This window comes from Coregonus lavaretus (genome assembly GCF_964263955.1).
Source record: "Coregonus lavaretus genome assembly, chromosome: 10".
NCBI lineage: Eukaryota > Metazoa > Chordata > Actinopteri > Salmoniformes > Salmonidae > Coregonus > Coregonus lavaretus.
This window is the reverse complement of record NC_139997.1, coordinates 33,981,035-34,125,213: the sequence shown is the minus strand read 5'-3', so window position 1 is coordinate 34,125,213 and position 144,179 is coordinate 33,981,035. Positions and strand designations below refer to the sequence as shown.

Below are 144,179 nucleotides of genomic sequence, written 5' to 3'. Positions count from 1 at the left end.
GAGCTGGCCGCCTGGCCAAACTGAGCAATCGGGGGAAAAGGGCCTTGGTCAGGGAGGTGACCAAGGAGCCGATGATCACTCTGACAGAGCTCCAGAGTTTCTCTGTGGAGATGGGAGAACCTTCCAGAAGGACAAGCATCTCTGCACCACTCCACCAATCAGGCCTTTATGGTAGAGTGGCCAGACAGAAGCCACTCCTCAGTAAAAGGCACATGACATCCCGCTTGGAGTTTGCCATAAGGCACATAAAGGACTCAGACCATGAGAAACAATATTCTTTAGTCTGATGAATTTGCATGGATTCCGCGACACAGTTAACTTTTAATAGCTAGGACCGCAATTTCTTGTCCTGGAATCCCACTTAACTGACAGGTTAACCAGAGCGACTTACAGTTAGTGAGTGCATACATGTTTTTTTTTCTTGTTTTTATTCTTACTGGCCCCCAGTGGGAATCAAACCCACAACCCTGGCGTTGCAAACACAATGCTCTACCAACTGAGCTACACGGGACCACGTTAACATATGTAGCTTAAGAAACAAGGTTCATGAAATTAATAACTTGCTAGTAACAGATGACATTCATATTCTGACTATCTCTGAAACTCACTTAGACAATACCTTTGATGATACAGTGGTAGCAATACAAGGCTATAACATTTACAGAAAACACAGAAATGCCAGTGGTGGAGGTGTTGCTGTTTATATTCAGAACCATATTCCTGTAAAGATTAGAGAGGATCTCATGTTAAATACTGTTGAAGTAATATGACTACAGGTTCATCTGCCTCACCTAAAGCCCATTCTTGTGGGAAGCTGCTATAGACCACCAAGGGCTTTCATCAAGCTGCCCACGCAAGAAAAAGCTTCAAACTGTAACTAGTGCCTGCAACCTGGTTCAGGTTATCAGTCAACCTACCAGGGTAGTTACAAACAGCACAGGAATGAAATGATGAGGCAAAAGGAATGGCAAATAAGTCTGGCTGCACAACCGATTGGCAATTGTCCTGCAAACTGAGAAATCATGTGACTAAACTGAATAAAAAGAAGAAGAAGAAACTGCACTATGAAACAAAGATAAATGACATAAAGAATGATAGTAAAAAGTTTCGGAGCACCTTCAATTACATTTTGGGAAAAAAAGTCAAACTCAGCACCATCATTAATTGAATCAGATGGCTCATTCATAACAAAACAGACTGATATTGCCAACTACTTTAATGATTTTTTCATTGGCAAGATTAGAAAACTTAGGCATGACATGCCAGCAACAAACACTGACACTACACATCCAAGTATATCTGACCAAATTATGAAAGACAATAATTGTAATTTTGAATTCCGAAAAGTTAGTGTGGAAGAGGTGAAGAATTATTGTTGTCTTTCAACAATGACAAGCCACCGGGGTCTGACAACTTGGATGGAAAATTACTGAGGATAATAGCGGACGATATTGCCACTCGTATTTGCCTTATCTTCAATTTAAGCCTACTAGAAAGTGTGTTCCCTCAGGCCTGGAGGGACGCAAAAGTCATTCTGCTACCTAAGAAAAGTAAAGCCCCCTTTACTGGCTCAAATAGCCGAACAATCAGCATGTTACCAACCCTTAGTAAAGTTTAGGAAAAAATTGTGTTTGACCAGATACGATGCTATTTTATAGTAAACAAATAGACAACAGACTTTCAGCATGCTTATAGAGAAGGACATTCAACAAGCACAGCACTTACACAAATGACTAATGATTGGCTGAGAGAAATTGATGATAAAAAGATTGTGGGGGTTGTTTTGTTAGACTTCCGCGCATCTTTTGACATTATTGATCATAGTCTGCTTCTGGAAAAACGTATGTGTTATGGCTTTACACCCCCTGCTATATTGTGGATAAAGAGTTACCTGTCTAACAGAACACAGAGGGTGTTCTTTAATGGAAGCCTCTCCAACATAATCCAGGTAGAATCAGGAATTCCTCAGGGCAGCTGTCTAGGCCCCTTACTTTTTTCAATCTTCACTAACGACATGCCACTGGCTTTGAGTAAAGCCAGTTTGTCTATGTATGCGGATGACTCAACACTATACACGTCAGCTACTACAGTGACTGAAATGACTGCAACATTTAACAAAGAGCTGCAGTTAGTTTCAGAATGGGTGGCAAGGAATAAGTTAGTCCTGAATATTTAAAATAACAAAGAGCGTTGTATTTAGGACAAATCATTCACTAAACCCTAAACCTCAACTAAATATTGTACTAAATAATGTGGAAATTGAGCAAGTTGAGGTGACTAAACTGCTTGGAGTAACCCTGGATTGTAAACTGTCATGGTCAAAACATATTGATACAACAGTAGCTAAGACGAGGAGAAGTCTGTACATACAGTGGGGAAAAAAAGTATTTAGTCAGCCACCAATTGTGCAAGTTCTCCCACTTAAAAAGATGAGAGAGGCCTGTAATTTTTATCATAGGTACACGTCAACTATGGGAGGCGCACAGTACTACATAGAGCCATGACTACATGGAACTCTATTCCACATCAGGTAACTGATGCAAGCAGTAGAATCAGATTTAAAAAAAGAGATAAAAATACACCTTATGGAACAGCGGGGACTGTGAAGCTAAACAAACATAGGCACAGACACATGCATACACACACATGATAACATATGCACTATACACACACGTACACATGGATTTTGTGTTGTAGATATGTGATAGTGGAGTAGGGGCCTGAGGGCAAAACGGAAGATTCTCAATTAGAGGTAACCTAACGTTAGCTAGCTTGCTAGCCTAGCTGGACTAGATGGGTAAGTTAGCTAGCTAGCTAATGTTACAGTCCTGTATTGAACTCTGAAAGCCATCAGAGCATCTGGTCAGCGGGGTGGTGGCACAGGAATCCTCATCTCTCCCAAGTGGACATTCTCAATTTTTCCCCTGACCCATCTGTCTATCTCCTCATTTGAATTCCATGCTGTCACAGTCACTAGCCCATTTAAGCTTAATATCCTTGTCATCTATCGCCCTCCAGGTTCCCTTGGAGAGTTCATCAATGAGCTTGACGCCTTGATAAGTTCCTTTCCTGAGGATGGCTCACCCCTCACAGTTTTGGGGGATTTCAACCTCCCTACGTCTACATTTGACTAATTTCTCTCTGCCTCCTTCTTTCCACTCCTCTCCTCTTTTGACCTCACCCTCTCACCGTCCCCCCCTACTCACAAGGCAGGCAATACGCTTGACCTCATCTTTACTAGATGCTGTTGTTCTACTAATCTCACTGCAACTCCCCTCCAAGTCTCCGACCACTACTTTGTATCCTTTTCTCTCTCCCTCTCCTCCAACACTACTCACTCTGCCCCTACACAGATGGTAATGCGCCGTCGCAACCTTCGCTCTCTCTCTCCCGCTACTCTCTCCTCTTCCATCCTATCATCTCTTCCCTCTGCTCCATCCTTCTCCCTCCAATCTCCTGATTCTGCCTCCTCAACCCTCCTCTCCTCCCTTTCTGCATCCTTTGACTCTCTATGTCCCCTATCCTCCCGGCCGGCTCGGTCCACTTCTCCAGCTCCGTGGCTTGATGACTCATTGCGAGCTCACAGAACAGAGCTCCGGGCAGCTGAGCAGAAATGGAAGAAAACTAGACTCCCTGCGGACCTGGCATCTTTTCACTCCCTCCTCTCTACATTTTCTTCATCTGTTTCTGCTGCTAAGGCCACTTTCTACCACTCTAAATTCCAAGCATCTGCCTCTAACCCTAGGAAGCTCTTTGCCACATTCTCCTCCCTGCTGAATCCCCCCCCCCCCCCCCCATCCTCCCTCTCTGTGGATGACTTCGTCAACCATTTTGAAAAGAAGGTTGACGACATCCGATCCTCGTTTGTTAAGTCAAATGACACTGCTGGCCCTGCTCACACTGCCCTACCCTATGATTTGACTTATTTCTCCCCTCTCTCTCCAGATAAAATCTTGCGACTTGTGACGGCAGGCCGCCCAACAACCTGCCCGCTTGACCCTATCCCCTCCTCTCTTCTCCAGACCATCTCCGGTGACCTTCTCCCTTACCTCACCTCGCTGATCAACTCATCCTTGACCGCTGGCTATGTATTCAAGAGAGCGAGAGTTGCACCCCTTCTCAAAAAACCAACACTCTATCCCTCTGATGTCAACAACTACAGACCAGTATCCCTTCTTTCTTTTCTCTCCAAAACTATTGAGCGTGCCGTCTTTAGCCAACTCTCTTGCTATCTCTCTCAGAATGACCTTCTTGATCCAAACCAGTCAGGTTTCAAGACTGGTCATTCAACTAAGACTGCTCTTCTCTGTGTCACGGAGGCTCTCCGCACTGCTAAAGCTAACTCTCTCTCCTCTGCTCTTGTCCTTCTAGACCTGTCTGCTGCCTTTGATACTGTGAACCATCAGATCCTCCTCTCCACCCTCTCTGAGCTGGGCATCTCCGGCGCGGCTCACTCTTGGATTGCGTCCTACCTGACCGGTCGCTCCTACCAAGTGGCGTGGCGAGAAGCTGTCTCCGCACCACGTGCTCTCACCACTGGTGTCCCCCAGGGCTCAGTTCTAGGCCCTCTCCTATTCTCGCTATACACCAAGTCACTTGGCTCTGTCATATCCTCACATGGCCTCTCCTATCATTGCTACGCTGACGACACACAATTAATCTTCTCCTTTCCCCCTTCTGATAACCAGGTGGCGAATCGCATCTCTGCATGTCTGGCAGACATATCAGTATGGATGACGGATCACCACCTCAAGCTGAACCTTGGCAAGACGGAGCTGCTCTTCCTCCCGGGGAAGGACTGCCTGTTCCATGATCTCGCCATCACGGTTGACAACTCCGTTGTGTCCTCCTCCCAGAGTGCGAAGAGCCTTGGCATGACCCTGGACAACACCCTGTCGTTCTCCGCTAACATCAAGGCGGTGACCCGATCCTGTAGGTTCATGCTCTACAACATTCGGAGAGTATGACCCTGCCTTACACAGGAAGCGGCACAGGTCCTAATCCAGGCACTTGTCATCTCCCGTCTGGATTACTGCAACTCGCTGTTGGCTGGGCTCTCTGCCTGTGCCATTAAACCCCTACAACTCATCCAGAATGCCGCAACCCGTCTGGTGTTCAACCTTCCCAAGTTCTCTCACGTCACCCCGGTCCTCCGCACACTCCACTGGCTTCCAGTTGAAGCTCGCATCTGCTACAAGACCATGGTGCTTGCCTACGGAGCTGTGAGGAGAACGGCACCTCCGTACCTTCAGGCTCTGATCAGTCCCTACACCCAAACGAGGGCATTACGTTCATCCACCTCTGGCCTGCTGGCTCCCCTACCTCTGCGGAAGCATAGTTCCCGCTCAGCCCAGTCAAAACTGTTCGCTGCTCTGGCACCCCAATGGTGGAACAAGCTCCCTCACGACGACAGGACAGCGGAGTCACTCACCACCTTCCGGAGACATTTGAAACCCCACGTAAATGTAAATGTAAATCAGCTAAATCACATAGCTATCTTTTGGTATACACACTGTCAATCAATTTCACCTATGCCATGGTAGTCACTGCTACTTCAGCAACGTAAACATGTTTGTTCTTTAGCTAACGTAAGCTAGCTAATGTTAGCAAATAAGAGTATCTCAATTTGGCAGCCATCTATTCCACCCTCGACTGGAAAACATTCTAGTACTAAAAATAGAATTGTCGATATAGCTACCTCACTCTCTGTTTGTGTGTTGGTAGCCATGATGAACGTGTATAAATTGTCTATGGTTGGTTAGTTGGTTCTCAGTCAGTCTCAGCTGGCTAGCAATCGTGCTGCCAATTTAGTGATGCTAGTTAGCTAACAGCAAGCTGACAATATTGAAATGTCCATGTTAGGTATGCTTAGCTAGCCAGTCGAATAGAGATCAATACAATTAGTGGGGTGGTTAAATTGTGTATTGTTGTGTATTTTGTTGTAGGTGGTACAGAATCTGATTCCACCAACATGTGCTTCCAACCCCTAGTACTGCACAAGGTGAAGGTAATTTGGCCAAAATATTTACAAGCTGATGGCTAAGATAGCTGAATTTACAGTAAGCATGGTATAAACATGAATTCGGTAGTGTTTGTGTTATGCGGTTACAGGTGTTTAGAGGTAGCTTGAGGACCACAGAGTACCTTCCAGACCATGTAATCAATTTAGTCTGCACCTCTTCTCTTTTTACCTTTTCTTTTTGTAAAACTCAGGTTATCTGGAGTCATTTCACAGTGCCCTGCTGAAAAATACCCCAAAGCGGCGGCATTTTGGGTACATGAGCATGAGGGAGCGGACACACCGTGCGGTTATGGAGCACAACAAGATTGTGGGACAGAAACCAGTAAGGGACACTGAAAGGTATAAAAGCAAGACTACAACAGTAATGACACAATCACTTAATTCTTCTCTATGTAGATTCACAAAACACAATACAAAGACATGTCTACAAAAATCCCCTGCAAAGGGCTACTATTGACAAGAATGATCTGTTAAAGTCAATGGTCTGAGGGAGGTTTACAGACAGGTCTTTGGGATGAAGGGGTTTTGGTAGTGCAGGGTTGTGCTTAGACAGTAAATGTATTGTTGTGTATGAGAACGATTGAGAGGTGCCATTTCTCCTCAATCCATCATACAGAACAATTCATACTGTGTAAGAACTGCCCTCCTAAGACTTTTCACACCATTCACTTTGTTGAGTGATCTTTCCTCTTAAAAGCTGCTCCCAATGTCCCTCATTGTCCCTAAACAATACGCTAGCTGGTCCCATTCGATTGACATCTTTACCATCAAAAGCGTGTTGCCCTACGTCCCATCCACAAAAAGTTTAAAATGCTAACACCACAACCATGTCTTTCCAGGAGACATGCAGTACCAGCAAATCTTCTGCAAGAGGGCCAAACAGTTGGTGGTTAAGAAGTCCTACACCACTTTCGGCAGATCCTTATCCAGCTGGCCTTTAACCACAGACAGGACAAGATCATTGGCCATAAGCACAAAGAGTCTCCGCTTTCCCAGCCCACCATGATGAACACCATTGCCAGTGTACTGAAGCCGGATAAAGGACTATGGCTGCGTTTACACAGGCAGCCCAATTCTGATCTTTTTTTCACTAATTAGTCTTTTGACCAATCAGATCAGTTCTGATGTGAAAAGATCTGATGTGATTAAGAAATGTCTGAATTGGGCTGCCTGTGTAAACACAGCCAGTGTGGCTCAGCATAAGACCACGTAGAACAGGGGTCTCCAACCCTGTTCCTGCAGAGCTACCCTCCTGTAAGTTTTTGCTCCAACCCCAGTTGTAACTAACCTGGTTCAGCTTATCAACCAGCTAATTATTAGAATCAGGTGTGCTAGATTAGGGTTGGAGTGAAAACCTACAGGACGGTAGCTCTCCAGGAACAGGGTTGAAGAGCCCTGGTGTAAAACCACAACAAAATTGATGTTGATCTTTTCTATCGACCTTCAACATCTGCCTTCATGGATTCACAGAAGATATGTATATATAAATATCACATTTACATAAGTATTCAGACCCTTTACTCAGTACTTTGTTGAAGCACCTTTGGCAGCGATTACAGCCTCAAGTCTTCTTGGGTATGATGCTACAAGCTTGCCACACCTTGCCACACATGTATTGGTCCTCTGTAGCTCAGCTGGTAGAGCACGGCGCTTGTAACGCCAGGGTAGTGGGTTCGATCCCCGGGACCACCCATACACAAAAATGTATGCACGCATGACTGTAAGTCGCTTTGGCTAAAATCGTCTGCTAAGTGGCATATTATTTGGGGAGTTTCTCCCGATCCTCTCAAGCTCTGTCAGGTTGGATGGGGAGCGTCGTTGCACAGCTATTTTCAGGTCTCTCCAGAGATGTTTGATTGGGTTCAAGTCCGGGCTCTGGCTGGGCCACTCAAGGACATTCAGAGACTTGTCCCGAAGCCACTCCTGCGTTGTCTTGGCTGTGTGCTTAGGGTCGTTGTCCTGTTGGAAGGTGAACCTTCATGATGCTGCCACCACCATGCTTCAGCGTAGGGATGGCGCAAGGTTTCCTCCAGACGTGACGCTTGGCATTCAGGCCAAAGAGTTCAATCTTGGTTTCATCAGACCAGAAAATCTTGTTTTTCATGGTCTGAGAGTCCTTTAGGTGCCTTTTGGCAAACTCCAAGGGCTGTCATGTGCCTTTTACTGAGGAGTGGCTTCCGTCTGGCCACTCCACCATAAATGCCTGATAGGTGGTGCTGCAGAGATGCTTGCCCTTCTGGAAGGTTCTCCCATCTCCACAGAGGAACTCTGGAACTCTGTCAGACAATCAGGTTCTTGGTCACCTCCCTGACCAAGGCCCTTCTCCGCCGTTGCTCAGTTTGGCCGGGCGGCCAGCTCTAGGAAGAGTCTTGGTGGTTCCAAACGTCTTCCATTTAAGAATGATGGAGGCCACTGTGTTCTTGGGGACCTTCAATGCTGCAGAAATGTTTTGGTACCCTTCCCCAGATCATTGCCTCAACACAATCCTGTCTCTGAGCTCTACAGACAATTCCTTCGACCTCATGGCTTGTTTTTTGCTCTGACATGCACTGTCAACTGTGGGATCTTATATAGACAGGTGTGTGCCTTTCCAAATCATGTCCAATCAATTGAATTTACCACAGGTGGACTCCAATCAAGTTGTAGAAACATCTCAAGGATGATCAATGTTATGTAAATAAGGTATTTCTGTTTTTGAATTTTTATATACATTTGCTAAAATTTCTAAAAACCTGTTTTCACTTTGTCATTATGGGGTATTGTGGGTACATTGATGGGGGAAATGTTTTATTTAATCAATTTTTTAATAAGGCTGTAATGTAACAAAATGTGGAAAAAGTGAAGGTGAAGGTCTGAATACTTCCCGAATGCACTGTATGTGTGAAACACATCTCACTGTCCTAGAAATACCTCGGACATAATGAAAACAAGGCCAGATTCCCCAGGGTGAAATTCCCCTTTAATCACTGAATAGGGTCCAAACGAACTTCTGCCTGGGAGGCATGTGCTTTAGCATTTGATGCATGTTGGTACCGAAACTAAACAAAAAAAGTGTGAATAAAGACAATACAATTTGCCTCACTTTTTGAATGATGTTACTGGATATAAATATATCACATCATCATCACACAATTCACTGGCGACACTAAATATGTTTAGAATAGGTGCTCTCTCCTGTGAAGCGTATCCTGCTTGATACCATAATGTGCAGTGCATGCGCGCAAGCCAATTCTACAGTGCGGATGGCTTGACCGATCATTTTCGTTTGCAGGATAGCTTGACCGCAGTCAAAATCCAGCCTGGGACCGACGCTCAACAACACAAATAAATCTAGTCCTTGAACGAACAAGTTTCATGAGATTGATGTGTGACTTTAATTGCATTAAAGCTATTCATATTTGATATGTTTTCATAAAGCCTGTATGAGAACAAATTATATTTAGTAAGAAGAAGAAGTTAAAAACCTTTGTCATTATTTAAATGTGTATGAAACAAATACATGCTGGATACATTTTACCAGCTATTAAAAAATCTAATTGTAAGTAAACCGATACTTATTCTTGATCTGAGGGAGAAATCAAAGTAGGCCTATTGAGCCCATTTGTCCCATGGGATGACTAACATTTTGTCTGTAGGCCTTCCTCCCACTTGCTATTTTCTGCTTTCCTTACGCCCAAGGCTATACATTTCTACCGCCAGCGGGCGAATGGAGTTTGCCATTGAAGAAGTGATTTGCATCTCTGGCGGGTAGCCCCCATTCATACGACCGCTATAAGCCTTTGGCAGTCAGCTTTTGCATCTCTGGCGTTTAGCCTCCACTCAGAAGATAGCTATAAACCCTAGGCAAGCCATCTAGCCATGCCTTAATTTGAAAGACAATAGCAAGGAATTTCTCTAATCTCAAATTCGTCCTGCCACCTTCCACTAACCACAGCCAGCCAGGGGCTGCAAGCTGTTTTGGTTGTTTCTATAAATACCTTACATTTGTTTGAATTTTAATATGATTAAATTTATTTGCCAATTTAAAAACACAATACAATGCACGTGGACATAATGCACTTACAATCATTGAGGATGACACAAAAAGTGATACACCTAATAATTTACAGTTTAAGTAGATTCATGATATATTGATTATGCCCAAAAATAGCCTACATTTTTGCCATTAATTTAATATAGGCTACTATTTATTTGAGGTAATACAAACGGTTCCTTTCTAGCAATAAATGCCACTCCCTAAACCGCCTCAGCGACTTGATGAAAAGTGTTGATCACTACATACAGTAGGTGGTGGCCCCTCTTAAAACCCCACAGAAGAAGCCGAAAAGCCTCAACAGGAAGTTCTTTGTTACCATCCTCCATCAAGTTTTTAAACCTGTCTTTCATACTTAGCCAGTAGCTTTTGGAACTAAAGAACAGTTTAATTGTTTTTATTTATCACCACCGAAAGTTTGGAAATACCGAACAATAAGACACTAATTCAGTCGATATATAGATAGAGCACCAATTCGCTAGCTTGGATTTTGAATCATGCATGGAGTGGATAATTTGCAGGAGACAATAAACCTCGTTAGCTAGCTAGTTTTTTGTATTTTTCGAACAACGCGCTTACATTATTATTCGCATCTGTTCATACACCAGATTGGAATGCAAAGTTTGTTAACTCAAATAAGTAACGTTACTGCTTTCTTTCATTTGTGAGTAGTTTTACTTGTGTAATGTTAATGTCAATGAGTACAATAATGCTCGCTAGCCTAACTAGCTAGTTAACGTTACTTGGCTAGCTTGCTAACATTAGTTAGCTAGCTAGAAACATGAACTTGACCCTTGCTAGCTAGCTAAATGATGGTAAATGCTGTTAAGTTGGCTAGTTTGCTATCTGATTGTGTCCTTGCTAGCAGAGTTACTTAGCTAGCTAGCTTGCTAACGATAGATGGTTTGCTAGCTGACAACATTGACTATCGATATACACTACCAGTCAAAAGTTTGGACACACCTACTCATTTATATTTGAGATTCCTCAAATAGCCACCCTTTGCCTTGATGACAGCTTTGCACACTCTTTGTATTCTCTCAACCAGCTTCATGAGGGAGTCACCTGGAATGCATTTCAATTCACCTGGAATGCCCCGTGTATCTCAGTTGGTAGAGCATGGCGCTTGCAACGCCAGGGTTGTGGGTTCGATTTCCACGGGGGGCCAGTATGAGAAGAAAAAAAATGTATGCACTCACTAACTAAGTCGCTCTGGATAAGAGCGTCTGCTAAAATGACCAAAAAAATAATAATAATGTCACATGGAATGCATTTCAATTAACAGGTGTGCCTTCTTAAAAGTTAATTTGTGGAATTTCTTTCCTTCTTAATGCGTTTCAGCCAATCAGTTGTGTTGTGACAAGATAGGGGTGGTATACAGAAGATAGCTCTATTTGGTAAAAGACCAAGTCCATATTATGGCAAGAACAGCTCAAATAAGCAACGAGAAACGACAGTCCATCATTACTTTAAGACATGAAGGTCAGTCAATACGGAACATTTCAAGAACTTTGAAAGTTTCTTCAAGTGCAGACGCAAAAACTGTCAAGGGCTGTGATGAAACTGGCACTCATGAGGACCGCCACAGGAATGGAAGACCCAGAGTTACCTCTGCCACAGAGGATAAGTTCATTAGAGTTACCAGCCTCAGAAATTGCAGCCCAAATAAATGCTTCACAGAGTTCAAGTCACAGACACATCTCAACATCAACTGTTCAGGGTGGACTGTGTGAATCAGGCCTTCATGGTCGAATTGCTGCAAAGAAACCACTACTAAAGGATACCAATAAGAAGAAGAGACCTGCTTGGGCCAAGAAACACGAGCAATGGACATTAGACCAGTGGAAATGTGTCCTTTGTTCTGGAGTTCAAATTGGAGATTTTTGGTTCCAACCGCTGTGTCTTTGTGAGACGCGGTGTGGGTGAACGCATGATCTCTGCATGTGTAGTTCCCACCGTAAAGCATGGAGGAGGAGGTGTTATGGTGAGGGAGTGCTTTGCTGGTGACACTGTCTGGGATTTATTTAGAATTCAAGGCACACTTAACCACATTTCCCAACAGTCTTGAAGGAGTTCCCACATATGCTGAGCACTTGTTGGCTGCTTTTCCTTCACTCTGCGGTCCGACACATCCCAAACCATCTCAATTGGGTTGATGTCGGGGGATTGTGGAGGTCAGGTCATCTGATGCAGCACTCCCATCACTCTCCTTCTTGGTAAAATAGCCCTTACACAGCCTGGAGGTGTGTTGGGTCATTGTCCTGTTGAAAAACAAATTATAGTCCCACTAAGCCCAAACCAGATGGGATGGCGTATCGCTGCAGAATGCCGTGGTAGCCATGCTGGTTAAGTGTGCCTTGAATTCTAAATAAATCACAGACAGTGTCACCAGCGAAGCATCTCCACACCATAACACCTCATCCTCCATGCTTTACGATGGGAAATACACATGCGGAGATCATCCATTCACACACACCGTGTCTCACAAAGACACGGCGGTTGGAAACAAAAATCTCAAATTTGGACTCCAGACCAAAGGACACATTTTCACTGGTCTAATGTCCATTGCTCGTGTTTCTTGGCCCAAGCAGGTCTCTTCTTCTTATTGGTGTCCTTTAGTAGTGGTTTCTTTGCAGCAAATTGACCATGAAGGCCTGATTCAGGCAGTCTCCTCTGAACAGTTGATGTTGAGATGTGTCTGTTACTTGAACTCTGTGAAGCATTTATTTGGGCTGCAATGTCTGAGGCTGGTAACTCTAATGGACTTATCCTCTGCAGCAGAGGTAACTCTGGGTCTTCCATTCCTCTGGCGGTCCTCACGAGAGCCAGTTTAATCATAGCGCTTGATGGTTTTTGAGACTGCACTTGAAGAAACGTTCAAAGTTCTTGACATTTTCCGTATTGACTGACCTTCATGTCTTAAAGTAATGATGGACTGTCGTTTCTCTTTGCTTATTTGAGCTGTTTTTGCCATAATATGGACTTGGTCTTTTACCAAATAGGGCTATCTTCTGTATACCAACCCTACCTTGTCACAACACAACTGATTGACTCAAAAGCATTAAGAAGGAAAGAAATTCCACAAATTAACTTTTAAGAAGGCACATCTGTTAATTGAAGCTGGTTGAGAGAATGAAGCTGGTTGAGAGAATGCCAAGAGTGTGCAAAGCTGTCATCAAGGCAAAGGGTGGCTATTTGAATAATCTCAAATATATATATTTTATTTGTTTAACACTTTTTTGGTTACTACATGATTCCATATGTGTTATTCCATAGTTTTGATGTCTTCACTATTATTCTACAATGTAGAAAATAGTAAAAATAAAGAAAAACCCTTGAATGAGTAGTTGTGTCCAAACTTTTGACTGGTACTGTATCTTAAATAATACAAATGACACAGGTATAAGAGCAAGTGTTACCTAGTTGGTCAAAGGTCAATAAGTGGTGACAGGTAGTAGGCATGCTGCTGGCTTGATTCTTAATTAGCGTCTTGCCTCCGTCTGGCAGCTGTAGTGTCGTTGGTCGGGAGAAGGGAGGTTGAAGGGCGGGTGGGCTGTGTGAGGAAAACGGCACGTGAACGGCAGGAGCACGGCTGCCGCTTGATAAAGTGGCATTTCACGGGGCGCCTCCCGAGTGCTCATTGCTAACTGGGCCATTGGTAGGCCTACAATGTAAACCACTTAGCTGGCGAGAGATACTTAAATTATCCCCAGTGCCACTTCATTACAGATAGGCAAACCATGCATGTAGCCTATGACAAAATACATGGATTTAGATTTAGGCTTACTCCTTTGACCAACTAGGTAACACTTGCTCTTATACCTGTGTAATTAATTACTACAGTAACAACATATATTTTATGCTCCGGAACATTGGCAACTATTAAGTATTTTTTAAACCTCCCGCTTTGGACTGGATGTTTCAATGTGTAGTTCATTCATGCATAATATATGAGCAGAATAACTGTCTTACCTCAATTAGCCATGAAATCCCTAGTTTTTCTGGAAGCATTTTCCCTACTTTTTCTCCCACGTGGGCCAGCCCCCTAGCAATTAGATTTCTATCCAATGAGCTTCAGCCCCTTGCCATTTAAAGGACAGCTATCAAGATGCACACACAGCAGAGTGAAAGATAGAGCAGTGACATGTAGCACATGTATACATATATGTGACACAGTATGCAATTCTTGGTACCACTTTTGACTCGTGAGTGCTACTTTCAGAACTACTGGCTAAGAAGTATACAAAAGTACCGGATAATCTCTTTAATACACAGGTATAAGAGCAACTCATTGAATTCCAACAATTGGCTGACCTGATACGAACCTGACTTACTTTGGTCCAATAATACACTATATATAGAAAAGTATGTGGACACCCCTTCAAATGAGTGGATTCAGCTTTTTCAGCCACACCCGTTGCTGACAGGTGTATAAAATAGAGCACACAGCCATGCAATCTTCATAGACAAACATTGCCAGTAGAATGACCTTACTGAAGAGCTCAGTGACTTTCAACATGGCATCGTCATAGGATGCCAGCTTTCAAACAAGTCAGTTCGTCAAAGTTCTGCCCTGCTAGAGCTGCCCCGATGAACTGTAAGTATTATTATTGTGAAGTGGAAACGTGTAGGAGTAACAATGGCTCAGCCGCTAAGTGGTTGGCCACACAAGCTCACAGAACGGGACCACCGAGTGCTGAAGCGCGTAGTGCGTATCAATCGCCTGTCCTCGGTTGCAACACTCCCACCGAGTTCCAAACTGCCTCTGGAAGCAACATCAGCACAAGAACTGTTTGTCGGGAGCTTCATGAAATGGGTTTCCATGGCCGAGCAGCCGCACACAAGCCTAAGATCACCATGCGCAGTGAAGGGAAATCTTAACACTACAGCATACAATGAAATAGCCGAATCCACTAATTTGAAGGGGTGTCAACATACTTTTTTATATATAGTGTGTCTGTCCTTCCTTGTGTACTCTAAAGTCCCATAGCTGGAATTACTTACGCCAACCAGTTGGAAAATCCTATTGGCTACTTTGCGTGACCTCACAAATGCTAGCCACACTACCTATGGCTATCATTTCATCTTAGTAGTCACCCACAGCCTGCCCTCGAACAAAGTCACATTACAACATTATTTTTTATTAGCTTTTATTGGAAAAGTAGGAAACTTGTAACTATCTCATACCATTCCATTGTTCCCAAAAAGCTTCTTTTTTTTGTGGCAAAACGTGACAGTGTTGGAGACACGGCAAGACTGATTAGTCAAAAGCCTTCCACAGACATGGCCTTTCTTTCTTTCACTAGTTAGTTAGCTATAGAGTGCTGAGCAGTGCTTTCAGTGCAGATCAGTAAAAAGCCAAGCAGAGTTACAGACCGAGGCGCGACCCCTGGGTCATAGAGGAATGGTCTTTGGGGGAGTGAACAAAAGGCTAGCACCAGGTTGTAAACTTGCAAAAAAGTTTGTGAAAAAAATAATTTAACTTTAAACATTACATTTATTTATAATATTGGGAGAGCCGACACAAATGTCACAAACTCACAATTAGTTATTTGGTGAAAGGTACACGGTAATCATGGCAAAACCCCCCAAAATGTAGCAATTTGCTCAGCACCTTTGAATGACTATCACACGATGAGTTTTTTTTTGAATAAAGAGTACTGAATACCCCATCAATATTAATTTGATGTTGATTCAGTGAAATTCAAATAAACAACTACTACAGATAAGTAGCCTGGAATCCAAAGTGAAATGAAACAATAGTGAAACAGAGTGTGCAATCAGTTGGGATCCCATGCTAACAGACAGAGAGACAGAAGAGGAAAACCTGAGAGGAATGCTTATTTTACATTTAAGGCAATAGTCTGGTAGATCATACTTAATGTAAGTATCCATCCTGTGATCTCATCTTTAATTTAAATACTCAAACATGCCACGTGGTGATGGTGAATAGCCTGGAATCCAAACCCAATATCTCTCTCTTTTGTGAAAGAGGGCGATATTCAGTTTTGAAACCAGGCTAGATGATTATACCATGTCATGGTGAAGTTCATGTTTTTTGGAGTACACAATGCTTTGTTTCTTAAAACACAGGACAAAATACACAAAAATATCATTCTGAATCATGCATAGTGAACAACAGGCACGAATGTTGGCACATTGATGATCAAATGGGAAAGTACTCTTGAGGTATGAGGTACAATGAATTTTCTCCCTCTCCTCTCTTTGCATAGAAAAATACAAAACACTTCACATAAGACTCCAAAGTGTTATAATTCATCTCTCATCTTCTTGCCCTTAGGCCGCACCAGTCTGCCGAGGAAGAGGATGGAGTTGGTCTTGGTGTCCTTCACCAGGAAGATGAAGGGATGGTCAGCGTAGAACAGCTTGGGGTTCTTGAGCTTGTCTGTACCGAAGATGCTTGTGTCTATGGGGTTCCCATCTGTGTCCCACTCCATGGCAGAGGCATGGAAGACATTGGACAGGTACAGGTCCTTCTTCCCAGAGATGTTGGACAGGTCCGCCTTGGTCTTATCCACAGCCTCAGTCAGACCCAGCTCCCCAAGGTGTTTCTGTGAGAGTGAGAGAAAGAGAGAGAGAGAGAGAGAGAGAGAGAGAGCGAGAGAAAGCGAGTGATCTTTATTGTAAACAAGTTTGAAGCTTGAAGGAACTCTCAGCCACCTAAGAGCATCAGTGATGTGTACTGTATACTAACATGTTATTCAAACTTGTGTCTCATAAACAGTTAACAGAATTATTGTTATTCAAACTTGTAGCTCATAAAATGTTAACAAAATGATTAATATATTCTGTTTTAACCAATGACCTGTGCCATGTCTAGGTATTTTCAGTACCTGGATGTTGTGGCTGACTTCCATGCAGACTTTGGGCAGAGACACAGCCACAGCCGTCTCCTTCAACTTGCCCATCCAGTCGTCCAGCTGCTTGCGGGTCAGCAGCTTCTCCAGTCTCTCCAGGGGCTCCACTTGGTAGGGCATGAAGAACACCAGGCTGGACTTTTTATGGGCCAGGGGCATGCTCAGGATGAACAGCTTATTCACTGTGTCCTCGTGGAAGCCATAGAGACCTGCAGATACAGCCAGTTTGAATACAGACTCAGAGACACTTTTAGGGCATTTCTGTACATCTTCCTTCACATTGAAATGAGAACACCCCAGTTCAGTTCAAATGTACTTTATGATATTATAATGAGGGCCATGTTGGCTGACCTGTGCGGTGCATCATGGGTACACCAACAGTGTGAGAGTGGGACACCAGGAAGCCACGGTTGTCCACCATCTTATGGTGGAACTGTTCATCCCAATGGGCTGTTCAGATATAAAGTAAAATACAATTACACTGTAAATTAGTAAATATCTGAATGAGTGAAAAAACTAAGCAAAAGAGAGAAGAGTACATCTATCAAATTCTGGTCCTTTGTAAGAGAGAACTCACGTTTGAAGAACATGGCGTTGATGATCATTGCCCCATCGGTCTTCTCCACATCCTTGGTGACCTCGGGCAGCTTGCCATTGGTGGACTTGGCCGCCCAATCGTTGATGGACTTCAAAGCACTCTTCTTGTTCTTGAAGTTTATCTTAGTGTGGTCATATTTGTAGTGCTTCTTGCTGCTCTTGACAAAGGCTTCTGCAACGTTGACTGAGCTGGGGCTGTATAGGCGGTTGTTGATCTTCCAGGTGACGTTACGGGCCTTGGAGTTGCTGACCTCCTCCAGGAGCTCGGCCAAGCCGGCGTGCAGCTGCTCGTCCTTCACTTTGTCTGCGCTCAGCACGGTCTTGACCTGGGAGGTGGTGGAGGCCTTGCCCCCGAGTGCCACCAGGCCCAGGGAAGAGGCCACCACCACGGGAGAGATGAGGATGTTCTCCAGGTCCTTTTCCTTGGCCATGTTCTGGTAGAGGCTGAAGGCCAGGCTGGCGCTGTTGTCAGCCAGCAGGGTGGCGTGGTTGCTCAGGACCTTGTCTGCTGAGGCGGCGGTGGCAGCGGAGGCTGCAGTGGCCAATAAGACCATGGCTACCAGGTTAGTCACCCACATAGTGTCAGCAGAATCAATAGAGACTTGAGAGGGGACATGGAAAGGGTGTATGTGTTATGTTTTTTACAGTGGATTTCCTTATAGAGCATCATAGCAATTACAGAGCAACAGAGTCTCAAATTTCAGGTGTTAGAGGCAAATTAAATTAAATTTTCCCTGGATTTTGACTACAGAAAACCTCTTGTGAGACTTCCCTCCTTGCTCTTGCCAGTGATAGCATGAGTTAAGGAGATAACACAATTCTCAAACACTTTGCTGAGATTCAAGAGGAATACCACATTCTCCTTCATTCAACCTGGATGATGCAGAATGAACATGCTGTGTGGTATACTAAGCTTTCATTATGCAGTCTGTAATGTAATTATAGACCTGAATTCATTGGTAGAGAATCTGAGAGCAGGGTTGACCATGCCAATGGAGAGTCTCCAAGTAGACGTTCAAGGCAAGACTCAAGAGCCACGTCGACACTGCAGCTGTAGAACGCCTAGAAGCTAAAACAGTGGCCAACATTCTGAGTGGAATAATTATACAGCAACTAATGAGGGCCATTAGCTACTGAATGAAGAATACAAGTTCTCTTAAGAAGAAAAAGGGAAATTTAAATCAAGCTCTCGCTTCATCTGGGGGACCAATCACTTTTTATTTCTCTCTCTCTGCTCTGTGAAGGAGTGTTGCCCTGCAGGAGGCTTAGGGTAGCAGACAAGTAGCAACATGATCAGGCTAAGCCATGAAGTCTAAACAAAAGGATGCTATGCATCCTCTGAGGCCTGGAATGAGTGACCTTAAGCAGGCGTGAGGTTTCACATTTTTTAGTCTTAACAGAAAGTTTGATCTCTCAGCTTACTCAGGTTGTAATTTATTTACTGTAACAATGATGCCTTTAGAAGTCTTGTTGGAACTACAAATTATTTCAGTACATTCTACATTTGCATTACCTATCATATGTATTCTGCATGCATAATTACAAATCACAGCACAAGCTAACGCCTCATGTCCACCAGATGTATCAAACTCTTTGCGTTCAGGCGGAAATCATTCATTGTGAATAGAGCAGTCCACAATGCTCTGTGTACCACATGTGTTCAATATTTTAAACTTGTGCGTTGCTTTACCATGCGGTGGTACAAATGGAAGTACACACACAGACTCCAACTAGCGAGGTTTTAGCTAGTTGAAAAGCGAAGCACATGTGCGTCAAGTACGGAAAATGTGAGCTAGACATCCAGGCAAAACAAAATGCATATGCATCTGGTGGACATCGGGCGTAATTCAATGCCCTTCTAAGCCATAACTAAGAAACATCCTGGCACGTACAAATAAAGGCAAAGATGGTCTCATCTTATTGGACAGAAACCAGTGTGAGAAAAGGTTTAGAGGAGGAGGAATATGCTGGTTTACAGTTCCGTGCAATATCTGTCTGAACATATGTTTATAAATTACACAGCTCATTTCTTCTGCGTAATCTATCTGATGTTTTCTCTACACTCTACCACCACACAGTATGTGTTCGATTGACCAAGTAAAGCGAGATACCCCCTAGCAGAGGCAATTGTGACTCAGATCTGAGCACAATAGACTGTTGCTGGGTGGGACTGCTACTAATGAGATAGGTTTACTCAGACATGGCACAGGTCAAAGCAGCATTGCCACTGTTAATTGACCATAACTTTTATTTGATCATCACAGCATTTTCACTGTTATGTGATCCATTCATTAAGTGTAAACAGTGAAGTTGGGAGGAAGAAGTATGTTTTAGCCTGGCAACTTTTTCCTTTCAACTGGCCTACACATGCTCAATCACATGAAGCTGTATTGTAATACAGAACTACATTCGCTAAAGGAATTTTATAAGCCCAAAATGGAGGGACTTTTCATATTCCTGGTCAGAAGTTTTCCTGCATTTAACACATTCCAGTGAATCCCCCTCTCTCTCTCCCATCGCATCCCCCTTTAACTTACCAGGCTCTTTCAGCAGTTTTCCTCTAATTTCTCTCTCAGTTTACACACAGTCCTTCAGCTGGTCTATAAACCTTGGGGTAAAAATTCTGGAAGTTGGGGAATGGAAAATGTTAATGATGTACAGTGGTTTCCAATGCACTATGAGCTGCACTGGGCCCTCCCACAGTATCTGTGGAGCAGCTATGTGAGCGGGACTTTCCCCCTCCAGGTCCTAAAGCCTGAGACACACTGAATGCTCATTCACACTGCAGACAGACCTCTGGCAGAGTTTCTATAAGGTTCATAGTTCTGTATTCTCAAATGATGCTACTGTAATATACTGTGTGTATTACAGATCGAGTGTATAGCAGGTGTATCGCTGGGGGACACAAGTGTATAGCCGGCTGGGTACATTAAAGTCGGACACAGATGGCAAACAACATAAAATTAATAATAGTGCCATCTGGCGGATGGTTGGGTTACCTACTGCAAACAGAGTTGCAGGGAAGTTTTCTAAGTAGGTCATTGAAAATCTCAAATTCCATGAGGCCTAAGAATAATAATAATTGTTAGGGGGTAGAAAGTACTTTGGTGTTATAATTGTTATGATTCGTAAAGTTTGCTTGCTAGTTGTGAAGGTTTTACTGCCCGCTTCTTCCTCCTCCTCCCCCTTCCTAGTGCCACGTCTGTGGCTGTGTCTGTCTGATTTGAGAGACTAATAGTGTGGGATGCAGGATGGGGGGTGTGTCCATTCAAGCCCCCCTGCCTGGCCTGCCTAGCCATGCCAAATTGTTAAATTATCCCCTGGTGTCTAACTGACTCACTTTTCCCCAAAATGAACAAAAAAATGTTTCATTGTGGACATGCATGCAGTATATCTGATTATTCCCTGTCTAAAAATCAATTTAGGCACTCTAAAACATGGAGTGTTTCTACTGAACAGCAATAAAGTTTAGGAAATCACTCAACATGCCACAGTAGCCCAGTGTTTGGTGCCAAGGAATTTGTGACATCATGTTAAAAATTAGGTCACATTACATTGGCTATGCCTCAGCACTGCTAGAGTGAAAAGGCTATGCATAAGAAGCATGTTCTGTTGATGCTTAGATTAATGAACAATTTACATAAAACCAACATTGGTCTGAGTATGAAAGAAGTAACCCCACACACCCACACCACATCTCCAACCTCAACATGAAAAAGCATAGCACTTGGATTACATAGCAAAAATTCCTCAACTGGCTCTTTGTCTCAGGATAATGGGTTGGCCTGATATACTGCCTGAGGGCAGCATTGGTTTGGTTTTGCATGCATATAAGGCTAGGCAACTTCAATTAACTCTGCTGCTAAGGCTTGCAGCTCAGCTAGCCAAAAGATGGGCCTTTGAACATCTGTACAGTTCAGATATATTTATATTAAACTCAAACTCACTGTCACTGATTAACGGCAGATACAGATTATTTGATCACCCTGTTGTTGCAGGAAATGTCCTGCACAGCCGGAAATGCACATTTGTAGTGTATTCAAGGCTTCTAAAGTGTTGCCCTAACTAAACATTTATCAACCCCTATATAAATGCCCATTAATTATAATCCACACAATAATTATAATTTCTTGTTGCTGCAGGCTTATTTTCCTGCTGTGAGAAATTGATCCATCCTACATCTGTAGGAGAGACATAATGGTAAAACTGATGGAACAGACCCTCTTTAGATACTTTAATGGTTTTTAACATATTGTGCCTTTTCTGCATATTTCTACAAATGTTTACAGACCAATCAATTTATGGTTTAATTGTGGTAAGGCTGTGCACAGTATATAAAGGGCTGTATAGTGCAGTCTCCAACTAAGATCTTATAGGCAATGCGAAACACAATGTTCTCTGTCATTACTAGATTACTGTATTGCAGAGCAGGCTGCTGAGGGTAGAACGGCTCATAATAATGGCCAGAACGAAGCAAATGGAAGGGCAAACACACGGAAACCATGTGTTTTATGTATTTGACACCATTCCACTTATTCTGCTCCAGCCATTACCACAAGCCTGTTCTCCCCAATTAAGGTGCCACCAACCTCTTGTGCTGTATTGTATTTAATACCTTCACTGAGGACTTAATAGCTCACTTTGGTTACTGCCTGCACAATACTGCATGTCAAGATGACAACAATAACAATAGCAACAATGGCAGCAAACCTTGACTTTTCTCTCAAACCCGAGCTCTCTGTAAGAGGAAGCAGTGTCACATAGGGTTTCTTCCATTAGATATTGAATTTTGCCTGATATTCTCATGATGTAAGACCTCAGTAATGTTGCCCTGCATGCTGATGCAACCTTCAGCTGTTTAACTCGACTATGGCCAAACCCACTCAAAGATGTGATTTACTGTATAAACTCTGGTACAGTAGTTTAGTGCCTGTCTGGAAGGACTGGAAGTGTGCAGAGATATACTGATGCAGTTTATTCTGATCCCATTTATGCAGTGTTCTTAAATTTTGTCCCTGAAGACCCACTGCCGGGTAAGCAGGCTTTTGTTTCAGCCCCATACTAAAGAATCTGATTCAATTAATCAAGGGGTACGTTGATATCAGGTGTGTTACTGCTGGGCTAGAGCAAAATCCTGCACACACTGTGGAGGCCCTCAAGTGAGCAAAGTGAGCTACAGAAGGCAATAGCATCATCTGGTGGATTAGAGCAGGGATCAGGGACTGTAATAGAGAGAGGAGATGAGGATGATTCACCACCAGGGACTACGAAGTGCTAGGGAATATTCAGCCATGAGCTCTGTTGCACAATTATTTTATTTTTTAATCTCCACTTGATTATAGCATTTAGATATCTTTTTTTTTCTTCTCCAATGACAGTCACACAATTTCAACCATTGTTTTATAAATGTAAGTGTTTATTATAGACTTAGAAACTATCTATACATTTAAAAGTAACAGCAATTAACAGTAACAGTTTATAAACTCCTTATAAACCACCTTATAAATCCTTGCAGTTCATCTTCAGCAGAGTGCTCTGAGACAGACACAGACACACAGAGTCTCTGGTCACCTACTGTACAGTATGCTGAACTAAATTAACTCTACTTGTCAGCTGCACAAGATTAGAGGGAATTGACGCAATCATCTTCCAAGCCAGGGGTTAATCTGTGGCTGTTAGGCCTGGAATAGATATCCTGTTGGATGTCACTCCCTGTGCCTGGTGTTGGCTCAATGCCTCAGAGCTGTAGCAGGGGTTGGTGCTAGATGGCACCTGTAGTAGGCCAGCCATCCTGATTCCTGGAGGTACCATAGACATCATGAAGAACACCAGTTGAAATGCCAAGTGATGGAAATAATCAAATACTACAGTCGATTAAGGCATGGACACCAAATTCACCAGTGAAAATCACCATTTACCATAATTAGGACCAGGGCCGGACTAAGAAATCATGGCAGACCCTTTCAAATTTTAGGATTTCCATTTTTTGTTGTTGTAGGGTCCGGAAACAAACACATTTCATGTCAATTCTGGATAAGAGCGTCTGCTAAATGACTAAAATGTAATGTAAATGTTATAAGAAATCCCGCTATGCCCTCAGATGAACCATCAAATAGGCAAAGTGTAAATACAGGACTAAGATTGAATCCTACTACACCGGCTCCGACGCTCGTCGGATGTGTTAGGGCTTGCAAATGATTATGGACTACAAAGGGAAGCCCAGCCGGGAGCTGCCCAGTGACACAAGCCTACCAGATGAGCTGAATGACTTCTATGGGCGCCTCAAGGCAAGCAACACTGAAGCATACATGAGAGAACCAGCTGTTCTGGACAACTGTGTGATCACGCTCGCTGTAGCCGATGTGAGTAAGACCTTTAAACAGGTCAACATTCACAAGGCCGCAGGGCCAGACGGATTACCAGGACATGTACTCTGAGCATGCGCTGACCAACTGGCAAGCGTCTTCACTGACATTTTCAACCTGTCCCTGGCCGAGTCTGTAATACCTACATGTTTCAAGCAGACCACCATAGTCCCTGTGCCCAAGAACACCAAGGTAACCTGCCTAAATGACTACCGACCCGTAGCACTCACGTCTGTAGCCATGAAGTGCTTTGAAAGGCTGATCATGGCTCACATCAACACCATTATCCCAGAAACCCTAGACCCACTCCAATTTGCATACCGCCACAACAGATCCACAGATGACGCAATCTCTATTGCACTCAATATGGCCTTTCCCACCTGGACAAAAGGAACACCTACACTACCGTTCAAAAGTTTGGGGTCACTTAGAAATGTCTTTGTTTTCTATGAAAACATCCATGAAATGAGTTTGAATAGGAAATATAGCAAAATGCATAGGAAATGTAGGTTAGAAATAATGATTTTTAATAGAAATAATAATTGTGTCCTTTGTACTTTGCTTTCGTCAAATAATCCCCCATTTTCAGCAATTACAGCCTTGCAGACCTTTGGCATTCTAGTTATCAATTTGTTGAGGTAATCTGAAGAGATTTCATCCCATGCTTCCTGAAGCACCTCCCACAAGTTGGATTGGCTTGATGGGCACTTCTTACGTACCATACAGTCAAGCTGCTCCCACAACAGCTCAATAGGGTTGAGATCCAGTGACTGTGCTAGCCACTCCATTATAGACAGAATACCAGCTGACTGCTTATTCCCTAAATAGTTATTGCATAGTTTGGAGCTGTGCTTTGGGTCATTGTCCTGTTGTAGGAGGAAATTGGCTCCAATCAAGTGCCGTCCAGAGGGTATAGCATGGCGTTGCAAAATGGAGTGATAGCCTGCCTTCTAAAAGATCCATTTTACCCTGTACAAATTTCCCACTTTACCACCACCAAAGCACCCCCAGACCATCACATTGCCTCCACCATGCTTGACAGATTGCATCAAGCACTAATCCAGCATCTTTTAATTTGGTCTGAGTCTCACAAATGTTCTTCTTTGTGATCCGAACACCTCAAACTTCGATTTGTCTGTCCACAACACTTTTTTCCAATCTTCCTCTGTCCAGTGTCTGTGTTCTTTTGCCCATCTTAATCTTTTCTTTTTATTGGCCAGTCTGAGATATGGCTTTTTCTTTGCAACTCTGCCTAGAAGGTCTGCATCCCGGAGTCGCCTCTTCACTGTTGACGTTGAGACTGGTGTTTTGCGGGTACTATTTAATGAAGCTGCCAGTTGAGGACCTGTGAGGCGCCTGTTTCTCAAACTAGACACTCTAATGTATTTGACCGCTTAATCAGTTGTGCACCGGGGCCTCCCACTTTCTATTCTGGTTAGAGACAGTTTGCGCTGTTCTGTGATGGGAGTAGTACACAGCGTTGTACGAGATCTTCAGTTTCTTGGCAATGTCTCGCATGGAATAGCCTTCATTTCTCAGAAGAAAGTTTCTGGCCATTTTGAGCCTGTAATCGAACCCACAATTGCTGATTCTCCACTAGTTTCAAGAAGGCCAGTTTTATTGCTTCTTTAATCAGCACAACAGTTTTCAGCTGTGCTAACATAATTGCAAAAGGGTTTTCTAATGATCAATTAGCCTTTTAAAATGATAAACTTGGATTAGCAAACACAACGTGCCATTGGAACACAGGACTTGTGATGAGGTGGTGTTGAAGGAGTCAGCCGCAGGAGGGTAAATCACAGAATAACAGGCTTTAATCCGCAAAATACAGGTTTACGCAGAAATGCGTCAAACACACTCCAGGGCACAAAACAGGTGAACTGGAAAATACAAGGCACACGGGAAAATACTCCCGTCGATACTAAATACTTGAGCTCGACCGAGCTTCACTAACCTCCACAATAAACAATCACCCACACAGACAAGGAAGCAGAGGGAACACTTATACAATGACTAATGAGGGAATAAGGACCAGGTGTGTGTGATTGAAGACAAGACAAATGGAGTGATGATAAATGGATCGGCAGTAGCTAGTAAGCCGGTGACGCCGAAAGCTGAAACCTGCCCGAACAAGGAGGGGAGGCAGCCTCGGCGGAAGTCGTGACAGTACCCCCCCCTTGACGCCCGGCTCCAGCAGCGCGCCGACCCCGGCCTCAGGGACGGCCATGAGGACGCGGAGCAGGACGAGCCGAATGGCGATGGTGGAAATCCCGTAACATGGAGGGATCGAGGATATCCCTCACCGGGACCCAGCACCATTCCTCTGGACCGTACCCCTCCCACTCCACGAGGGACTGAAGGCCCACCACCCGACGCCTCGAATCCAGGATGGAACGGACAGAGTATGCCGGGGCCCCCTCGATGTCCAGAGGAGGTGGAGGGACCTCCCGCACCTCAGACTCCTGGAGCGGACCAGCTACCACCGGCCTGAGGAGAGACACATGAAACGAGGGGTTAATACGGTAATCAGGGGGAAGTAATAACCTATAAGTGACCTCGTTGACTCTCCTCAGGACTTTGAACGACCCCACAAACCACGGGCTCAACTTCTGGCACGGCAGGCGGAGGGGCAGATTTCGGGTCGAGAGCCAGACCCGATCCCCCGGTACAAAGACGGGGGCCTCACTGCGGTGGCTGTCAGCGTTGGCCTTCTGACGACGCACGGCGCATTGGAGGTGAACGTGGGCAGCATCCCATGTCTCCTCCGCGCGCCGAAACCAGTCATCCACCGCAGGAGCCTCGGTCTGGCTCTGGTGCCACGGTGCCAGAACCGGTTGGTAACCTAGAACACACTGGAAAGGCGTTAGGTTATTGGAGGAGTGGCGGAGAGAGTTCTGGGCATATTCTGCCCATGGCAAGAACATCGACCACTCCCCCGGCCAGTCCTGGCAGTAGGATCGCAGGAACCTACCCACGTCCTGATTTACCCGTTCCACCTGCCCATTACTCTCGGGGGGGAACCCAGAGGTCAGGCTGACCGAGACCCCCAGACGTTCCATGAACACCTTCCAGACCTTGGACGTGAACTGGGGACCTCGGTCAGACACTATATCCTCTGGTACCCCGTAGTGCCGGAAGACGTGTGTAAACAGGGTCTCCGCAGTTTGCAGAGCCGTGGGGAGACCGGGCAGAGGAAGGAGGCTGCAGGCTTTAGAAAAGCGGTCCACAACAACCAGGATGGTGGTGTTACCTTGGGAGAGGGGAAGATCAGTTAGGAAATTAACACTTCGGTGAGACCATGGTCGTTGTGGAACTGGTAAAGGTTGTAACTTACCAGCTGGGAGGTGCCTAGGTGCCTTACTCTGGGCGCACAGTGAGCAGGAGGAGACATACACCCTCACGTCCTTAGCCAAGGTAGGCCACCAGTATTTTCCGGTCAGGCAGCGCACTGTACGGCCGATACCTGGGTGACCAGAGGAGGGTGACGTGTGTGCCCAGTAGATCAGACGATCACGGATAAGAGCAGGCACGTACTGTAGCCCATCTGGACACTGAGGTGGAGAGGGATCCGTGTGTAATGCCTGCTCTATATCCGCGTCCATCGCCCATACTACCGGCGCCACAATGCAGGAGGCCGGCAGTATGGGGATGTTGTTGCTGGGCCTCTCCTCTGTGTCATACAGCCGGGACAGTGCATCTGCCTTTACGTTCTTCATACCCGGGATGTATGATAGAGTGAAATCAAACCGGGTGAAGAACAGGGCCCACCTGGCCTGGCGAGGATTCAGCCTCCTCGCTGCCCGGATGTACTCCAGGTTACGGTGGTCCATCCAGACGAGGAAAGGGTGTTTCGCCCCCTCGAGCCAATGCCTCCACACGGTCAAATCTCGGACAACAGCCAACAGCTCCCATTCACCAACGCCGTAGTTCTGCTCCGCCGGGCTGAGCTTCTTCGAGAAGAACGTACAGGGGCGGAGCTTGGGTGGCGTACCGAAGCGTTGAGACAGGACAGCTCCTATCCCAACCTCGGAAGCATCCACCTCCACTACGAACGGTAGTGATGAATCGGGGTGGGCCAGTACTGGGGCTGAGGTGAACAGACCCCGCAGTTTGCTGAAGGCCAGGTCAGCCTCAGCAGACCAGCGGAGCCGGGACGGCCCACCCTTCAACAGGGAGGTAATGGGAGCTGCGACCTTGCCAAAACCCCGGATAAAACCCGGATAGTAGTTGGCAAAGCCAAGGAAGCGCTGCACCTCCTTAACCGTGGTTGGAGTCGGCCAATTACGCACGGCTGAAATGCGATCTCCCTCCATCTCCACACCTGAAGTGGAAATATGGTATCCAAGGAAGGAGACGGACTGCTGGAAAAACATACACTTCTCTGCCTTAGCATAAAGGTCATTTTCCAACAGTCGGGCCAGCACCTTGCAAACCAGGGACACATGCTCGGCATGTGTAGCGGAATACACCAGGATGTCATCGATGTAGACCACTACACCGCGACTGAAACACCTCGTTCACAAAGGACTGGAAAACTGAGGGAGCATTCATCAAACCATAGGGCATCACCAGGTATTCATAATGCCCCGTGGTTGTGCTGAATGCTATCTTCCACTCATCTCCTTCTCGGATACGTACCAGGTTGTACGCACTCCTGAGATCTAATTTGGTGAAGAAGCTCGCCCCATGCATTGATTCAATCACTGAAGGAATGAGGGGGAGAGGATAACTAAATCTTATTGTCTCCCTGTTCAGTGTTCGATAATCAATGCACGGGCGCATACCTCCGTCCTTCTTTTTCACAAAGAAGAAACTCGAGGAGGCGGGTGAAGTGGAGGGACGTATATACCCCTGGCGTAGGGACTCGTGACGTATGTCTCCATAGCCACCGTTTCAGCCTGTGACAGGGGGTATATATGACTCCTGGGAGGTACAGCGTCTACCCGGAGGTTTATCGCGCAATCCCCTGCCCGATGAGGTGGTAACTTAGTCGCCTGTGTTTTAGAGAACGCTTGCGCCAGATGGAGGTATTCAGGGGGAATGCACACGGTGGAGGTACTGTCTGGACTTTCCACCGTGGTTGCACCAACGGAAACACCTAGACACCTACCCTGACACTCTCGCGACCACCCCGTGAGAATCCTCTGCGGCCATGAGAAGGTGGGATTGTGGAGTGCTAACCAAGGGATACCTAATACCACAGGGAAAGCAGGAGACTCAATAATGGAAAAAGTAACCTGCTCACAATGAGACTCCTGGGTAATCATGGTGACTGGTGCAGTAACTTCCTTAACCAACCCGGACCCTAATGGTCGACTATCAAGTGCTCTGATGGGGCGTGGAATGGATAGGGGAATCAATGGAATGCCTATACGGCAGGGTTCTTCAATTCCGGTCCTGGAGGGCCGAAACACTTCTGTTTTTTATTTCTACCTGGTAGTTAATTGCACTCACCTGGTGTCCCAGGTCTGAATTAGCCCCTGATTAGAAGGAGAGGATGAAAAACTGAGGTGTTTCGGCCCTCCAGGACCGGAATTGAAGAACCCTGCAATACGGTGTGCGAAGGCCCTGTCCATAAAGTTCCCAGCTGCGCCTGAATCGACTAGCGCCTTACACTGGGGAACTACCATGTGCTCAGGAAAGGATATGTGTATTTTACAGTGCGCAGCAGAGGGCTCTGAACGAGTGTGGGTGTTCGATACCTGGGGTGATGCGAGAGTGCCCTGCCTGCCGCCTCCAAACCCAGAAGAGCGTTGACGAAAACGTGTGGTGAAATGTCCCTTCGCGCCACCAGTATGGCACTGGCGCTGTCGTCCTCCGCTCTCTCGGCTATCGGTTCAACCCATCTCCATCGGTTCTGGATCCGAGTCGGCCGGGATGGAAACGGGCAGACCTCCTCCAGGACGTCCTCTGGTTGCCAGCAGGTTGTCCAAACGAATGGCCATGTCCACCAGTTGCGAGAAGGACAACATGGTGTCACGGCAGGCTAGCTCCCGCTTCGTCGACCACCCCGTGTGCCCCCCCCCAAAGAAAATTATTGGGGTTGCCTCTGGGGTCTCCTTCGTCGTTTCGCATTTTGGAGTCGCCGTCTTTTCTCTCTCGCTGCCTCTGTTTGCTCCCAAGGATGGCGATCCATACCATCCTGGATCTCCTCCCACGTCCATGATCCTTTTCCTTCCAGTATCTCCTCCCATGTCCAGGTTTCTTGCTTTTCCTGGGCACGCTGCTTGGTCCATTGGTGGTGGGATCTTCTGTCACGTTCGTTGAGTACAGGATTGGACCAAGGTGCAGCATGGAATGCATACATGTTTATTTATGAAGTTAACACACGACAAAACAACAAACGCAACGTAATGTAATGTGAAGCTCACAATGGCTACACACAAACAAGCCAAACAAGAGTCAAGATCCCACAACATAGGTAGGCAAAATGGCTACCTAAGTATGATCCCGATCCCCAATCAGAGACAACGATCGACAGCTGCCTCTGATTGGGAACCACACCCGGCCAACATAGAAATCCACAACATAGATATACACATACATAGATATTCACACCCTGTCCAACCCAACTTGCGAACTCTATGTCAGGGCGTGACAACAAGGACATTTCTAAGTGACCACAAACTTTTGAACGGTAGTGTAAATGTGATATTTCAGTTTTGTATTGTTAATACATTTGTAAAAATTTATATTGGTTCTACAGACAGATTAGTCTTCTCTTTTCAGCTTTAGGCATTTGCTTTCCAAACTGTGCGTTTTTCCCGCGACCAACCATATAAATATAATTAATAGATGGCAGTTCCCATTCAAGTCAGGACTGGCAGCCATTGTTAGGGTAACCATGAGTTTAACGGTCAAATTGCCATGATATGTTTTGCTCAGAAAACTTGGGGGGCAAATAAAACCACCCATGGGCCAAATTCGGCTCACGGGCACCAGTTGGGGAACCCTGATATATACTGTATATATAATATATACTGTATACACTGAGTGTACAAAACACCTTCCTAATATTGAGTTGCACCTCCTTTGCCCTCAGAACTGCCTCAATTCATCGGGGCATGGACTCTACAAGGTGTTGAAGGCGTTTCACAGGGATGCTGGCCCATGTTGACTCCAATTCTTCCCACAGTTGTGTCAAGTGGACCATTCTTGATACACACGGGAAACTGTTGATTGTGAAAAACCCAGCAGCATTGCAGTTCTTTTCACACTCAAACCGGTGCGCCTGGCACCTAGTACCAGACCCTGTTCAAAGGCACTTCAATATTTTGTCTTGCCCATTCACCTGCTGAAATGGCATACATACACAATCCATGTCTCAATTGTCTCAAGACTTAAAAATCCTTATTTAGCCTGTCTCCTCCCCTTCATCTATGCTGATTGAAGTGGATTTAACAGGTGACATCAATAAGGGATCATAGTTTTCTCCTGGATTCACCTGGTCAGGAAAGAGCATGTTTCTAATGTTTTGTACACTCAGTGTTATTTTCTTGATTTTAGCTGCCTCTTGGGCCCGCAACGGGCCTAGGCCATCATGGGCTTCAGCCTCGGTAAAATCCTGCATTAATCTGGCCCTGATTAGGACTATGATCCTTGTAGGGAACCTATGGAAAAAATCTTTGACAATTGAGTTATTGAGTCATTATTGGAAGATGTCTTTTACAGTGTGCACTTTTATTTACCTATCCAACGTGTGGGCCTGATTCAATTAATCATACCGCCCGATCATACCGCCCGATGCTCATTGTGTCACTAGTTTCTAACGCCCTCTACTCTGAACCAGTGCAGTGCATCGGCTCCACCGCAGCTCCACCCATACTGTGTCGAACGGATTAAGGTTCTCTTCTGTTCTGCGAAGTGTGTAAAGCGCCGGTGAGTCACAGTCCTGTGAGTAATTTTCTTGGAATTTAAGGAAAAATAACTTCGGACATTGTCACTTGACATTGTCGCGCTGCGACTGTAGTTTAGTTAAATTAATGTGATGTTGTGTCATTAGATGGTTTGCCAATATAACCAGAAACCAGAAACTGGCGAATTATTTGAAGTCGGACGAATCTGCATTAACTTCAAAGAGGGGACAATAATTGGTGTAGCCTAATATCACAGGAATATAGCTGTGACAGATAGGGACCTGTTTTATAACTTTTGCTTTGGAGAAGATACGGCGTCGTGGAGGGAAGGTGAGTGTTGACATTGTGCGCAGGTTAACGGATTAAGTTTCATGTAATCCGATCACTATCGCATAGTCTATTGACCTGTGTGGCTTGCCTTGTTTACCTGCTATCAATAAGACCATGACGACCAGAAAGGTGTATTTATGTTGGCTAACTGGGTAGATAAAATCCACATCTGTATAGTTTATTTAAAACATGTTAATTGGCACAGGTAAGGTAGCCCACAGTGGCTGACCAGACCTGGACAGTTTAAAGATTATTTTTGTTCTCTATCACATCATCACCATCATCATACCTTACTGTATTATTTCTCACTGTAGCCTAAAACTCTTGGTCAACCCTTACAATAATTTGCACTAATACCTAGTTAAATAGAAATTGAATTCACTTGCATAATTACCAAATAACTACACAGTAACTGTACTAGTAACCAATGCAAAAATAACTGGATCAGTTGCTTCAATTCTAGTTTAATTAGTTGTTTTATGCACTGTGTCTGCAATTACAGTGTAGGCCTAGCTGAGTAATTACACAATGGTTACTATATAGTTACAGATTGCAGAAGGGCAACTTTATGCAAAGTGTTTCCCAACTCATATCTCCTATAACCAGAGTTAAATTCAATGCCAAATTAAGAAATGGCTCATAGTTACATTTGGGTCCTCTGCCATATAGGATTGTGCCAGCGAAGACATCATGACATGAAACATCTCTGGGCTGCTATTATCTGTCTGTCTAGCTTGGTCCTGTCTGGAGATTATGATTTCTGAGAGAATATCAACATTTATGAATGCACCCACCAATCTATTTTAATACAATTCATATTGAGTCCTTTTTTGAAATGTTTACATTCTAATAAGTTATAGACTACCTGAAATCTTTTCAGCAGGTGTTGGCCAACCAGGTTGTGATGTGGATCTCTTCCTATCTTTGTCCTGTAGCAGATCCATCAGTTGGCTACTTTATTCAGGTTTAGAGAGAAGGTTGTGATGCGCTCTAGTAATCGCAGCAGCCAAACGCACCAGGGCAGTTGTAACATCTCAGCAATGGGCAACTTTAGGTTCTCCATTTTAATTAATTGGGTCAATTAAGTTGTCAGTCTTTTTGCCTTTGAGAATCTGGTCAAGAGACTATACACTCTTAGAAAAAAGGGTTCCAACAGGGTTCTTCGGTTGTCCCCATAGGAGAACCCTTTTTGGTTCCATGAAGAACCCTTTTTGGTTCCAGGTTGAAACCTTTTGGGTTCCATGTAAAACCCTCTGTGGGAAAAGGTTCTACATGGAACTCCAAAAGGTTCTAATTGGAACCAAAAGGGTTCTACCTGGAACCAAAAATAGTTATTCAAAGGGTTCTCCTATGGGGACAGCCAAAGTACCCTTTTAGGTTCTAGATAGCACCTTTTTTTCAAAAAATTTAGAGACACTGCTTTTGTAACAACACTTTCCAGTCTGTATCTTACCCTGCCTTTCCCAACCTATGTCATCATGAGGTTATTATCTGTCAGGTCTGAATCATCATTAATGAATTAATGATTAGGCCTCTACGTGGCAGACTGCGTGGATGATCAAATGCAGGCCAAGAGGTTAAACAGCGTTGCTACTAAGGGACATCTCAATATGCTATAAGTAACATCCTCCCACTACCTGATAAAGTCAGGTACATAACACAGCGTCAGCAAAGGCTATTTCTGGCACCAGCCACCTCAGCGATGATTGATTTCACATGTAGTATGAGTCATATCTGAACCCATGGTTTGAATGATGAGGACAGTGCTAGTAAATGTTCAATGTCTTCCCACCCCTTTGATGAGTAGCTATAATGAGAACATTGCTCTAATGAAAACCCTAATGTGGGGCGGTGAATACACTGAATGAGAGATCCAGGAATGAATAACTTATGTAATATATTTTTAATGAGGGAATTAATTAATGATGAGGGAGCCTGTAAATAAGTGACACTGAGCGATATAAAGGGCTAATTTGAAACATATCCATGGCAGAGACTCAGTGGATTATTCTATGAATAACCATGGGCTGATGATTCTAATGACACAGGCAACTTTGACATGTGCTGTCATCTGAGAGGCCAATTCTAGAACACTGCTATCGTCTGAGAGGATGGTCTGATTATCAAGCATTTCCTTTCTGTCAAGGCGTCAGTGTAATGCGGTAGGCGAAGTCAGGCGCAGGACACAGAGCTAATCAAAAGGCGTACTTTACTCGTAGGTAAAAGAATGAACAACAACCTCCACGCAGGGAGGGAACAAACCCGCACACTAACGACAACCAAAACATGAACAAACACGCACAACACACAGTGTGAGACAGAGGGTTAAATAGGGAAGACATAACTACATAATGGGAAAAAGGTGTGACCAATTAAGACAAAACAAGTCGAACATAGATACATGGATCGGTAGCAGCTAGTACTCCGGTGATGACGAACGCCGAAGCCTGCCCGAGCAAGGAGGAGGGGCAGTCCGTGACACTTTCTCTGTCTTAACCTTGTTATATGGATTAAGGTCACCAGTGATTTACTAACAATATGTCCCCCATTAGTCCCCCGAGAGAGGTGGAATATGGTACATGGCCTGGGATAGAGATAGCACTTCTAAAGAGGACATGATAGTATAGGGGATGCATGATGCTTGTACTCATCAACATCGAGCATAGTATCATTTCTGTGCTTGTAATGACACATGGATCACTGCTTCCTGGTGAACCATAGCAAAGAAAGTAATTTAGCTACACCTCATATGATTGGCTACTCCTTAGGCTGGTATAATTGCCTTGGAAAGGAAAAGGTTTATATCAGTGGAGGTCGGTGACGTTTAAGATGAGGGAGGACAATAAAAATAAAAAAAACATTATGAGCATGGCCTTATTTCTATTACATCATATTGGATGAATGTCATTCATATTCCATTCACCCAGCTCAATGTATATCGATAGGTTTAGGCTACTACATGATACTCAAATTTTCCATTTACCCGTCATGAGGTTGCTACAACCTAGCCTATGAATGAAAGTTTACAACGTACTGTAGGTGCACAGGTTGAGAGAAAAATTGGAGTAATCAAGGTGACAGACAGTGACACATTCAATACCGCCTTGCACACTCTTCCCTGCATCTAGCTGATCTAGGGACCTATGGCAGTCTCTATGGGGGTGCCATTTCTCCGTGTATATCAATGATGTCGCTCTTGCTGCTGGTGACTCTCAGATCCACCTCTACGCAGACGACACCATTTTGTATACATCTGGCCCTTCATTGGACACTGTGTTAACAAACCTCCAAATGAGCTTCAATGCCATACAACACTACTTAAGTAGCCTCCAACTGCTGTTAAACACTAGTAAAACTAAATGCATGCTCTTCAATCGAACGCTGCTGGCACCCGCCCACGCGACTAGAATCACTACTCTCGACGGGTCTGACCTAGAGTATGTGGACAACTACAAATACCTAGCTGTCTGGTTAGACTGTAAACTCTCCTTCCAGACTCACATTAAGAATCTCCAATCCAAAGTTAAATCTAGAATTGGCTTCCTATTTCGCAACAAAGCCTCCTTCACTCATGCTGCCAAACATGCCCTCGTAAAACTGACTATCCTACCGATCCTTGACTTCGGCAATGTCATTTACAAAATAGCCTCCAACACTCTACTCAGCAAATTGGATGTAGTCTATCACAGTGCCATCCGTTTTGTCTCCAAAGCCCCATACACTACCCACCACTGTGACCTGTACGCTCTTGTTGGCTGGTCCTCACTACATGTTCGTCGTCAAACCCACTGGCTCCAGGCCATCTATAAATCACTGCTAGGCAAATCCCCGCCTTATCTTAGCTCATTGGCCACCATAGCAGCACCCACCCGTAGTCTGCGCTCCAGCAGGTATATCTCACTGGTCATCCCCAAAGCCAACACCTCCTTTGGCCGCCATTCCTTCCAGTTCTCTGCTGCCAATGACTGGAACGAATTGCAAAAATCTCTGAAGCTGGAGACTCTTATCTCCCTCACTAACTTTAAGCATCAGTTGTCAGAGCACCTTACCGATCACTGCACCTGTACACAGCCCATCTGAAATTAGCCCACCCAACTACCTCATCCCTATATTGTTATTTATTTTGCTCTTTTGCACCCCAGTATCTCTATTTGTACATAATCTCTTGCACATCTAGCATTCCAGTGTTAATACTAATTGTAATTATTTTGCACTATAGCCTATTTATTGCCTTACCTCCATAACTTGCTACATTTGCACACACTGTATATATATTTTCTGTTGTATTTTTAGACTTTATGTTTTTTTACCCCATATGTAACTCTGTGTTGTTGTTTTTATCGCACTGCTTTGCTTTATCTTGGCCAGGTCGCAGTTGTAAATGAGAACTTGTTCTCAACTGGCTTACTTGGTTAAATAAAGGTAAAAAAAAAAAAAAAAAAAAAGGGTTGCAAACGAGAGTTTCTATTGGACAAATTACTTTTTCCACATTTTGTTACGTTACAGCGTTATTCTAAAATTGATTAAATTGTTACACACAATACCCCATAATGACAAAGCAAAAACTGGTTTTTAGAAATGTTTGCAAATGTATTAAAAATAAAAAATAAAAAAATTACATTTACATAAGTATTCAGACCCTTTAATCAGTACTTTGTTGAAGCACCTTTGGCAGCGATTACAGCCTCAAGGCTTCTTGGGTATGACGCTACAAGCGTCGCACACCTGTATTTGGGGAGTTCCTCCCATTCTTCTCTGCAGATCCTCTCAAGCTATGTCAGGTTGGATGGGGAGCGTCGCTGCACAGCTATTTTCAGGTCTCTCCAGAGATATTCCATTGGGTTCAAGTCTGGGTTCTGGCTGGGCCACTCAAGGACATTCAGAGACTTGTCCCGAAGCCACTCCTGCATTGTCTTGGCTGTGTGCTTAGGGTCGTTGTCCTGTTGGAAGGTGAACCTTCGCCCCAGTCTGAGGTCCTGAGTGCTCTGGAGCAGGTTTTCATCAAGGATCTCTCTGCACTTTGCTCCATTAATCTTTCCCTCGATCCTGACTAGTCTTCCAGTCCCTGCTGCTGAAAAACATCCCACAGCATGATGCTGCCACTACAATGCTTCACCGTAGAGATGGTGCAAGGTTTCCTCCAGACGTAACGCTTGGCATTCAGGCCAAAGAGTTCAATCTTGGTTTCATCAGACCAGAGAATCTTGTTTCTCATGGTCTGAGAGTCCTTTAGGTACCTTTTGGCAAACTTCAAGCTGGCTGTCACGTGCCTTTTACTGAGGAGTGGCTTCCGTCTGGCCACTCTACCATAAAGGCCTGATTTGGTGGAGTGCTGCAGAGATGGTTGTCCTTCTCCCATGTCCACAGAGGAACTCTGGAGCTCTGTCAGAGTGACCATCGGGTTCTTGGTCACCTCTCTGACCAAGGCCCTTCTCCCCCGATTGCTCAGATTGGCCAGGCGGCCAGCTCTAGGAAGAGTCTTGTTGGTTCCAAACTTCTTTAATTTAAGAATGATGGAGACCACTGTGTTCCTGGAGATATTCAATGTTGCAGAATTTTCATGTTACCCTTCCCCAGATCTGTGCTACGACACCATCCTGTCTCGGAGCTCTACGGACAATTCCTTCAACCTCATGGCTTGGTTTTTGCTCTGACATGCACTGTTAGCTGTGGGACCTTATATAGACAGGTGTGTGCCTTTCCAAATAATGTCAAATTAATTGAATTTACCACAGGTGGACTCCAATCAAGTTGTAGAAACATCTCAAAGATGATCAATGGAAACAGGATGCACCTGAGCTCAATTTTGAGTCTCATAGCAAAGGGTATGAATACTTATGTAAATAAGGTATTTCTGTATTTTATTTTTAATGAATGTGCAAAAATGTAAAAAAAACTGTTTTCACTTTGTCATTATGGGGTATTGTGTGTAGATCAGTGGTGGAAAAAGTGACAATTGTCATACTTGAGTAAAAGTATAATAATTTCAAATTCTCTATATTAAGCAAAACAGACAGCGCCATTTTCTTGTTTTTTTATTTACGGATAGCCAGGGGCACACTCCAACACTCAGACATAATTTACAAACGAAGCGTTTGTGTTTATTGAGTCCGCCAGATCAGAGGCAATAGGGATGACCAGGGATGTTCTCTTGACAAGTGAGTGAATTTAACAATTTTCCTGTCCTGCTAGCTATTCAAAATATAACGAGTACTTTTGGGTGTCAGGTTATAATGTATGGAGTACATTATTTTCATTAGGAATGTAGTGAAATAAAAGTAAAAGTTGTCAAAAATATAAATAGTAAAGTAAAGTAAAGTAAAGTACAGATACCCCCAAAAACTACTTAAGTAGTACTTTATAGTATTTTTACACCACTGGTGTAGATTGATGAGGATTTAAAAAAATGTAATCCATTTTAGAATAAGTCTGTAACGTAACAAAAAGTGAAGGGGTCTGAATACTTTCCGAATGCACTGTATATACAAAAGTATGTGGACACCCCTTCAAATTAGTGGATTCGGCTATTTCAGCGACAGCCATTGCTGACAGGTGAATAAGAGGAGAATGCTACCTGCCCAAATGCATAGTGCCAACTGTAAAGATGGTGGAAGAGGAAGAAAGGTCTGGTGCTGTTTTTCATGGTTCGGGCTAGGCCCCTTAGTTTCAGTAAAGGGAAATCTTAACGCTACAGCATACAATGACATTATAGACGATTCTGTGCTTCCAATTTTGTAGCAACAGTTTGTGGAAGAACCTTTCCTGTTTCAGCATGATATTGCCCTAATGCACAAAGCGAGGTCCATACAGAAATAGTTTGTTGAGATCGGTGTGGAAGAACTTGACTGGCCTGCACAGAGCCCTGACTTTAACCCCATCGAACACCATTGGGATTAATTGTAATGCCAACTGTGAGCCAGGCCTAATCGCCCAACATCATTGACCAACCTCACTAATGCTCTTGTGGCTGAACGGAAGCAAGTCCCCGCAGCAATGTTCCAACATCTAGTGGAAAGCCTTCCCAGAAGAGTGGAGGCCGTTATAGCAGCAAAGGGGGGGACCAACTCCATATTAATGCCCATGATTTTGGAATGAGATGTTCGACGAGAAGGTGTCCACATACCTTTGGTCATGTACAGTTGAAGTCGGAAGTTTACATACACCTTAGCCAAATACATTTAAACATTTTTCACAATTCCTGACATTTAATCCTAGTAAACATTCCCTGTTTTAGGTCAGTTAGGATCACCACTTTATTTTAAGAATGTGAAATGTCAGAATAATAGTAGAGTGATTTATTTCAGCTTTTATTTCTTTCATCACATTCCCAGTGGGTCAGAAGTTTACATACACTCAATTAGTATTTGGTAGCATTGCCTTTAAATTGTTTAACTTGGGTCAAACGTTTTGGGTAGCCTTCTACAAGCTTCCCACAGTAAGTTGGGTGAATTTTGGCCCATTCCTCCTCACAGAGTTGGTGTAACTGAGTCAGGTTTGTAGGCCTCCTTGCTCGCACACGCTTTTTCAGTTCTGCCCACAGATTTTCTATAGGATTGAGGTCAGGGCTTTGTGATGGCGACTCCAATACCTTGACTTTGTTGTCCTTAAGCCACTTTGCCACAACTTTGGAAGTATGCTTGGGGTCATTGTCCATTTGGAAGACCCGTTTGCGACCAAGCTTTAACTTCCTGACTGATGTCTTGAGATGTTGCTTCAATATATCCACATAAGTTTCCTTCCTCATGATGCCATCTATTTTGTGTAGTGCACCAGTCCCTCCTGCAGCAAAGCACCCCCACAGCATGATGCTGCCACCCCCGTGCTTCACGGTTGGGATGGTGTTCTTCGGCTTGCAAGCACCCCCTTTTTCCTCCAAACATAATGATGGCCATTATGGCCAAACAGTTCTATTTTTGTTTCATCAGACCAGAGGAAATTTCTCCAAAAAGTACGATCTTTGTCCCCATGTGCAGTTGCAAACCGTGGTCTGGCTTTTTTATGGCGGTTTTGGAGCAGTGGCTTCTTCCTTGCTGAGCGGCCTTTCAGGTTATGTCGATATAGGACTCGTTTTACTGTGGATATAGATACTTTTGTACCTGTTTCCTCCAGCATTGGTCCTTTGCTGTTGTTCTGGGATTGATTTGCACTTTTTGCACCAAAGTACGTTCATCTCTAGGAGACAGAACGCGTCTCCTTCCTGAGCGGTATGACGGCTGCATGGTCCCATGGTGTTTATACTTGCGTACTATTGTTTGTACAGATGAATGTGGTACCTTCAGGCATTTGGAAATTGTTCCCCAGGATGAACCAGACTTGTGGAGGTCTACAATTTTTTTTCTGAGTTCTTGGCTGATTTATTTTGATTTTCCCATGATGTCAAGCAAAGAGGCACTGAGTTTGAAGGTAGGCCTTGAAATACATCCACAGGTACACCTCCAATTAACTCAAATGATGTCAATTAGCCTATCAGAAGCTTCTAAAGCCATGACATCATTTTCTGGAATTTTCCAAGCTGTTTAAAGGCACAGTCAACTTAGTGTATGTAAACTTCTGACCCACTGGAATTGTGATACAGTGAATTATAAGTGAAATAATCTGTCTGTAAACAATTGTTGGAAAAATTACTTGCATCATGCACAAAGTAGATGTCCTAACCGACTTGCCAAAACTATAGTTTGTTAACAAGAAATGTGTGGAGTGGTTGAAAAACGAGTTTAATGACTCCAACCTAAGTGTATGTAAACTTCTGACTTCAACTGTATACTGTACAAAAATATAAACGCAACATGTGAAGTGTTGGTCCCATGTTTCGTTTGCTGAAATAAAATACCCCAGAAATGTTCCATACGCAAAAAAAGCTTATTTCTCTCAAATGTTGTGCACAAATTTGTTTACTTACCTGTTAGTGAGCATTTCTCCTTTGCCAAGATAATCAATCCACCTGACAGGTGTGGCATATCAAGAAGCTGATTAAACATCATGATAATTACACAGGTGCACCTTGTGCTGGGGACAATAAAAGGCCACTCTAAAATATGCATTTTTGTCACACAACACAATGTCACAGATGTCTCAAGTTTTGTGGGAGCATGCAATTGGCATGATGACTGCAGGAATGTCCACCAGAGCTGTTGGCAGATAATTGATTGTTAATTTTTCTAACATAAGCCGCCTCCAACATCGTTTTAGAGAATTTCGCAGTACGTCCAACTGGCCTCACAACCTCAGACCATGTGTATGGCATCGTGTGGGCGAGCGGTTTGCTGATGTCAACATTGTGAACAGAGTGCCCCATGGTTGTGGTGGGGTTATGGTATGGGCAGGCATAAGCTTCGGACAACGAACACAATTGCATTTTATCGATTGCCAATGAATGGACAAAAATCTTGAGGCCCATTGTGAGGCCCATTTTTTTAAAGGTACAGTGGGGAGAACAAGTATTTTATACACTGCCGATTTTGCAGGTTTTCCTACTTACAAAGCATGTAGAGGTCTGTAATTTTTATCATAGGTACACTTCAACTGTGAGAGACGGAATCGAAAACAAAAATCCAGAAAATCACATTGTATGATTTTAAAGTAATTAATTTGCATTTTATTGCATGACATAAGTATTTGATACATCAGAAAAGCAGAACTTAATATTTGGTACAGAAACCTTTGTTTGCAATTACAGAGATCATACGTTTCCTGTAGGTCTTGACCATGTTTGCACACACTGCAGCAGGGATTTTGGCCCACTCCTCCATACAGACCTTCTCCAGATCCTTCAGGTTTCGGGGCTGTCGCTGGGCAATACGGACTTTCAGCTCCCTCCAAAGATTTTCTATTGGGTTCAGGTCTGGAGACTGGCTAGGCCACTCCAGGACCTTGATATGCTTCTTACGGAGCCACTCCTTAGTTGCCCTGGCTGTGTGTTTCGGGTCGTTGTCATGCTGGAAGACCCAGCCACGACCCATCTTCAATGCTCTTACTGAGGGAAGGAAGTTGTTGGCCAAGATCTCGCGATACATGGCCCCATCCATCCTCCCCTCAATACGGTGCAGTCGTCCTGTCCCCTTTGCAGAAAAGCATCCCCAAAGAATGATGTTTCCACCTCCATGCTTCATGGTTGGGATGGTGCTCTTGGGGTGGTACTCATCCTTCTTCTTCCTCCAAACACGGCGAGTGGAGTTTAGACCAAAAAGCTATATTTTTGTCTCATCAGACCACATTACTTTCTCCCATTCCTCCTCTGGATCATCCAGAAGGTCATTGGCAAACTTCAGATGGGCCTGGACATGCGCTGGCTTGAGCAGGGGGACCTTGCGTGCGCTGCAGGATTTTAATCCATGACGGCGTAGTGTGTTACTAATGGTTTTCTTTGAGACTGTGGTCCCAGCTCTCTTCAGGTCATTGACCAGGTCCTGCCGTGTAGTTCTGGGCTGATCCCTCACCTTCTTCATGATCATTGATGCCCCACGAGGTGAGATCTTACATGGAGCCCCAGACCGAGGGTGATTGACCGTCATCTTGAACTTCTTCCATTTTCTAATAATTGCGCCAACAGTTGTTGCCTTCTCACCAAGCTGCTTGCCTATTGTCCTGTAGCCCATCCCAGCCTTGTGCAGGTCTACAATTTTATCCCTGATGTCCTTACACAGCTCTCTGGTCTTGGCCATTGTGGAGAGGTTGGAGTCTGTTTGATTGAGTGTGTGGACAGGTGTCTTTTATACAGGTAACGAGTTCAAACAGGTGCAGTTAATACAGGTAATGAGTGGAGAACAGGAGGGGTTCTTAAAGAAAAACTAACAGGTCTGTGAGAGCCGGAATTCTTACTGGTTGGTAGGTGATCAAATACTTATGTCATGCAATAAAATGCAAATTATTTACTTAAAAATCATACAATGTGATTTTTTTTTTCTTTCTGTAATTACAGACCTCTACATGCTTTGTAAGTAGGAAAACCTGCAAAATCGGCAGTGTATCAAATACTTGTTCTCCCCACTGTATCTGTAACCAACAGATGCATATCTGTTATCCCAGTGATGTGCAATCCATAGATTAGGGCCCAATGCATTCATTTCAATTGACTGATTTCCTCATATAAACTGTAACTCAGTAAAATCTTTGAAATTGTTGCATGTTGCGTTTATATTTTTGTTCAGTATTTTGTATGTTTATCCCCGTTTTGTTCCGTTTTCTCCCGTTTAAGAAATGTTTTTCAACAAAATCGGCGGAATGAATACACCCCTGATCATACGCAAACACAGTTCACTTTCATAGCAGCCACATACAAACAGCATCATCATTTTGCTCATTGTATAATTCCTTCTCATATCTACGCACTCTCCTCCTCTTACCTTTTCCCTTCGCTTTTGGACTTCAGTGTACAACACTTCAGCTGTCTGTGACCAGGCGAAAAAACCTTTCCAAGCCAAACCTTCATATCATAACCACTAACCGCTACACACAGCCTACATTGTTTTCTCCATATTAGCTAAATCATAGTCAACATAGCTAGCTACTAGAACTAATGCGTTAGTAAACCCGCTACAATCATGCAGTACAGTTTACAGTCAGCAAGCAGTTTAGCTGTTACACCGTGGGGCCCTGGTGGCAATACATTAATAAAACCAAAAGCTTACCTTGACTTTGAAAATTCCAGTGTTGGATAGCCATAGCCAGCTAGCTAACATAGCATCACTCTCTGCCGGGTGTTTGAGTAGGCTAAACTAGCTAGCTGCATTCGCTAGCTAAGTGAAATTGAAAAGAATACGTATCTCTCTCTCTCTCTCTCTTGCTTCTCCTTCATTTTTAAATAGATACTTTTGTTAAAAACTGTTCAACTATTGTCTTTCTCTCTCTTTGAGTTAACTACTCACCATGTTTTATGCACTGCAGTGCTAGCTACCTGTAGTTTATGCTTTCAGTACTAGATTCATTCTCTGATCCTATGATTGGATGGACAACATGTCAGTTCATGTTGCAAGAGCTCTGATAGGTTGGAGGACGTCCTCCGGAAGTTGTCATAATTACTGTGTAATCTATGGAAGGGGGTGAGAACCATGAGCCTCCTAGGTTTTGTACTGAAGTCATTGTACCCTGAGGAGGACGGAAACTAGCTGTCCTCCGGCTAAACCATGGTGCTACCCTACAGAGTGTTGTTGAGGCTACTGTAGACCATTACAAAACAGTGTGTTTTAGTCAATTATTAGGTGACGTGAATATATTTAGTATAGTTTTATATAAAAATGAAAACTTTTTTTAATGTTTCACTATTAAAAAAAATATATAATTCACTGAGGATGCTCCTCCCCTTCCTCCTCTGAAGAGCCTCCACTGGTTTATATGGTCATTACTTAATGAAGCATCAATCTTATTGTTTGAGATGAATCAGCCCTATTCCTGGACCAGGCTAGATCTGTGAAAGGTTGATAGGGAGCTCGTTCCAGCGTCATGGAAACAGTGGACCTGGTACAGTAGCTTTACACAAACACAGCTGAGCTGAGGAGACCAGATAATACAGTTGTAGCTGCCAGCCACTCACGTTTTCAGTCTCACTCTCTCTCTATCTCTCTGTTCTGAGAATCAGTCTGTCTGTTAGGAGATAAGGAACAGGGGGAAATTCACTGCTCTCTTTGTCTGGGAAGATTACCCAGGAAATGGGCTCCTGTCACTGTTCTATGTCCTCATCTGACAGCCATTCACTAAGAGAACACTGATGCTCACCCGGTCTGCTCACCCGGTCCGCAGGTGTGATTAAAAATACCAATCAATATTTCCGTGCTTATCTCGTTTAGGTTGCCATGGTAGCATTGATTTGATAAATCAACAGAGTGGAGGAGATAGTGGAAAAGTAGCTGTTGGCAATGATTGATACCGTATGTTCTCATGTAGGCTTGATTTTCAGCTTGAGGTCGGGAAAAACGAAGGGGATGTGGCTGACGTGCAAACTGATATATAATTTCCAAATTGGTTTGCATTAAGGTTAGGTTAGAATTAGGTTTAAGGTAAGAGTCAGTTGGTAAGGGTCAGCTGTCAGTAGGATGCTGGTCAGAAAGATCCCTCTACTCTCTCTCCTTGTGGTCGCTGGGTGATCTGTGCATTTCCTGTGCCTTAACATTTTAGTTTCTCTGTAGTTTTTTAAATATTGAATGATGTTACAACTCAACATTGGATTTACTCTGCCTTTATTACTAATAAGTTGTGTGATTGATATCACTGTTGAAGCGTTAATAATTTATTATTAGGATTCCCAGACAACCAGATGGTCACACATAAGTTGTAGCTGTATTAGACAGCCACATATAATCTCCAGCTGTGAGATCTGTTATATTTCACCACATAGATGAGATAATGGAACAAAATTGCAATCATGTTCTGTTTTACATGTAATTATTACTTTTATTGCGTTTTGGAAAGTGCATCACATGTGGTTAGGCGTAGTCTCTCATGACAGCCTCAGCTGATTTGGTTCTGTGTGCCGAGGTTAGGTTTGGCATGATATGTGTTGAATTGAAAGGACGTTGATTTGTCATTTTGTCCATTAAAACATGGTGTTAGTCCTCAGTATCAAGAGAGTTGCCAGAGGATGGATGACGTAGTTCAGTCCTACGGATATATAGTATGATTTCATTTCCCAGTCACACAACATTAAGAATTTATTGTAATAAGAATTTATCACAATAATTGAGGAGATGGCTGCAACTTGATTGTTCACTCTTTTATTATGGAACTAGGCTGCTTTATCCAGCTTTATGTTAATAATTTATGTGAGTATGTTTTACCTACCATCTCTGCTATTTCAGGGCACCTCTCCAGTTTCTTGTTTGTTTATAGCTCATAAATATTTCAGTGGCGTTTGTTTGTGTACTGTAACTACTATCTTCTGGAGGTGTGCTCTGGTTACAGGTTAATACTTCTGGTCTATGGTTTCTAGGCTATTTTGGCTGTGCGTCCAAATGCAGTTAGAAAGAGAACTGAAGGTCAATGGTTCACAAAATGGACTCTTGTTTTGCAACTCTAGACAATTGACCCTTTGGTTGTGTCTGATTCGTACTAAAGTAGTTGCATTGAGCCACTTTCAAAGGTATTGTTTACAGTAATGTTGTATACTGCTGTTTAAATGACTGTCAATATGAAAATGTTGAACCAGAGAGTAATAAAACAAATTATGGACAATGACTCCAGAAATTTTAGGAAATGTTTACATGTTCTCCAGAGGGGCATGAAAAAACTATCTTTGCCAAGAGGACATTTTTAAACACAACCAAGACAACCAATATTTTAAGAAGCATGAGGCGAATGGGAGCTGAACATACTGGGCCTCTTTCTCGAGCAGGCTATTCTTTTAACAGGCCATTCTGAAATGTGCTGATGTGTGCTTGGTTGCCAGGAACTCATTAATCATAGGATGGTTGGAGGCTTCGGGTCGTAGAGTAACCATGATTAGTAAAGAGAGAGAAACCAATCCACTGATCCACAATCCGACTACCCCACTTACATGACTTAGGCACAGAATATTTATGCATGTTTTAAGGTTTTATAGGGTTCCTGTTGTTCCTCACAACGATCACCATGGAGTTCAGTTACTGGAAAGACAGTCACCATATTGAGTAACTGGAGAATATAATAAATGGTATTTTGCACAAACACTCTGACAACTTATTTTAGGCCTATCTTCCTTTAAGTTACTTTATCCTCTCCATATGATCTCTCCAGTTTTGAATTATCTTCAAGCTGTTTCTGTCTTCTTCCCCTGCAGGCTTCCCTGTTCAGTGTGGGATGCTAGCGGACCGGTGGCGAGCCGAGGCTGAAGGAGCATGGTGAAGCACCAACCCTTGCAGCAGGTCTATGAGAAGCAGCTGTGTTTGTCCTTCCTCACAGGGATCTATGGCTGCCGCTGGAAACGCTACCAGCGTTCCCATGACGACAGCTCCAAGGTGAGAGACAAGACTTCTGCAATTGTCACAAGATGTTCTGTTGTGGACAAATGATGGGTGTATTTGTATATTCTCTTGTCATACCAATCAGTGGAATGTCTTAGCGCTAGATTGTCCTGACCTTTAAATGCACCTGCTGGCAACATGCCTGGACTTGTTAAGGAAGACCACTCTAGTCCTCAATCAGTCAAATTACATTATTAAAGGGCTCACTATTTAAAAAGAAGATGGAGAACAAGCTATAGGATGTAAAATACCAGAGTTTTGGGTGCAGGTACAGCCGACTAGCACTAGCTAACGCTACCTACAGTAGCAAACATTTTTTAATATATAATATCGTCAAAAAATAATATTGTGATATGTAACTGTATCGATTTTTTCCCCCATCACTAATAACCAGTAGATGCACTGAATGACCGTTAGCCATAATATCCATTTACCCTCATGGATTGAGGCCCAAACAGAGAATCTGTGCTAATGCTGTTTAACTATGCTTTGAGCTCAATAGAAAACACTTTGGATCTCCTCATCTGACATTTACTGAGCAGCATGAGACCGCAAAACATCAATGGTAATGATGAATTACCAAAATAGGGATTGATAGACCTTCATAAGCATACATTTTATGTATGTGTGTGTGCGTGTGTGCGTGCGTGCATGCGTGTGTGTGTGGTGTGTCTGTGTGTTTGTGTGTGTGTGTACAGCATGTAGGAAAAAAGTGGGCTAGCCTGTTTATTAGGCTGTCATTAACATTATTGCAGCATACCTGATTTAGCCCAATGTACCTAAGTGGAATCAACATGTTTAAACCAGAATGATCTTCCACAAACTGGTTACCGTCTGACGTTAGAATGTTTATGGACTGGCTGCTTTGCGTCAATCTAATTAACATAATAACAAAATCGGCATAAAAATCTGTCTGTTTAAGCTAGAGATATCTATTTTTTGCATGGGCTGCGTCTCAATGCACTGCATCCGCCTATGTTAGCCTTCCGCATCTACGGTGGAAAGTGGCAGAGCTACAGTGCTGTTTGACCGACCAGAAGAAATCCCGAAAATCGTCTTCTCACAAAAACGTCTGTAGCGTCCAAACGGGTTTGGCCTACAAACTAATATGACCACTCTATGGAAAGATGAGACTCTCACGAACAAGATGGTGTTCTCCAAGTACCAGGAAGTTTGGAAGTAGTTTTGTGCCCCAAATAAAGGGGTTAAATATGTGTAAAAAATACATATATTTATATATACTGAACAATAATATAAACGCAACATGCAACAATTTCTAAGATTTTACTGAGCTACAGTTCATATAAGAAATCAGTCAATTGAAATAAATTCATTAGAACCTAATCTATGGATACTCATCTGTTGGTCACAGATACCTTTAAAAATAAGGTAGGGGCGTGGATCATAAAACCAGTCAGTATCTGGTGTGACCACTATTTGCCTCATGCATCTCCTTCGCATAGAGTTGATCAGGCTGTTGATTGTGGCCTGTGGAATGTGGTCCCACTCCTTTTCAATGGCTGTGCGAAGTTGCTGGATATTGGCAGGAACTGGAATACACTGTCGTACACGTCGATCCAGAGCATCCCAAACATGCTCAATGGGTGACATGTCTGGTGAGTATGCAGGCCATGGAAGAACTGGGACATTTTTAGCTTCCAGGAATTGTGTACAGATCCTTGCGACATGGGGCCATGCATTATCATGCTGAAACATGAGGTGATGGCAGCGGATGAATGGCACGACAATGGGCCTCAGGATCTTATCATGGTATCTCTCTGCATTCAAATTGCCATTGATAAAATGCAATTGTGTTCGTTGTCCATAGCTTATGCCTACCCATAACATAACCCCACCGCCACCATGGGGCATTCTGTTCACAACGTTGACATCAGCAAACCGCTAGCCCACACAATGCCATACACGTTGTCGTATTGTTGTGAGGCCAGTTGGACTTACTGCCAAATTCTCTAAAACGAAGTTGGAGGCGGCTTATGGCAGAGAAATTAACATTCAGTTCTCTGGCAACAGCTCTGGTGGACATTCCAATTGCATGCGCTCTCAAAACTTGAGACATCTGTGGCATTGTGTTGTGTGACAAAACTGCACATTTTAGAGTGGCCTTTTATTGTCCCCAGCACAAGGTGCACCTGTGCAATGATCATGCTGTTTAATCAGCTTCTTGATATGCCAAACCTGTCAGGTGGATGGATTATCTTGGTGAAATGCTCACTAACAGGGATGTAAACAAATGTGTGCACAATCATTTTTTTGAAATAAGATTCTTATGCATACGGAACATTTCTGGGATCTTTTATTTCAGCTCATCAAACATGGGACCAACACTTTACATGTTGCATTTATATTTTAGTTCAGTGTATATTCCTGAGCTTTCTTATATCTCCTAGATATAGGACAGACTCGTCAAAACCTTATTCCTTATGACTTCTATTTTGACTGTATATTTTGCTATTTAGGAATGTGTTATTCAATGCATTCATGGGCTATAGCAGTAAAGGCCAAATTCTATATTTTATCAAATCATTTTATATATATATATATATATTTTATACCTACCTTGGTCCTACAATTCTAAATCAAATAGCTAAATGATCCATGGTATGTCCATGTTAAAACAATTCCATATGTTAGTTTAGTCTGAAGTCTGCTTATTGAAGAACTGCCTTATTCAGACCACAGGTGGGTGTGAGTGATGGATGATTTTCCAACACATTTGTTAGTGAGATTATGGCAGCGGCAGCGGCTTGTTTGTAAGCAAAACAAAGCCAGGAGACATACAGGACCACCTGCATGGAAAGAACAGTGACAAAGGAAACTTGACTGAGATACTGTAACCTGACACTTGTGAGATGGAGCACAACAGTATCAGTCAGCCTGCAAGGCAAGAGCCTGCCTGTATGACCTCTACCTTAGGCTTCATAGAGAGAAATAACATACAGTATTATAAGCTTTATAATAAGACATTATAGTTCATACATGCTTATAACAACTAATATTGTGTTATACCTGTCATCTCTCTGTAAAATGTTACAGAGAGGGTGGCAAAGTGTAGAGTGAGTAGTGTGCATTGGTCTAGAGGTCAGTGTGTATATGTGGTCCTCTGTAGCTCAGCTGGTAGAGCACGGTGCTTGTAACGCCAGGGTAGTGGGTTCGATCCCCGGGACCACCCATACACAAAAATGTATGCACGCATGACTGTAAGTCGCTTTGGATAAAAGCGTCTGCTAAATGGCATATTATTATTACTATAACGCTCAACTCCTTTTAAATGGCTAGCAGTTCTGCCCATCCTGCATTGAAACCTGATCACACCTCAGGAATAATTGAACAATTTTCCATACATACATAGAGACAGACAGACAGACAGACATTATTCAGTTGATTCAAAATAATACTTTCCAAGATAAAGTTATTGTCTTGTTATGAAATGCAACTCAAATTCTAAGTTCTGTAAGTTGTGGTCTGTATCAGTGAGGAGTAATTAAACTTTGCTGCTCATTGTAAAGTATTAGCTTTATGGCAGACATTGGCAGTCATAAGCTTAGTGTAGAAGTCAATGGGGTGTTTTAATGTAATGCTTTGACCCAGACTCCCAGCTGTGTGTGACGCAGACTGGAGTATTAGAGCCACTCCTGCTGTACTTGACTTGTCATTGGACTACAAAGACCCAGTAGGTTGTCCATAAATTAGGCCAGTTAGGGAATGTGTGAGCGGGGCATTAATGAAGTGCTGACCAAGAGGAAAAATATGAACACACAGCTGCGCGCCTGCTTAACCTCTCTCCATTTACAAAGCAGAATGCAGTCACTCACACACACATACACACCAAGGTTATTATAGTTTTGTGTTTTTCTATTAGTTTATATTTCTATTAGTTTTAAGATTTTTATTTGAAGTTTAGTTTCAGTTAGTTTTCAAATCTGATTTACTCGTTTTTAGTTAGTTTAAGTTTTATAAAAACATTTCTATTAAGTTTTTATATTATTTGATTTCAGTTTTAGTGTCAGGGACAGAAAGTAGCCTATGCGTGGGAGGCTAGGAGACATTTATGTGTTGTATAGTTTTGGTGTTTTTTGAGATATCACTTCTTGCCACTATGGGGCAGTAATGCACAAGGTGATGGGTCAGGTCCATTGAGCTATAGTCCAAGATAGACACCCGTTGTTTTAAACGTAATCTACTCACGTTCGCATACCCCGTTTCGTGGTGATTGCCATCTGCTTTATAGAGCCGATAACTAGCACTCAGTGCGTACTGGAGCAAGCACGAGCAGTGACGACGTCATCACATCACTCCAGAAGCATGGCAGACATTTAACAAAAATATAAACGCAACATGCAACAATCTCAATGATTTTACAGAGTTACAGTTCATATAAGGAAATCAGTCAATTGAAATAAATAAATTAGGCCCTAATCTATGGAATTCACATGACTAGGCAGGAGAACAGCCATGGATGGGCCTGGGAGGGCATAAGCCCACCCACTTGGGAGCCAGGCCCACCCACTGGGGAGCCAGGCCCAGCCAATCAGAATGAGTTTTTCCCCACAAAAGGGCTTTATTACAGACATAAATACTCCTCAGTTTCATCAGCTGTCCGGGTGGCTGGTCTCAGATGATCCCGCAGGTGAAGAAGCCGGATGTGGAGGTCCTGGGCTGGCGTGGTTACATGTGGTCTGCGGTTGTGAGGCTTGTTGGACGTACTGCCAAATTATCTGAAGCGACATTGGAGGCAGCTTATGGTATAGAAATTAACATTACATTCTCTGGCAACAGCTTTGGTTGACATTCCTGCAGTCAGCATGCCAGTTGCACGCTACCTCAAAACTTTAGACATCTGTGGCATTGTGTTGTGTGACAAAACTGCACATTTTAGAGTGGCCTTTTATATTCCCCAGCACAAGGTGCATCTGTGTAATGATCATGCTGTTTAATCATCTTCTTGATATGCCACACCTGTCAGGTCTTGGTAAAGGAGAAATGTTCACTAACAGGGATGTAAACAAATTTGTGCACATAATTTGAGAGAAATACGCTTTTTGTGCCTATAGAAAGATTCTGGGATAATTTATTTCAGCTCATGAAACATGAGACCAACACTTTGCATGTTGCGTTTATAATTTTGTTCAGTATAAATGTTAATATCTTTGGCGGTATCTAAGACAATTACTTGAATAATTTAAGGTGATGACTAAAGTGTCTTATTTGCAATTTTCAGTGTTGACTACTCTATGGCAATACCGAAAAAGTCCTCTGGGTACAGTGGAAAGCGTGCTTCTAGACCGGAACTCTGAGGCCTTGGTCAGGTTCATAGGTTAGTTTAGGTTTAAAGGTACACTCAGTGAGATGTTGTAGATTCATGAAGTAAACAGTAGTAGTGTGTCAATTTCCACCACAACCAGGAGCGTTGTAGGGCGAAGCTAAACTTCTCAGCGGTTTTGGTCCCGTAGCTACCCGGTTGTAACAGCGTGAAGCGCACCCGTGCACATGCGCAGATACTCTGTGTGACTGTGTGAGAGTCTTGCATAATGTTAATCTCATTCGGTGTGTTCGAGTAGTAAGGCTAACAAAGCCAACTGTACGGAAGTCGATGAGTGTAGTCGGGGGAGATGAATCTGTTACAGCCAAAAGTCGGAAACTGTAGTGGTTTTCCAACAGCAAGGCTCAGATCAACATGGCAGTGTCAACATAGCCGCTATTGTTTATTAAGTTTTTCTTTATAAATGTTTAAATAAACTTTTCTTAACCCCCATATCACACACTTACAAACTGAAAACAATTAATTGGTTAGAGAGAGGTCTCAAATGTCACTTTCATTTGTATCCCCCGTTCTGTCTGAAGCTTTAGAATCGCTGTAAAGTTGGTTAATGTTTCAGTCACATCTTTGGTCACGTTCGCGAAAGTCAACCAAAAACACCCTAATGATTGGACAGACAAATAGTGCCTTCCACTGACCAGAAATTGGCTGCATGGTGCAGTTGGTGAGGACCCAGCTAACAACAAATGTTCCCAAAACTTTAGAGAACGTTCCCTTAAGAGTCTAATTAGGTCTGTCGTGGAAATTCACCACCATGTCGTGGAAATTACCACCACGGACACTCAAAGTCAATCTTAAATGAATCATCCTTTATTATCAGCGCGCTGGAGAGGTTCACATGTCAATCAGGAGCTCTGTTGAGACGGTCCCAGCTGTTGTCTTATATACGGCTATACACAGACAAGTTATATTTGCATGATTTAGCATAAATAATTCATCATTACCTTTTTGTTCCATTCATGTGACTGTTATAATGGTTCATAACATGTGACAGACCAATACATTTACATTACATTTTAGTCATTTAGCAGACGCACTTATCCAGAGCGACTTAATACCTCACAAGGCTTCTTCTCTCTAAGCTGAGACCTTGAAACTGAGATATATTTTGTTCTCAAAACAAAGGTCTGGGTGTACTGCCAAATTGCAGCTACTGATAGTGAGGATTCGTTCAGTCAGTCACTTGCATGAACACAGAAATTGGTTTATAGAAAAGCACAAACATAGAACATAGAAATGTATAGAATAGAATAGCACCTACATTAAAATGTCCATCACATTCCATCCTCTTATCACTTGTGTGATAATAATCATTACATTTTAATGTAAGCATTTAGATTTTAGCTTCTATATCAAAATATTCTATACTCCTATTAAAATAAGGGAAATCAACACCCTGTTGTTTAACAATTCTGATAAGACCTTCAAAAGGTTGGTGCTGGCTCATCAGCTCAGTGTTCCACATAATGTAAACAGGTTAAGGGTTTAGATGACCTTACCCTCAACTTGTTAAACAAAAACAACCTTCAATCACTACTCATCGTCCGTATCTACAGGGTGAAATGGGAGCTCATCCAGAGTTGGCAGCTCATTAGTTTCACCATCCTCTGGAGGAGCAGAAAACATTATAGCTGCTGAAATCTTATCAGCCAGAGAGGCACAGATCACCTTACAACATGTTAATAACATTTTACAGGGAAGAGAAAGAGAACACGTTATAACAGTTTCACACCAACCTTGATAAGAATGAGATTGGGGCATGGTTAGCCCAAGATACAAATCTAGTGGCTCTCCTCACATTTTAGGGCACAGCTCTGTCTCTAGAAGCCTTTCCAAATCATAATTATAACTATTGATAAATTATCCAACCCAAATTTAGAATGACAGTCCTTAGTGCTTCACGTTGGTTCTATCACTTTAATTTAAGACCCTCAACTTAGCACACACCGATACTGGCAGAATGTACATTTACATTGACATACAGTATATTCATCACTTGTGGAAATGACAGATTGGTATCTCAATGCATTCTTAGTCTAATTTACTATAAATTTAGCAGTGTGCCGACCTCCACAATCAACTTGATACCCCAAATAAACAATTTTGGATAAGCCTAAATCAATTCCGGGCATGGTTGACCACCCCCCTCTGTCCCGGCACTGATCCTTCTGGCGTTTCTTCATGTTCTTCCTCAGATAGTGTTTCAGTTCATCTTTTTAATGCCACATGTTCAAAATGGATGGCCCTTGATAATGTCTCTCACCTGAGCCGCCACTGTCCTTTACAGTCCACTATGTCCTGTCCATTTTCCTACCAGTACACCAGCAGCATGAGAGAAGTTTGGATGGGATCTATCTCCATGCTCACTCCATGTGGACTCATGTCACACTCCTGAGAGAAAAGGCATGAGAGAATTGGCAGTTGATAGCTTCGACTGGATGCTGTGTACAGGTTGCTGGCTCGGACTCTGGTCTCACAGTAGAAGTGGTGAAGGACCATCCTGAACGCCATTTTCGCCATTATTTCAGCCGGTTAGAGGGGGTGAGGTTCACACTGTCCTCGGCCAAATTATCTTCCATGCATCTAGACACCATCTGTGGTCACCTTCGCCATAACGTCGAGAGAGGACAGACCAGAACAACAGTTTAGTTTAGGGCATTTCTGATTCAGGAAATCCAGACACATTATTTACTGTATGACAAAGTATTACTACTACCCGATTCAGGAAATCCAGACAAATTATTTACTGTATGACAAATTATTACTACCACCAATATTCTAAAACAAATGTCAAAGACAATAACAACACACAGTTGAAACCATTTTTTTTTTGTGCCCCAAATTGGCTTATACTCCCCTATCATCTTGGCGATCTCACTGCAGAGTTACAGGTCAGGGAGTTAGAGGGCTAATACTTAGGGAGAAATCCCGACCATCCAGCAGACCCAATCTGGTGAGATTTGTAATTGAAGCGAGACAAAAACAAGGAAAAGAAAAGAAAACAACAACAGCAATACACATATCACTTGATGTGGGGAAAGCTTCAATCCATTAGGAGTAACTGTCAACCATAACCAACATATATTTTTCCTTTTGCAGGCAGAACATTTATTTGCATATTTACCAAAGGGCCCCAGGGGATTTGCGTCCAAAAACAACAACAACACTGCCTGTTAAATCAAAAATAAACAAATTAGAATAACACATCAAATTTGAATTACAACTCTTGATAACTCCATAAGGAAAGTATTGTATCCCATAAGGTAATGATAAAATATACTAGAGACAGGTGTCCCTCCAGGGGCAGCACTCGCTGTCCTTCTCGTGGTCCGAATCACACATAGGACTATTGATAAATTATAAACTTCTTCTAATTATTAGTGTTTACATAGCCCATTTAAATGTCACCCAATGTCTCCAGTCTTCCTACATTTTACATTTTAGTCATTTAGCAGACGCTCTTATCCAGAGCGACTTACAGTTAGTGAGTGCATACATTTACATTTCCTAGTGAGGGTGATCAGACCTAACCAGGAAGTCAGAACAGAGGTCAGAGGTCAGTCAGCCCTATTAAGTAAGTGTTTGTTTTCCTGTACCTCAGACAATATTTAAAGATATTTCAAACATTTTGTGTATCAGGTTTACATTGGCTTTTTCAGTACATTTCTTCTAATCAAGAGAATTTACATGTGTGCACCCAAAACTCTGACAATAGAAACTTCAAGTGAAAAGCCCACTAAAACAAAAATAAAACTTCACTTACAAATATTCATTAACAGGTGGGTTGTGTGTGGGTGCTGGCGTGTGTGTGGCAAAAATCATAGGGTAAACACAAACAAAATGGCCATTGCCTTGCTTAATTTGGGAGGTCCCTTAACAGCTGGATCCAGGTACTTTTAACTGCTCTCCGAAGGCACCTGCCTCAGGAAGCCTTTCTGTCACGTTCGTTGATTGACGGGTCAGACCAAGGCACAGCGTGATATGCATACATGTTTATTAAATATTAAACACAACGACAAAACAACAAACAAAACGAAACGTGAAGTCCAAGGCAGCACAACACAACATACCTTAACTGGAACAAGATCCCACAACCCACTAGTGCCAATAGGCTACCTAAGTATGGACCCCAATCAGAGACAACGAGCGACAGCTGCCTCTGATTGGGAACCACACCGGCCAACATAGATCTAGACGATCTAGATCTAAACCTAGAAAATACAACATAGAACATACCACACAGAAAATACACACCCTGACTCAACAAATACGAGTCCCCAGAGTCAGGGCGTGACAGTACCCCCCCCCCCCCCCCCCAAAGGTGCGGACTCCGACCGCACAACATAAACATTACAGGGTAGGGGCCGGGTGGGCATTCCGCCTCGGAGGCGGATCCGCCTAGGGCGTGACGATCACTTACTCTCCGCCTCCCTGTTGCGCCCCTGGTCTGGTCTGGACCTCGGCGCGCTGCTTCCCCTCTCCTTCCTCCCATAGGTACACGTCAACTATGACAGACAAAATGAGGAAAAAAAAATCATAAAATCACATTGTAGGATTTTTAATGAATTTATTTGCAAATTATGGTGGAAAATAAGTATTTGGTCAATAGCAGTTCATGCTTGAAAACCCACACGTCACTGAGTTAAAGCAGTTCTGCATGGAAGAGTTGGCCAAAATTCCTCCACAGCGACGTGAGAGACTGACAACAACTACAGGAAGCATTTGGTTGGAGTCATTGCAGCTAAAGGTGGCACAACCAGTTATTGAGTGTAAGGGGGCAATTACTTTTTCACACAGGGGAATTGTGTGTTGCATAACTTGGTTTATGAAATAAATGAAGTAAATATGTAATTGTTGTGTTATTTGTTCACTTATGTTCCCTTTATCTAATATTAGGTTTTGGTTGAAGATCTGATAACATTCAGTATCACAAATATGCAAAAGTAGAGAAAATTAGAAAGGGGGCAAATACTTTTTCACAGCACTGTAACTATACCTAGGTATTCACACCCACACCAATCCATGTGCATATATGTACCATATGTATCTTCAACAGTTCTAGCCTCCCAGAGACAGTGGTCCCAGACCACATAGACAATTCAGAAATTCCTATAGACCGCTACCTATACATATAAAACAACACTGTGTTCAATAACACCACATGCTATTATTAGTAGTCCCAGACTACAATGGGTGGTGGTGGACGGAACGCCTAGATAACTGTCACGCCCTGGCTCTGGGGACTCTTAAATGTTGAGCCAGGGTGTGTAGTTTCTGTGTTGTGTTTATTTCTATGTTGATTGTCTATGTTAGTTTCTAGATCGTTTAGATCTATGTTGGCCAGGGTGGTTCCCATTCAGAGGCAGCTGTAGCTCGTTGTCTCTGATTGGGGACCATACTTAGGTAGCCTGTTGGCACTAGTGGGGTGTGGGATCTTGTTCCGTGTAAGGTATGTTTGTGTGTTACCTTGGACTTCACGTTTCGTTTGTTGTTTTGTCGTGTGTTTAGTCGTCAATAAATATGAATGCATATCACGCTGCGCCTTGGTCCTTCTCGTCCGTAAACGACCGTGACAGAAGATCCCACCAATCCTGGATCAAGCAGCGTGACGAGGAGAGAGGATGGACTTGGGAGGAGATGAGAGAGAGTCTGGCAAGAGGGATGGAGGCCATGATCACGGGGGAGAGACAAGCCCAAAACATTTTTAGGGGGGGGCTCACGCCGTGGACGACGAGGCAGCAGGAGGCCGCGATAGAGCGGTTCAGCCGTTTAGCAGAGGAGGCCGCCAGATTAAGGGGGTCATTGGTTCAGAGGGAGCAGAAGGAAAGTGTAGAGGCACGGCGAGAGGAGCTGGTTAGGCAGCAGAAGGAGCGGGGGTTAATGAAGGAACCCAGTCCCGCTCCTCGCACCAATCGAGTGGTGCGTGTCGCCAGTCTGGTCCGGCCCGTTCCTGATTCCTGCATTAAGCCAGTGGTGGGTGTTCCCAGTATGGTTCGGCCCGTTCCTGCTCCTCGCATCAAGCCAGTGGTGCGCATCGCCAGCCCGGTCCGGCCTGTTCCTGCCCTCGCACCAAGTCAGTGGTGCGCGTCGCCAGCCTGGCCTGTTCCTGCCCCGTGCACCAAGCCAGTGGTGTGCGTCGCCAGCCCGGTCCGACCTGTTCCTGTCCCTCGCACCAAGCCAGTGGTGCGCATCTCCAGCCCGGCCCGGCCTGTTCCTGCTCCCCGCACCAGGCCAGTGGTGCGCGTCGCCAGTCCGGTACGACCCGTTCCTGCTCCCCGCACCAAGCCAGTGGTGCGCGTTGTCAGCCCAGTCCGGCCCGTTCCTGCTCCCCGCACCAGGCCAGTGGTGCGCGTCGTCAGCCCAGTCTGGCCCATTCCTGCTCCCCGCACCAAGCCAGGGGTGCGCGTTGTCAGCCCAGTCCGGCCCGTTCCTGCTCCCCGCACCAAGCCAGTGGTGCGTGTGTCCAGTCCGGCACGGCCCGTGCCTGTTCCACCGGTGCCTGGTCCGGCACCGGTCAGCTGCTCCACTCCGGAGCCAGAGCAATCCGCTCCACCGGGGTCCAGTCCAGCTCCGGTCAGCGGCTCCACTCCGGAGCCAGAGCAGTCCGCTCCACCGGTGCCTGATCCAGTTCCGGTCAGCGGCTCCACCCCGGAGCCAGAGCAGTTCGATCCACCGTCGTCGGGTCCAGCTCCAGTCAGCGGTTCCAGTCCAGACCCAGACATCAGCCCCTCTCCAGGTTCGGGGTCTCCCACACCAGGGTCCAGACAGGGCGTGGTACTTCGTGGGAGGAAGGAGAGAGGAGGCAGCGCGCCAAGGTCCAGACCAGACCAGGGGCGCAACGGGGAGGTGGAGAGTAAGTGGTGGTCATACCCGGAGCCGGATCCGCCTCCGAGGCGGAATGCCCACCCGGCCCCTACCCTGTTATGTTTAGGTTGCGCGGTCGGAGTCCGCACCTTTGGGGGGGGGTACTGTCACGCCCTGGCTCTGGGGACTCTTAAATGTTGAGCCAGGGTGTGTAGTTTCTGTGTTGTGTTTATTTCTATGTTGATTGTCTATGTTAGTTTCTAGATCGTTTAGATCTATGTTGGCCAGGGTGGTTCCCAATCAGAGGCAGCTGTAGCTCGTTGTCTCTGATTGGGGACCATACTTAGGTAGCCTGTTGGCACTAGTGGGGTGTGGGATCTTGTTCCGTGTAAGGTATGTTTGTGTGTTACCTTGGACTTCATGTTTCGTTTGTTGTTTTGTCGTGTGTTTAGTCGTCAATAAATATGAATGCATATCACGCTGCGCCTTGGTCCTTCTCGTCCGTAAACGATCGTGACAATAACGTTATAGATGGAAAAAGTCTCTCACAGAGAACTGGAGCTAGTCTCCTGACAGCTCTCATTCACTCAGTACATTATAACTGAATTTCAATCTCTTATTATCCAATTTTCAATCAGCTTATTATCCATATTTCAATCATCTTAATATCCAAATTTAAATCAATCTTATTATCCAAATTTCAATCTTAATAGTAATAATTTCAATCAATTTATTATCAGGATTTCAATCAGCTTAAAATGACATATCTTTGTATCCATATTTCAATGTTGTTATCCACATTTCAATCAGTTTAACATCCACATTTCAATCCAAATTTCAATCAGCTTAACACATCCTTTCCATACTCACACAACCATACACAACTTTCACATCCACATTCTTTCAGTACTATTCCCAGACACACTGTAATCTCCCTTATTATCCCATGTCCTTCTTCAATGATTCTCTGTCGTTACTTCCTATGCACCATATGTATCTTCACTATACATATAGAATAGCACGTAGTACACTTTATGCTATTCTCTACCTGTGGCTGCAGACCACATAGACGTTTCTCTTATAAATGCCTACAGATAGCCTTCAGCAGGGCATGGCACCGTTACTTGACCTCGCTCTAGTCTTCTCTCTAAGACTAGCTCTAGCCTTCTTCCACGTCATATGTATCTTCAACGGTTTCTCTATAGTCTCTACAGCCGCCATAGTCTCTACAGTATCCATGGTCCCTGAGCATCTGTAGTCCCTGAGCATCCATAGTCCCAATAGCATCCATAGTCCCTATAGTTATAGCATCTATGGTCCCTACAGCATCTATAGTCCCTCAGCATCTACAGTCCCTCAGCATCCATAGTATCAATAGTTTGTATAGTCATAAATGCTATGGTCTCAATAGGCTCTATAGTCTTGCCGCTTCCCATACATATAGAATAGCACCTCTTTCACTCTTATTACCCTAATATCCTAATTTTAACCCTACCAAATTTCAATCTTATGCTTAATATATCATATCTCACAATCACACAACTTTCACATTCACCTTGTGCTATTACTTCCTTCTACATCTTTATGTTTACCGTATTTTCCGCACTATAAGGCGCACCGGAGTATAAGCCGCAGCAGCTAAATTGAATGATATTGAATGATGTGTACATATATAAGCCGCACTGGACTATAAGCCGCAGGTGTTTTAATGTTTAATTACCATATGTAAGGGTTCGTGCACAGAGGGGATTGTCGGGAAAGAGATGGCTGCTTGAGGAAGCTCCCATTTATTAACATTTCAACAAACAAGTTGCATATTTGCATAACGTATTCAAGTGTTACCATTTAGTGCAATAGTAGCTACAGAACATATACTGTGCTGTGTAAACTGTACTGTATCACATAGCGTTTCAGACACACAAACTTTTCAACTTTCAAACGGTCCCAGCGCACATACCGGCAGTGATCTACAGCAGTGTTTTTCAACCAGTGGTCCTTGAGGGAGTGCTAGGGGTTCCCCAGCAAAATTAGTTAATAGCGTCACAATCATTTAACCACTTAACTTTGGTTATGTTTGAAAAACCTTGAAAAAGTGTGCACATCTTTGAATATTTATCTACATTATAGCCTACAGTAGTACCATAACAAAAAACAAAGCTTACAGCGCTTGACGAGGCAATATCAATGGCTAAATTAAATGTGTTTTTTTTTAAAGTGCAAAATAAAGTGCCTGTAACACGACAGTAAGCGCGTAAGCCTAAAGTTGCAGCAACACGGCTGCTTAAAATATACGGTAATCAGCCTACCAGAAAAGTCATTAATCCTCGTCTTCATCTTTTAGGCTAAGGTGCAGTACACGGCTGTAACCAGAAAAGTCAAGTCATTAATCCTCATCTCCGTCTTCTTCCTGCGTACTAAAACCACCAAAGTCCTCATCTTCAGTGTCGGAAACGAACAGGCTCAGGGTGGCTTCGTCAGCCACTCTCCTCTCTCCTTCGTTGTCGCTCTCAAAACCAACGAACTCCTCTTCGTCACTGTCGGAATCGAACAGCCTCTGAAGGGCCTCAGCTGTGGCGGCGTCCTCCTCTTCATCACGCAGCAGTCCAGCCTTTCGGAACCCGTTAATGATCGTGGATGTTTTGACAGCCAGATTAACTGCCTTTAACTTAAAAGCTGCATCATATGCATTTCTACGTTTGTTTTCCATAATGAGGGTTTGTGCATGAAAACTTCCTTTGCACAAACTGTCTCGCTCTCGTAATGTCTGTCTGTCTTGCTCTCGTTCTGTCTCTCGTTCTGTCTCTCGTACCACTCTCGGTTCCACTTTTACTTTTGCGCGCTACCTGTCTCACTCTTTTCCGGCCTCCAGCTTTTCCTGCTGGAGCCCGCCTCTTTTAAAGGTGGGGGGCGCGGACCGGTCATAGAGCCCATAGAGTTAAAGTTGGTGGACTGTAACCTGTAAAATCCATAGATTTAGGAGGTCTTCTAGTGGCCGTTAGCTGTAAAAATCCATAGATTAGCCGCACCGTTATATAAGCCGCAGGGTCGAAAAATTGGGAAAAAAGGCGCGGCTTATAGTCCGAAAATTACGGTAGTTTTATTGTTTTTATATATTTTTTATTTTTATACAAATTCATTTAAATTGACTTACTGAAATCAGTTGCCATCCCTCAATTGTTCGCAGATGGTGTGGCTCCACCTGGGCAGCTCACAGTAAGGGTCTGGGCGGGTCCTCGTCCTCTTTTGGTCAGACGGGAATTTCCCTCACGCTTGATAAAATGTGCCACTGGTTTTCCTCACAGACCCTCACTGGAAAGCTCCGCAGGCAGAATAAATAGTCATTTTCGTGACGCCAAATTGTCGTGGAAATTCAGACACCATGTTGTGGAAATTACCACCAGGGACACTCAAAGTCAATCTTAAATGAATCATCCTTTATTATCAGCACGCTGGAGAGGTTCCAACCTTAATGCGCCATAGTACACATGTCAATCAGGAGCTCTGCTGGGGCCATCCCAGCGGTTGTCTTATATACGACTATACACAGACAAGTTATTTTAGCATGATTTAGCATAATTCATCAATCGTTACCATTTTGTTCTATTCATGTGACTGACCAATAATGGTTCATCACATGTGACATGTTGACCAATACCTCACGAGGCTTCTTCTCTCTAAGCTGAGACCTTGAAACTGAGATATCTTTCGTTCTCAAAACAAAGGTCTGGGCGTACTGCCAAATTGCAGCTACTGATAGTGAGGATTCGTTCTGTCAGTCACTTGCATGAACACAGAAATTGGTTTATAGAAAAGCATCCAACATTTTTATTTCCATCACAGGTCATTAACTAACGTTTTCATAGGAATGTTCCCGTTATGTACAAGGAATATTTCCAAGAGACCGTTCCCTTATTGTCAAATAGAACTTACTCAGAACGTGGTTACCATGTTCTCAGAATTTAAGATATTAATGTTCTAGACATGTTCCATGGTAACGTTGCAAAAACATTCATGTGTCCAGTTTTCTGTGGGTTAGGAGAATATTCCATCAATGTCCCACCAAACATACACAGAACATGGTTGCCATGTTCTCAGAATATAAGATATGAATGTTCTAGACACGTTTCATGTGTCCAGTTTTCTGAGGGTTAGGAGAATATTCCATCAATGTCCCACCAAACATACACAGAACATGGTTGCCATGTTCTCAGAACATAACATATTAATGTTCTAGACATGTTTCATGGGAACGTTGCAAGAACATTCATGTGTCCAGTTTTCTGTGGGTTAGGAGAATATTCCAACAACGTCCCACCAAACATACACAGAACAGGGTTGCCATGTTCTCAGAATATAAGATATTTATGTTCTAGACATATTTCAATAACATTTCTGTGTATCAGTTGTCAGGACGTCGCCTAATGTTCCCAAAGAAACATTGTTACTTTTGCCAAGCCAATCATGGCCCTGATTAGTGAACCACTGATCCATCCATAGGTATTTGTCTGTTAGCAAGGTTAGGGATACTCTCACACCAACACAGCACTTTTAACATGCACTGTTTCCAACTTACATATTTGACTTCATTGTGCATGTTCATTTATATAGTAATTATTATTCAACGTCTTCACCTGGGATTTGAACTCAAAACCTCTTGGTTCATGGTACTCCGATCTTTCCACTACACCACGTTGTCTGTGTTAGGTGTTGGTTAATCTGACTAGTCTCATCATTGATTTGACTTACTTATTTCAGGAATTTTAAATGCTTTTTGTATAGTCTAATGTTGGTGGGGCATGTTAACCTGTTTTAATTATACTCCTGAATCACTATGATCAATAAAATCGTTTTTCTTGAGTGTACTTTTCACAGAGCTGAGATTTACTTCAAAGTTGCATTCACCCTATCTATTCCATACACCTATCAAGTTGTTTCATGTACATAAGTTCCTAGGTAGGAGGGGTTAGGGTTTATTCTGGACAGAGCCTAACTATACGGGCCCAATAAGCACATGCCCATCAGATATCCCTTATTGGTACAATGGTTAGGGTGTTTGACAATGTTGCTGGTGGCCTTGATTTGAGGTTAGGGGAGTCACCCTACTCTTACATTTTTAGCAATATATTACTTGGCAACAGTCAAAACACACCTATCTGATTAAAATGAGGGTGTCCAGAAGAAACCCTATACCCCTCCTCCCTAGGCACTTGTTCTGGACTATTCAGCAGGAGTGTGGGGTGCTAAGAGGTATCTCAAAAACAAACATGTCCATAACAGAGCACTACGTTACGTTTTAGGTGTTCACAAGTTTGCACCTACAGTATACTTGCAATAACTGGGGACATGGGCTGGGAACCATGTGAGGTGAGATGGAAGGCGTGTATGGTGAGACTTGGAATAGACTGTTGGATATGCCAACTGCCAGAATAGCTAGTAAAGTTTTTCAATGGGATCTAGTCATAGGGGGAGCCTGGCCAACTGAAATGTCTGACCTTTTCCAACAGTCTGACTGTGAACATCTGTACGAAAACCTAATTAAGGGAGACATAGATATTATTAAAAAACAACCGTTAATGCAATTTGAAAAACAAATGGGTGGAGGAGATGAATCATAAACCCAAATTGAGAACCTTTTGTTTGATTAAGGTCGGTATTGTGGTGAAATGGAAGAGGAAAGACTATGTAACTATTGTGACCTCGAAGAAATAGAGAATTGAACTCATTTTATCCTCTATTGCCCTTTCTACCACGATATATGCTTGCTCTTATTCCAGAAAGCACACCAGATATACCCTGGTATTATGGGGCTGAAATGGTTTTTGGTCCATTGTGTATTTCCGTTTGCTGAATATTTAGATAAAGCCTGGAATAAAAGAAAAAGGGCTACCTATAATTAAATATTTAGCTTCTATGTGGTAAATGGCACGTGTGTATATAGATTGTGTCTAGGCTTGTCTCCCACATGAATCTTCTCTTTGTGCCAGACTGGGTTCAAATGCCTTCTGTTTCGTTTTTCTGTATTTATTTATCTGTATGTAATACCCTTGCTAAAACCAAGTATAGAGTTTATTTGTTTTAATTAATTGGTATTAGATTTAAAAGGTGATCGAATTGCTCCTGATTTGTAATGTCGTTAATGCATTTCTTTTGAAGCAATGTTTCAAAAATGTACAAGTGAATAGGTTGGTTTACTTTTAAGTTTAAGTTTCCCACGTATCTTGTTAAAGTTTTGACCAATGAGGTAGCTTGTTAAGTAGTGGCCAATGGGAGAGTGGACTGGTTGCTGGGAAAGAAAAAAGAGGGAAAGGTTGAAAGAAGAGAGGAGAGACGTTAGTGGGGTTGGTGAAGGAAAACGACTAAAGGAAACAATAAAGAGAGAACAAAACCATACCTACAGAGTTTTTAAGGGAAATCCTGATTTTATTTCTATAAGAGAGTGTTATTATTTCGTTAAGAAAGACCTAATGGAGACAGAAGCTGCCTTCGCATTGTGGAGACATTCGACATCCTAGAGGTTAGCATAGCATCGTGCGAGACTTGGAGAGAATTGCTTGTGACGATCAACGAGTTCGGGTTTCCACGGGATGTCTGTTGCTGCTACGGAGTACTGGCTGCATTGATAGCTGTGTTTTTTATTTTATTTTATTTCACCTTTATTTAACCAGGTAAGCCAGTTGAGAACAAGTTCTCATTTACAACTGCGACCTGGCCAAGATAAAGCAAAGCAGTGCGATAAAAACAACAACACAGAGTTACATATGGGGTAAAAAAACATAAAGTCAAAAAAATAAAATACAACAGAATAAATATATACAGTGTGTGCAAATGTAGCAAGTTATGGAGGTAAGGCAATAAATAGGCTATAGTGCAAAATAATTACAATTAGTATTAACACTGGAATGCTAGATGTGCAAGAGATTATGTGCAAATAGAGATACTGGGGTGCAAAGGAGCAAAATAAATAACAATATAGGGATGAGGTAGTTGGGTGGGCTAATTTCAGATGGGCTGTGTACAGGTGCAGTGATCGGTAAGGTGCTCTGACAACTGATGCTTAAAGTTAGTGAGGGAGATAAGAGTCTCCAGCTTCAGAGATTTTTGCAATTCGTTCCAGTTATTGGCAGCAGAGAACTGGAAGGAATGGCGGCCAAAGGAGGTGTTGGCTTTGGGAATGACCAGTGAGATATACCTGCTGGAGCGCAGACTACGGGTGGGTGCTGCTATGGTGACCAATGAGCTAAGATAAGGCAGGGATTTGCCTAGCAGTGATTTATAGATGGCCTGGAGCCAGTGGGTTTGACGACGAACATGTAGTGAGGACCAGCCAACAAGAGCGTACAGGTCACAGTGGTGGGTAGTGTATGGGGCTTTGGAGACAAAACGAATGGCACTGTGATAGACTACATCCAATTTGCTGAGTAGAGTGTTGGAGGCTATTTTGTAAATGACATCGCCGAAGTCAATGATCGGTAGGATAGTCAGTTTTACGAGCATGAGTGAAGGAGGCTTTGTTGCGAAATAGGAAGCCGATTCTAGATTTAACTTTGGATTGGAGATTCTTAATGTGAGTCTGGAAGGAGAGTTTACAGTCTAACCAGACACCTAGGTATTTGTAGTTGTCCACATACTCTAGGTCAGACCCGTCGAGAGTGGTGATTCTAGTCGGGTGGGCGGGTGCCAGCAGCGTTCGATTGAAGAGCATGCATTTAGTTTTACTAGTGTTTAAGAGCAGTTGGAGGCTACTGAAGGAGTGTTGTATGGCATTGAAACTCGTTTGGAGGTTTGTTAACACAGTGTCCAATGAAGGGCCAGATGTATACAAAATGGTGTCGTCTGCGTAGAGGTGGATCTGAGAGTCACCAGCAGCAAGAGCGACATCATTGATATACACAGAGAAAGGAGTCGGCCCAAGAATTGAACCCTGTGGCACCCCCATAGAGACTGCCATAGGTCCAGACAACAGGCCCTCCGATTTGACACATTGAACTCTATCTGAGAAGTAGTTGGTGAACCAGGCGAGGCAGTCATTTGAGAGACCAATGCTATTTAGTCTGCCAATAAGAATGCGGTGGTTGACAGAGTCGAAAGCCTTGGCCAGGTCGATGAAGACGGCTGCACAGTACTGTCGATTATCGATCGCGGTTATAATATCGTTTAGGACCTTGAGCGTGGCTGAAGTGCACCCATGACCAGCTCGGAAACCGGATTGTATAGCGGAGAAGGTACGGTGGGATTCGAAATGGTCGGTGATCTGTTTGTTAACTTGGCTTTCAAATACTTTCGAAAGGCAGGGCAGGATGGATATAGGTCTGTAACAGTTTGGATCAAGCGTGTCACCCCCTTTGAAGAGGGGGATGACCGCGGCAGCTTTCCAATCTCTGGGGATCTCAGACGTTACGAAAGAGAGGTTGAACAGGCTAGTAATAGGGGTTGCGACAATTTCGGCGGCTAGTTTTAGAAAGAAAGGGTCTAGATTGTCTAGCCCAGCTGATTTGTAGGGGTCCAGGTTTTGCAGCACTTTCAGAACATCAGCTGTCTGAATTTGTGTGAAGGAGAAGCGGGGGGGGCATGGGCAAGTTGCAGCGGAGGGTGCAGAGTTGGTGGCCGGGATAGTGGTAGCCAGGTGGAAAGAATGGCCAGCCGTAGCAAAATGCTTGTTGAAATTCTCGATTATTGTAGATTTATCGGTGGTGATAGTGTTTCCTAGCCTCAGTGCATTGGGCAGCTGGGAGGAAGTGCTCTTATTCTCCATGGACTTTACAGTGTCCCAAAACTTTTTGGAGTTAGTGCTACAGGAAGCAAATTTCTGTTTGAAAAAGTTAGCCTTTGCTTTCCTGACTGCTTGTGTATATTTTTGCTGTGGATCTTGTGAGGAAACCTCTGGAACAGTAGAAACGCATTCTCTGGAGTGATGAATCACGCTTCACCATCTGGCAGTCCGACGGACGAATCTGGATTTGGCGAATGCCAGGAGAACGCTACCTGCCCCTGTGCCAACTGTAAAGTTTGGTGGAGGAGGAATAATGGTCTGGGGCTGTTTTTCATTGTTCAGGCAAGGCCCCTTAGTTCCAGTGAAGTAAAATCTTAACGCTACAGCATACAGTAACATTCTAGACAATTTTGTGCTTCCAACTTTGTGGCAACAGTTTAGGCCCTTTCCTGTTTCAGCATGACAATGCCCCCGTGCACAAATGGAGGTCCATACAGAAATGGTTTGTCGAGATCGGTGTGGAAGAACTTGACTGAATTGACAGAGACCTGACCTCAACCCCATCGAACACCTTTGGGATGAATTGGAACGCCGACTGCCAGCCAGGTCTAATCGCCCAACATCAGTGCCCGACCTCACTAATGCTCTTGTGGCTGAATGGAAGCAAGTCCCCGCAGCAATGTTCCAACATCTAGTGGAAAGCCTTCCCAGAAGAGTGGAAGCTGTTATAGCAGCAAAGGGTTGACCAACTCCATATTAATGCTCATGATTTTGGAATGAGATGTTCGACGAGCAGGTGTCCACATACTTTTGGTCATGTAGTGTATGTGAATGGTCTCCCGAGTGGCGCAGTGGTCTAAGGCACTGCATCGCAGTGCTAGCTGTGCCACTAGAGATCCTGGTTCGAATCCAGGCTCTGTCGTAGCCGGCCGCGACCGGGAGACCCATGGGGCGGCGTGCAATTGGCCCAGCGTCGTCCAGGGTAGGGGAGGGAATGGCCGGCAGGGATGTAGCTCAGTTGATAGAGCATGGCATTTGCAACGTCAGGGTTGTGGGTTCGATTTCCACAGGGGGTATGAAAAAAAAAATATGTATGCACTAATTTTAAGTCGCTCTGGATAAGAGCGTCTGCTAAATGACTAAAATGTAAATGTAATGTAAATGAATGGTGTGTATAGACAGTATGGACAGTATGTGAATATAAAATGTGTGTATAACAGTAGTTATATAGGATGAGCCATGACTACAATACAGTATATACATATAAAGTGGGTAAAACAGTAGGTAAACATTATTGAAATAACCAGTGTTCTCTTAAGGTGCAGGGTAGAGTACCGGGTGGTAGCCGGCTAGTGACATTGTCTGAGGTTCAGGGCAGGGTACTGGGCGGAGGCCGGCTAGTAGTGACTGTCTGATGGCCTGGAGATAGAAGCTGTTTATCAGTCTCTCTGTACAAGCTTTGATGCACCTGTACTGTCTCCGCCTTCTAGATGGTAGCGGGGTGAACAGGCTGTGGCTCGGGTGGCTGAGGTCCTTGATGATCTTCTTGGTCTTCCTGTGATACCGGGTGCTGTAGATGTCCTGGAGGGCAGGCAGCGTGCCCCCGGTGATGCGTTGGGCTGACCACACTACTCTCTGAGGAGCCCTGCGGTTGCGAACGGTGCAATTGTCCCATAGAGGTGCTGAGCTTGCACTCCTGTGAGGCCTCCGTGTTGAGGATCAGCGTGGCAGAGGTGTTGCTGCCTACTTTCACCACTTGGGGTCAGCCCGTCAGGAAGTCCAGGACCCAGTTGCACAGGGAGGGGTTCAGACCAAGGGCCCTGAGCTTTGTGATGAGCTGTTGGGGCAGTATGCAAACTGTAGTGAGTCTACGGTGTCAGGTAAGATTGAGGTGATATGGTCCTTAACTAGCCTCTCAAAGCACTTCATGATTGCACAAGTTAGTGCAACGGGGTAATAGTCATTTAGTTCAGTTACCTTCGCTCTCTTGGGTACAGGAACGATGGTGGACATCTTGAAGCAAGTGGGGACAACAGACTCGGGTAGTATACTCATACTATATGCAACTTTCTAAAAATACCTATTTCTTTCACTCTTATTAATAGAGTTCATTCTGATATTGACTTGGCCATTGAGATAGTACTGCTGTGATTCCCAGTCCTGAGTTCACCGTCCTGTGTTTGTATATCATTGCTTGCTGGTAGTTAGTGGTAGGCTAGTATTTCTCAGAAACAGATTACCTCTGTCCTGCTCTTCCAGCCAATAGAGAACTTTTTAGTGAATTAAATAGAAATATTTTCGCTCAACACTAGCACACCATAAAGCAGCACATGCTGAACAGGGGTGAGGATGGAATTCCAGCTGGAGGTCAACTTATGATCCATAGCTCAATCATACGTTGTAAGTTATCATTGAGGCATAAAGCATCAATATTCACATTGTAATATTGCACCTTATTTTTATGTATTTTTTATGATATGGCAAAATCCATAGGATAACTTGTGTGTGTACTTCAAATCAAATCAAATCAAATTTTATTGGTCACATGCGCCGAATACAACAGGTGCAGACATTGCAGTGAAATGCTTACTTACAGCCCTTAACCAACAGTGCATTTATTTTAAACAAAAAAGTAAGAATAAAACAACAACAACAAAAAGTGTTGAGAAAAAAAGAGCAGAAGTAAAATAAAGTGACAGTAGGGAGGCTATATATACAGGGGGGTACCGTTGCAGAGTCAATGTGCGGGGGCACCGGCTAGTTGAGATAGTTGAGGTAATATGTACATGTGGGTAGAGTTAAAGTGACTATGCATAAATACTTAACAGAGTAGCAGCAGCGTAAAAAGGATGGGGTGGGGGGGCAGTACAAATAGTCCGGGTAGCCATGATTAGCTGTTCAGGAGTCTTATGGCTTGGGGGTAGAAGCTGTTGAGAAGTCTTTTGGACCTAGACTTGGCACTCCGGTACCGCTTGCCGTGCGGTAGCAGAGAGAACAGTCTATGACTAGGGTGGCTGGAGTCTTTGACAATTTTGAGGGCCTTCCTCTGACACCGCCTGGTATAGAGGTCCTGGATGGCAGGAAGCTTTGCCCCAGTGATGTACTGGGCCGTACGCACTACCCTCTGTAGTGCCTTGCGGTCAGAGGCCAAGCAGTTGCCATACCAGGCGGTGATGCAACCAGTCAGGATGCTCTCGATGGTGCAGCTGTAGAATTTTTTATAATACAGAAGTGAGATGTGAACTGTCTGTCTGAGAAGGTTTGCCGGTAATGGCAGCCAGTCATACTGGTTGTCTGATTAAGCGCATTCATTGTGATTAATCAGTGTTCTTCCCAGTAGATGTAACAGTGTGGTAGAGCAGCACTGTCTATCAGGGTTATAATTAGCAGACTGTGAAGACGTTAGAAAGGGAAGGAGAAGGAAGGCCAGGCACAGTCTGGGTGTCCAAATGCTACTGTGCTCTGGAGGAGGAAGTAATGGGATTGGAAGGACGTCAGGATTAGACATCATCAGCTTGGTGACAATGAATGAGTCATCCACTGACAGTCTGACTCCACCGGGTCTGCACTGTGCTAAAGACTGACTTCCTGTATCCTCGATGACAGTCCTGTAGTGTGGTTGGTTATGGTTGTGTCTGAAATGGCCCCATTATAGAGTGACTTCCTCTGTGACTGTTCTCTTGCTGTGTGTGCTGGGCTGGGTGATGTATCTGACCTATTTGTATAGGCAAAAAAAGACTACACCTGGAGCCGAAAATGCCTGCGAAATAATATATATGCCATTTAGCAGACGCTTTTATCCAAAGCAACTTACAGTCATGTGTGCATACATTTTTACGTATGGGTGGTCCCAGGGATCAAACTCACTACCCTGGCGTTACAAGCGCCATGCTCTACCAATTGAGCTACAGAGGACCAGAGGAATGATACATTCCAAGGTCTATATAGAGATGCTTCCTCTTTGCCCAGTATGGCCGGGTGTACCTAAGGACCAGAGCTGAGAAACAGTGAAGTGTGCTAATGTGCGTTTAGTGTTGTTTGCCCAGCCGGAGAGTGTTTGCAGAACTCTGAGCCCCATCATCCCTCTTTTTATAAACCAGTAACCACAGATGATCTATGGTTATAGGGGAGAAGAACCAGGCTTGTTCTTCATAAACTACTGTGTGAATATTTCTACCCCCTTGGGTTTTAAGGGTGTGGGACAGGTATGATCACCCACTGTAATTTGTTGTCTGCAAAATGTGTACAAAATATCCTTCTCCTTGGTTCTCTCCTAACACTAGCTAACTTCCTGAATTAACGGAATCGGAAATTAAATTTACTCCAACCCTGCTTTAAAGAGATTCCTCCGACTGTTCTTGAGTGAATTTCAGATTCACCATGTGACTGTGGCTGTAGTCCTACACCTATGCACTTTCACCTCACCGTAAATCAACCTTAAACAAACTAAATACAACCTGACATTATCAGACACACACACACACACACATATATATATATATATATATATATATATATATATGCTGATTTTGTACGTTTGCCCACTGACAAAGACATGATCAGTCTATAATTTTAATGGTAGGTTTATTTGAACAGTGAGAGACAGAATAACAACAACAAAATCCAGAAAAATGCATGTCAAAAATGTTATAAATTGATTTGCATTTTAATGAGGGAAATAAGTATTTGACCCCTCTGCAAAATATGACTTAGGACTTGGTGGCAAAACCCTTGTTGGCAATCACAGAGGTCAGATGTTTCTTGTAGTTGGCCACCAGGTTTGCACACATCTCACGAGGGATTTTGTCCCACTCCTCTTTGTAGATCTTCTCCAAGTCATTAAGGTTTTGAGGCTGACGTTTGGCAACTCGAACCTTCAGCTCCCTCCACAGATTTTCTATGGGATGAAGGTCTAGAGACTGGCTAGGCCACTCCAGGACCTTAATGTGCTTCTTCTTGAGCCACTCCTTTATTGCCTTGGCCGTGTGTTTTGGGTCATTGTCATGCTGGAATACCCATCCACGACCCATTTTCAATGCCCTGGCTGAGGGAAGGAGGTTCTCACCCAAGATTTGACGGTACATGGCCCCGTCCATCGTCCCTTTGATGCAGTGAAGTTGTCCTGTCCCCTTAGCAGAAAAACACCCCCAAAGCATAATGTTTCCACCTCCATGTTTGACGGTGGGGATGGTGTTCTTGGGGTCATAGGCAGCATTCCTCCTCCTCCAAACACGGCGAGTTGAGTTGATGCCAAAGAGCTCGATTTTGGTCTCATCTGACCACAACACTTTCACCCAGTTCTCCTCTGAATCATTCAGATGTTCATTGGCAAACTTCAGACAGGCCTGTATATGTGCTTTCTTGAGCAGGGGGACCTTGCGGGCGCTGCAGGATTTCAGTCCTTCACGGCGTAGTGTGTTACCAATTGTTTTCTTGGTGACTATGGTCACAGCTGCCTTGAGATCATTGACAAGATCCTCCCGTGTAGTTCTGGGATGATTCCTCACCGTTCTCATGATCATTGCAACTCCACGAGGTGAGATCTTGCATGGAGCCCCAGGCCGAGGGAGATTGACAGTTCTTTAGTGTTTCTTCCATTTGCGAATAATCGCAGCAACTGTTGTCACCTTCTCACCAAGCTGCTTGGCGATGGTCTTGTAGCCCATTCCAGCCTTGTGTAGGTCTACAATCTTGTCCCTGACATCCTTGGAGAGCTCTTTGGTCTTGGCCATGGTGGAGAGTTTGGAATCTGATTGATTGATTGCTTCTGTGGACAGGTGTCTTTTATACAGGTAACAAACTTAGATTAGGAGCACTCTCTTTAAGAGTGTGCTCCTAATCTCAGCTCGTTACCTGTATAAAAGACACCTGGGAGCCAGAAATCTTTCTGATTGAGAGGGGGTCAAATACTTATTTCCCTCATTTAAAATGCAAATCAATTTATAACATTTTTGACATGCGTTTTTCTGGATTTTTGTTGTTGTTATTCTGTCTCTCACTGTTCAAATAAACCTACCATTAAAATTATAGACGGATCGTTTCTTTGTCAGTGGGAAAACGTACAAAATCAGCAGGGGATCAAATACTTTTTTCCCTCACTGTGTGTGTGTGTATATATATATATATATATATATATATATATATATACACACACACACAGTCAAGTCAAGGCTGTGAAAGATTTTGCAGGACATGGTAATTGAATGTCTCAACAGAAGTCGTGTGGTGGTTACCTCAGAAACCAGACTACATTAAAACATCAGTCCTCTACTCTCCCATTCTCCCCTGTGGATTAACTCTAACCAGCAGGAGGTGAGACCTCTCTGATGAGGTTGCTCATCTTTCCTCTGAGTGAAGTGTTAATTTGGTATTCCACTCTAACCACACGTCTACATGTCTCTGATAACAGAATGTAGGAGATGTGGAGGAGATGCAACACTAGTTTGGCCAGCATGAGGTGTAAAAACGATCACTGGTCAACTCCACCTGGCTGTGGTCTGACCTGGGCCACGTTCAGTAGGCAAACGTTGTAGAACTTTGCAGAAAGAGATGTCATGAATAGCGCTGAAATTCAGGGCATCAATGTTGTTGAGAAAAGTAGCTAAACTTTTCTAGTTCTCGATGGCTAACGTTATATATTTCAATAAACGGCGCAGTAGAAAGGATTATCAACACATACTGAGCGGCTCACTTTATAAACAGAAGCATGCTACATGGCAGACCAATCCAAACTCATCTCCCGGCATGTCTAGCCCATCCCATTATCTCAACCAATCATGGCTAGTGGGAAGGTTCCTGTCTTTTTCCATGGCTAAACCAACTAGGCTCGTAATTTAACAATTGTATTAGTATTTACGGATGGAATACAAGTTTGTTATTAAGGCACATGAAAGTTCACCTGTTCCAGAAGGCATTTCTGCCTAAAAATGCATTTTGATAAAACATTTATGTTTACGTTCAAATGCCTCTCCTGTGAAGTAGTGACGTGTGACATATGCCTAGTTTCCTGAAACGAGTCACAAATGTCTTCTTCTTGTCTGTTGTGTGTTCACCAGTGGGAGTGTGCATGGTTCATCATCTTGTGCAGCACCTTCTCCCTGCTCCTCTTCTGGGCTTACTTCTGGTTGGAGGCCCACAATGACTACAACCAATTCAACTGGTGAGTGGGACAGTTAGTCCTTACCAGAGAGACTGTGAGCTGAGTTTGCAACATTGTTTCTGTCCCTCATAAGCACTCTCTCTTTTGAGCAGCTATCAATGAGTAATTGAATGTGTGCATATTTCAATATCTCCTAGAAGGGCTGGTCTGTTTCATCCTCTTCTTATCAAGGCATTGGTTCACCTTCCCCACCCTCTGTCGCTCATCCTCAGGTTACTATACAACCGTTCTGGGGAATGGAAGGACGGGACTGTCCCCATTCTAGCAACCACCGCAGTTGGCTTTAGTTACATTACATTTTTAATGGTGAGTGAGTTACCCATCTTTGGTTGTATGCCTATACACACAGTAAAGCACATGTTGCTGCAGCAGCTTCAGTAAGATCTAACTTGATTGTGGCTCTGTTCGTTTCCAGATTTTAGCACTTTGTCATATTTTACTGGGACAGCAGCTGAACCTCTACTGGATCCACAAGGTAGGCCTCCAAATGAACTCTGACCTACGGAAATTACTGTTAGCCCTGCATAGGAATGTGTAGAACAAATCAAACTGTTGATATGTTTTTTACCCCAGGTTGCTGTGTTGGCTGCCTTGATCATCACTGTCAGTGGCGTGGTCTCCATCGATGACGTGTGGGGGAATGAATGGGACATCATCTTCATATCTCTACAGGTCTACATCTCTATTTGTCTGCGTTTCTCTATTGGTATTTTTGGTAGATGTTGATGTTTGTGTGTAAACAAGGTTATAAAACTCCTGTCTTCCTGTGTTGTAATTCAGTCCACAGGGCCTTTCCTGCACATAGGAGCTCTGGCTGCCGTCACAGCGCTGGGCTGGCTAGTTGCTGAACATGTGGTCCGTGCAGAAAGAACCAGTAAGTGTTGTATTGGCTTTTGATTGGCTTTCACTGTAACTCTGATCACTGTAACCAATATTATACATATTACATTACATCATAATTATTATAATTGTTAACCATTATAACCATCAAGATGTTTGATAACTAACAATAACTGCAGCAGCAGTCAGAAATCTGTGAGACCTAATGTCCTCACTCTGTGGTCTTCATCCTTCCCAGAGTTCCATATGATAGTGCTGCTGGTTTACCTGAGTGTCCTGCTGGCCCTCTACATGGCTCCCCTCGCCATCTCCTCACCCTGCATCATGGACAAGAACAGCCTCAAATCTCGACCTCACGTCATTGGACGACGGGGAGCGCCAATGGTAAGTCAATAGCCCCCTACAGAAACATCCCTGTGGCTCTACCCTCTAGCCACATCATGTAGATCATAAATAATTAAATAGGTATAAGTGATAATGGTGGCTGGAGTTCATAATCACATTCAATTTGAGAGCTGTTCTGCTTCAGGGTATTGAATGTACTGAATGTCTTGGAGACCCAATAAAGAGCCACATTAGCGAACACGATTTACTTGTTGGACAATGAAACAGTTAATTGGATAGGTAGCGTTCACACTCAGGTTAAAACAGGTCTGCTTTGTGACATGCACTGACTGTAATGCCCTGACCTGGTAATGAGTACAGGCTATGTAGGGCCAGACAAACAGCATTGGTCCAGTCAGTGTATAACCTAGTCTATTGACGCATACAAATAAATAATCCCCATCAAAATCCGTCAGTTTAAGCTAAATATATATTTTTGCATGGGCTGGGTCTCAATCGACCGCATCCACCTATGTCACCCTTTCGCATCTGTGGTGGAAAGTGGCAGAGCTACAACGCTGTTTGTCAGACAAGGAGCCATCCCGAAAATTGGTCTTCTCACGAAAACCACTCTATAGAAAGGGGAGACTCTTTCGAACACAATGGTTTTCTCAGTTTTGACCCCCACAAGTGTCACGGGACTCGTCTAAAGGTAACCCATACAAATGAATGGAGGTAGTTTTGTGCCAACAAAAATAAGGGGCAAAATATGTGTAAAAAAAATACAAAAATATTTCCTGAGATATAGATATAGGACAGACACTTCAAAACCTTAATCCTTGTGATTAATTTTTTGACTGTCTTTTTTGCCATTTATGAATGTGTTATTCAATTTGTTTCTATGGGCTTATAGTATTGTATTAAAGGCCAAATTCAATGTTTTATAAAAAATGTGTATATATATTTTTTTATACCTAAAGGGGTCCTAAAATTGTAGATCAAATATTTAAATGATCCATGGTATGACCTTCTTAAAACAATTCCATATTTCGTCCCCCCCCCCTAGGATTGTAGATGGTTTATAATAATTATAATAATATGCCATTTAGCAGACGCTTTTATCCAAAGCGACTTACAGTCATGTGTGCATACATTTTTTTGTGTATGGGTGGTCCCGGGGATCGAACCCACTACCTTGGCGTTACAAGCGCCGTACTGTTGGTAGGGAACACAATAAATTGTCCTGTCCTGGTGCAGTTGGGTAAGTAAATATTGTTCCAGATGACTTGCTTTAAACAAATACACACTCACACTGTAGCCCAGACACACACTCTGCCTGCCTGCCTGTCTGCCTGCCTTCAAATCACAAACACACACTTCACCTAGCCTTTTACAGCCTGTCAGGGCTTGCCTCTATTGACTCCTGCTGTGGGTGATATGGTAGCTGTCTGTGGAAGGAGACAGGAGACCAGTGCCTGAAAGCTGCTTCCCAAAGGACAAGACAGATCCATGATTCTATCTTTCTATGAGCTTTATTCTACAAACTCAGACAAGGACCTCTTCCCTCAGGAGAAATCAAAGGATCAATATATTCAGAAGTGGATTAGTTTGTCTAACATTGTAAGGCTATAGTAGGTTTGAGTTGTGGTGTAGATACCTATCTTTGTCACAGAGAGCGAGGTTCAGTTTCATTGAAACGATGATGTCAGAGGTGTACTGCTGTAAACTCCTCTCTGTTTAAGTAAACGTGCCTCTCTGACATCCACTTGCTAGAAAGATCAATGGCTTTTTTAGAGGTCTCACCAACCTCACCATTTGTACAATGTTTAAAAAGCTCATAATAAAAGATAACTCCCGCACATACAATTGCCTCTTTTGCTGACCTTTTACCTATTTATTAAAAGACTGAAATAATAATGCCATCCCACCACTAGATCAAATGACCACTGTCAGATTCTAACAACCCATAATAACCCATTATACCTCTCTCTGTCTGTCCCTCTGTTTGTGTGTCCTGTGCTGTAGCTGGCTCCAGAGAACACCCTGATGTCCTTCAACAAGGCCCTGCAGCAGGGGGTCAGCTCCCTGGAGGCCGACGTCACCGTCAGGTAACCAACCATGCTCTACCAGCCAATAACCTAACCCCACCCCACCCTACCACCTCAATGTTAGGAGCAATGAGTTCTCTACAGTAGACTGGTAACGACAGGTGGGCCTTTCTGTACTGAATCTATAGCAACACTCTCAGGGTTTTAAAGGTTAGGGAGCAAATCTAAAGAGCCCCATTCTGTCCCTGCCTTTGACATAGTCAACATGTTTTAAGACCATTTTAATCTCACATCCATTCCTTTTCAATGCATTAATAGGCCATTTATTACAGGCCCTTTGTTTTTACTTCAATTGCCATAGAAACATATTCTTTATTTATGAAAGCAGTGACATAAGTGTGAATGACATAAGTGTTGCTGGTTCAGTGATGTAAGTCTTTGGTCCCACCTCTCCCCTCCAGTCTGGACGGGGTGCCCTTCCTGATGCGAGACCGCACCTTGAAAAGGACCACTGACATTGCCAAGGTCTTTCCAGACAAGCAGCACGAGGACGCGTCTCTCTTCAACTGGACAGAGATTCGCTCTCTAAATGCGGGGCAGTGGTTTTTGGAGGTACCTTTCTCTCTTTTTCTCTCTCTCTCTTTCTCTCTCGCTCAGTATCTATGACTATCTCTTTCTCCTTGTATTGCTCTTTCTCTTTGTCGCTCCCCTTCTCTAGTCTACCCCTCCCTCTCCCCACACCGAGACGATTTTAGAATGGATCTTTTTTTGCATCACCTCATCAAATAAAATACCTCTATCCCCTCTCTGTCTCTCCAGAGCGACCCCTACTGGACTGTTGGGTCTCTGACAGGGAGGGACCGGAACCGGATAGGGAACCTGACAGTGTGTAGCCTGGTAGAGATGTTGCGTCTGGCCGCCAGGGCCAACCGCTCAGCCCTGTTGTACCTCCGCAGACCTCCCCCAGAACACCCACACTACAAAACCTGGATCATGGACACCCTGTGGGCCGTCCAGAGGTCTGGGATATCACAGAAGAGAGTGAGGAGGACTCTGTTTATGTATCTCACTGAATCCTTATTAGTAACATTGGTAGATAAGTGTGAATCAAAAAGTAGGTCCAGTCTCTAACCCTGTGTCTTGTGCCCTATGGTTCTTTAGGTGACGTGGACCCCGGACACAGACAGGGGCCGTGTCAGGGGGCTGCAGCAGACCTCCTTGGAGAAGCTGTCAGTGGAGGAGCTCAGACACAGAGGCATCAGCAGCCTCACCCTGCGCTACTCACAGGCCAGCAACAAGGACATTCAGTAAGACATACCTACTCTTACTCTCAAACATCCACAATCTTAACTGGACATGCCCCAATAATCTTATCTGGGAGGTCCACAAATGTTATCTAAATCTCTAACCTCACCCTGCATTACTCACAGAACAGCATGTCCTATAACTATTTGTCTTTGTAGGGAATTCTTGGCGAACAACATGAGTGTGACGGTGTACCCGGTGAATGAGCCATGGCTCTACTCAGTGCTGTGGTGCAGCGGGGTGTCTGCTGTCTCATCTGACACCGCTCAGGTCCTCCGCAAGGTGCCTTACCCCATCTGGCTTATGGTAAGCAGCTCCGCCTTCACCACTTCTATGTGAAGTTTGACTATATATATGTATACAGTACCAGTCAAAAGTTTGGACACACCTACTCATTCAAAGGTTTTTCTTTATTTGTGCTATTTTCTACATTGTAGAATAATAGTGAAGACATCAAAACTATGAAATAACACTCTTGGCATTCTCTGAACCAGCTTCATGAGAAATGCTTTTCCACCGGTCTTGAAGGAGTTCCCACATATGCTGAGCACTTGTTGGCTGCTTTTCCTTCACTCTGCGGTCTAACTCATCCCAAACAATCTCAATTGGGTTGAGGTCTGGTGATTGTGGAGGTCAGGTCATCTGATGCAGCACCATCACTCTCCTTCTTGGTCAAATAGCCTTTACACAGCCTGGAGGTGTGTTTTGGGTCGTTGTCCTGTTGAAAAACAAATGATAGTCCCACTAAGAGCAAACCAGATGAGATGGTGTATCGCTGCAGAATGCTGTGGTAGTCATGCTGTTTAAGTGTGCCTTGAATTCTAAATAAATCACAGACAGTGTCACCAGTAAAGCACCATCACACCTCCTCCTCCATGCTCCACGGTGGGAACCACACATGCGGAGATCATCCGTTCCCCTACTCTGCGTCTCACAAAGACACGGCGTTTGGAACCAAAAATCTCAAATTTGGACTCATCAGACCAAAGGACAGATTTCTACCAGTCTAATGTCCATTGCTCGTGTTTCTTGGCCCAAGCAAGTCTCTTCTTCTTACTGGTGTCCTTTATTAGTGGTTTCTTTGCAGCAATTGGACCATGAAGGCCTGATTCATGCAGTCTCCTCTGAAAATGTCTGTTATTTGAACTCTGTGAATAATTTATTTGGGCTGCAATATAAGGTGCCGTTAACTAATGAACTTATCCTCTGCAGCAGAGGTAACTCTGGGACTTCCTTTCCTGTGACGGTCCTCATGAGAGCCAGTTTTATCATAGCGCTTGATGGTTTTTGCGACTGCACTTGAAGAAACTTTCAAAGTTCTTGACATTTTCCGAATTGACTGACCTTCATGTCTTAGTAATGGACTGTGGTTTCTCTTTGCTTATCTGAGCTGTTCTTGCCATAATATGGACTTGGTCTTTTACCAAATAGGGCTATCTTCTGTATACCACCCCTACCTTGTGTCATGACTCTCTCCTTGATGAGGATCAAAGGTGCCAGATCAGCTTGGCAAATGGCTGACAGATAGCCAGACCCCCCCTCTCTCCCACAGGAGAGGAGAAGAGGGAGTTGGGCCGGTTTTATGACTTAACAGCTGGTCATAAATAGTTTGCAGAAAAGGACTCCTTTTGGTCTCTAGTATGGGAAGAAATAAATATCTTTGTTACAGAGAGACTCTTGCCGCCTAAAATCTCTAACGTCAAAAGATTGGACATTGGAACATTATTCCTGACCTCCAAATGTTTGGCATGGTTGGTGGGGATCTATTGTTTATTATTTTGTGATGTCATTTAAGGATGGTGTCAATAAATAACTGTAACTCGGAAAGTGTATATATTCTATCTATCAAGTTTACATCTAAATGTTGTATAAAATATATGATTAAGTATGAGAGTATTTTGGTGAAGATAGGAATGTGATTTTAGTCTTCTAATGAGATAATAGTTTTTCACATATCCTTTGCACAGTAATTAGCCACGCCCCAAGTGCCATCAGAGATCGTGTCAGCAAGTAGGAACGCCCCTTTTACCCAGAGGCCATAAAAAGCCTTGAAAAACAAATCAACCTTTAGACCAGGAAGCGTGGAGCTATGGCTACATGGCTTAAAATGGTTGACACTCTACAGACAAGAAAACGTGAGATGGTAGTCCATACGTTTGAAATGGAGAAACTCTGAAACTCTCAATCTCTACACGAGAAGAAGACCACGCAATAGACCTTATCATATCAGTCTGCAGCTGTACAAGTATCTAGAACTTTCACTAAAGACACGAGTTGGGAAGGACAATCCCTCTCCGGCAACCGTTGGTACATCTGAAGTATCTATTCTAACGAACACTCCACTCGAAGACAAGCCGAGTCTCAACGAAGTGGGATAGGACACTCAAACCACTTTTTGAGAAAGTGGTTCAACAGAGAGATGACAATCAAGGACAGCTACGCGTAAATATGCATTGCATTACTTATCCAAATGTAACAACTATAAGTTGAATCTCTGTCTCTCCCTTTCACTCTCTTTCTATTGATCCCTCCTTCCCCTAACCAAGCAGTCATACTATTGTTAATCCAGTCCACTAGGGACCTGCTTTCATTGTATTAAGTTAGTAATCAATAACCTACAGTGGCTTGCGAAAGTATTCACTCCCCTTGGCATGTTTCCTATTTTGTTGCCTTACAACCTGGAATTAAAATAGATTTTTTTTGGGTTTGTATCATTTGATTTACATAACATGCCTACCACTTTGAAGATGCAAAATATTTTTATTGTGAAACAAACAAGAAATAACTATTCATGCATAGCTATTCACCCCCCAAAGTCAATACTTTGTAGAGCCACTTTTTGCAGCAATTACAGCTGCAAGTCTCTTGGGGTATGTCTCTCTAAACTTGGCACATCTAGCCACTGGGATTTTTGCCCATTCTTCAAGGCAAAACTGCTCCAGCTCCTGGAAGTTGGATGGGTTCCGCTGATGTACAGCAATCTTTAAGTCATACAACAGATTCTCAATTGGATTGAGATCTGGGCTTTGACTAGGCCATTCCAAGACATTTAAATGTTTCCCTGCCGATGAAAAACATCCCCACAGCATGATGCTGCCACCACCATGCTTCACTGTGGGGATGGTGTTCTCGGGGTGATGAGAGGTGTTGGGTTTGCGCCAGACATAGCGTTTTCCTTGATGGCCAAAAAGCTCAATTTTAGTCTCATCTGACCAGAGTACCTTCTTCCATATGTTTGGGGAGTCTCCCACATGCCTTTTGTCGAACACCAAACGTGTTTGCTTATTTTTTTCTTTAAGCAATGTTTTTTTTTCTGGCCACTCTTCCGTAAAGCCCAGCTCTGTGGAGTGTACGGCTTAAAGTGGTCCTATGGACAGATACTCCAATCTCCGCTGTGGAGCTTTGCAGCTCCTTCAGGGTTATCTTTGGTCTCTTTGTTGCCTCTCTGATTGATGCCCTCCTTGCCTGGTCCGTGAGTTGTAGTGGGCGGCCCTCTCTTGGCAGGTTTGTTGTGGTGCCATATTCTTTCAATTTTTTAATAATGGATTTAATGGTGCTCCGTGGGATGTTCAAAGTTTCTGATATTTTTTTACAACCCAACCCTGATCTGTACTTCTCCACAACTTTGTCCCTGACCTATTTGGAGAGCTCCTTGGTCTTCATGGTGCCGCTTGCTTGGTGGTGCCCCTTGCTTAGTGGTGTTGCAGACCTTTCAGAACAGGCGTATATATATATACTGAGATCATGTGACAGATCATGTGACACTTAGATTGCACACAGGTGGACTTTATTTAACTATATGTATGAAAATGTATGCACTCACTAACTGTAAGTCGCTCTGGATAAGAGCGTCTGCTAAATGACAATTAGTTGTTTTATTTTTATGTGACTTCTGAAGGTAATTGGTTGCACCAGATCTTATTTAGGATTTCATAGAAAAGGGTGTGAATACATATGCACGCACCACTTTTCTGTTATCTATTTTGTTGAATTTTTTTCATTTCACTTCACCAAATTGGACTAGTTTGTGTATGTCCATTACATGAAATCCAAATAAAAATCCATTTAAATTACAGGTTGAAATGCAACAAAATAGGAAAAACGCCAAGGGGGATGAATACTTTTGCAAGGCACTGTATTCCGTGTGTGTGTGTGTGTGTGTGTTTATGTATTCTGTGTTATTATTTAGTTAGTTAGCAATACACAAATTGGCTTAATTATTTATTGACTAAGGTAAGGGTTCTTGCAGGTTCAAGGCTTATGTGACGTTCAGAATGAGACTGATGAGGTAATTATTTAATAAGTGACTGTTATCGATATATAACATATACAGTGGGGAAAAAAAGTATTTAGTCAGCCACCAATTGTGCAAGTTCTCCCACTTAAAAAGATGAGAGGCCTGTAATTTTCATCATAGGTACACGTCAACTATGACAGACAAATTGAGGAAAAAAAATCCAGAAAATCACATTGTAGGATTTTTAATGAATTTATTTGCAAATTATGGTGGAAAATAAGTATTTGGTCACCTACAAACAAGCACGATTTCTGGCTCTCACAGACCTGTAACTTCTTCTTTAAGAGGCTCCTCTGTCCTCCACTCGTTACCTGTATTAATGGCACCTGTTTTAACTTGTTATCAGTATAAAAGACACCTGTCCACAACCTCAAACAGTCACACTCCAAACTCCACTATGGCCAAGACCAAAGAGTTGTCAAAGGACACCAGAAACAAAATTGTAGACCTGCACCAGGCTGGGAAGACTGAATCAGCAATAGGTAAGCAGCTTGGTTTGAATAAATCAACTGTGGGAGCAATTATTAGGAAATGGAAGACATACAAGACCACTGATAATCTCCCTCGATCTGGGGCTCCACGCAAGATCTCACCCCGTGGGGTCAAAATGATCACAAGAATGGTGAGCAAAAATCCCAGAACCACACGGGGGGACCTAGTGAATGACCTGCAGAGAGCTGGGACCAAAGTAACAAAGCCTACCATCAGTAACACACTACGCCACCAGGGACTCAAATCCTGCAGTGCCAGACGTGTCCCCCTGCTTAAGCCAGTACATGTCCAGGCCCGTCTGAAGTTTGCTAGAGTGCATTTGGATGATCCAGAAGAGGATTGGGAGAATGTCATATGGTCAGATGAAACCAAAATAGAACTTTTTGGTAAAAACTCAACTCGTCGTGTTTGGAGGACAAAGAATGCTGAGTTGCATCCAAAGAACACCATACCTACTGTGAAGCATGGGGGTGGAAACATCATGCTTTGGGGCTGTTTTTCTGCAAAGGGACCAGGAAGAAAAACCTCCTTCCATCAGCAAGGGCATTGAAGATGAAACGTGGCTGGGTCTTTCAGCATGACAATGATCCCAAACCCACCGCCCGGGCAACGAAGGAGTGGCTTCGTAAGAAGCATTTCAAGGTCCTGGAGTGGCCTAGCCAGTCTCCAGATCTCAACCCCATAGAAAATCTTTGGAGGGAGTTGAAAGTCCGTGTTGCCCAGCGACAGCCCCAAAACATCACTGCTCTAGAGGAGATCTGCATGGAGGAATGGGCCAAAATACCAGCAACAGTGTGTGAAAACCTTGTGAAGACTTACAGAAAACGTTTGACCTGTGTCATTGCCAACAAAGGGTATATAACAAAGTATTGAGAAACTTTTGTTATTGACCAAATACTTATTTTCCACCATAATTTGCAAATAAATTCATTAAAAATCCTACAATGTGATTTTCTGGAGAAAACAAATCTCATTTTGTCTGTCATAGTTTACGTGTACCTATGATGAAAATTACAGGCCTCTCTCATCTTTTTAAGTAGGAGAACTTGCACAATTGGTGGCTGACTAAATACTTTTTTCCCCCACTGTATATCTTCTAAGAATTTAATTTGGGAGATGGTAACTCGTTAAACAACTTATTCCGTGGGGCCCCAAATTGCTAATGAGATAATTGTTACATGATTAATTTAATCGAGTGACAATTAAACATAGTTAGTTGATTCGATAAATCAGTCATCACATTAATGCAAGTCACCTCACAACACAACTGATTGGCTCAAACACATTAAGATGGAAAGAAATTTCACAAATTAACTTTTAACAAGGCACAGCTGTTAATTGAAAGGCATTCCAGGTGACTACCTCATGATGCTGGTTGAGAGAATGCCAAGAGTGTGCAAAGCTGTCATCAAGGCAAAGGTTGGCTACTTTGAAGAATCTCAAATATAAAATATATATAGTTTTGATGTCTTCACTATTATTCTACAATGTAGAAAATATTAAAAATAAAGAAAAACCTTTGAATGAGTAGGTGTGTCCAAACTTTTGACTGGTACTGAATATATACAGTTCCTTCGGAAAGTATTCAGACCCCTTGACCTTTTCCACATTTTGTTACGTTACAGGCTTATTCTAAAAATTATTCAATTAATTTTTTCCCTCATCAATCTACACACAATACCCCATAATGACAAAGTGAAAACAGGTTTTTAGAAATGTTTGCAAATGTATTACAAATAAAAAATAGATACCTTATGTACATACAGTGAGAGAAAAAAGTATTTGATCCCCTGCTGATTTTGTACGTTTGCCCACTGACAAAGAAATGATCAGTCTATAATTTTAATGGTACAGTGAGGGGAAAAAAGTATTTGATCCTCTGCTGATTTTGTACCTTTGCCCACTGACAAAGACATGATCAGTCTATAATTTTAATGGTAGGTTTATTTGAACAGTGAGAGACAGAATAACAACAACAAAATCCAGAAAAATGCATGTCAAAAATGTTATAAATTGATTTGCATTTTAATTAGGGAAATAAGTATTTGACCCCTCTGCAAAATATGACTTAGTACTTGGTGGCAAAAACCTTGTTGGCAATCACAGAGGTCAGACGTTTCTTGTAGTTGGCCACCAGGTTTGCACACATCTCAGGAGGGATTTTGTCCCTCTCCTCTTTGCAGATCTTCTCCAAGTCATTAAGGTTTCGAGGCTGACGTTTGGCAACTCGAACCTTCAGCTCCCTCCACAGATTTTCTATGGGATTAAGGTCTGGAGACTGGCTAGGCCACTCCAGGACCTTAATGTGCTTCTTCTTGAGCCACTCCTTTGTTGCCTTGGCCGTGTGTTTTGGGTCATTGTCATGCTGGAATACCCATTTTCAATGCCCTGGCTGAGGTTCTCACCAAAGATTTGATGGTCCATCGTCCCTTTGATGCAGTGAAGTTGTCCTGTCCCCTTAGCAGAAAAACACCCCCAAAGCATAATGTTTCCACCTCCATGTTTGATGGTGGGGATGGTGTTCTTGGGGTCATAGGCATTATTCCTCCTCCTCCAAACACGGCGAGTTGAGTTGATGCCAAAGAGCTCGATTTTGGTCTCATCTGACCACAACACTTTCACCCAGTTCTCCTCTGAATCATTCAGATGTGCATTGGCAAACTTCAGACGGGCCTGTATATGTGCTTTCTTGAGCAGGGGGACCTTGCAGGCGCTGCAGGATTTCAGACCTTCACTGCATAGTGTGTTACCAATTGTTTTCTTGGTGACTATGGTCCCAGCTGCCTTGAGATCATTGACAAGATCCTCCCGTGCAATTCTGGGCTGATTCCTCACCGTTCTCATGATCATTGCAACTCCACGAGGTGAGATCTTGCATGGAGCCCCAGGCCGAGGGAGATTGACAGTTCTTTTGTGTTTCTTCCATTTGGGAATAATCGCACCAACTGTTGTCACCTTCTCACCAAGCTGCTTGGCGATGGTCTTGTAGCCCATTCCAGCCTTGTGTAGGTCTATAATCTTGTCCCTGCCATCCTTGGAGAGCTCTTTGGTCTTGGCCATGGTGGAGAGTTTGGAATCTGATTCATTGATTGCTTCTGTGGACAAGTGTCTTTTATACAGGTAACAAACTGAGATTAGGAGCACTCCCTTTAAGAGTGTGCTCCTAATCTCAGCTCGCTACCTGTATAAAAGACACCTGGGAGCCAGACATCTTTCTGATTGAGAGGGGGTCAAATACTTATTTCCCTCATTAAAATGTAAATCAATTTGTAACATTTTTGACATACGTTTTTCAGGATTTTTTTGTTGTAATTTTGTGTCTCACTGTTCAAATAAACCTACCATTAAAATTATAGACTAATAATTTCTTTGTCAGTGGGCAAACGTACAAAATCAGCAGGGGATCAAATACTTTTTTCCCTCACTGTAGGTTTATTTGAACAGTGAGAGACAGAATAACAACAACAAAAATCAAGAAAAACGCATTTAAAAAATGTTATAAATTGATTTGCATTTTAATGAGGGAAATTAGTATTTGACCCCCACTCAATCAGAAAGATTTCTGGCTCCCAGGTGTCTTTTATACAGGTAACGAGCTGAGATTAGGAGCACACTCTTAAAGGGAGTGCTCATAATCTCAGTTTGTTACCTGTATAAAAGACACCTGTCCACAGAAGCAATCAATCAATAAGATTCCAAACTCTCCACCATGGCCAAGACCAAAGAGCTCTCCAAGGATGTCAGGGACAAGATTGTAGACCTACACAAGGCTGGAATGGGCTACAAGACCATCACCAAGCAGCTTGGTGAGAAGGTGACAACAGTTGGTGCGATTATTCGCAAATGGAAGAAACACAAAATAACTGTCAATCTCCCTCGGCCTGGGGCTCCATGCAAGATCTCACCTTGTGGAGTTGCAATGATCATGAGAACGGTGAGGAATCAGCCCAGAACTACACGGGAGGATCTTGTCAATGATCTCAAGGCAGCTGGGACCATAGTCACCAAGAAAACAATTGGTAACACACTACGCCGTAAAGGACTGAAATCCTGCAGGTCCCCCTGCTCAAGAAAGCACAATAACAGGCCTGTCTGAAGTTTGCCAATGAACATCTGAATGATTCAGAGGAGAACTGGGTGATTGTGGTCAGATGAGACCAAAATCGAGCTCTTTGGTATCATCTCAACTCGCCGTGTTTGGAGGAGGAGGAATGCTGCCTATGACCCCAAGAACACCATCCCCACCGTCAAACATGGAGGTGGAAACATTATGCTTTGGGGGTGTTTTTCTGCTAAGGGGACAGGACAACTTCACCGCATCAAAGGGATGATGGACGGCGCCATGTACCGTCAAATCTTGGGTGAGAACCTCCTTCCCTCAGCCAGGGCATTGAAAATGGGTCGTGGATTGGTATTCCAGCATGACAATGACCCAAAACACACGGCCAAGGCAACAAAGGAGTGGCTCAAGAAGAAGCACATTAAGGTCCTGGAGTGGCCTAGCCAGTCTCCAGACCTTAATCCCATAGAAAATCTGTGGAGGGAGCTGAAGGTTCGAGTTGCCAAACGTCAGCCTCGAAACCTTAATGACTTGGAGAAGATCTGCAAAGAGGAGTGGGACAAAATCCCTCCTGAGATGTGTGCAAACCTGGTGGCCAACTACAAGAAACGTCTGACCTCTGTGATTGCCAACAAGGGTTTTGCCACCAAGTACTAAGTCATGTTTTGCAGACGGGTCAAATACTTATTTCCCTAATTAAAATGCAAATCAATTTATAACATTTTTGACATGCATTTTTCTGGATTTTGTTGTTGTTATTCTGTCTCTCACTGTTCAAATAAACCTACCATTAAAATTATAGACTGATCATGTCTTTGTCAGTGGGCAAACGTACAAAATCAGCAGGGGATCAAATACTTTTTTCCCTCACTGTAAGTATTCAGCTCCTTTGCCATGAGACTCGAAATTGAGCTCAGGTGCATCCTGTTTCCACTGATCATCCTTGAGATGTTTCTACAACTTGATTGGAGTCCACCTGTGATAAATTCAATTGATTGGACATGATTTGGAAAGGCACACACCTATCTATATAGGGTCCCACAGTTGACAGTGCATGTCAGAGAAAAACCAAGCCATGAGGACGAAGGAATTGTCCGTAGAGCTCCGAGACAGGATTGTGTCAAGGCACAGATCTAAGGAAGGGTACCAAAACATTTCTGCAGCATTGAAGGTCCCCAGGAACACAGTGGCCTCCATCATTCTTAAATGAAAGATGTTAGGAACCACCAAGACTCTTCCTAGCGCTTGCTGCCCAGCCAAACTGAGCAATTGTGGGAGAAAGGCCTTGATCAGGGAGGTGACCAAGAACCTAATGGTCACTCTGACAGAGCTCTAGAGTACCTCTGTGGAGATGGGAGAACCTTCCAGAAGGATAACCATCCCTGCAGCAATCCATCACCAATCAGGCCTTTATGGTAGAGTGGCCAGCGGAAGCCACTCCTCAGTAAAAGGTGCATGACAGCCTGCTTGAAGTTTGCCAAAAGGCACCTAAAGATTCTCAGACCATGAGAAAAAAGATTCTCTGGTCTGATGAAACCAAGATTGAACTCTTTGGCCTCAATGCTAAGCGTCACGTCTGGAGGAAACCTGGCACCATCCCTACGGTGAAGCATGGTGGTGGCAGCATCATGCTGTGGGGATGTTTTTCAGTGGCAGGGACTGGGAGACTAGTCAGGATCAAGGGAAAGATGAACGGAGCAAAGTACAGAGAGATCCTTGATGAAAACCTGCTCCAGAGCACTCAGAACCTCAGACTGGGGCGAAGGTTCACCTTCCAACAGGACAATGACCCTAAGCACACAGCCAAGACAACGCAGGAGTGGCTTCGGGACAAGTCTCTGAATGTCCTTGAGTGGTCCAGCCAGAGCCTTGAACCCGATGGAACATCTCTGGAGAGACCTGAAAATAGCTGTGCTGCGACGCTCCCCATCCAACCTGACAGAGCTTGAGAGGGTCTGCAGGGAAGAATGGGAGAAACTCCCCATATACAGGTGTGCCAAGCAGGTAGCGTCATACCCAAGAAGTCTCGAGGCTGTAATCACTACCAAAGGTGCTTCAACAAAGTATTGAGTAAAGGGTGAATACTTATGTAAACGTGATATTTAAGTTTTTAGTTAAAAAAAATTATGTGTACAAATTTCTAAAAACCTGTTTTTGCTTTGTCATTATGGGGTATTGTGTGTAGATTGATGAGGAAAAAAACAATTTAATCAATTTTAGAATAAGGCTATAACTTAGCAAAATGTTGAAAAAGTCAAGGGGTCTGAATACTTTCCTAATGCACTGTATATCCCTCGATACTGACTTTGTTTATTGGTTGTGTGGTGCATTGGCACAGCAACTTGTTGGTGGAAAAGTTGTTGCATATATTTTATATAATAATAAATATGGCATCAAAATTAGGAAAATCTGATTTCCCCCTAGCTGATCGTTGTCTGCAGACGACTCTGATCGTAGTGTAATGAAACAGGCAGTGAGAGTGAGGTCGTCTATGGTGGTCGGCGAACCCTCAACCTTCTGGCCTGTAGCCCTGCGTGGCATCGACTGCACCACAAAAGCATGCTGAAGTGGCAAAGTTGATATCCACGTTTATAAACACACGGTCGCTACAGTTATTGTTATTTGTGGTCGTAAACATTATTTTGAGTGAATTCTTTGAAGGGGAAGTGTGTTCAATTTGTTTTACTGTACAAGGGCAGGGGTGTAATTATTTTATGACAGCTTGAGTTGGACCAGCCCCTCCCCCCAGTAAATTTAGATCTGTCCCTTATTAATGCACTATTTTCCTAATTGGGTAATTGAAACACGTCAACCACTACATTTTTATTCGATACTGTTGGTTTTTGGTATGACATCATTACGTCCAGCTGTTTTTATCAACAGAAGATAATTACATGGAAACACAGCCTAGCAGGCAATTGTCACATCTATTTTCTATGCAAACTTTCTAAATGTAAAAAAAAAATCACTGGACAAGTTAATGGAAACATACAGTGGGGAAAAAAGTATTTAGTCAGCCACCAATTGTGCAAGTTCTCCCACTTAAAAAGATGAGAGAGGCCTGTAATTTTCATCATAGGTACACGTCAACTATGACAGACAAAATGAGGAAAAACAATCCAGAAAATCACATTGTAGGATTTTTAATGAATTTATTTGCAAATTATGGTGGAAAATAAGTATTTGGTCAATAACAAAAGTTTCTCAATACTTTGTTATATACCCTTTGTTGGCAATGACACAGGTCAAACGTTTTCTGTAAGTCTTCACAAGGTTTTCACACACTGTTGCTGGTATTTTGGCCCATTCCTCCATGCAGATCTCCTCTAGAGCAGTGATGTTTTGGGGCTGTCGCTGGGCAACACGGACTATCAACTCCGTCCAAAGATTTTCTATGGGGTTGAGATCTGGAGACTGGCTAGGCCACTCCAGGACCTTGAAATGCTTCTTAGGAAGCCACTCCTTTGTTGCCCGGGCGGTGTGTTTGGGATCATTGTCATGCTGAAAGACCCAGCCACGTTTCATCTTCAATGCTCTTGCTGATGGAAGGAGGTTTTCACTCAATATCTCACGATACATGGCCCCATTCATTCTTTCCTTTACACGGATCAGTCGTCCTGGTCCCTTTGCAGAAAAACAGCCCCAAAGCATGATGTTTCCACCCCCATGCTTCACAGTAGGTATGGTGTTCTTTGGATGCAACTCAGCATTCTTTGTCCTCCAAACACGACGAGTTGTATGTCTTCCATTTCCTAATAATTGCTCCCACAGTTGATTTCTTCAAACCAAGCTGCTTACCTATTGCAGATTCAGTCTTTCCAGCCTGGTGCAGGTCTACAATTTTGTTTCTGGTGTCCTTTGACGGCTCTTTGGTCTTGGCCATAGTGGAGTTTGGAGTGTGACTGTTTGAGGTTGTGGACAGGTGTCTTTTATACTGATAACAAGTTCAAACAGGTGCCATTAATACAGGTAACGAGTGGAGGACAGAGGAGCCTCTTAAAGAAGAAGTTACAGGTCTGTGAGAGCCAGAAATCTTGCTTGTTTGTAGGTGACCAAATACTTATTTTCCACCATAATCTGCAAATAAATTCATTAAAAATCCTACAATGTGATTTTCAGGATTTTTTCCCCTCAATTTGTCTGTCATAGTTGACGTGTACCTATGATGAAAATTACAGGCCTCTCTCATATTTTTAAGTGGGAGAACTTGCACAATTGGTGGCTGACTAAATACTTTTTTCCCCCACTGTAGGTAGTGAGTGTAGCCTACCGAATCGCATCGGTGAGAGAGCTGTTCATTTGGCTCCCTAATTTGCATAGGCTACTGGTAGGCCTAGACTTTTTACAGATTGTCTGCAGATAAATTATGAAAAAATTCGATGAAGATGGTGAATCATCACTGCAGGAACAATAGGTAGTGGAGAGCATAATTCTAGTCCAAATATGATAATTTGGGCCTTCAGGCATTAAAACAGAATTGAACAATGTTCAAAAATGTATTGACCTTAGTAGGGAATCAACTAAATCTATTGAAAAGGTATTCATTTGCCCAAGTTTATCATAAGACATGAACAGAATGCATCAGTGATTTGAATTTCCTGCAACTTTCTGACGAAGCAAGGAGAATGCCCGTCTGTGTGTGTGCAGTGCGCACATCTACCACTTTGTGTAGCCGTTAGCGATGATGCTAATGAAAACAGTCTTCTGCTAGATGGAAAGGCTTTCCCAAAAACCTGATCAATTAAATGTTAAATACAAAGTAGCCTATGCTTACCTGGCAGAATGATATCATGATTATATTAATCAATCCAGTGGGTATTTGTTTTAGTTTTTTTCGATTTTTCCCAGACCTCAAAATGTGGTTTAAGCATTGTTGTGGACTTAGAACATCCAATTGTGTGGGTTTTCTATTAAAAAAAGTGGGAATAACGGAAACTTGGAAAAACAAAATCTGAAATTTATTTTTCAAGATAATTGTGGGCTATTTACTTCATTTTTCTGTTTTAATAAAATACATAATTTGAAGAACAAACATAATTGTGGCAATTCATATCTTGCAGTAAAACTGTAAATAAGACTTATCTCAAGAGAAGACAGGTTAAATGTTAAAAAGGTTTAATGTTCTCTTCCTTAGAAAATAGACCTGATCATATAGGCCTAGATAATATCAAAAACAACTAACAATACACTGAATTCATACATTTTCAGTAATTTAAATTGTAAAGCCATGTCTTTCTAAACAATACTACAACTGATTTTTTTTAATCTGGGAGGTATCTCGATAAAGTATTCAATAATTTTGCTGTGTATTTCAGATGGAATCGAGGCATTAGAATGTACCAGACGCCACCAAAATAAAGCTTCTTCTGCAAAAGATGTATGAGCGATACTGCAAGACGTATGTTTGTGTGGTGATGCTCCCATCTAGTGGTGGAGGATGTTGGTTCTCAGTGGCTGTCTTGTTGTTCCAGAGCCCAGATGAATACTGCTTGGTCTGGATCACCTCCGATCTAGTCTCCATCGCCATAGTTATAGGAATATTCATCTTTCAAAAGTAGGTACCCATTTTTTATTGAGATTCTATTATTAAACTTGATTTCCTTCTCATTTTGCTATCAGCAGTTGTATATTTGCAGCATACTTTATGTCTGCTCCACTGTAAACGTTTATCATAACTGTTGTGTAATGGTAGAGGTCTGACTCTACTTTGATCTCTGTGTGATGAGGTTTGTGCTGCATAGCATTCTGCATCTCAACTGACTCTTCTGCTCTTTCCCTTTCACTGCCCTGCCTTTCTGCTCTCTCGCTTTCTTTGTTTACTGTCTCTCATTCTTCTCCTCATCACTGTTTCCATTTCTCTCCTTCTCACTGTCTCTCATTTATTCCTTCCTCCTTCCTCTCTCTTTGCCTTGTTTGTCCTTTATTCTGCCTGATCTGCATGCTACGTTTCTCTGCTGCACTCTGGCATCTGTCAGCTATCACGTGATCAGGTAACCGAGGTGACTTCCCTGGCTCATGTTGCTTTCTTGTTTTCTGTCTTATCTGTCTTCTGTCCTTGTTCTTCTCTTGTGTCTCTAAAGCTCATGTACTCAGTGAACACTATAGGTTTCATTTTTCTTAATGTATTCATCATTTGTCAATGTTTATATCAATTCTAACCAGTAGAGGCTTCTGAGGGAAGGACAGCTCATAATAATGTCTGGAATGTAGTCAATGGAATGGTATTAAACACATCATAAACATGGTTTCCATGTGGTTAATACCACTCCGTTGACACCATTTCAGACATTATTATGAGCCGTCCTCTCCTCAGCAGCCTCCACTGATTCTAATGGTGTGTCTGACAGTGCTGTGCCTCTCTGTGCTGCACCAGGTGGAGGATGAGTGGCATGCAGAACTACAACCCAGAGCAGATCATGCTGAGTGCTGTGGCGCGCAGGCCCAGCCGGGATGTCAACATCATGAAGGAGAAGCTCATATTTTCAGGTACCAAAACGGTGTTGCCAGCGCCATGGTCGAACTAACCCACTTGACCTAATCAAGAATGGAAAAGAGTGAGGGTCAAAGTTGAACTCTTCTTTTCTCTCCTTTTTTAGAGGTAAGCAATGGAGTAACCAGTACAGATGAACATCTATATCCAGAGAATGGCTACGACATTGGGCAGTACAAGTGAGCTGTGTCTGTATACCTGGAGAATGGCCAGGACAATGGCCCGTTGATGAACTGTCTCTATACCCTGAGAATGGCTACGCCAATGTGCAGGAAGGATGAGTTTTCTCTGTACCTGTCTGAGCTGGTTGTGACAGCTACACTTATGACGGCATCACACGTTGACTGCAACAGACAGAATCACAATGGCTGCTATTGTAAACATGGATGTTTCTGCCAACATGTTGGAAATTTGAACTTTAAAGTTCTGAATGTTCAATATTTTGAAGACTGTTGACCTTCTTGCTGGAGTGACCTTTTTAGAAGTTGTATTTCTGGTTCTGACGGATCATGGGATGTTTTTTCTTCGCTAATTTGTTTATGTAGCAGAGGAGTTAAGTTTTTTTTTTTAGTTTAGTTTTTCTGTTATTTTATTTTCCCTCAGGGGATTTTCATGGTTTGGAGTTCTGAATTGTATGATATAAGACTGAAATCTCTAACATGCGTGTCCTCTCCTATCGATGTGTGAATTACATTTTGCATTATGGGAATGAACTTACACTGTTCTTGCATTGTGGTTATACAGGGATGCACATGAAGGGCATTCAATAGTCAAGATAGTCCATGTTGCAATCATATTTTCTCTGCCTCTTCTGTCATGCCATGATTGGTTTGCTTTAGGTTGAAGTTATATCTTTACAGTGGCTTGCGAAAGTATTCACCCCCCCTTGTCATTTTTCCTATTCTGTTGCCTTACAACCTGGAATTAAAATGGATTTTTGGGGGGTTTGTATCATTTGATTTACACAACATGCCTACCACTTTGAAGATGCAAAATATTTTTTCTTGTGAAACAAACAAGAAGACAAAAAAACACCCCCCCCCCCCCCCCCAAAAAAAAAAAAAGTCAATACTTTGTAGAGCCACCTTTTGCAGCAATTACAGCTGCAAGTCTCTTGGGGTATGTCTCTATAAGCTTGGCACATCTAGCCACTGAGATTTTTGCCCATTCTTCAAGGCAAAACTGCTGGTGTACAGCAATCTTTAAGTCATACCACAGATTATCAATTGGATTGAGGTCTGGGCTTTGACTAGGTCATTCCAAGACATTTTAAAGTTTCCCCTTAAACCACTCAAGTGTTGCTTTAGCAGTATGCTTAGGGTCATTGTCCTGCTGGAAGGTGAACCTCTGTCCCAGTCTCAAATCTCTGGAAAACTGAAACAGGTTTCCCTCAAGAATTTCCGTGTTTTTAGCATCATCCATCATTCCTTCAATTCTGACCATTTTCCCAGTCCATGCTGATGAAAAACATCCCCACAGCATGATGCTGCCACCACCATGCTTCACTGTGGGGATGGTGTTCTCGGGGTGATGAGAGGTGTTGGGTTTGCGCCAGACATAGCGTTTTCCTTGATGGCCAAAAAGCTAAATTTTAGTCTCATCTGACCAGAGTACCTTCTTCCATATGTTTGGGGAGTCTCCCACATGTCTTTTGGCAAACACCAAACGTGCTTATTTTATTCTTTATGCAATGGCTTTTTTCTGGCCACTCTTCCGTAAAGCCCAGCTCTGGATTGTACGGCTTAAAGTGGTCCTATTGACAGATACTCCAATCTCTGCTGTGGAGCTTTGTAGCTCCTTCAGGGTTATCTTTGGTCTCTTTGTTGCCTCTCTGATTAATGCCCTCCTTGCCTGGTCCGTGGGTTTTGGTGGGCAGCCCTCTCTTGGCAGGTTTGTTGTGGTGCCATATTCTTTCCATTTTTTAATAATGGATTTTATGGTGCTCCGTGGGATGTTCAAAGTTTCTGATATTTTTTTATAACCCAACCCTGATCTGTACTTCTCCACAACTTTGTCCCTGACCTGTTTGGAGAGCTCCTTGGTCTTCATGGTGCCGCTTGCTTGGTGGTGCCCCTTGCTTAGTGGTGTTGCGGACTCTGGGGCCTTTCAGAACATGTGTATATATACTGAGATCATGTGACAGATCATGTGACACTTAGATTACACACAGGTGGACTTTATTGAACTAGATCTTATTTAGGGGCTTCATAGCAAAGGGGGTGAATACATATGCACGCACCGTTATTTCTTTTATTATAATTTTTGGAAACAAGTTATTTTTTTAATTTCACTTCACCAATTTGGACTATTTTGTGTATATCCATTACATGAAATCCAAATAAAAATCCATTTAAATTACAGGTTGTAATGCAACAAAATAGGAAAAACGCCAAGGGGGATGAATACTTTTGCAAGGCACTGTATCTCTTCACGTGGCTGCCTTTTTGTAAAGTCGTTTCTGGTATGTTACAATAAGAGCCGGTCGCAGTAGCAGTGTTTTTCAATATTTATATTGTTACATGACACAAGTCCTATAAATAGTATTTCAGGTATGTAGATCATATGTGCAAACAAACCAATGGATGTGTCCCATTATCTTGGAGAAACACGACGGTGTAGCTGTACATCATTTATTGTGGATATTTCTTTTTTACCTCACTGTGCTAATTCTACTTATTGTAATATTTGTCACATTTTTTGTTGATATAAAAATCCATAATTGTGTGAAATGGCAAAACAAGCATATTTCTTAATTGTAGTGTTTCACTGATCTGTTTTTTGAGGATCCTGATTGTGCTATTATTCATCTATGAAACGTTTCTTCATTCATTACTAATGACACACCCATATCAACAGAATGGTCAAGTCCATTTAGTTCAGGATTATACATTTTGGAATGAGTAGGCCTGTGTTGGATAAGGCCCCATCCAGGATACATGGTGGTTGCTAAGGGACTTTGACAACACTGCCACCATGTGGACTCATGCTCTGAAGTAAGGACAGCGTGATGTACCTCTCAGATTTCCATCTCAAATCAATGACTTGCATTAATAAAGAATGTAAATGTATCCAAAGTGTGCTTATTTCATGCATATGCGAACTGTTAATAAGTTAATGCCGATTTATGCTTGATCCTGAAAATGCGGTCCAGAGGCTCCGTACGGATGTGGTGACGCAATTGCAGAGCCTCCGGAGGCATCGCCGGGCGCCTCCTACATTTTGTAACAATGCGGAGGGCTCCGTATAGCTCCGTATAGTCTGCATTGACATGTTTAAACACAAACTCACTTCCTTGACAACTTCCTTAACCAACAGCTCTGTTGGTATGAATGCTCTGACTTCTGCAGAGGCCGCATCGCAGTAAATGCTGTACGGCCAATGCAGACTCCGGAATGACCATAAATCGTCTTTTACTGTATTGTGAATAATTTTTACCAACCTCCTATAAATTGCCATACTTCTGCTGGTTGTTCTTCCCGTCTAAACTTCAGCAAAAAAATGTTTTGCCCTGTGTGCCATTCTCACCATAAATGATTTAACAGCTGCAGAAAATTATAATAATGTATTTTTGCAAAGAGATTTCATAGGTGTTTCAATAATACATTGGTGTAACAATTGCTAGAATGAAGGAGAGCATTCAAGAAACTGACAGTAAGCTACTAACTCTCAAATCACTTAAACAAAATGTTAAATAATACCATAAACCAATACTGTAAGATACAGTAGGAAAATCCTTTAAACCCTAATTTAATCAACAAGCTCTCACAGTCGCACATCAGAATTAGACGTTCATCCATGTTTCTCAAACATCAAACTTCAAAGTGTTTGGTTACTTCTCTGTATCGTTCCAAGGTTAAGTTTAGGTATTAACTCAGAATTCTTAAGGTTAGGCATTAACTCAGAATTCTTAAGGTTATGCATTAACGCCGAATGGTTAAGGTAAGGGTTAAGGTTAGGGATAGGCTTAAAACAAAAATATAAAAAAACAACTTTGTCGCTGGATTTAAACATGCAACCTTTGGAGCCACAGGCAGATGCTTACGCCCATCAGCCATCCCTGTCCACAACACCTACTTAAAGGTAACAGCACATACTGTTGCCCCTAGTGGCCAGTTTCCACATCCTCTCCCGACCTCCTCAGACATGGATGGACGTTGAATTCTGACTTGTTATTCGGGTGACCTGCCTGCATTTAATCTCTCCCACTTCCACAGGCACCTCTTGTACTGTACACCCACACACAGTAAAGTTGACATTGCACATTGTGCTAAAAACAAAGCCTACTGCGATGATTTCACAGGTCCAATGACAGAGTGATTTGAACAGCTGTAAAGGCTTTGGTTACATCATCATTAACATTTACAAATCAGCCACCAAGCCAACTCACTAGAACAGGAAATTGTGTACAGTAGCTTCATACATAACAATTGCAGTGACAGCCACATAGGCTACAGATACTAAATGCAGTATGAAAGCAAAAAGGAGTGCTCTTGTCTTGAAGAAAAGGGCTTTCACATTAGACCATGATTCGGGTGAATTGCATCGATCCACAACAATAATTTTTCTGCTAGTGCGGCAGGCCCTTAGGAGTGTCTATCTGCAGGAGGTGGTTAGGTCTGATCCATGGGAGGATGATGGTGCAGTGCTGGCAGGTGGATGTCTGTCTCCTCCTTGCTGTTGTCTGAGCAGTCAGAAGGGATGTAGCAGCCAGAGTCTCTGGGGCAGTGGTTCAGGTCCGCTTTAACGCTCTCAGTCGGGGACTTGGCTTCCTGGTTCAACTCTCCCTCCTTCTGACCATCACCTGGAATGGAATGGGCATGGGGACTTTGAGAGCTTATATTGGTCTATTCAAAAGTAATGGCCACAAATATGTTCCCGCAATATCAGAGATGTAGAAATTACTTTTTTCATTGTTTCCTCTTTCTCCCCAGCACCGAAATATGCCTATTGTAGCTGGTATGTTTCAATCTTTATGTAGGCTGTGGAAGCTGTGAGACCCTGTTACTTTTGCTTACTACAGTGAAAAGCGAAGTTCAAAAGATGAAAAGGTTTGCATAAGCTTGAAAAACAAGATGGATAGGCTAGTGCAGCACCCAAGCCACAGTGTCTCACCTCTGAAAATGACATTTCCTGTCAGTAGCTTGTCTTGTCTTGCATCACTCAATGTTGTTTCCTGACTCCGACTCTGCCTTTCCTTTCATCTGCAGTGCTTTGTGTATTTGCAGTGTATATCGATTACATATACAGTGGGGGAAAAAAGTATTTAGTCAGCCACCAATTGTGCAAGTTCTCCCACTTAAAAAGATGTGAGAGGCCTGTAATTTTCATCATAGGTACACGTCAACTATGACAGACAAATTGAGAAAAAAATATCCAGAAAATCACATTGTAGGATTTTTAATGAATTTATTTGCAAATCATGGTGGAAAATAAGTATTTGGTCACCTACAAACAAGCAAGAGTTCTGGCTCTCACAGACCTGTAACTTCTTCTTTAAGAGGCTCCTCTGTCCTCCACTCGTTACCTGTATTAATGGCACCTGTTTGAACTTGTTATCAGTATAAAAGACACCTGTCCACAACCTCAAACAGTCACACTCCAAACTCCACTATGGCCAAGACCAAAGAGCTGTCAAAGGACACCAGAAACAAAATTGTAGACCTGCACCAGGCTGGGAAGACTGAATCTGCAATAGGTAAGCAGCTTGGTTTGAAGAAATCAACTGTGGGAGCAATTATTAGGAAATGGAAGACATACAAGACCACTGATAATCTCCCTCGATCTGGGGCTCCACGCAAGATCTCACCCCATGGGGTCAAAATGATCACAAGAATGGTGAGCAAAAATCCCAGAACCACACGGGGGGACCTAGTGAATGACCTGCAGAGAGCTGGGACCAAAGTAACAAAGCCTACCATCAGTAACACACTACGCCGCCAGGGACTCAAATCCTTCAGTGCCAGACGTGTCCCCCTGCTTAAGCCAGTACATGTCCAGGCCCGTCTGAAGTTTGCTAGAGTGCATTTGGATGATCCAGAAGAGGATTGGGAGAATGTCATATGGTCAGATGAAACCAAAATATAACTTTTTGGTAAAAACTCAACTCTAATCGTGTTTGGAGGACAAAGAATGCTGAGTTGCATCCAAAGAACACCATACCTACTGTGAAGCATAGGGGTGGAAACATCATGCTTTGGGGCTGTTTTTCTGCAAAGGGACCAGGACGACTTATCCGTGTAAAGGAAAGAATGAATGGGGCCATGTATCGTGAGATTTTGAGTGAAAACCTCCTTCCATCAGCAAGGGCATTGAAGATGAAACGTGGCTGGGTCTTTCAGCATGACAATGATCCCAAACCCACCGCCCGGGCAACGAAGGAGTGGCTTTCGAAGAAGCATTTCAAGGTCCTGGAGTGGCCTAGCCAGTCTCCATATCTCAACCCCATAGAAAATCTTTGGAGGGAGTTGAAAGTCTGTGTTGCCCAGCGACAGCCCCAAAACATCACTGCTCTAGAGGAGATCTGCATGGAGGAATGGGCCAAAATACCAGCAACAGTGTGTGAAAACCTTGTGAAGACTTACAGAAAACATTTTACCTGTGTCATTGCCAACAAAGGGTATATAACAAAGTATTGAGAAACTTTTGTTATTGACCAAATACTTATTTTCCACCATAATTTGCAAATAAATTCATAAAAAATCCTACAATGTGATTTTCTGGAGAAAAAAAATCTCATTTTGTATGTCATAGTTGACGTGTACATTTGATGAAAATTACAGGCCTCTCTCATCTTTTTAAGTGGGAGAACTTGCACAATTGGTGGCTGAATAAATACTTTTTTTCCCCACTGTATATTATAAGATATCTTATTTAGCTAGCTATGGCCAGGACAAGATGGCTGATATGCTGTTATTTACACACACTGTGCGGTGAACACAATTAATGTTACATTCTGAAGTTCACTTCTTGCAGTTAATACAGACAGTTTGGACTATTCAACAGTATTACATGCTCTTCATCTGTAGTACAATGGTCAACTGTAGTAGTTATCTGTTTTTGTCCGTCTCTATTTGCCCTGCACTGTTTGCTGTAATGGATTTGAACTGTTTGCTGTGACTGTGTCTCGAATTCCGCCGAGGCTGCTCCTCCTCCTTGTTCGGGCAGGCTTCGGCGTTCGTCGTCCCCGGAGTACTAGCTTCCACCGTTTGATGTTATCTATGTTTGTTTGGTTTTGTCTGTTTAGTGCACCTGTTCCACATCACGACTTTATTATGTCACCTATAAGTTTCCTCTGGTTTTTGTTTGTAGTTGTGTGTCGTTGTTCTCCTGTCGGGTTGGTTGAGTGTATGAGTTTACTATTTGTTAGTGCCGTGCGCACTTTACGCACTGTTTTGCGTATTCGCTTGATGTATTTTGAATTTTGCTCCGGTGACTATTAAAAGTCGGATCAACTAAGCTTCTGTGTCCTGCGTCTGACTCCAACACCGCATCCACATCAGCCTTGTGACAGACTGTATTGAACTGTGTGTGGTAACTGTCCTGAATTGCTTGCTGTGACTGTATTGAACTGTATGTGGTAACTGTCCTAAATTGCTTGCTGTGACTTTATTGAACTCTTTGTGGTAACTATCCTGTACTGTTCTCTGTACTGGGTCTTCTATATTAATTAAATCACTTTCTGACTAAACCCCTTTTGATTTGAACGAAACCTTCCATACATAAATGCATTAAATAAAATCTAAGCTACAACATATATTATGAAAAAAATATATATATATATTAGATAATTGACGTTAAAGCATTATTTTATTCATTTATTAAAAAACATATTTTTCAATAAATCATAAAATAGTTTGATAACCTTGTTTTGTAAGCTTTCAAATTATATCAAACTCAACCATTTATTTTTCACAATGATGAAGGCAAGGAGCAAACTCCTTGCTCCGGCCAAATGCTATGCCACATCCACGGACGATAGTTTATTCTCCACAATGAGTCTGGATCTGAGTACCTCCCCGACGATTTCTAGAATGGAAATGTATTCTAGACCATCTGATTGGTCCCAGAAACCAATGGGTTGGGCCAGAGCCAATGGGTTGGGCCAGAGCCAGAACACAGGTGGGTATAGCGGCAGGTAGCTTAGTGGTTAAGAGTGTAGTGCCAGTAACCGAAAGGTCGCTGGTTCTAATCCCCGAGCCAACTAGGTGAAAAATCTGTCGATGTGCCCTTGAGCAAGGCACTTAACCCTAATTGCTCCTGTAAGTCGCTCTGGATAAGAGCGTCTGCTAAATGACTAAAATGTAAAATGTAAATACTATGATTGGTTAGAGATGATCCAATCGTTGATGACATTGTTTTGTACAACACCCCACATTTTGACATCACCACAAACAACTTCAATGATAGCAGTCTCAGACTGAAGTATGTAGCGAACTACAGAGCAGTGGAATAATTTAGTTTCAGTCATCAGGGAAGGGGTATGCAAAATGGGTAAACTTTGAGCACCTCTATCTTCTAAATATTTTGGCATTCAGCTCCAAAAAGTCCCTTTCTGACTACTTCTACCATGAGAAAACATGTATGGAAGGTTTTGTTTAAATCAAAAGGGGTGCAGTCAGAAAGTGATTGAAATCATATGGAACGACCCTGCTGTAAGTGGTGGTTACCCTTACAAAAAAACAACAACGTGAAACTTGCAGAAATAGCCATTTTCACGTTGAGCTGACACGTGAGGTCAGTTGTTCTCATGTAAAACCATATGTTCACATGTATTACATTTCAAATGTTAACACCACCTTTTCAAGTCAGTAGAATATAATGTTTTCACCTGTGAGATATGCAGTTTCACATGTGAAAAACTTTCACACGTGAAAATCTAACTTTCACATGTGGAATTGCATTTTCCCATGTGAACATCTAATTCGCAGTTTTACATGTAAGAAAACTTCATGTGTGAAAATCTCACTTTCACATCTGGAATTGCAAGTTCACATGTGAAAACCGTTCACATGTGAAATTCTAATTTGCAGTTTCACATGTAAGAAACATAGATGTGAAAATCGAACTTTGACATGTGGCAGTGAAACAGTGTTATTCTCCTTACAAATTCTGTAATGCCATTCTATAAAAAAGTTACTTAGCCTACCTGAGTATAATAATTCAAGTGCGTTAAAAATAATTATTTCTTCTTTCTGAGAAATTCATTCGGACTGTTACTGCTGCAGGCGCACGCCTCTCTTCTTCATACATTGGTCAGTGACCATTGGAAGAAGCCCAATGAAAAGAACAGATAAGTTAGCTCTCTGTGTCTCCACATTTTTTCATCCTGTTTTACGGTTTCAATGCATGGTTACATTTTCAAAATCTAGAGATAACATGTTTAACTGTAATTTTGTATTTATAATTGAACAGTTTTGCCGTGTAAAAGAAAAGTGAGATTTTTACAGTTTACATGAGTTTAGCCAATCTAAGTAGCTAACTAGCTAACTTTTGTATGGCGTCTCGGATGCCTCCTTATTTATCCTGTTTAACATGTTAATGTGGGTTAATCAGTTCACTTTTTGTAATTTTAGTGCACAATTATTTTTTTATTGTGATTAATCACATTATCTGAAAGCGTTCAAATTACACTGAAAACATCCAAAATACATCATCTATACAGCTAAAAACAACAATGCAATTTCAAAACAAGTTGACATTGAGGTTAAAGAAAGTGTGTTTATCAATTAACCTGATTTTGCTAACCGTTACTTTGGACCAAAAAAATCTTAAATTACAGCTAAATATGAGAACATTCTGAATTTGCAATTAATCATGATTAATCAGCAAATCCTGCAATAAACTCGATTAAAAAAATAAATATTGTTTGACAGCCCTAGTTAAAAATTGACATTAAAATGACAAAAAAGGAACATGTGAAAGTGTAACAGACATGACATGCTTTTGCTCATGGTCACATGATGAGGTAGCCCGGCCTGCGACTTCAACATTTGTGTTGACCCTCTTGGTCTAATGGTCAACGCGTTGGCTTCACTTGTGAGAGACCTGGGTTCTAACCCCGCTGGTTACTAAAGCACACATGTGAGACTTATAATATCACATGAAATGTAGGGAAACCACATATCTGAGTCATGAAAAATGATAATGTGGAACTTCACACATGTATGAAAACCACATGTGATTTGTTCACGTGAAAATCCATGTGAAAGGTCACACGTGTCTGAAAACCACATGGGTTTTTCCTCATGTGTTTATTTTATTTTATTTTTTTGTAAGGGTATCCTGTTTTCATTAGCTTATTTACCTGGGTCCCTAATACCACGGCCCTGATACAGCACATCCGCTGACGGTATACCCTTCCTTATCTGCTTTGGAGATCTGAATATATATGCTTCCGTTTTTGTCAGAACTAACACTGTTGTGCCTCACCTAAAGGAGTTTGGGTTTCTATTGGTTTCAATTGTCAATTCTGATGCCAAAAGGCCTGGGTGAGTGCCTTTGCATTCCACCTGGAAATGTAAGTAGGGGGAAGACTACCCTGACTCACTTTGGGGTTCTTGGAGGCACTCGATAGCTGCCATCAGACGATGTCTGTGTTCAGGATCAGTCACATTGAGTTCCATCAGATACTTCTCCTTCAGCTCTTTCAGGTCATCTACTGTCTGATAGCCATTCAGGAGCAGTGAAGAGGCATACTCCTACAATACATATAAACAATACCAATCGGTAAGCAAGTCGCCATGTTATAACGAAAAACACAACTAAAACCAGTCTATTAGCACTGTGTTGACATCAGAAACATATTGTTCCCTAAAGATGCAATTTATCTGGGGATTTTTTCCAAAGAATCCAGGGAACCTGTAACAGGTTTGAGGAGAGAGAGAGAGAAGAGAGAGAGAGAGAGAGAGAGAGAGAGAGAGAGAGAGAGAGAGAGAGAGTCAGTCTACCTCCAAATTGTGGCGCTCCAGGAGCTCCTGTAGCGTTTTGGGACGGGTTCTCCTGCTTCTCCTGTGTGTCCTCATCTTCTGAGGCAGTTCAGGAACCTTCTCTACTATGAGGTCCACGTAGATGAACTTAAAGTTTCCCACCTTGTTGTTCAGCATGCCTGTCCATATACCTATAGGAGGCTTGTTGATGATCTCAATCACATCCCCAACCTGAAAGAAGAATTGGGCCTTTTACTATTAGGTCTACATAACCTACTTTGCAAGACATTGGCTCGATCTCAACTGCTTAAAAATCCAGGAGGATGTGCGAAATGACAGGTTTGACAATTGAGAAAGAGGCAGTCTATAACAATTTATCATAATATGTTATATTATTCTACATTCACAGCTATATTTCAGTCAGTCAGGAATCAGGATACAACTGGTTTAGTCAGGTAGGTTAATTACCTTAAGTTTAAGTGATTCCGTGTCGTAGGGACTGGGGACAAAGTCTGTGTGGACCCGGGCTCTGCCACAGAACTGGCCTGTGTAGGGCAGCTCCTCGTCCAGCCTCAGACTGTCTCTGTTACTGGAGCCGTCTGACCCACTGGTCACCCCACCTGGGCAGCAGCACACAACACAGTTTGATTGGTAGGAGACCGACATCATGTTGTTTGGCTTCACAACAATATTTACAAACACAAAGCCAAATGTTTTACACAGAGCATTGTGGGTACTGTAGTACATCATGCTACATACTGAGGGAGTTTTCAACTCCTTGATGCGATGAATGTCTATTCATGATGGTTGATGCTGGTCTAATGGTAGCCTACTTGCTGATTAGAAGATTAAGTTATGAAAGTTATGGCAGTGTGTGAAATATTGTCAGTTTAGACTTTTGACTGTGATTATGTTTGTCAGGCATCCTTGTTGGGTTAATCGAGGTCCAACAACATGCCTTAGTAGATTGGGATCCACACTTGATTTTTATCAACCACAATGTGTAACATGCTTTACTGTAACGCAGAGTAAACTAAAATTGCATTAGTAAAGAGTGAAAGGGAACTTAATTAGTTCAGTAAGGTGTTGGCTGTGTGCCCAAGGAGCTTACTGGAGGAGCTGTGTCCACTGTTGAGAATGTAGAGACTTTCCAGAGAGTGACTGGACTTTCTGTGTCCTTTTGGAAATAAATGGATGCCATTAACAATATCCCCTTCTCCTTCTTCATCTCTCTCCATCTCGTCGGCCTACACAGTAAAAAACAACAGAACAGGTCACGTTTTATCATTTTCTTTGCCCTCCTTTTCTCCTTATGCTGTCACTTCCCATCTCATCTCATCTCACAGCGTGGCGGTTGAGGAGGAAGAACAGGAGAAAGCTAAACCAATCAGAGGGCTGGGTCGGGGCAGGGCTCTAAGCTATTCCGTGTTTAATTTCTCATGTGCCAAAGCGGCTCAGTATCCCAGGCAGTTTATGCAAGGGCACAGAAGAGCTCCTCTCCTCTCTTCTGCCAAGAGTCCTTAATCCACACAGAACTACCTTGCCATTTATAACTGAGACTTGACATGGCCATGAGGTGTGTGTAATCCACCATAGGCTCTGACTGTACCTCCCTGGTCCTCACTGTGAGAGAAGAGGTGCTTATTTTTAGCTCCACAAATAACTTGGTGACCAGGTGATGTGGTAATGAGTCTTTGTCTCATTATCTTTCATGGATGCCAAGGGAAGCCAGGCTTCCCCAAAAAATTTACCAAGAAAAAATATTTTTCCTTCAATTCGCAAGAGGTCGAATGTATCTCACCTGAGAAAGCATCAGATCAAGCGAAACAGTGCTCCTCTGTCTCTTGTCTCTGTATGTGTAGGCCATCTATCTGATGCTGGTCAAAAAGAGTATGACATTGTTTGCCGCCCGTAGCGTTGAATGCAAGGGAAGCCAGTGAGCATTTGGCCTCCCTTGATACAAAAAATATATAAAATAATAGCCAATAAGCTTTGAGTTAAACTGAGTGAGCTCAACTGTGAATGGTCCTGGTGCACCAAAAAAAGTGTCAAGGGAAGCCAGATTTGGCTTCACTCCAATCACATCACATCGAGAGCAAAACGTCATTGACAGGAAAAAACTTGAATTGTTGCATCTTGTTGTGTTGTTGTCATCTGGTGGCTAGCTAACTAGCACAAATTGGCCCTTTCCTAAATTAGCCATGGATGGAGATAGGGATTTGGACTTGTGGTTTTACTTAATTCTCCGTACTGGCCAATGATTATATTCTGATCCAACCATAAATGCATACATTGTGCCCCTGGCCTGAGAGGATGGAAGTTAAATATGTAGCTAGATGTAGTAGGCTAATGTTAACTAGCTGGCCTGGCACATTTTTGCCCATGAAAGGAAGGAAGTTAGGCTAGCGAGCATCCATTTTAGCCAGGTAGCCTAGGACAACAAAAAATGAAAGCGTTTACTGTATGACAGAGTCATAGACCGTTTTATCAACATGAAAGAGAGGAGGATGGCATTGGCGTTTCTCTACAAGTAGGGTGAGTCAACATGTTTTTTCTACTTGCACAAACGCACGCACACAGAGAAATCTAAACCATGGACAGCCACATCATATTTAGCTTAAGTTGATTGGACTAAATCTTTTTAGGTATCTTTTAGTTGTCACTGTATTAGACTAAGCATAGGTGATATGATGATGCTGAAGTTGAAATGGTGCTGGAATAGTGGAGGCAGCTCCTGTTTTCTTTGCAACTTGCGGTAACTCTCTGTGGTTCTAAATCAATAGTTGTTTAGTAGTCCGAAAATGTCGGAAACATGAACTTGCTTGACCATGCTGTAGGTCATGTAACTGTTTGATACATGCAATATGCTTTGTGTGTCACGCCCTGACCTTGAGAGCCCGGTTTTCTCTAGTTTGTTCGGTCAGGGTGTGAATTCTATGTTATTATTTCTATGTTGGCCGGGTGTGGTTCCCAATCAGAGGCAGCTGTCGATCGTTGTCTCTGATTGGGGATCATACTTAGGTAGCCATTTTGCCTACCTTTAGTTGTGGGATCTTGTTTCAGTTTGGCTTGTTGTATGTTTAGCCTTTTGAACTGCACGTTACGTTGCTTTTGTTGTTTTGTCAGTGTTTAATATATTAAACGATTATGTACGCATACCACGCTGCACCTTGGTCAAATCCTTCTAAAAACAAACGTGACATTGTGGACTTCACCGGACAGAGGTTGCTCTCCGGTTTCGTAAAGAAAAAAAGGTGTGGTTGAACTTATTCTGCCACTGTATCTTCTTAATGTCTCGGCCTTAAACCTATATATCACAATCACAAGGCATATGAACTAACAGGTTATAGAGCAAACAACGCAATTATCACAACACATAGGTTGTAATATGGCTTTCTTTTTCTGGCTTGGCTTCCCCAGTGATTTTACCCACGCACGCACTGCTTGTTCGTCATAATTTACAGTATAATCCTCCTTTCCTTACATGTCATCCTCCTGAGGATCCTCCTGAGAAGCCATGCACTGTATCATCACTGTATTGTATTATCACTGTATTGTATTATCACTGTATTATCATTCTGTACACTTCCAAGGTTCCAGTTCTGTTGGGATTCTATTGTTCATTCATGTGTTGCTCAATTATTTTGCTACATAGAAGAATGGACTTGATCCTTATTACGCAGGGGGTCTGTTCCTACAGTTTGTGTGGTGTTACTGTTAATTTTCTACATACTAGCCCATACCTCTGCATTTGGACATCAGCTTTCTTTTCGTTAAACTTTAATTTCCCTCTTTTGGCTTTTATCCAAGGTCTGTGGTACACTGAATGTTGAGGCCTGATCTGTATGACACAACGTGATCCGCTTACTCACCATTTCCTCTGACAGGGCTTTGGTATAATTCCTGCCCATTCTCTTCCTCATCAAAAGTGAGATGGCCTTCATCTTCTTCCCTATACCTCCTGATCTGGTCTGGTCACCACTGACAACCTGCTCTTCCTCTGCAAACTACACACATATTAACACACACATGTTGTTACATGGTTGACATGCTTAAACTACGATACAGCAGCATACAAAGCCCAAAGTTAGAAGTGTTTAAAAAATCTTGAGTCAGCCCTGCTGACTTGAAACATTAATCAATTTAATTTGAATTAAAACAAATATTTCAACAAATGTTGAAAACTAATGTTGAAACAATTAAGAAAGTTTACAGTGTCACTTATAAGGAATTACTGGTTGAAGTAGCTAACAAAATCAGACAGATGCTTCACGTACCAAAGAATTGCCATTTTCCTCTGGCTTCACTGGGGCTGGTTGGTGTCTGAAGGTGTCAAATCGGCCAAAGCTAGTGGAGCGCTGGGTGAGATGGGAGATTAACGGATTAAAATGTGTTTTGGATGGTAACAGCAGGACACATGTTGTCTGGCTGCAGTGTTTATGTAGAACTCAGAGCAGTCATGTCTGTAGGCCTATACCCTGTAAACCATCTAATCTGCTGTTCCTCTGGTCATGTATTTACATAGTACTGTCTGTATTACCACCAGGCTCTATTACGGCATTTTATCCACTGGATTGAGATTTTTCTTGATCTTTTTTGTACTGAATTGTATCTAATGTTGTATTTGTTTAGGATTGGATTTGATGATGTAACTGCAGATTCAGTTTGGACTCTGATATCATGAGCATTATGAGTATTACTGTATGGTAATGGGTGAGTGCTGAGTTGTGCTCAGCTTCACTGCAGCTAATGAGGTTTGTATCAGTTATGGTTGGCCATTTTCCATAAATTGATGTCATGTAAATGTATCTCTTATGCTAAATCCCAATGAATACATTGAATATTATAGTATTTTATGTTATTATTTTGCTACTTTATTTGTTCAGTGTTGTATTCGTGTTATGTATAATATTGTTATTGTTATGCATTTTATTATTCTAGCAGAGTGGTTCCCAAACTGTGGGGCGAGCACCTTAGGGGAGGCACGAGGGGTCGGCAGTGGTGCGCGGAATCCCCCCTCCCCCCACACAAAAAAAGAAAGTTTGGCTAAAATTGGGTAGTGCATCAGCTGTTTTCTTCTTGTCATGTCAGTCATTGCAGACCTTGGAGATCTATTTGTAACATCAGAAATGTCCAGATCAACTATCCCATGTCAGTTAATGTTTTTTAGCTAGGTTTTTTTGCCCATTGATTTTGTTGTAATGTTTGAGTCACACAGAACACTAATAAGAAATGGCAAAATGTGTAGAATTGTAGGAAATTAGCTTTAAAACTGCAAAATGTTCTCTCCACCCCATGGCAAAATGTGGAGAATTGCAGAACATTGCAAAAACAAATATCAGCCCATGGCAAAATTGATAGAATTGCAGGAAATAAGCTTTAAACCTGTAAAATTATCTCTCCGCCAACAAAAGGGGTGTGAACAGTTTGTGTCATGGACAGTGCTTGTGCCCATAGAAATAGACGTGATGCGTGGGGGTAACAACTGTTCTAGCACATTCTAGTCCTCCTGATCTTCCTAAAACTCCCTCTACTCATCAGCACTATGCTCAAATCTTTTGAGTGAATCTTCAACTTTAATATCCTGAGTTATGTGCATAATACAGCCCAATGTTTGGAAATATGCTTTAGAACATTTCAATTTATTGTAATACACGCAGTTTTAAAAATGTCAAACAAAATGCCCAACCAGTTAAAGACATACACTACCGGTCAAACGTTTTAGAACATCTACTCATTCAAGGGTTTTTCTTTATTTGTACTATTTTCTACATTGTATGAAATAACACATATGGAATCATGTAGTAACCAAACAGGTTGAGAGAATGCCAAGAGTGTGCAAAGCTGTCATCAAGGCAAAGGGTGGCTATTTGAAGAATCTCAAATATGAAATATATTTGATTTGTTTAAATTTTTTTGGTTACTACATGATTCCATATGTGCTATTTAATCATTTTGATGTCTTCACTATTATCCTACAATGTAGAAAATAGTAAAAATAAAATAAAAACCCTTGAATGAGTAGGTGTTCTAAAACTTTTGACCGGTAGTGTATAAAATGTTGCTTTTTGTTATTACATTGGATAGCAGCAAATAGAAAAGCAGATTTTACCCCCAAAAAACCTGACATTTAAAAGATCTCACCTTTGGTTTTGTCTTGCTCTTTGGGTCTTTGTTTGAGACATTTGACGGTTTCCTCTGAAGCATAGTGCTGAATCTGAATTACTGCTGGACAGTTTTTTATTTAGGATAAAAAACAACTGTGCTATAGCCTATTAGACCAATCATCATAACAACAACCTACTATACCGCAACAGTTGTGCAGAGCAGAGCAGGTACATTTCCTCTAAGGCAGGCAGGATGTGACTATATCTACACAGTCTGTAATCAAAGGCATGAATGTGTTGTACTTTTAGGTGGGAGATGTAAAGTCTCGTCAACAAGCTGCAGAAATTGAAGCATCCTCAGTGCACCAAGAAAGCCTCATTGATGACTGCTGGATTGTTGTTGTATGGTAAAATCATTTTTGAACGTTGAAAGACTTTTCAGTCAATGTCACAAACTGTTGCCTACATGAGACTTTTTAACAATGCACCAAGTTAAATGCAACTCACTGTAACTAGTAAACTACTGATGAGGCCAAGCGACTGGTGAGCACAGGAAGGGGTGAACAGCACATAGCCTGTATATTGCAGTTTCCACTCTATTACCTCACTAAGTTAAATAATTTTTAAATTAATACAAAATATAGTTTATTAGGTACACCACCCCGTTCACAAAAGTGGTTCGCTCCTACAGACAGTGAGTCACGTGGCCGTAGCTTGCTATATAAAGCAGGCAGACAGGCATCGAGGCATTCAGATACTGTTCGATTGAATGTTAGAATGGGCAAAACGAGTGACCTAAGCGACTTTGAGCGTGGTATGAAACAGACGGCATCTTGGGCGTTTTACGCACGACAGTGTCTAGGGTTTACGGAGAATGGTGCGACAAACAAGTCCTGTGGGCAAAAACAGCTCATTGATGAGAGAGGTCGAAGGAGAATGGAAAAAATTGTGCAAGCTAACAGGCGGGCCACAAACAGGAAATAACGGTGCAGTACAACAGTGGAGTGCAGAATGGCAACTCAGAACGCACAACTCGTCAGTACTTGTCACGGATGGGCTATTGCAGCAGACGACCACACCGGGTTCCAATCCTATCAGCTAAAAACAAGAAGAAGCGGCTCCAGTGGGCACATAATCACCAACATTGGACAATTGAGGAGGGGAAAAACATCACCTGGTCCAACGAATCCCAGTTCCTGAGTCAGGATTTGGCGTAAGCAGCATTAGTCCATGGCCCGATCCTGCCTGGTGTCAATGGTACAGGCTGGTGGCGGTGGTGTAATGGTGTGGGGAATGTTTTCCTGGGACACGTTAGGTCCCTTGATATAAATTAATCAGCTTTTGACCGCCACACCTTGTAGAATCCATGCCCCTGAAGAATTCAGACTGTTCTGGAGGGAAAGGAGGGTCCGACCCGGTACTAGATGGGTGTACCTAATAAACATGCCTGTGAGTGTAAGTTTGCCTTTATAACAATTTTCCCTGTGTAGTGTTCAATTACAGCAATTCTTTTTTATAGAAATCATAATGCTTGATAAAAATGGATATCAATTTATTTGGCAGGGTTAAGTGTGTCCTACAAAGCAATAATTTATCAGGACACACAAGTTCCACAGCGTCCCACAGTATCTCTATCAGTTCTAGGGTTGCAAAATTCTGGGAACTTTGAATAAATTCCCTGGTTTTCAAGAAATCCTGGTTGGAGGTTTGCGGATTTCCTGCTTATTCCCTCCTGATTCCGGGAATCCTCCAACTGGGATTTTGGGAAAACCAGGGAAGTTATTGAAAGTTCCAGGAATTGTGCAACCCTAATCAGACCTGTATGTAGGCTCCTTTATGTCGGTGTTTCCCAACTCCGGTCCTCGATTTCTTCTACAGCACACATTTTTGTTGTAGCCCTGGACAAAAACACCTGATTCAACTTGTAAAGGGCTTGATGATTAGTTGACAAGTAGAATCAGATGTGCTTGTACAGTTGTAGTCAAAAGTTTTGAGAATGACACAAATACTAATTTTCACAAAGTCTGCTGCCTCAGTTTTGATGATGGCAATTTGCATATACTCCAGAATGTCATGAAGAGTGATCAGATGAAGAAGCTCTTTGCCACCTTCTCCTCCCTGCTGAATCCTCCTTGGTCATTCAACTGAGACTGCTCTTCTCTGTGTCACGGAGGCTCTCTGCACTGCTAAAGCTAACTCTCTCTCCTCTGCTCTTGTCCTTCTAGACCTGTCTGCTGCCTTTGATACTGTGAACCATCAGATCCTCCTCTCCACCCTCTCCGAGCTGGGCATCTCCGGCGCGGCTCACTCTTGGATTGCGTCCTACCTGACCGGTCGCTCCTACCAAGTGGCGTGGCGAGAATCTGTCTCCGCACCACGTGCTCTCACCACTGGTGTCCCCCAGGGCTCAGTTCTAGGCCCTCTCCTATTCTCGCTATACACCAAGTCACTTGGCTCTGTCATATCCTCACATGGCCTCTCCTATCATTGCTACGCAGACGACACACAACTAACCTTTCCCCCTTCTGATAACCAGGTGGCGAATCGCATCTCTGCATGTCTGGCAGACATATCAGTGTGGATGACGGATCACCACCTCAAGCTGAACCTCGGCAAGACGGAGCTGCTCTTCCTCCCAGGGAAGGACTGCCCGTTCCATCATCTCGCCATCACGGTTGACAACTCCGTTGTGTCCTCCTCCCAGAGTGCAAAGAGCCTTGGCATGACCCTGGACAACACCCTGTCGTTCTCCGCTAACATCAAGGCGGTGACCCGATCCTGTAGGTTCATGCTCTACAACATTCGGAGAGTGCGACCCTGCCTTACACAGGAAGCGGCACAGGTCCTAATCCAGGCACTTGTCATCTCCCGTCTGGATTACTACAACTCGCTGTTGGCTGGGCTCCCTGCCTGTGCCATTAAACCCCTACAACTCATCCAGAATGCCGCAGCCCGTCTGGTGTTCAACCTTCCCAAGTTCTCTCACGTCACCCCGCTCCTCCGCACACTCCACTGGCTTCCAGTTGAAGCTCGCATCTGCTACAAGACCATGGTGCTTGCCTACGGAGCTGTGAGGGGAACGGCACCTCCGTACCTTCAGGCTCTGATCAGTCCCTACACCCAAACGAGGGCATTGCGTTCATCCACCTCTGGCCTGCTGGCCCCCCTACCTCTGCGGAAGCACAGTTCATGCTCCGCCCAGTCAAAACTGTTCACTGCTCTGGCACCACAATGGTGGAACAAGCTCCCTCACGACGCCAGGACAGCGGAGTCGCTCACCACCTTCCGGAGACACCCCACCTCTTTAAGGAATACCTGGGATAGGATAAAGTAATCCTTCTACCCCCCCCCCCCCCAAAAAAAAATAAAATAAAAAAAATAACATATTGTAAAGTGGTTATCCCACTGGCTATAAGGTGAATGCACCAATTTGTAAGTCGCTCTGAATAAGAGCGTCTGCTAAATGACGTAAATGTAAATGTAAATGTAATGAATTGCAATTAATTGCAAAGTCCCTCTTTGCCATGAAAATGAACTTAATCCCCCAAAAACATTTCCACTGCATTTCAGCCCTGCCACAAAAGGACCAGCTGCCATCATGTCAGTGATTCTCTTGTTAACACAGGTGAGAGTGTTGACGAGGACAAGGCTGGAGATCACTCTGTCATGCTGATTGAGTTAGAATAACAGACTGGAAGTTTTAAAAGGAGGGTGAAATCATTGTTCTTCCTCTGTTAACCATGGTTACCTGCAAGGAAATACGTGCCGTCATCATTGCTTTGCACAAAAAGGGCTTCACAGGCAAGGATATTGCTGCTAGTAAGATTGCACCTAAATCAACCATTTTTCAGATCATCAAGAACTTCAAGGAGACAAGTTCAATTGTTGTGAAGAAGGCGTCAGGGCGCCCAAGAAAGTCCAGCAAGCGCCAGGACCGTCTCCTAAAGTTGATTCAGCTGCGGGACCAGGGCACCACCAGTGCAGAGCTTGCTCAGGAATGGCAGCAGGCAGGTGTGAGTGCATCTGCACGCACAGTGAGGCGAAGTCTTTTGGAGGATGGCCTGGTGTCAAGAAGGGCAGCAAAGAAAGCCACTTCTCTCCAGGAAAAACATCAGGGACAGACTGATATACTGCAAAAGGTACAGGGATTGGACTGCTGAGGACTGGGGTAAAGTCATTTTCTCTGATGAAAACCCTTTCCAATTCATTGGGGCATCCGGAAAACATATTGTCCGGAGAAGACAAGGTGAGCGCTACCATCAGTCCTGTGTCATGCCAACAGTAAAGCATCCTGAGACCATTCATGTGTGGGGTTGCTTCTCAGCCAAGGGAGTGGGCTCACTCACAATTTTGCCTAAGAACACAGCCATGAATAAAGAATGGTACCAACACATCCTCCGAGAGCAACTTCTCCCAACCATCCAAGAACAGTTTGGTGACGACCAATGCCTTTTCCAGCATGATGGAGCACCTTGCCATAAGGCAAAAGTGATAACTAAGTGGCTCGGGGAACAAAACATCGACATTTTGGGTCCATGGCCAGGAAACTCCCCAGACCTTAATCCCATTGAGAACTTGTGGTCGATCCTCAAGAGGCGGGTGGACAAACAAAAACCCACAAATTCTGACAAACTCCAAGCATTGATTATGCAAGAATGGGCTGCCATCAGTCAGGATGTGGCCCAGAAGTTAATTGACAGCATGCCAGGGCGGATTGCTGAGGTCTTGAAAAAGAAGGGTCAACACTGCAAATATTGACTCTTTGCATAAACTAAATGTAATTGTCAATAAAAGCCTTTGACACTTATGGAATGCTTGTAATTATACTTCAGTATAACATAGTAGCATCTGACAAAAATATCTCATAACATTGAAGCAGCGAACTTTGTGAAGACCAATACTTGTGTCATTCTCAAAACTTTTGACCACGACTATAGTGTTGTATGTACTGTTGAGGGTACTCAAGGACCGGTGTTGGGACACACCACTTTAAGTGAACTGTATCTTACCGTGGATTCTGAGATGTCCAGATCTGTGATTGAGCAGATTACCCATTGTAGCAAGATCTCTGGGGGCGTCTGTCTGATTCTCAAATCGGTCCCAGGCTGTTGCTCGGGGCAGGGTGAAGTCGAAGCCATAGTTCCAGGGCTCGCCTGGGGGCCGGTGGCAGGTGTGGTAGGGGACGTCCCAGGGTGGAGGGACTTCTGTGGGGCCCCAGTGGGGGTCGTGAACCCCAGTGCTCCAAGGTCCTTCCCCAGCTTTCCCATTGGTCTCCTTAGTCTGCTGCTTCTGCGGTGATATTTGAGCAGCCTTAGAGGTCTTCTTCTCTGTCTTCTTCCCCAGCCCAATGCAGGTGATGACGGGACTGTCATTACTGAACACAGAGTCTGCCAAGTGACCTGGACAAGAAGAGAAATAAAGGGCTTTGTAGGCCTATTCATTCATAGGTTCTGATTAAGGCCTTGGGGGACGATAATTTTTTAACACTATAATTTTAGAGGTTTTGTATTCATAGGATCTGTTCTGTATCAAGCAGGCAGGCAGCTCTGTCTTCGCCTTTAGAGCCGAGGTGCATCCATGAGAACTCACCTTTGATGTCAGTCTTTCCATCATTTAGTCCCATCTGGCTTCCCTTCTTCACTCTCACTAGCCTCTGGAACCTCTTCAGTGTTCCCTTAGATTCAGACATGTCAGCCTCCGCATCCCCAGTCTGCAGCAGAATAATATGGGTAGGCTTTCAGTCTCCATAATATCAGTGTGCATTATGTAATGCCTAGTACTCTCAAGTTGTCAAGTGAAAACTTCACATGCCATGTTTTTACCGTATTGTTATATTTGCCTTTAGTTTTGCACTGGTTGTAGAGTCAGCAAGGAGATGAAAGTGGACGAGTGGCTGTGATATGGCTGCCGCCACAGACACACACCTGACCTCTCTTATGCTTAGTTCATGGCCTACTTTTACCTCTTCCTCTTCCTTACCCCTACTACCCTGCCAAATCTGGCCGGCAGACCGGTAGGCCTAACTATACCACATGGTGCCTGCCCAGCACAGGAGGTTGGTGGCACCTTAATTGGGGAGAACAGGCTCGTGGTAATGGCTGGAGCGCAATTGGTGTGATTGTATCAAATACAGTTGAAGTCGGAAGTTTACATACACCTTAGCAAATACATTTTAACTCAGTTTTTCACAATTCCTGACATTTAATCCTAGTAAAAATTCCCTGTTTTAGGTCAGTTAGGATCACCACTTTATTTGAAGAATGTGAAATGTCAGAATAATAGTAGAGAGAATTATTTATTTCAGCTTTTATTTATTTCATCACATTCCCAGTGGGTCAGAAGTTTACATAAACTCAATTAGTATTTGGTAGCATTGCCTTTAAATTGTTTAACTTGGGTCAAATGTTTTGGGTAGCCTTCCACAAGCTTCCCACAATAAGTTGGGTGAATTTTGGCCCATTCCTCCTGACAGAGCTGGTGTAACTGAGTCAGGTTTGTAGGCCTCCTTGCTCGCACACACTTTTTCAGTTCTGCCCACAAATGTTCTATAGGATTGAGGTCAGGGCTTTGTGATGGCCACTCCAATACCTTGACTTTGTTGTCCTTAAGCCATTTTGCCACAACTTTGGAAGTATGCTTGTGGTCATTGTCCATTTCGAAGACCCATTTGCGACCAAGCTTTAACTTCCTGACTGATGTCTTGAGATCTTGCTTCAATATATCCACATAATTTTCCTTCCTTATGATGCCATCTAATTTGTGTAGTGCACCAGTCCCTCCTGCAGCAAAGCACCCCCACAGCATGATGCTGCCACCCCGTGCTTCACAGTTGGGATGGTGTTCTTCGGCTTGCATAACGATGGTCATTATGGCCAAACAGTTCTATTTTTGTTTCATCAGACCAGAGGACATTTCTCCAAAAAGTACGATCTTTGTCCCCATGTGCAGTTGCAAACCGTAGTCTGGCTTTTTTATGGCGGTTTTGGACTAGTGGTTTCTTCCTTGCTGAGCGGCCTTTCAGGTTATGTCGATATAGGACTCGTTTTACTGTGGATATAGATACTTTTGTACCTGTTTCCTCCAGCATCTTCACAAGGTCCTTTGCTGTTGTTCTTGGATTGATTTGCACTTTTGGCACCAAAGTATGTTCATCTCTAGGAGAATGAACGCGTCTCCTTCATGAGCGGTATTACGCCTGCGTGGTCCCATGGTGTTTATACTTGCGTACTATTGTTTGTACAGATGAACGTGGTACCTTCAGGCGTTTGGAAATTGCTCCCAAGGATGAACCAGACTTGTGGAGGTCTACAGTTTTAACTCCATACATTTTCCCTGACACCCAAAATTACTAGTTACATTTTGAATGCTTAGCAGGACAGAAAAATGGTCCAATGCACGCACTTATCAAGAGAACATCCCTGGCCAGCTCTACTGCCTCTGATCTGATGGACTCACCACATTTATTTTTATTTTATTGTTTTATTTCACCTTTATTTAACCAGGTTAGCCAGTTGAGAACAAGTTCTCATTTACAACTGTGACCTGGCCAAGATAAAGCAAAGCAGTGAGATAAAAACAACAACAACACAGAGTTACATATGGAATAAACAAAACGTACAGTCAATAACACAATAGAAAATCTATATACAGTGTGGGCAAATGTAGTAAGTTATGGAGGTAAGGCAATAAATAGGCCATAGTGCAAAATAATTACAATTTAGTATTAACACTGGAGTGATAGATGTGCAGAAGATGATGTGCAAATAGAGATACTGGGGTGCAAATGAGCAAAATAAATACCAATATGAAGAGGAGGTAGTTGGGTGGGTTAATTACAGATGGGCTGTGTACAGGTGCAGAGATCGGTAAGCTGCTCTGACAACTGATGCTTAAAGTTAGTGAGGGAGATAAGAGTCTCCAGCTTCAGAGATTTTTGCAGTTCGTTCCAGTCATTGGCAGCAGAGAACTGGTAGGAATGGCGGCCAAAGGAGGTGTTGGCTTTGGGGATGACCAGTGAGATATACCTGCTGGAGCGCATACTACGGGTGGGTGTTGCTATGGTGACCAATGAGCTAAGATAAGGCAGGGATTTGCCTAGCAGTGATTTATAGATGACCTGGAGCCAGTGGGTTTGGCGATGAATATGTAGTGAGGGCCAGCCAACGAGAGCGTACAGGTCACAATGGTGCGTAGTATATGGGTCTTTGATGACAAAATGGATGGCACTGTGATAGACTACATCCAATTTGCTGAGTAGAGTGTTGGAGGCTATTTCGTAAATGACATCGCCGAAGTCAAGGATCGGTAGGATAGTCCGTTTTACGAGGGTATGTTTGGCAGCATGAGTAAAGGAGGCTTTGTTGCGAAATAGGACGCCGATTCTAGATGTAGCTTTGGATTGGAGATGCTTAATGTGAGTCTGGAAGGAGAGTTTAGGGTCTAACCAGACACCTAAGTCAGACCCGCCGAGAGTAGTGATTCTAGTCGGGCGGGCTGGTGCAAGCAGCGTTCGATTGAAGAGCATGCATTTAGTTTTACTAGCGTTTAAGAGCAGTTGGAGGCTACGGAAGGAGTGTCGTATGGCATTGAAGCTCGTTTGGAGGTTTGTTAACACAGTGTCCAATGCGTAGAGGTGGATCTGAGAGTCACAGCGACATCATTGATATACATACTACAATACAAATACAATTGCTTCGTTTGTAAATGATGTCTGAGTGTTGGAGTATGCCCCTGGCTATCCGTAAATTAAAAAAAACAAGAAAATGGTCCCGTCTGGTTTGCTTAATATAAGGGATTTGAAATGATTTATTCTTTTACTTTGATACTTAAGTAGATTTTAGCAATTACATTTACTTTTGATACTTAAGTATATTTAAAACCAAATACTTTTAGACTTTTACTCAAGTAGCATTTTACTGGATGACTTTCACTTTTACTTGAGTCATTTTCTATTAAGGTATCTTTATAGTATGACAATTGGGTACTCTTTCCACAACTGATTTAAATACTGAAAATTGATCAAATTGAAGGTGGTGGTCCCAGTGGAGTGCCCCTGAATCTGATTGGCCACCCCTGTAGCCCCCCCAGAAATAGGTTGTCTCTGAATATATTGATACATTTGACTAAGATGTGCACCGACAGCAAGACCCCTCAATCTCACTGGAGAAAGCATCCGAGCCAGCGAACCAGTGCCCCTCTGTCTTAGTATGTGTAGCCCATGTATCTGATGCTGTCTGGCCAAAAAGAGTATGACATGTCATATTATTTTTGGCCAGACAGCATCAGATACATACGCTACAGATACTGAAAGCCGATTTATGGTCAATCCAGCATGAGCAGTGGCCATACAGTATTTACGGTGATGCAGCCTCCGCAGAAGTCAGGGCATTCACCACTTAAAATGAACCACTCGTAGTGATTCAGGGCTAATCTCTATAGCCAGCCAGCTAATTACAAGCAGCTGGCTAAACTAAAAGACAAGACCTTACCTCTTCTGAGATGTTGGAGTCGGTATCCTGTTGCTTGACATAGGAGCTCAGCCAAGATAGCGTGAAGTAGAAAGACGGCACTGTTTTCCCACATGCATCTCTACTTCAACCCTTACATTTATTTTAGCTTTACGAACTTGTCCCTCAACTAAAGATTAATCAGCTGTGGAGTGTTTTAGGGTCTCTGTTATACACTGAGTGTACCAAACATTAGGAACACCTTTGTAATATTGAGTTCCACCCCCTTTTGCCCTTGAACAGCCTCAATTCATTAGGGAATGGACTCTACAAGGTGTCAAAGCATTCCACAGGGATGCTGGCCCATGTTACATTTACATTTTAGTCACTTAGCCGCTCTTATCCAGAGCGACTTGCAGTTAGTGAGTGCATACATTATTATTTATTTTTTTAAATCATACTGGCCCCCCGTGGGAATTGAACCCACAACCCTGGCATTGTAAACACCATGCTCTACCAACTGAGCTACATCCCTGCCAGCCATTCCCTCCCCTACCCTGGACAACGCTGGGCCAATTGTGCGCCGCCCCATGGGTCTCCCGGTCGTGGCCGGCTACGACAGAGCCTGGATTCAAACCAGGATCTCTAGTGGCACAGCTAGCCACTCCAGACCACTGCGCCACTCCAATGCTTCCCACAGATTGGCTGGATGTCTTTTGGGTGGTAGACCATTCTTGAAACACACAGGAAATTGTTGAGCGAGAAAAATCCAGCAGCGTTGCAGTTCTTGACACACTCAATCCGGTGCGCCTGGCACCTACTACCATACCCCGTTCAAAGGCACTTAAATATTTTGTCTTGCCCATTCACCCTCTGAATGGGACACACACATAATCCATGTCTCAATTGTCTCAAGGCTTAAAAATCATTCTTTAACCTGTCTCCTTCCTTCATCTACACTGGTTGAAGTGGATTTAACAAGCGACATCAATAAGGGATCATAGCTTTGACCTGGATTCACCTGGTCAGTCTATGTCATGGAAAGTGTTCCTAATGTTTTGTACAATAAGTGTGTATCAATGATATGAAATCAGCTTGTTCCTATCAACTTTTTTTTAAATGCAGATGATTCAGCTCTTTTGGTCTCTCACAAAGACAAGAGTATGGTTGAGAGCCAGCTTAGTGCAGAACTGACGAGTATCAGTAACCGGCTGTCAGACAACAACTGTCTTCTTTTTGGGAAAATTTAGTGAATTTTATTTGAGATTAGACTAGGTAGATCACCAGGCTTTAGAGTCATGGTTGGTGACACAGTGGTTATAGCCAAGAACTGTGTTAAATACTTAGGGTGTGAACTAGACAGGTTCCTGACAAGTGAGAGTATGAGACAGAAAGTAATTGCCAAGGTCAACCAGAAAGTGACATTTCTGGCCAGCAAAGCCACATTTCTAGATACAGAGACCTTGAAAACATTTGCAGCAGTATTAGTGCAGCCTCACTTTGCCTATGTGTGCACTACCTGGTACAGTAGCTCCCCTATGTTCATCAAGAACAAGCTACAGACAGCTCAGAATAAAATGTCACGGGTAATTCTGAATCTTAGCCCTCAGGCTCATGTTGGCCCTTCAACTCAGTGAACTACAGTGGCTATCAGTTGATAAAAAAGTCATTCAGCTGAAGCTGGGATTGGCCCATAAAATTGTGTATGGTACAGTCCCCCAGTATCTATTTTTTTTTATATCTTGCTACTCTTAGGGACTCTCATTCCTATGCCACGAGAGACAGTGCCACAGATTATGTGCCATGTCGATTCAAGAGCGGTACTGGCCAGAATACGTTTTTCTATATGGCAATGGTAGAATAAAACAAACTCCCGGCTGAGTTTCTGCCAGTCTTAGGTTCAAACACTGTTGCAAGCCTGGAGATAGCCTCCCAACCAAGTGCAAAGCCACTGTGCAGTAGTGGACTGGTTTGTTAGATGTGTATATTTTCTTTTTTTTATACTGTATATATCTAAATATGTGGACATTGTGTATGATTGAATATATGGCACTGAGTGCCACTAGCCTACCAATAGAGGATGTCACGACTTCCTCCGAAGCTGCCTCCTCTCCTTGTTCGGGCAGGCTTCGGCGTTCGTCATCACCGGCCTTCTAGCCACTGCCGCTCCTCATCTCATCATTCCATTTGTTTTGTCTTGTTTTTCTTCACACCAGGTTCATATCCCCTCATCAGTACCTGTATAAGTGTTCCCTCTGCACTCCATGTCTTTGTGTGTGATTGTTTATTGTGGAGGTATCGCTAGATCGGTTGAGCATCTTTGTTATTTTATCACTGGGAATATTTACCCATGTATGTTTGGTTCCCAGTACGCATTTAAGTCGCACTGAGATTGTGTTTACGCATTGCTGCGGACTACCTTATTGGGCTGAATAAAGCATATTCCTTCTACACACTCCTGCGCCTGACTCCGTCCATCCCATCACCACAGAGGACCACAATAGAAACAAGTCTTTGACCTTTCGTGTATATAATTCTCTGTAATTTTGTTACAATCTTGGTTGCCTGATGTGGCTTCCTTATGTATACTGAACAAAAATATAAACGCAACATTTAAAGTGTTGGTCCCATGTTTCAAAAGCTGAAATAAAAGATCCCAGAAATGTTCCAGATGCACAAAAAGCATATTTCTCAAGAATGTTGTGCACAAATGTGTTTACATCTGTGTTAGTGAGCATTTCTCCTTTGCAAAGATAATCCATCCACCTGACAGGTGTGGCATATCAAGAAGCTGATTAAATAGCATGATCATTACACAGGTGCACCTTGTGATGGGGACAACAAAAGGCCACTCTAGAATGTGCACTTTTCTCACACAACACAATGCCACAGATGTCTCAAGTTTTGAGGGAGCATGCAATTGACATGCTGACTGCAGAAATGTCCACCAGAGCTGTTGCTAGAGAATTGAACATCGTTTTAGAGAATTTGGCAGTACATCCAACCGGCCTCACAACCGCAGACCACGTGTAACCACGTCAGCCCAGGATCTCCACATCCGGCTTCTTCACCTGCGGGATTGTCTGAGACCAGCCACCCGGACAGCTGATGAAACTGAGGAATATTTCTGTCTGTAATAAAGCCCTTTTGTGGGGAAAAACTAATTCTGATTGGCTGGGCCTGGCTCCCCACTGGGTGTGCCTGGCTCTCAAGTGGGTGGGCCTATGCGTCCCTGCACAGTCATGTAAAATCCATAGCTTAGGGTCAAATCAATTTATTTCAATTGACTGATTTCCTTATATGAACTGTAACTCAGTAAAATCATTGTTGCATGTTGCATTTATATTTTTGTTCAGTATATTTTAAATTGTCAAATAAAATCAATCAATCAACTACCTCCACTTCTTGTGGCAAGCTTCCCCTTCCATCCCGATTAACTCCCCAATCTCTTTCCAGGAGTTCAAACTTTTTGTTTCTTTGAAATCCCTACACGAGGTATCATAAAGTTGTTTATATTTGCAAACTTGTTCTGATAGCCTTTCGTCAAAGTTCTCCATGTCTGTTGTTAAGTTCCAAGGAAGTGAGTTTGTGTTTATACAGGATGTACCGCCCCCGCCTACCATCAACCAATCATGTCAATGCGGAGCTATACGGAGCCCTCCGCATTGTTACAACATTTGGGAGGCGCACGGCATCGCCGTACCAAGCTTGATTTGGCCTTCATGGGCTCCACAATTGTGTCACACCCTCCCTCCATACAGAGCCTCCGGACAGCATAAATCGGCTTTAAGACAGAGGGGCGCTGTTGCCTCGCTCGGATGGTTTCTCTGGTGAAATAGATTCAGCCTCTTGTGAACTGAAGGAAAATTATGAAACACAGATAGACATGAATGAGAAATCATTTTATAAGTTTGTTTCTTTCTTTATTGTTAATTTTTTTGGGGAAGCACACATGAATACACGCCACTTTGTAAGCTGAATGTCATTACAATCATTGTGTTTTTAATAGATGTCCCTTTCCATTCAAATGGTGGGTGCACAGTGCACTGTTCGGATACTGGACTTATTTTGGAGTAGACGAAGCTGAAGCATTTAATGCGTTGAACCATCATCATTATATAAAATAAATCCACTTGCATTGATTAAGGTTCAAAATGTTATTGCCCCCCTAAACTGGGTTTGTGACCCACCTTGGCCACCCTATTCAAAATGTTCTGGACATGCCACTGGGTACACCATCAGTTTCCATGGGCATGAGGCCTCTGGTCTCTCCTGCTAACAATAACACTCACCATGTCCTGCTGGTGGCTGTCCGGCTCATAGTTTGGATTCCAGGTCTCGAAGTTCACCCCCTGCATAAACAAAAGAACAATCAGAGATGATTGATAGTGAAATAAAAAGTTTAATGAGTTACATTCATACATCCCCAATCTTTCTAGTGAAAACCACGGTTAGGCCTAATGTTCAACATGACTCTACATAAAAGGCAACTTCCATATTATTCATTACATTGGTAAATTTGTCTAAATCAGATCAAATCATGATATTTAATTACTGTTCACAAATTGATCACTTTTCCTAATTGTATCTCAACTCACAGTAATGACCCAAACGTGACGCGCAGGCTATGTATTTCTATGCGCGCTCACTCAACATTTTGGTGGGATGGAGAAACCAGACACATGCAAACATGGAGCGCTCCAAACTAAACTGGAAATTTAAATGAAATGAAATATTTCAAAAGTATTTCTCACATTTGTGAGCTCTGCAAACATGTCCACTCCAAGAATGAGAATGGTAAATTAATGTGATAGGCTTACTGATAATACATTACGTGAATGAAAATAAATGATCCTACCGAAGTAGATCTATCAGGGCCATAGCCAGGGTCTGAGTTTTAGTGAGGTTCTGAGTTTTAGTGAGGTCCGAGCGGGAAGTTGAAGCTCATTTACTGCATTTCTATACAATTTAAAAACTCTAAAAAGCTATTTGGAGAACAAGCAAAAATTACCTCAGCCATTATCACATTTGTTGCTGTAACTTCATTCACCTCAGTCGATCTACAAACACAGCCCTATTTGGTAAAATACCAAGTCCCAGAACAGCTCAAATAAGCAAAGAGAAACAACAGTCCATCATTACTTTAAGACATGAAGGTCAGTCAATACGGAACATTTCAAGAACTTTGAAAGTTTCTTCAAGTGCAGTCGCAAAAACCATCAAGCGCTATGATGAAACTGGCTCTCATGAGGACCGCCACAGGAAAGGAAGACCCAGAGTTACCTCTGCTGCAGAGGATAAGTTCATTAAAGTTAACAGCCTCAGAAATTGCAGCCCAAATAAATGCTTCACAGAGTTGAAGTAACAGACACATCTCAACATATACTGTTCAGAGGAGACTGCGTGAATCAGGGCTTCATGGTCAAAATTCTGCAAAGAAACCACTACTAAAGGACACGAATAAGAAGAAGAGACTTGCTTGGGCCAAGAAACACGAGCAATGGACATTAGACCGGTGGAAATCTGTCCTTTGGTCTGATGAGTCCAATTTTAGATTTTTGGTTCCAACCGCCGTGTCTTTGTGAGACGCAGAGTAGGTGAGCTCCACATGTGTGATTCCCACCATGAAGCATGCTGGTGACACTGTCTGTGATTTATTTAGAATTCAAGGCACACTTAACCAGCATGGCTACCACAGCATTCTTCAGCAATACGCCATCCCATCTTGTTAACGCTTGGTGACGCTATCATTTGTTTTTCAACAGGACAATAACCCAACACACCTCCAGGCTGTGTAAGGGCTATTTGACCAAGAAGGAGAGTGATGGAGTGCTGCATCAGATGACCTGGCCTCCACAATCACCCGACCTCAACCCAAATGAGATGGTTTGTGATGAGTTGGACCGCAGAGTGAAGGAAAAGCAGCCAAAAAGTGCTCAGCATATGTGGGAACTCCTTCAGGACTGTTGGAAAAGCATTCCAGGTGAAGCTGGTTGAGAGAATGACAAGAGTGTGCAAAGCTGTCATCAAGGCAAGGGGTGGCAACTTTGAAGAATCAAAGAAATATTTGCGGCTGTAATGTTCAAGTTCGAGGGACTGCAGCCTACTTTCTCTGTATTTCAAGGTGACCCAAAATGTTCACACGACAGAAAAGTTATTTGTCAGGAGAATTCATTAGTAAGATGATCAAGCATTTCAATCATAAAGTGATTATATCTCAAACAGGAAGTGATTACATAAAACGAGGGTGACACGTTTTCCAGATTTATTTGTGATTGGGAGGGCATTAGAGGGGAAGTTTTGTTTGTGGGAATTTAGATCAAGCCTGTTGGGAATCCAAAATGTGACTTTTACTTAGTACCCAATATCCTACATAGTGATGAAATTACTGTAGCAAGGTCAGGTGGTTTGGGCTCACCTGTTTCGGTAAGCTAAGCTAATGCTACTCAATCAAGGGGAAAGGTGTTTATCTAGTTGCCTTTCTCGTTTGAAAAGTTACATCTGATACCTCTAAACCGACATTGAATTTGTGGGATAGAGCTAACCTACACTTGGTCTTTTGTCCAACAGTTGATAATGATGATGATGATATATAGTATTACCTGAGTTGTGGGGTCTTTTTCTCTTCTCTCAGAGTTCAGCTGCTCCACTGTGTCCTCTACTGCCAGCACGCTTCTCTGACAAGGACCTCAACCCATCTCTGAGGAACCACAGGCGACAATGCAAGGTAAGACCACCTTTCTTTGGTACAATATGTTTTCAGCGACACACACACACACACCAAAATCTTGACTTTGACTCTAGATGTGCAGGTAGTGGCGATTTTAGCATGTCAATCTTTGTGGAGCAAACTCAACCAATTTATTTAGATGCATGCCAGCGAAGCCACTACACAACACTAAACAATACATTAAAAGCGCTATGAATAACGGTGACAAACGGTGCCCACAAATTGTTAGGGCCTACATAAAGCGGTCCCGACAGTTGAGCATTCCTTTCAGCACCATGGAGTGAATCCTTACCACTGCTATACTAGGCTATCAGCGGAGCCTTGTCTGGCAGCCAAACAGTTCATTCAGCCTCAGTTACAGCCTTTTTAAAAACCATAGCTGATATGGCTGACTTTCTTAAATAAATATGGTTTCTGCTGACTCCTTGTGAATTTGTGTAACTCGATAAGAACCACATTCTCCTTCAATAATAATTGAATGCCGACATGATTTTTGACTTTTGAACCATACACAAACATGATAACATTTATGTTCAGTAAATTCATAATGTTTGTTCTTATATCATTACAGTTTTTCTCAATTGCTAAAACACTAAACCCTATTGTCTGAACCAAATGCTCAGTTGCCTGAACCCACTGATTGAATCAATCACTCTTTTGGCAAAACCATAAGCACTTTTCACCTGTTTAGACATAACTTGCCAACACATTTTCATTGTGATGCACCCGTGCTGCATAATGGTGAGCACAGGTGACAAAAGTCAAACACAATTAGAGCACAGGTGTCACCACTTGAACATAACAACTCAAAATTGATCACACTTGTGGCTAATTATGTGAGGGAACATATACAGTAAGCCAGTTCAGAGAGCACTGGTTTGTAAGGCCCTACAATGGATAGAAATCTGAGAGGAAGAGTTCGTGTGAGAGGAGGTCGAGGTGGTCGAGGTGGTCAGCGAAGACAAAGAACAGTAATATCTGATGAAATCAGAGCTACTGTGATTGACCATGTTCTTGTCTATGGTATGAGGGAGGCTGGACAAAGGGTACAACCAAACATCAGTAGATTCACTGTGTCCACCATAATCCGAAGATTTAGAGAAGAGAACAGGTAATTACCTTTTTTTGACATTATAGTACAGTATGTAAATGTTGACAGCAATTACTGTATGACATACTATATACTGTACCACAGTATACTGTAAGTAAATATATGTTTCAGTACATCACTGTACCAATGTACTGTAGTATTGTAATGGAGGGTTGGTCTAACTGTTTGTAGGCCTAGTATTCCATGTATATTTTTTGTAACTCCATGTTCTCTTTTTGTAGAATTGAAAGACTGCCACATGGGGGTGGGAGGACAGGTATGTTCTCCCCACACCAAGAGACCCTAATTGTTGATATGGTCCGTGAGAACAATGCCATTAAACTGAGCGAAATTCAGCAGAAGATCATTGAGGACCATTTACATTTTGAGGGTATCAACAGTGTCAGCCTCTCTACTGTTGATCGTGTCCTCAAGCGCAACAGACTGCGCATGAAACAGCTATACAGAGTGCCCTTTGATAGCAACTCAGACAGTCAAAGAGCAAAGATTCCAGTATGTACAGGTTGGCATATATCCAGACACATTCAATGTTGATTACTCTAAGTAGTGATTTACTGTAGTGGCCTAAATCACTTTTTCCGTATCACTTACAAAACTATATCTATTTCTACAGAGGGTTTTTCAACTGGATGCAATGGAAAGACCCCATCAATACATCTACATGGATGAAGCTGGGTTTAATCTCACCAAAAGGAGAAGGAGAGGCCGTAATGTGATTGGCCATCGGGCCATTGTTGGTGTTCCTGGGCAGCGTGGTGGCAATGTCACATTATGTGCTGCCATCAGCAATCATGGGGTTGTCCACCATCATGCCAACCTGGGGCCCTACAACACTCACCAGCTCCTCATTTTCCTCAATCACATGCGAGATGCTTTGTTAGGGCAGCAGGATGAGCATCCCATCTATGTTGTTGTTTGGGACAATGTGAGTTTTCACAGAGCCCTCCAGGTTAGAGAGTGGTACAATATGAACCAAGGTTTTATCAATCTTTGCCTTCCACCATACTCCCCTTTCCTAAACCCCATTGAGGAATTATTCTCCTCATGGCGGTGGAAGGTATATGAACGCCAACCTTACACCAGGGTAAATCTCCTGCAAGCCATGGGACTTGCCTGTGGTGACATAGGTGTGGAGGCATGCCAAGCCTGGAAACGGCATGCCAGGGTTTTTTTCCCCCGTTGCCTGGCCAGACAAAATGTGGCCTGTGATGTGGATGAAGTCCTGTGGCCTGACCCAGTACGGAGACATGATGCTGTGGCTGAGTAATGCACTTATTTGTATATTTTTGTACTTTATTTTTACATGGGCTTACTGTACACAAGTGGCAAACGCATAAGATTTCTGTTTGTTTTTACAAGTGCTACATGTAAATGCACAAGATTTCTGTTTTGTCTTTTTGTACAAGTGCTAAATGCACAGTTTTTTTTTTGTTTTGCAACATGCATTTAGCCTACAGTGAACAATAAACATTTATTTCTCCAGCTTCATGTCCTGAGCATTGTGTTTTCTATTTTTCTACGTAGTGTTTAGTGACTGTTCAGTAGTGTTTTTTATTTTGATTGACTCGGGGCACGATTTGACAACATAGTTCAGTTTTGAGCACAGATTGAACTGTTCTGAGATGAAAGTTTGGTTTTGCAAGAAGAGTCAGAGGTTTTGTGAATGTAGCTTGAAAATTGGGTTTTGTGTTCACAGTTAAGAGAAAAGGAGAGCAGCTTTCAAGAAATGTCTTAGCAATCGAGAAAAACTGTAACACTTAGCTCTCAGTATAAGCAAGTGCAAGCAAATGAGCTGCGACGAGGTAGACCTATTCGTTCAGCACATTCGAAATGGACAGTGTTAGATTCTAGCTTGAAATGTACTGATTCATGTTACCATACTAGAACTCATTAATTACTTTACATGTATAAGGAATGTATATGTTGGGGTCAATGAAGGGTAGATGGGAACTAGGAATATGGAAAGTTACTGAGAGTAGAAACTTCATATTCTGTTCCATATTTCTGAGGAGGGAGGCGAAAGGCAATTGATAGTCTCTGATAAGGCAGGCCGGCTGCGGAACTAGGGAGGAGTGAGGAATGCGTCTCGAGGTCAAATCAACAGATGAAGTGAGAAGAAACCTCTGGGAGGGGGGCCATAGAGGCCCACCACAACGACTTTCCTACTACAGTCCTATCTCACACATACACTTCCACGCCCACAAGGGTTTTAGTAACAGGCAGGGCTGTGACTACACCAGTGAGAGGAACCAATTAAATTCCTGCCTAGCAACAGAGATGTATTGGTTGTCTAGATGTGTAAGGAGTTGACCCCGCCTATTAGAAGGTTATAAATATATGTGCTTGTGTAATCATGCCTTGTCTTTGCAGCTGTTTGACCCAGTGGGTGAATAAACTTGGTTTTAGCTTTTTCTAGTCGTCCGTTTGAGTTTTTAACTCTGTTTGTTCAGATCCTAACAACAGCAACAGAACTTCATATATATGTTAGTTCAGATAAATTCAGCAAGATGTTGAGGCCTTAACATTACTCTTCTTTAAGTCACCACACACACAGAGAGAGAGAGACAGAGACAGAGAGAGAGAGAGAGAGAGAGAGAGAGAGAGAGAGAGAGAGACAAGGACTCAGCGGTTAGCCTACCATTTGAAGTATTTTATTATGTGGTCTAAAAAAGAAGGAAAATACAATCATGAGGATCCACTTTTATAGACGCACAGAAACAAAATAACCCCCGCAAAATGAACTGGAATTAGGTTACATGGGTCTATTATTGAACTTTTTGATGAACACAAATAGTTGATTGTCAATGGCAAACATGGTTACAAACCCAACAACATTATATAGTATGCCCTCCTTGCTATATATATAGTATGCACAAAGTAAGCAAAACAATGCAATTCATCAATCTAACATTGCCTAAAATGATTAATAAGATACTAATGAGTCTGACCTACACCGAGTGTACAAAAGATTAGGAACACCTGCTCTTTCCATGACATAGACTGACCAGGTGAATCCAGGTGAAAGCTATGATCCCTTATTGATGTTAAATCGACTTCAACCAGCGTAGATGAAGGGGAGGAGACAGGTTAAAGAAGAATTCTTAAACCTTGAGACAACTGAGACATGGATTGTGTATGTGTGCCATTCAGAGGGTGAATGGGCTAGATTTAAGTGCCTTTGAACGGGGTATGGTAGTAGGAGCCAGGCACGTTGAGTGTGTCAAGAACTGCAACACTGCTGGGTTTTTTACGCTCAACAGTTTACTGTGTGTATCAAGAATGGTCCACCACCCAAAGGACTGTGGGACGCGTCAGCGTCAAAATGGGGAACGCTGTTCTGAGGGCAAAAGGAGGTGCAACTCAATATTAGGAAGGTGTTTTTAATATTTTGTACACTCAGTGTATATAAGCAATAAAACAATGGAGATCTACGAACTACGGGATTAGGGAACTGTCACGACTTCCTCCGAAGCTGCCTCCTCTCCTTGTTCGGACAGGCTTCGGCGTTCGTCGTCACCGGCCTTCTAGACACTGCCGCTCCTCATCTCATCATTCCATTGGTTTTGTCTTGTTTATTCATGTCCCCTCATCAGTACCTGTATAAGTGTTCCCTCTGCCCCCTTGTCTTTGTGTGTGATTGTTTATTGTGGAGGATAGAGAAGCTCAGTGGAGCAACTTGTATTTTGTATTGCCGGGACATTTCCCTGTGTGCCTTGTTGTTTCCTGTTTTGCACACTGGAGTGTTTTGACGCATTACTGCGTAACTCTGTATTTCAAAATAAATCCTGTTATTCTGTGATTTATCCTCCTGCGCCTGACTCCTTCGAAATCACTCATCACAGGAACAATGAGCGCATAAGAGGCAAGCCGTAATTTAGATTAAAGCCTCGTTCACATTACCCATTAGCACTCCATTATGTTGCGCCGGATGTCATGCATTTCAATGTGGACGAACAAAACAGAGTGGAAACGCAATGCCCCCTTGTGGTTGAAGGCTCCGTTGCGAGATGGACAATGCATACTTAGATACTTTTTGGGGGAGGTGTCGTCTTCAGTCCAGCCAGAGTCCGTTGAGGAACAGAAAGTTACCAAACCACAGAAGAAGATGAAATATGTGGTTTTCGGTGATGGCTTTATGGGACAGATAGCAACTTGTAAACAATTACCCATTCCTATAAGTGAGTACTATTTTAATAGTAATGTTAAATAATACACATAGGCTGTTAGCCAATTAGAATATATAACTGTTGCAAGTTTATTGTGATGTAATTACGTTTGTTTTTGAAGATAATTATTGGGTGGAGGTCGCTATCTACAATGGTATCTTCAACCTAGCCTAGCTTTTAGCTAGCTAGCTGCTCCGGTCATACTTTGTAATCTCCCAAAATAAATGTGATCTCTAACAAAAGACAGGATCTCCTCCATCTTGTGTTAGAAACACTACACTTGTCCGTTCAAAAGCGGGGCAAGACTCTGTGAAGATGACGTACGGTGTAATGAAATACGTCACGATGTAAACGGGGCATAAGACATGAGCGAGCTGAGACGTACGTAGCCTATAGGCCTATTCGTTCAGCAACACAATTGAATGCATGTTTTAATTCTGGCAAGCACGTTTGTTGGTTGTGAAGATCGATGGCTCGTCTTCAGAAAGTATTCATACCCCTTGACCTATTCCACATTTTGTTGCGTTACAGCCTGAATTCAAAATGGATTCAATCGTTTTTTTCCCTCACCCATCTACACACAATACCCCATAATGACAAAGTGAAAACAAGTTTTTAGAAATGTTTGCAAATGTATTGAAAATTAAATACAGAAATATCTAATTTACATAAGTATTCACAGCCCTCTTTCTGGGTAAGTCTCTAAGAGCTTTCCACACCTGGATTGTGCCCATTATTATTTTAAAAATTCTTCAAGCTCTGTCAAATTGGTTGTTTATCATTGCTAGACAACCATTTTTAGGTCTTGCCATAGATTTTCAAGCAGATTTAAGTCAAAAATGTAACTCAGCCACTGAGGAACAGTCACTGTCTTCTTGGTAAGCAACTCCAGTGTAGATTTGGCCTTGTGTTTTAGGTTAGTGTCCTGTTGAAAGGTGAATTCATCTCCCAGTGTCTGGTAGAAAGCAGACTGAACCAGGTTTTCCTCTAGGATTTTGCCTGTGCTTACCTCCATTACGTTTCTTTTTTATTCTAAAACAATCCCCAGTCCTTAACGATTACAAGTATACCCATAAATGATGCAGCCACCACTATTCTTGAAAATATGGAGAGTGGTACTCAGTAATGTGTTGTGTTGGATTTTCCCCAAACATAACACTTTGTATTCAAGAAAAAAACTGAAATGCTTTGCCACATTTATTGCAGTATTACTTTAGTACCTTGCTGCAAACATGATGCATGTTTTGGAATATTTTTATTCTGTACAGGCTTACTTCTTTTCACGCTGTCATTTAGGTTAGTATTGTGGAGTAACTCCAATGTTGTTGATCCATCCTCTGATTTCTCCTATCACAGCCATTAAACTCTGTAAGTGTTTTAAAGTCACCATTGGCCTCATGGTGAAATCCCTGAGCGGTTTCCTTTCTCTCCAGCAACTGAGTTAGGAAGGACGCCTGTATTTTTTTAGTGACTGGGTGTATTGATACACTATCCAAAGTGTAATTAATAACTTCATTATCCTCAAATCGATATTCAATGTCTGCTTTTTTTTAAACGTTTACACATCTACCAATAGGTGCCCTTCTTTGCAAGGTATTGGAAAACCTCCCTGGTCTTTGTTGTTGAATCAGGGTATGAAATTCACTGCTCGACTGAGGGACCTTACAGATAATTGTATGTGTGGGGTACAGAGATGAGGTAGTCATTCAAAATCATGTAAAACACTATTATTGCACACAGAGTGAGTCCATGCAACTTATTATGTGACTTGTTAAACAAGTTTTTACTCCTGAACTTATTTAGGCTTGCCATAAGAAAGGGGTTGAATACTTATTGACTCAAGACATTTAAGCTTTTCATTTTTTATTAATTTGTAAACATTTTGAAAAACATAATTCCACTTTGACATTATTGGGTATTGTGTGTAGGCCAGTGACCAACAAAATCTCAATTTAATCAATTTTAAATTCAGGCTGTAACACAACAAAATGTATAAGTCAAGGGGTGTGAATACTTTCTGAATACAATGTACAGTACCAGTCAGAAGTTTGGACACACCTACTCATTCCAGAGGTTTCTTTATTTTTACTATTTTTTACATTGTAGAATAATAGTGAAGACATCAAAACTATGAAATAACACATATGGAATCATGTAGTAACCAAAAAAGTGTTAAACAAATGAAAATATGTTTTATATTTGAGATTCTTCAAAGTAGCCACCATTTGCCTTGATGACAGCTTTGCACACTCTTGGCATTCTCTCAACCAGCTTCATGAGGTAGTCAACATAATTCCACTTTGACATTATGGGATATTGTGTGTAGGCCAGGCTGTAACACAACACAATGTGGAAAAAGTCAAGGGGTGTGAATACATTCTGAAAGGGTGTCTATCTGAGCCACAATGTTTGATTTCCCCAGTCATCCGAGTTTAACAGCGTTGTCTACATGTGATGCACAATTCTTATGTTTTGAGACACTTTCAGACAGATGTTTTAAGTCCTTAAACCCAGACTTGACCCACACCCTCTCCACCAAATAGCAGGCAGGGGAAGCAAAATAGTGATTGCTTTGCGATGCTTGCAGTTAGCCACTGCTTCCTTCCAAACCACTTTTTGTAGAATTTGCCATTTCCGACTTGGTGTGTAATGTTTATGTCCAATGGCCGATGAGCACCAAGACGTTTTATCTCTAATTTCTCTTCATATGGCAAGGATTGAAAAGGATTTGCCAGTACATTGTCAACGCGAATAATGATGATGACTGCTTGCTTGCTAGCTAAGATTTTGAAAGTATGATGTTGACATGATCAGTCCAATTAAAGCTACGGGAGATATAACGTGATTTGACTTAATTTTGATGACCTTGAGCCTTCTTGGATGAGCACTTCTACTGTAAATCTATGGTAGCACCCCAGGGGGTCTTCAAATGCCTAGCCAGAGAGGAAGTGGAAGAGACCAACTCAGTGGATAATCTGTCTCCCTCCAGCAGGTGGCGTCTTTTCGTTGTTTCACCCACCAAGCAAGGAGTTTTTGCATGGAGGTCAATGAGAGAGTGCCAAATTTGGTCAACAAAAAAATGAATTGCTTATTTTCTATGTGAGGTTTATTTGATTGAATAGAAGTTTCGTAATGCTTAAGTTGTTACTGTGTACTGATATAAATAGGACACGTGACATCCGGGCAACTTTGAGAAAGAACACTTTACATCAGAGTTATCTCGAGATTGCTATGCATTTTCATGGCGTGAGGCTAGTAGCATAGCATCTCTCTCCACTGAATACAGGTGGTTGACGTCAACAACCCTCATCGAATGTTCAAAAAAAGAATTGCAATAATGAGATGTTTCCACCAATCTAAAGAAAGGCTGCTGTGCCACTTTGTGGACAACGACACCCATTGTTAGGGCAGAGAGACATGTATCTTGTCAGTATGTCCATCATCTTTGGCCTAGCTCTCTCGTAGATTCTGCAGTGACATAATGTCCCCATGAGTGACAGAACCCTGAGCCAATCATGGCGCAACCAGAGAAGATTAACAACACCTACTCTCTGTGCTTTCGCTGGCTGCCCCTCCACCACAGAAAGCACTGAGCTAGGCTGAAACAGCTGCATTTTGGAGCTGCCTTACTCAAAGGAGACCAAGTTTGTATGACTCTTTATTATTTAAATGTTGTTATTATTTTTTACATTGTTTGCTAAACTGAAATGTGATATGAATTAATGCCAGAATTACATGCAAAACAGGCCTACTTTTTTGAATTGTATTTTTTAAACAGGTGGGGGTCAAAACAGGTGGGGCACTGCCCCACCTGCCCTGAATGACAGGTCGCCACTGTGTGCATGTGTAGGGTTAACTACTGTAACTACCACACATGGTCCAGAATCCAAATGAAACTGCCCCGGCCATCTGTCTCAGCCTCAGTTTGTTTTTTACACCCAACAACATACACCCTATTTGCTCTCATTCAGCTGTCTCATTTAACATAATCCCTCCACATAACAAAACACTGCAATAGTTTTTTTTTTCTCCACTGACTTTGAAAAAGCATGGGGAGCATCAGTGGGTCTATCTGTATCTGTCCTCATTAACTAAATCCTACAAGCCTTTTACACACACATAGTGTCTCTCTCTGGCCTTAGCAAGCAGACTATCCTAAATGGAACATGGGGTTTATGTTCTCTGGCTGACATATTTTTCTGAGTGTTGACCTTCATTGTGATTAGTCTTGATGAGAACTAAATCTTGCTTCTCTCTGGATGACTGCCAGTAGACATTATTAGTGTCTGTGTTATCTGAAACAGAGGGGTTAGGGGAGGGAAAGAGGCCAATAAGGTCTATATATTAGTAGAAGCAAGGCTAAGAAGAAACCAAGTGAAATCAAATAGACTACACAAGCCAGTAGCACTAACACGGCCAAGTAGGTTACTGAGGGCAGTATTTTGGCTGTGTGCGCACTATACAGCTCAAAATACAATCGGAGAGCAGGACTAAAGCAAAGTTAGTAAGAAGCTAGTGGTTTTAATTTCATTCAATCATGTGTGAGCATGTCACAGACGTATCAATGAATTGCAATTTGAAAAGGACAAACTGATCTGATTTTTGTACTGACCTAAGGTTTCATTGTCCAATGTTGACGTTGTTGGTACATGTGATCTGAAATTACAAATGAAAATAAACTCTGAGGGGTATACTACAAAGTAGGATCAAGGCGTTAGTAAGCTAACTTGCCTAAATATCCTGAAATAACTTCCACATTACTTACATTTTGACCCATCTCAGCAATGTTTTGAACAGTTTGGGTCTTTGTCAGGCTTTACACCAAGACCATTGCTGACACTACACATCCAAGTATATCTGACCAAATTATGAAAGACAAGCATTGTAATTTTGAATTCCGTAAAGTGAGTGTGGAAGAGGTGAAAACATTATTGTTGTCTATTAACAATGACAAGCCACCGGGGTCTGACAACTTGGATGGAAAATTACTGAGGATAATAGCGGACGATATTGCCACTCCTATTTGCCATATTTTCAATTTAAGCCTATTAGAATGTATGTGCCCCAGGGCTTGGAGGGAAGCAAAAGTCATTCCGCTACCTAAGAATAGTAAAAACCCCTTTACTGGCTCAAATAGCCGACCAATTAGCCTGTTACCAACCCTTAGTAAACTATTGGAAAAAATTGTGTTTGACCAGATACAATGCTATTTTACAGTAAACAAATTGACAACATACTTTCAGCATGCTTATAGAGAAGGACATTCAACAAGCACACCAGGCTGTTTTGTAAGACTTCAGTGCAGCTTTTGACATTATCGATCATAGTCTGCTGCTGGAAAAACGTATGTGTTATGGCTTTACACCCCCTGCTATAATGTGGATAAAGAGTTACTTGTCTAACAGAACCCAGAGGGTGTTCTTTAATGGAAGCCTCTCAAACTTAATCCAGGTAGAATCAGGAATTCCCCAGGGCAGCTGTTTAGGCCCCTTACCTTTTTCCATCTTCACTAACGACCTTCCACTGGCTTTGAGTAAAGCCAATGTGTCTATGTATCCGGATGACTCAACACTATACACGTCAGCTACCATAGAGACTGAAATGACAGCAACACTTAACAAAGAGCTGCAGTTATTTTCAGAATGGGTGGCAAGGAATAAGTTAGTCCTAAATATTTCAAAAATAAAGCATTGTATTTGGGTCAAATCATTCACTAAACCCTAAACCTCAACTACATCTCGTAATGAATAATGTGGAATTTAGCATGACTAAACTGCTTGGAGTAACCCTGGATTGTAAACTGTTGTGGTCAAAGCATATTGATACAACAGTAGCTAAGATGGGGAGAAGTATGTCCATAATTAAGCGCTGCTCTGTGTTCTTAACAACACTATCAACAAGGCAGGTCCTACAGGCCCTATTTTTGTCGCACCTAGACTACTGTTCAGTAGTGTGGTCAGGTGCCACAAGGAGGGACTTGGGAAAATTGCAGTTGGCTCAGAACAGGGCAGCACGGCTGGCCCTTAAAAGTACACGGAGAGCTAACATTAATGACATGCATGTTAGTCTCTCCTGGCTTTGAGTGGAAGAGAGATTTGTTAAAGAGGTGTAGACAAGCTGAATGTACTGAGCTGTCTGTTTGGAATGCTGGCACACAGCTCGGACACCCATGCATACCCCACGAGACATGCCACCAGAGGTCTCTTCACAGTCCCCAAGTCCAGAACAGACTATGGGAAACGCACAGTACTACATAGAGCCATGACTACATGGAACTCTATTCCACATCATGTAACTCAGTCAAGCAGTAAAATCAGATTTAAAAAACAGATAAAACTACACTTTATGGAACAGCGTGGACAATGAAGAGACACACACACACACACAGGCACACACACAGCATTCGCAAACACATGCTAACACACACACTCTACACACACATTTTAATATTGTTATTTTGCTGTATTATTGATTTTGTATTGTAAATATGTTATGGTAGAGTAGAGTGTAATAAGGTGTTGTGTTATGTATTGTTTTATTGTATTTAAATTGTGGTTGGACCCCAGGAAGAGTAGCTGCTGCCTTGGCAGCCGCTAATGGGGTAATAAATACAAATACAAATTGACCTACATAATTCAAGAATTCTGGATATCCAAATCCAAGGTATTGTATTTCCAACAACCTTTCTGTGAAATCTGTCTATAAATCTTGTCATTTTTTTAGCTTACATTTTAGACTCTTAATTAATCTAAATCGGCAAAGGTATTATAAACAAAGATTTACAAAGCAGCTTCTATGCCAATAAGTTTGGACCCATTGCCACCAACAGGCCCATTATGAATCTAGATACCAGTCTAAATCTGTCTGTGTGCTCTTAAACAACTGGCTCATACTGGCCTGATCCTTGATCTGTATGTGCTGTCTTGCTATCTCCTATGGTCTGAGTTTACGAGTTTATACAGCACTAACAGATCTGGGACCAGGCTAGACTGATACAGTGTGTGACTTGTTATTGTGACGTATCTGAGTGATAATACCCCTGTTGGGGTCGTCGTTGACCTCCTGTTAAGAAGGTGGGTCAAAGGAGTGATTAAATCCCAACTCTTGTCCCAACTAATCTAATCGTAATCCCACCCAATGCGCTCGTCCGTGAAATTGCACCATAAAACCTAATACACACCATTGATCTAATATCATACTTAAACACAACCACAGGCTAGCGAATAGGCTCCACGTTTAGAACTGTAAACATATTTTTATGTTCCACCTACATCGGTAAATGAACTGGGCTTGGCAGTTTGTTTGTGGATCTTTGTAGAGAAGTACATCTTTAAGAAAATAGTTCCATCTTTAATTGTTTATTACTGTAGAATTAAGTGGATAAGATCAATTAGACTGCATGTAATTTGTCAAATGTATAGAAAAATACAAAAGCTTTCAGTGTGTAATTGCTTGAATTACTAGGAATGCCCTTGGCCTTCAACATTCATTAAAAAAGAATCCAGTCCTCAGTCAAAGCAGACTGTGAACCATGCCCTTGTTGTGATATAAATGGGTTTGAGCAAGGGACCAAGATCCAAACAGACAGCTGCCTGGAGGCTTGGAGAGTGAAGGCCACCATGAGAAGGACCAAAACGCTAATGGTGGACCTGCTGAGAACTCCTGATTAACTCATTATTTCCTGGAGTTATGAGCAGCACATCTTAGCATCCATTTCAATGGTTAACTAAGCCCCTCACTCTCACTTTAACCACAGCATGTATTGACTGACAGACATACATATCACAAATGTTCCATACCTTCTCTTTTTCTTTTTCAAATGGGATTTGTGAGTTTCGGACAGCTCCTGGGAAGAAAATAAATGGAATGTAACACTTTGCATTGATTTGGCAGACATAATGTATTGCACAAGCAGGTCTGCTGAAATCACTTCCGAATACCCTGATGAAACCTAGAGGTTCATATAGGCTTACACAGAGAGGTTGGTCATCAGGCACCCATCCAGTGACCAGAAGTTTTAGCAGCAGACTGCAGTCCCAGGTCACGAGCAGTGTCTGTTGTTGTTGGAGACTAATGTCAGTGTGTTGGAAGCTTTTGGCCTGATATGAGGTATGATATGAGGTCTACTTTAGGTCCCACTTTATTTGGATAGTCAACTATAGGTGGTCTATAAATTCTCAAACTTGCAAGTGTGTTGATATGCAACAACTTGCCTAGGGTTAGGGTTACAGTAGTTAGTTAGTGTATTGATAGTTTGTTGAACATCTGGTTGAACTCACCGTGGGTATACATGGATCTGAGCCTCTCCACTTGGCCCTGTCCCTCAAAGAAGGGCTATTGTGTTGACTGGGAACTCCACTGCTGTGTTCCTGGATGACTGGGTGTTTGTTGAGGGCAGGCTCATACAGGCTGTCCGTCGAGCCTTCCTAGACCAGAGGAAAGAGAGCAACATGATCAGGGACTGGAAGGATACAATACAGTAAACACACTGAACGCTGTGGTTTAGAGTGTTCTTAATTGATTATTCCATAGGGTATTATTGATTTAATCAATGGTCAAAATTCAAGCTTTGCCAAGTTTCATGACTCGTTACTGTGTTATATTGGTTGTCATAAGCATGCGGTAATGATAGAAAACAATTGACTTAAGACAAGTTAAGTGCCACATTTTCTTTCTGATCTTAATACACAAGCCATTTCAGAAAGTCCACTGTCTGGTAGCAAGTTCTATAAGTGTTATTTGGTTATGTGCTGGACTCTCCCAATTAGGGGTGATGCGGCTTGCCAGGTCAGGTCAGGAGACTTGATTTAAATAAATCTGTTCTCAAGTACTCATTAAATAAATGAACAGAACGATGCACCCTAGTTTCCAGTTCAAAGCTATGCCCACAGTAACAGAGTGATGCTGAGATTTTTTACTTAATAATGTATGTCAAACAAAAAACTATGATTACAAAGTTAAACAAACCATACAACTCTATGCACAAAGACTACTGTTAACAATTTCCACTGAACATTTTACAAAAACACATTTACTTGAAGAACAGTGCAGATGCAAAGCTTGGTAGCTGACAGCTACCAAACTTTGGTAGCTGACAGCACAAACCGTCATTCTGTTACCAAACTTTGCATCTGATCAGCTCTAAATGGAATTGCCCCATGTGACCACATAGATCCTTTCTGATTGGGAGGGACACACATTACAGTATGACCCAATTAGAAAGAGGTCTGAAGGGGCTTACAAGCCATCCAATCACAGTCCTCCTTAACCCATGAGTGGGTTTAAGTGCTGCTCCTTGACCATGTGATCTCTGTTGTGGGCCAGGGATTGCTGAGGTCAGATCGGATAGATGCGTCAACATGGCTGCATTTACAAAGGCAGACCAATTTTTCCACTAATTGTCTTTTGACCAGTCACATCAGATCTTTTTACATCAGATCTTTTTTTGAGCTGCTCTGATTGGTCAAAAGACCAATTAAGGCCTTTGCAGACTATGTCGGATTCAGTCTTCTTTGATTATCACGTCACACTGTGCGATGTTACCAAATAAAAATCTTGATATCAACCTGGCCAGATTGTACGATTTGCTTCAGTTCTCTTGTCACATCCTGTGATTGGCTTGCGAAGCTACATCAGCCAATGTAGGCTATGTCAACTGCAGCTGTGTATTTGTGCCAGCACCAGCAGCGCAAGCCTCACTCTATACTTATACGCAAGTAAAGTGAGTTGTGGAAAAACTGAAAGTATGCATCTTAGAAATAGTTTTCACATACAAACTTGTCAGAACTCAAAATCCCATCAGGTAGCCTGATATTAGATGTGTCATATAAACAAGATTATTAGGGAAGTCGTTCTTCTTGCACAGCATCTAAACGTTTAAATAAAAATATTGTGTAAATCTGACTATTCACAATAGTCGTATTATTGTGTGCATACTCAGTGCCAGCCGTGTTCCTATTGGTCAGTTTACGACCTAAGAATTAGCCCACGTGGCATAAAACAGCTAAAATCATACAGTCTGCAAAGGCCTTAAGTGGAAAAAGATCATAATTGGGCTGCCTGTGTAAACGCAGTCCATGAGTTCTGTGCTCGGTCAAGTCTGTGTTGAGTGATAGGAATGGCATGATCTTTCTAGTATTACCATTTTTATCTGCATATTTGGGGTTGGTTAGTATCAGAAACCCCTAAAGTTTGTTATAAATCCCCAAATAAAACCCAGTTACTCAGTTACCAGTTAGCATAGGGGTTAAGAGCGTTGGGCCAGTAACCGAAAGGTCGCTGGTTTGAATCCCCAAGCCGGCAAGGTGGAAAAATCTGCCATTCTGCCCTTGAGCAAGTCAGTTAACTCCAAACAACAATTGCTCCCCGGGCACTGATGATGTGTACGTTGATTAAGGCAGCCCCGTGCACCTCTCTGATTCAGAGGGGTTGGGTTAAATGCGGAAGACTCATTTAGTTGTGCAACTGACTAGGTATCCCCCTTTCCCTTCCCTTCTTTAAATCCTGTGTTACAGTCAGACCTGCTGTAAAAGTCAAGTTCTGAGTGTGTAGTGTACGTGACAACCACTAATGAAGTAGCTGCATTGACACTTTACAATGTGAGCATAGGGGATTAAATGTTGACTCTGGGATGATTACTTTGGCCAAATTCATGAATAGGACACGTTCCTCTCTACATAACCTCGTGATCTGTTCTAAGGAGCTCCGAGTCGACTTAATTCACCCAGTAATTCCAAACAGGCCAAAAACATCAGCTTTTTTTCATTTTTCAAGGTATTTTACAATTTACAAGTCATGCTTTTTTTCTTGAATGTTT

General features: G+C 42.8%; 3 protein-coding genes across 8 annotated transcripts; 1 reads left to right on the top strand and 2 right to left on the bottom strand.

Annotated features, from left to right (window-relative positions):
* Positions 1 to 15,343: 15,343 nt before the first annotated feature.
* LOC311135972 (serpin H1-like) lies at positions 15,344 to 20,187 on the bottom strand. Its single transcript, XM_084170016.1, has 5 exons — positions 20,068 to 20,187; positions 17,511 to 18,131; positions 17,285 to 17,383; positions 16,910 to 17,142; positions 15,344 to 16,627 (listed from the first exon to the last, which is right to left on the bottom strand). The coding sequence occupies exons 2-5, from the start codon at positions 18,106 to 18,108 to the stop codon at positions 16,325 to 16,327; spliced, it is 1,233 nt and encodes a 410-aa protein (XP_084026142.1). The 5' UTR covers positions 18,109 to 18,131; positions 20,068 to 20,187; the 3' UTR covers positions 15,344 to 16,324.
* An 11,540-nt stretch (positions 20,188 to 31,727) lies between these two features.
* Positions 31,728 to 97,946, top strand: LOC311136001 (glycerophosphodiester phosphodiesterase domain-containing protein 5-like). 6 transcript variants are annotated; one of them, XM_084170056.1, is made up of 17 exons: positions 44,975 to 45,073; positions 46,603 to 46,701; positions 46,828 to 47,005; positions 74,919 to 75,022; positions 75,235 to 75,328; positions 75,438 to 75,497; positions 75,596 to 75,694; positions 75,803 to 75,896; positions 76,101 to 76,246; positions 78,212 to 78,294; positions 78,696 to 78,846; positions 79,054 to 79,275; positions 79,396 to 79,541; positions 79,698 to 79,845; positions 93,860 to 93,942; positions 94,762 to 94,874; positions 94,985 to 97,946. In XM_084170056.1, the coding sequence occupies exons 3-17, from the start codon at positions 46,886 to 46,888 to the stop codon at positions 95,059 to 95,061; spliced, it is 1,740 nt and encodes a 579-aa protein (XP_084026182.1). In that variant the 5' UTR covers positions 44,975 to 45,073; positions 46,603 to 46,701; positions 46,828 to 46,885; the 3' UTR covers positions 95,062 to 97,946. The 6 variants fall into 6 exon arrangements, with proteins under 6 accessions (XP_084026181.1, XP_084026185.1, XP_084026180.1 ...); XM_084170055.1 differs by lacking the exons at positions 44,975 to 45,073; positions 46,603 to 46,701 and adding an exon at positions 31,728 to 31,788; XM_084170054.1 differs by lacking the exons at positions 44,975 to 45,073; positions 46,603 to 46,701 and adding an exon at positions 31,752 to 32,081.
* Positions 97,947 to 98,425: 479 nt separating this feature from the next.
* Positions 98,426 to 112,126, bottom strand: LOC311135535 (SAM domain-containing protein SAMSN-1-like). The gene is made up of 8 exons (XM_084169544.1): positions 111,948 to 112,126; positions 110,081 to 110,161; positions 109,676 to 109,810; positions 106,915 to 107,050; positions 106,272 to 106,423; positions 105,825 to 106,034; positions 105,425 to 105,575; positions 98,426 to 99,679 (listed from the first exon to the last, which is right to left on the bottom strand). Exons 1-8 carry the CDS (start codon positions 112,008 to 112,010, stop codon positions 99,489 to 99,491), a joined length of 1,119 nt encoding a protein of 372 aa, XP_084025670.1. The 5' UTR covers positions 112,011 to 112,126; the 3' UTR covers positions 98,426 to 99,488.
* Positions 112,127 to 144,179: the final 32,053 nt, after the last annotated feature.

Bases quoted from the DNA above. Each gene is read 5' to 3' on its own strand.
- LOC311136001 (XM_084170055.1), top strand. From the start codon at position 46,886: ATGGTGAAGCACCAACCCTTGCAGCAGGTCTATGAGAAGCAGCTGTGT. The intron at 75,023-75,234 runs GTGAGTGGGACA...GCTCATCCTCAG, and splicing joins GACTACAACCAATTCAACTG to GTTACTATACAACCGTTCTG. The intron at 79,276-79,395 runs GTGAGGAGGACT...ATGGTTCTTTAG, and splicing joins CTGGGATATCACAGAAGAGA to GTGACGTGGACCCCGGACAC.
- LOC311135535 (XM_084169544.1), bottom strand. From the start codon at position 112,010: ATGCTTCAGAGGAAACCGTCAAATGTCTCAAACAAAGACCCAAAGAGC. The intron at 107,051-109,675 runs GTGAGTAAGCGG...TTTACTGTGTAG, and splicing joins AAGCCCTGTCAGAGGAAATG to GCCGACGAGATGGAGAGAGA. The intron at 105,576-105,824 runs GTAGACTGACTC...TATGTATTGTAG, and splicing joins TGGAGCGCCACAATTTGGAG to GAGTATGCCTCTTCACTGCT.
- LOC311135972 (XM_084170016.1), bottom strand. From the start codon at position 18,108: ATGTGGGTGACTAACCTGGTAGCCATGGTCTTATTGGCCACTGCAGCC. The intron at 17,384-17,510 runs GTGAGTTCTCTC...ATATCTGAACAG, and splicing joins CAACGCCATGTTCTTCAAAC to CCCATTGGGATGAACAGTTC. The intron at 16,628-16,909 runs GTACTGAAAATA...TCACTCTCACAG, and splicing joins AAGTCAGCCACAACATCCAG to AAACACCTTGGGGAGCTGGG.